The sequence below is a fragment of the Fringilla coelebs genome, assembly GCF_963513975.1.
Source record: "Fringilla coelebs genome assembly, chromosome: 18".
Taxonomy (NCBI): domain Eukaryota; kingdom Metazoa; phylum Chordata; class Aves; order Passeriformes; family Fringillidae; genus Fringilla; species Fringilla coelebs.
In genome coordinates this window covers 6,881,269-6,998,013 of record NC_140044.1, presented here as the reverse complement: position 1 = coordinate 6,998,013, position 116,745 = coordinate 6,881,269, and the positions used below count along the sequence as shown (strand labels likewise).

The 116,745-nt window shown below is 48.3% G+C and overlaps 4 protein-coding genes across 6 annotated transcripts; 2 read left to right on the top strand and 2 right to left on the bottom strand.

Annotated features, from left to right (window-relative positions):
- Positions 1-10,519: 10,519 nt before the first annotated feature.
- Positions 10,520-26,324, bottom strand: GMEB2 (glucocorticoid modulatory element binding protein 2). Its single transcript, XM_084217745.1, has 10 exons — positions 26,216-26,324; positions 23,531-23,685; positions 18,735-18,832; positions 17,866-17,993; positions 16,389-16,492; positions 14,983-15,140; positions 13,724-13,795; positions 13,096-13,233; positions 12,451-12,573; positions 10,520-12,270 (listed from the first exon to the last, which is right to left on the bottom strand). Exons 2-10 carry the CDS (start codon positions 23,659-23,661, stop codon positions 11,624-11,626), a joined length of 1,599 nt encoding a protein of 532 aa, XP_084073871.1. The 5' UTR covers positions 23,662-23,685; positions 26,216-26,324; the 3' UTR covers positions 10,520-11,623.
- Positions 26,325-34,756: 8,432 nt separating this feature from the next.
- On the bottom strand, positions 34,757-46,122 carry STMN3 (stathmin 3; the record flags this gene model as incomplete). Of its 2 annotated transcripts, XM_084217788.1 has the most annotated exons (5): positions 34,757-34,816; positions 35,300-35,491; positions 35,971-36,146; positions 36,483-36,578; positions 46,104-46,122. In XM_084217788.1, the coding sequence occupies 5 exons, from the start codon at positions 46,120-46,122 to the stop codon at positions 34,757-34,759; spliced, it is 543 nt and encodes a 180-aa protein (XP_084073914.1). The 2 variants fall into 2 exon arrangements, with proteins under 2 accessions (XP_084073914.1, XP_084073913.1); XM_084217787.1 differs by lacking the exon at positions 46,104-46,122 and having other exon boundaries at positions 36,483-36,600.
- A 4,809-nt stretch (positions 46,123-50,931) lies between these two features.
- On the top strand, positions 50,932-93,754 carry RTEL1 (regulator of telomere elongation helicase 1; the record flags this gene model as incomplete). Its single annotated transcript, XM_084218143.1, has 35 exons — positions 50,932-51,033; positions 52,313-52,511; positions 52,882-52,975; positions 53,894-53,975; positions 54,567-54,627; positions 54,864-54,939; positions 55,107-55,191; positions 56,307-56,372; positions 57,840-57,993; positions 58,330-58,368; positions 59,016-59,094; positions 59,722-59,819; positions 60,881-60,936; positions 63,558-63,635; positions 64,467-64,548; positions 67,777-67,909; positions 68,225-68,338; positions 69,675-69,715; positions 70,500-70,585; positions 71,091-71,168; positions 71,852-71,929; positions 73,119-73,262; positions 74,012-74,127; positions 75,646-75,769; positions 76,950-77,103; positions 78,486-78,640; positions 80,647-80,742; positions 81,843-82,050; positions 83,179-83,316; positions 83,988-84,104; positions 85,814-86,056; positions 87,479-87,649; positions 88,506-88,691; positions 89,184-89,287; positions 93,512-93,754. 35 exons carry the CDS (start codon positions 50,932-50,934, stop codon positions 93,584-93,586), a joined length of 3,912 nt encoding a protein of 1,303 aa, XP_084074269.1. The 3' UTR covers positions 93,587-93,754.
- Positions 93,755-99,132: 5,378 nt separating this feature from the next.
- Positions 99,133-105,138, top strand: TNFRSF6B (TNF receptor superfamily member 6b). Of its 2 annotated transcripts, none has more exons than XM_084217918.1 (5): positions 99,133-99,159; positions 99,588-99,664; positions 100,158-100,536; positions 102,615-102,809; positions 104,705-105,138. In XM_084217918.1, exons 2-5 carry the CDS (start codon positions 99,623-99,625, stop codon positions 104,977-104,979), a joined length of 891 nt encoding a protein of 296 aa, XP_084074044.1. In that variant the 5' UTR covers positions 99,133-99,159; positions 99,588-99,622; the 3' UTR covers positions 104,980-105,138. The 2 variants fall into 2 exon arrangements, with proteins under 2 accessions (XP_084074044.1, XP_084074045.1); XM_084217919.1 differs by having other exon boundaries at positions 99,142-99,159; positions 100,085-100,536.
- The last annotated feature ends 11,607 nt before the right edge of the window (positions 105,139-116,745 follow it).

Here is a 116,745-nt window from a genome sequence, read left to right as displayed (position 1 = left end):
AAAAAGCATTGCTTGCAGATCTCCTGGAATTGCCCCCCGAACTCGCTGGTGATCTCGCTGGCAGCGCCGGCAGTGAGGTGGGGGGTGGCAGCAGGGTGGCTCCCCAGCTGCGCCTGCAGCACCGCCGCCTTCAGCCAGCGCCGCTCCAGCTGGTGCTCCCTCTCAAAGTTCCAGACCATGGCCTCCTCCTTGCTCCAGGCAAAGGTGCACTGGTTCTTGTGCCTGCTGCAGCCCAGCCCCATCACGTAGTACCTGCAGACAGCGTAGCGCGCCGGGTTGGGGAAGCCGGGCCGCCGGGACACCTTCCTCCACGCCGTGCTCCGGCGGCTGCGGCAGCGCGCCAGCAGGATCTCGTACATGCACTTGTGCTCCACCTCCTGCGGGTGGTAGGTGATCTCATTCTCCTTCACACTGCACTTGGAGCAGACCAGGAGCAGGTCCAGCTGCTGCTGGAGGCTGCCCAGTGGCACCTTTGGGCCGTTGATTGTTGGCATCTTTGGCAGCAGCTTGAGCGGGGCACAGTTAATGGCAGGAAGGTCTTACAAGGTGATGATGCCGTGGGGAGGAGGTGCCATGGAGCGAGTGGCCTTGTCCTAGCTCACTGCATACCTGCCAGTCATCGGTGTGAGCTCATGAAGCCTGACAAAGGAACAAAGAACAAGTGACTTAGCAGGAAACATCAGACAGTCCCTGGCTGGGTGCACACAGAGGCATGGCACAGCCAGGAACCTCACCCAGGCAACCTCTGCCTCAGCACTCTCTCCCCCAGCTCTGTTCCCCCACCAGCCAGGTCCCAGAGGAGTGTTTTGCTCAGAGATCAGGCTGCTGAGTGGTGCTGGTCCTGGCAGGGCTCAACCTGGTCCCCAATGTCCCTACAGACCATCAGCATTTACCATCCAAAGTGGCAAAGCAGTAACTGCTCCAGAGGGCCCAGCATGGTCCCCACAGCAGCCACTGATCTCCCCAGACCATGGACATGTGATCCAACTTCCTCCTCCTGCTGCCAGCACCTGCCCCACCTCGGGTCCCTCCTGCCAACTTTCTCTTTCTTTATCCTGTTTTCTTCCCCGAGTTGGCCAGGCAGCCCCACGCTGAGCAGGATGAACCCAGCTCCAGCCCCTCAGCCCAGCCAGCCCATAGCACAAAAGATTAATTAGAATTAATTAAAGAAGCAACCACCCTCTTTGCTCCTGGGTTGCAGCACCCAAGGCCGGGAGATGGGCATGCTGGAACAGGAGCTGGCCGGCATCTCTCCAGCTGACAGCTCGGTAAACATCCAGCTGGGAGAGCTTGGCCCTAGCGGCAAGGAAGGCAACTCATGGCTCACTGCCCTGTCCAGCCACCAGCTCCGGCATTTGCCACCAGTTTCCTGGGCAACCAGAGGCCAGGAGCAGCCCTGGGAATGATGCTGCAGGGTTTGGTGGCTGGGCCACGTGGTCAGGGTGAATGGAACATGCCAGGGCACATTTCTGGGCAGGGTGTGCTGCCAAGAAAAGCCACTGGCCTCGTGCTGAGCACCCAACTTGGGCTCCTGGCCAGCAGCCGCCACAGACTGGCTCTCTGGCAATGCCAGGGAAGAGCAGGATTTACAGATGAGGTCCAGTGGATGATGGAGCAGGAAGACAAATCTTGCATTGCTTCTGCATTTTTAATTAAGTATCCTTTGCTCCTTTCTGGGATAAACAGGGTGCTGGGCAAAGTAGGCAGGGAGTGCTGAGGCTACTGCTCCAGCTGGAACTCCAGAAAACAAACAGACAAAAAGCTGGAAGTGGTTGGAGCATCACCCACATTCCCAGCATACCCTTAGAGAGCTCCTCACCTCCCATCCCAGTGTCACAGCATCCACCTGCTGCTGAGCCTTGAAGGAGCCATCTAATCCTACTTCTGTGTGTGCATCAGGTCAGACACGTGCTCGGTGGATAAACACCCGCTCAGTTTATCTCTCAAGGCCTGGCAGCAAGCCTGGCACTGGGCAGAGCTGCAGGTTTCCATTCTGGGAAGCTGTGGGATTCCGTGGCAGACTCCCACGCCAGCGCTGGCTTGATTGGGGTCAGTGTGCCACACCACTGTGCCATGCCACGAGCTCTGCATCCAGAGCTAAATCACCCAGATTCAGCTCTGCTCCTTCACTGCCAAGCCTTTACTTGAAGCACTCAGTGCAGGCTGGCAGTGAAAGGAGAGCAGTGACCCCCAGCTGGCTGGGCCAGCAGACAGCCAGGGTATTCCTATCCTCCAGCTGAAACAAGGTCACGGTCATTGGAATAAAACTTTCTGTAGTCCAGGGGTCAGGAGCTCTTTGTTTGTTCTGGTTCTACTAAAAAAAACAAAAAAGAAAAAGAAAAATTGGAGCCACAGCTGAGGTTTTGGTGCTGCCTAATTGCTGACTGATGCAGATAAAATGCTTTCCACCAAAATGAAAAAATTTGGGAAAATTTGAAAATAAGCGCCTATGAAGAGAGGAGGGAGAGTGGAACAAGCTGTCTCATGGGCATCAAGGGATGCTCCTCTGATTCCCAGCAAAGGCAGCACAGTGCTGGTGGGGGCTGCAGACCCCCTGGAGCTCCAGGCAGTGAGTGCCAGAAAAACCTGCAGACACTGGAAACCAGGCAGAAGTCTGGGGAGACACAGCCTGCCCCGAGGGCTGGACTGCAGGAGGGAAAAAACCCTTCACCTTGTGTGGGGCAAAATCCCTCCTGTTCGAGCCTGGGGAGGCTCTTTGCTCCAAGGGAGCATTCCCACTCGGCTTTCCCCGGGGGACAGGGATGGACTGGAGCTGAGCGGGACTCCAGGGCAGAGGGAGTGACCCTCGCGACCGCAGGTTCAGCTCGCCTCGGGAGCTCGGCCAGGGCAGGGGGGACACGGAGGGCGGCGGCGGCGGCGGGGCCGGGCTGTTCCCGAATCGGCACCGCGGGAACGCCCGGAGCGGGACACAGGTCACGCTCAGCCGCCGAGAGCCTTCCAGCTCCTCTGAAGCTGGCCAGGGCAGCACGTTCCCAGTGGAACTGACTTCGGCAGTTTCGGGAACACTTCGGTATCCCTCTCTTAGCAGTTCCACCTTCCTTCCTCTGGAAGTCTCCGCCTCCGGCCGAGCCCTCCCGGGAAAGGCACTCGGGGTTGGTGCGACATCTGTGCAACACCGTAACTGGTGAAAACTCCAGTAAACCTCAGTTACACACGCGGGAGAGGAAGAAACCTGATCGCTGGCACTCGGCTTCGTGCACAGGGAGCCGAACTTCCCGGTCCGGGCACATCCACGGCCGCAGAGCTCATGGGAGACGCGGTTCCGCAGCACCGCCGGTTCCGACCCACCCGGCTAAACGCTAAAGAACTGCCCGTAAATCCCGAGCAGGACAGCCGGGGTGCCACTGGAATTCATGGCTAGGCAAGGCATCCCAGCTGGAAAAAGATAAGAGGAAATATTCCACCTTTAAAGGGGTCAATTTCATTGCTGTTTATTTTTTTTAAGAAGGCATTTGATTTTGAGCAAACTGCCAGAACATGCTCTGGGTCTGGAGGTGGGAGGGAAGAGGAAGTGCAAACCCTGCTCAAAGTCTCTGCACGGCACTAGTGCTGACGCCAAATTAAAGCTTTTCTCTCTCTATAGCACTCTTATACTAGGAAAGGAAAAAATGAAAAAAAAAAAAAAAAAAAAAAAAAAAAAGAAGAAATTAAAATGCTAAGGGAACTTTTGCAATCCAAGCTCGGGTAGAGGGAAGACACAAAGCACAAGGAAGCTTGGGGAGGTGTGCCCCAAGACAGTTGTCCCACTGGGAATAAAACTGATGTCAACAGAGCAAAATCCAAATGCTTCGGGTCAGGTAAGAGCGGAAGGGGAGCAGTATTTACCAGCAAGCCACAGACCATGATTTACACACTGAATTTTGTATATTTCAAGAAAAAACAACCTTTTTTACACTAATCCTGAAAAGCTCAGCCTGGCATTTAAAGCCACTCACATCCTGCTGCTGGGTGACAAGTCACCATGACAGACAGAGGCTGGTTTATTGCACCCTCAGCCCCATCTGGGCGAGTTCTGCCTCTCTCCCAGGCACCAACACAGCCCCACGAATGCTCTGCCCAGCTCTGGCCCAGCCTTGCCACAAACCAAACCCAAACAGAGCACACCATGGCCTCGCTGATGGCATTTCCTCCACAGGAAAACGCTGTGGGTCAGGGCCGGGCCACGCTGTGTCCAAGCATCGTCCCTGGCAGGCGCCTTGCAGGGCAGTGCTGTGGCCAGAGATAATCACATTTCCCTGGAAATGGCGAGGGGAAGCACGGCCGTGGTAGAGAAATGCTCATCGTGCCCTGCATCCCGATGCTCTGCACCCATCCTGTCCCACCAGGAGGAAGGTGGCCCTTCCCTGAGCTCCTGGTTTCATTAATTATTGACAGAATGTTGGGCAACACACTACGCTGGAGTAAGCCAAGTGCCCCTCGATCAGAGCCACAAGTGATGTGGATCAGAGTGTTGGGAGTGGGATGGGGACAGGGGACCATGTGCCTCGGGGGGCTGTAGCCCCACATCCCAGTTACTGGACCCAGCCGAGCACTGGCCCTTGGAAGTTTTTCTACAGCTACAAGCAGCACTCAGAGCAACAGTGCAAGAGCTTCCCAGCATCTCCAGCACCACACGAGCGATCAGTGCAGCGGGGCTGGCCAGGAGGGTTTGGGAACGGTGGAAGAGGAGCTGCCCGGCAGATGCCAGGCAGTGCCACCCCACCACCCGCAGTCCTCCTGGCTGCACCGAAACCGCACCCCTCCGGCATCTCCCTCCAGTACAAAAACAAACATCCTCCGGAGCTCTTGGCGCCCCCCTTTCTCAGCCTTTTTCAACCAGAGGTCTCTCCACATCCCACCCAAGAGCCGGCACTACCAGCCTGGCTGCTGCAGAGACCGCCGCGACACCACTGCCCGAGTGTGTGTGCAGGCACGGACCCTCCAGTGTGTGCAGAGCCCCGAGACACGTGGACCCCCGGATGCTGCATTTGCTTTTATCCAACTGTAAGAAGTTCACCGGGAGCTCCCAGATGCCATTCCCGGAGTTCTGAGGCGAGAGCAGGGTTAGAATACCGCGGTCGTGGATCGCTCAAGAGAAGGCAGCACTGTGCACCCCCGGGGTTCTCCCCACCCTCCAAACAGAGCTTTGCACCTCAAAACTGCAGCCTGGCTGTGACCCTCCCCTGCCGAACGCATCCCAACCCGGGCAGGGACGCTGCGCGCCGGGGCGGGGGCTGAGCGGGATGCGCTCCCCGCACGCCCCGCAGCATCCCGCTCGCCTTGCAGCACCCCAGGGCTCGCTGCGGGGCTACCGGGGGCACCCCCGGTCCTGCAGCCCCCCAGGGCGCTCCGCTGACCGCCCATCCCCGGAGCTCCCCCACCCCCGGAGCGCCCCCCGCCGCTCTCACCGCCGCCGCCGCCGCGGTGGGGGGACCCGCGGGGACCCCGGGACTCGCCGCCGGCGGCAGTTTCGCTTCTCGGGCCTCCCTGCATTCAAACCGGGGCCGGACTTCGCGGAAATTGCATCACGGCAGCCCCGCCCCGCCCCGCCCGCCGGCACCGGGGGAAGCAGGAGCCGGCGCGGCCACCGGGCGGGCACCAGGAGTGGGGGGGTCGGCACGGGCACCGCCGGGAGCCCCAGCCGGCACCGGGACCGCCACCGGGAGGGGGGAGCCGGCGCCGGACAAGAGGGACAGGCAGCGGGGTGGGGGGACAGGCACCAGGGGGAAGGGGCACCAAGGGGAGCGGGCACCGGCGTTCAGGGCAGCAGAAGCCGGTACCGGTACCGGTAGCGGCATCGGCGGGACAGCACCATCCGCATCGCGCAGCGAACCCCCAGGACGGGCGCTTCTGGGGGTACCAGCCTCACACCCCGGTCCCGTCCCACCCCCGCATCCCCGCGCATCGGGGGCCGATTCTCCCCCCGGTCCTGTCCCTCCAGGTGCAGAGGGAGCGCTCCCGGGGGCGCTGCTCACCGGTAGATCGGGATTCCCCGCGCTCAGATTCGGTCCAGAGCCGGGAGCGGCGGCACCGGAGTTTTAAGTGAATATTGAGCAGCAGTCCCGGTCCTCAGCCCGGCGCCCCCGGCAGCCTCCTTTTTAACGGGGCTCGGGGGGCGGGGGTGGGGTGCAGAGCTGCTGCCCTCCTTTCTGTTCATCATCACTTTCGTTTTCCGTTCGGTTCCCCGCCTGGCGCGATGCACCCGCTGCGGAGCTCAGCCTCGAGCCGAAAAAAGCCCTCAAACCCCAAATACACCCCTGGCAGCAGCCGAGCCTCATTTGCATCGTGTTTCGTGGGGCAGCACCGACAGCAGGAGGGCAACACCCGCACCCCAGTTTGTGGGCACGCGTTACCACACAAGCACCACCAGCTGATGCTCAGCGCCCGAGGAGTGGAGGATCCTCAGCACCAGGGCTGTGGAGCCCCTTCTCAGCCCCTTTTCACCTCACCAAACCCATCCCACAACAGTTTAGCACCTCATCCCAGCCCTCCCACTGGGCGGTTTGGTGATGAGGCAAATTTGCGGAATAAAACACACAGAACCAAAACCCCTGCAATGACCCCCCTGCAAAACCCCGATATGACCCCAAAACACACGCACCCAAGCAAAATCCCAGGAAGCTTCCCCCTAACAGCGCCAGCCCCAGGAAACCACAACAGCAGCGCATCTCCCCAGCCTGGACGCAAGGCTTCAGAAAGCCCTGACCTGTAAAGCAGCTGCTGTGCCAAACACTGCGGTCGAGCCCCAGCATTCCCATTTAATGGAATTACCTTCATGCCAGAAGCCAGCTGCAAGCCCTGGAAACAACCAGGGGAAACGAACACACCTCTCCAGCTACAAGTGGCTGTAAAAAATCGCAGGCTCCAGAGGCAAAGTGTCCCTGCTGATGGGGACATTGCTCAAATCCTTCCAGCCGAAGATGGGCACATGCTTGGTGGTGCCACCTCAACGCAAAGCCAGCCTTAGCGACAAAAGAAAAGTTTTTCCTCAAAGCAAATGGGAGGAGGAAACACAGAGCCAGCCCGTGGGGCACACCGGCACGGGAGCAGGAAGGAAGGAGGGGCAGAGCCTGGTGTCTCTGTTTGTCAACACCAGTGGAAAGAGGAAGAGAAATGATGGTTTTGACCTTCCTGCTCTGTGCAGTCACAGCCACTGGGTGCCTCAAAGGGAGCTCTCACCTTGCTCCCATCCAGCAGCACCCTGCGGAGCCAAGAAAAGGGTTTTCCCACCAAGGAGAGGAGTGGGGCAGCCCAGGCCTGTGGGCGCTGAACGGACCCCACAGAGCAGAGGGCACTGGATGGATCCCAGCAGAGCACTGGGTGGCTGTGGGAAGCAGGTATTCCTGGGCAGCAAAGCCACCAGGGCTGTGCAACAACACCCTGGTCACTGCTGGACCCGAGGCAGGACGGCACCTGCACAGGGTGCCAGGCTCTGCTGCACTCTGTACTCTGACAGTGAGGAGCAGTGGGTGGCTCAGCCTCACAGCAGGATCTGACCCCATGGAGCCCTTGTGCTGTGTTTCCATCCAGGAAAGGGCTCCCCAGCTTTGTCCTTGCAGCTGCCATGGGAACTGTTAGGGTCTGAGCAGCACCAATCCCATCCCTGCCTGGGAAGGAGTGACCAAGCAAAGCCCAGCCCTGGTATCAGAGTGGTCCATAGTGATAGAGCCCATCCCCCTTTGCCTGGGGCAGGAATCATCCTCTCTGCAGCCCTGACTCTAAAACATAGCAAAAGTCTCTATGACAGCATCGGACAGCAGTGAAAAACAAACAAAATACCTGGCAGTGCTCCCCTGAGGTGCCCGAGCCAGGACGGGCAGTGCCCAGCTCACCCAGGCAGAACAGCCTTGGCACTGAGGCTTCACTCTGGATTTACAGGTGGGATACCTGGAGGTTTCACTGATTTTACAGGTGGGATATTTTCCCTCCAGCTCTAGAAGCAAACAGCTTTCACTGTGTTATATAAAGCTTCCGGCCCTGCTCATCACCCAACAAGGAGCGGCGGAGCAGCGCAGGGAGCAGCCGGCTCTGCCGTCCCTCCATCGCCGGCGGCGGGAGGAAGCCACTGCTGGAGCAGGGAGGAGGCAAAGCAGCGTCATCACATCCACAGCGTTAGGGCGGGGGAGAGCCGAAACCCGGGATCTGCCGATTTTAGACAAACAAACGCGGAGCCGAAAGCCCTGAGTTTCGGTTTCCATTCCTGAGGTGACACGGCCGACAGTCACGGAGCGGTTTCCCCAGGAAACCACCGCTGCTGCTCCCCGCCCCAGCGCCAGACGCGCTGCCCTTTGTGCGCTGCACCCCCCGCTTGTCCGAGGAAGTTGCTGGGAGATGGGAGAGCCTTCCCGCGAGGATGCTGGAGCATCTCCTGTCCCGGTAACAGCCCTAACCTGCCCAGAGAGACGCAGAGAGTGAGGAATTGGTGATTTCTCAAAGACCCCACTCCCTGGCACCACAGGCAGCTGCCAGGCAGGACCGTGGCAAAGCTCTGCTCCCGGTGCTGCCGGGAAGTGGGAGCCTCTGCTCTTCCCCAAACACTGCACTCTGCTCCCGTGGATACCTGGAGGAGAAAATGCAGGTGGCTGAGTCTCCATCACCGCACAATCCATGGAAAAGCAGGGACATGAGTCATCTGCAGCCCTTATGTAATTTTGTCTCTGGGTGCGAGTCCTCTACACCCGGCTGTGAGCAGAGCTGCCCTGGGCTCCCCACGGGAGAAAATGGGAGCAGATCTCAGCCTGAGCACCCGAGGGGACCCCAGGAAGGCAGCGAGACAGCGCTGGCAGCACCAGGCTCGTAGAATGGGTGCTGAGAGCCCTAGCCCTGCCCAGGGACTCCACAGCGCAGCTTGTCCCACTGGGATCCACAGCAATGTCCCAGTTTGGGGTGCACAACACCCACGGCAGCCTTGGGAGCCCACAGTGAGGGGTGCAGCCCCCTGGGGGGTTGGGGGCTCCCCCCTGCAGAGCCCCAGGGCTCAGAGCCCTGGGGAGGGAGAGCTGATCCACAGGTGGGTTGTGCTCTCCACGAGCGATGCTTTACCACCCCGGCTGAACCCAGGGCTGCCAGACCAGGATCTACTGCCGCGCTCACACGGGACTTCCCCCCGGCCAGGGAATGTCGCCAGATCGCCCACGGCCGCATCCAGCCCAAGGCCACTCATCCAGACACTGATAATGTCTGCATACAATCGCTGCAGACAACTTCCCTTCTTTACTTTTCCTTCTTAGCCCTCATCCTTCCGCGAGTTGCTGACTCTGCAAGCCCCCAGTGCCCTCGGCCGGGAGGGGAAGCACCGCGGCACCCTCGGAGCAGCACAGCCAGCCCAGGAGTGGAGCACTTCAGCGGGGCACCCCTGAACGCCCCAGGGGTCTCTCGAGGGAGACAGGGCTGCCCCGAGAGCTGCTGCAAAGGGAGGGGAGAATTGCACCAGCCCAAATCTGCCTGCCCAGCTTTTATTGCTTGGGGAGCTGTTTACATCCCAGGAGGAGCTGCTTTGCAGGGCAGAGTACACCCACGCTGGGAATGCTTTGCCGGTGAGGTGATCTATAGTCTCCAGGGCAGGTAAAGGTGCACAGAGCCAGGGAAGAGCTGCTGCCTTCTGCTTGCTCTGCCCTTGCTGCCCACCACTGCACCACACCAACACAGAGCCGACACAAATCCCACCCCACACTCCACTGCCACCTCAGATACCCATAAAGAGCCGCCAGGAGGTCTCGCCAGCTGCCCCCTTTCCACCTGAACATTCCCTCTCCCACAGGCCCTGGGTAACTCGGACGAGTTTGGCCAAAGCAGAGATGGCTGGAGTAATGTGCTCAGCCCACAGCTCTCCAGGGCTGGGCAAAGGCACCACAGCCCTGGCACTGCTGGGGAAAGGTGTCCCTGTGCTGAGGGACATTCACTCACCACTGCAGCACAGGAAAGGGGGAATCCAGGCTGGAAACCCACCTCAGGTGTGGCTCAGCACTGCTGCTCACGCTGGAGAGGCAAAAGGCTGCTCAGGGTGATCACAACCCTTTATATGTCCTCGGTCTGACACGCTGCTGCTGTCCCAAGTACAGAGATATGACAGTGATATCTTAGCAGCAGCCAGCTGGGAGGGAAAAACCTCTGATAAGGCAGGACTCCTCCTCATCAACTGCGGCCTCAGCTGAGTCTCAGCCAAAACGAAACAAAATCTAACGCTTCAGAGGAATAGATCACTTTTCTTCCTGATTACGTGTCAAAACTCTCCTAACCACAGGTTGGGGACCAGTGGTTATCAGCACTGGGTGCAACCAGTCCCAGCCGTGCCATGGACAACCAGACTTTGGAGCCACGTTTCAGGCTCCTTGCACACCCACGGCCAGAGGGAACACAGAGGACATGCACATTTATATTTAGTAAAGTGTGTTCCTGTCCTGCCTTAGCCCCATTTCACAATCCCAGCTGTTACACCTGGACATAGAAAACACAATAAACCAGTAAAATTCTTTCAAAAAAATATTTATTACTCAATAAAGTGACCTGTCATTGCTGCTGTTGCCAGATCAAGTTTGGAGAAACCCCAACACTCCAAGCACCCGACTCCTCCCAGCCAGAGACAGCGTGAGACACACAGGCCCTGGCACGGGACCTGGTGAGAGCTGCAGTGAGTGGGGTGGCTGAAGGAGAACTGGGGGGTCGACCACCCCATTACAGAACGGCTGCTTGAACCCAGCAGGGAGGGAATGGCAGTGTCCGGCTCCCGTGGGATGCTGGGGACTGGGGACAGCAGGAACTGCCCTCATGAGGAAGTGTGAGCTCCCTGGAGCACGGCCGTGGGGCTCAGCTCAGCACAGCTCTGCCATGCAGAACGAGCTTCCCAACCAGGGCTTTGCTTAAAAATTGCCATTGGCTTAAAAAAATCCCAAGAATGGATTTTTTTTTTTTTGAGAAAACTAGAAAAAGACCCCAAATCCTCAGAAGTCACAGCTCTTCTCAGCACTCTGGGCTCCTGTCTTGCTGCTTCTTCCCCAGTAGACCTGGGCACCCACCTTGCCCACTGTCAGCTCCCACTTGTTTCTGCCACTCAAAGCCAGTGTCACGCACAAAACCCAACCACCCAGGGCTTGTGCCCATGCTGCCAGAGCCCTTCCTGGTGTCAATGATTCTACACATCCACAGAATTCCTGCTCTCGGCATCCCTATCCACTCCTGGAACCCCTAGGGATAGGGAACAGCGAGCTCCCTGCACACCAGACCCCTCTGGCAGCTTCCTTTTGCTACCACCTTCTCCCTGCTCCTGCCCACTCCTCCGATGGACACCGCTCCAGCTGTGCCTGCCAACGAGGCAGGGCTGACGACCCAGAGCAGGAAAACTACTCCAAGAGAACAGGGGAGGAAAGCTTTATAAAAAAATAAGCTCTTTTTTTCTTCCCTCCTCCAAACAAGGCAGAGCCTTTCTGCCTTTCCCTTCTCCAGGCATCCTTCCTTCCCCCCTCCTTCCCTCTGACCTGAACCTCTTTGCTCCCAACACGAGCCGCTCCGAGTCTTGTTAGCCCGTGCCCCTCACGACACCGCTCCTCGTCCCACAGCGCAGCCAGAGAAGAGGCAGTTCCCCCAGAGTGGCACGGCCAGCGTCCCTCCAGGCAAGTCCCCCCTCTCACTTCTGCTCCGCCTCGTCAGCCACCGCGGTCACCTCGATGGCGGCAGCAGCGTGCTCGTCCCCGGCAGCCTCGGTGGCACCGGACGGGACAGTCACCACCGTGCTCCCACCGGGAGCTATTTGTGTCACATTCTGGATGGTCGTGCCAAGTCCTGGAAGGGTCAGGAGCTGGAAGGGGCTCACCACCTTCACCACCGTGCTGCCATCCTGGACTGCGGCCGTGCTCAGCACCGTCAGGTTGGAAGCGTCCGGGTGGATCTCCACGGTGCCGGGGAAGGTGGAGCCTGCAGAGGCCAGCACCGTGTACCCCCCCAGCAGAGGGGAGGCCGGGGAGCTGGCAGCAGGGGGCTGGGCTGGGCTCTTGCCCAGCACCGAAGGAGGGAGGGCCGAGACCACTTTGCCAAGAGGGAGATTGGCAATCTGGGACACTGGCACGCCAGGGGTGACAGTGAGCTGCGCTGGCTGGGACAGGACTTGGGAGGTGATGGCAGCTGGTCCGGAGGTGGCCCTGGTCAGCCTGGGGCGTTTGAGAGGCGTGGGAACAGAGACAGGTGTGAGGGTCATCAGGACGTTGTTGAGATGCTGCGATTTGTGCTTCAGCTCCTTCGCTCGCTTGCGGTGCTCGTCACACTGCTGCTCCAGAGCTGGAGAGAGAAGAGGTTTGGCTCAGCTTGGAGCCTGGACAAGCTTCCCAGAGGCCTGTGGCAATGCCTGGTGTGGCTGGTTTAACACCACCAGCTTTAACACAACCCCCACTTTCTCAGCCCAACAGAAAATGCACAGGCAGCAATGCCTGGTGCCACACTGCCGTGTCCAGGGCATACCTGCCAAATCCCGTGTGTACTGCTCCCTCGAGCGATCCATCTGGCACTTGTGGCTGGCCAGGACCTTCTTGACCAGATCCAGCATCCCAAAGTTCTGGACTACGTTGTTGAGTAAAACAGCATCTTAAAAACAACACACAGAATCCTTGAGGAAGCAAAATTCCCTGCGCAAACTATTTGTGGCTTGGCAAAAGCCACACAACAGACATGTCCAGCTGAGACAGCCAAAATCTGCGGGAGGGTAATGAAAGAGGTTGGGGAAGAGGAGAAGGCAGAAGCCATGAGAAAGGGCAAGAGGTCACTGGCCATGTAAACAGTCCTCTCCTGCCTAGCTGGGGTGATAAGAAATCTGCTGGCACAGTAGCTGCTTGCTGCATCATTATTCCAATGGCCTAAATTCCACCTCAATTCCCAAGCCAAGCATTTGTCCAGACCCAGAGCCAGCAGAGAGGAAGCCCCAGGCGTGGGGAATTGGAGAACTACGGTCACCTGAATTATCCCCAAGTGCAGCCTCATCAACCAGCCAGAAATGAGATTTCTCACAATGAGTTATGTCCCTACCATGCCATCCAGATACCCCTAAGGATAAAAAAATCCACAAGCCCCTCTCCCAAGATGACTGACCACCCATGACCAGGTTCTTACCCCCGAGCTGCAGTGGGGGATCCTGGGCTCGCTGCTGCAAGCCCTTCATGGTCTCCACCAGCTCCTGGTGGAACTCATGGATCACTTCTTCCAGGAGACCACTGTCCTTCAGACCTTGCCAAAAAGCAAAGGTGTCGTCTGGAGAAAGAGGAAGCAAGGGAGAACCTCAAAATCCTCAGCAGGGTTTAATGTTAATCTGCTACAGGTTCCCTGTGGACATCCTTGCAGGGATGCAGTCCTGCCAGGCTGGGGCAAAGCCCACCCAGAGCACAAACACAAAGTAGGATATGCTCTCCCCACCCCTGTCCCACACCAACAGGATACTTTGCTACAGCCAGTAGCACAAAATAGAATGATTTCATGATCTTCTGATAAGAATTTTTTTTCCCCCTAGAGCCCCATTTGGCCCTGGCTTTGATATGTTGGTGCTTGGAAACAACTTCATTGTGAGGCTGCGCAGCCAGCCTGCACACTGGAGGGATGTAACACAGTGCCATTCCATCAGCAGAGAGGGAATAATCTCATGCAAGACTGCTCTGGTAAGAGGGTCCTCCCTGCTCCTTACCCTGCTGTTTCCCTGTTAGCCCACATCTCCACCCAGCGAGCCCTGCGGGATCCCAAGCCATACCTCCAATGCTGGTGCTCCAATCGCTGGCATCCTCGCATGTTTCTATGGTTATTGTAGCCGGGGATCCGTTCACTGCAACCAATAGCAAAAGAGAAGAGAAAAAAATTCCCAGGTCCTGATTTTTCCCTGTGTTTTCACAGGCTGTTTCCAAAGGAAGCACTTCCTTGCTGCATTTCTGTACTTCTCCTTTAGATTGCAGAGAATCACATCTGTTTGAATGCAGACCTCAATGCTGAACAGAGACACGCAAGTGGCGGCTGTGCCAGCTGTACTTATTTTCCTACATTAGAGTGCAATCCCCAGGGACTGCTCCTGCAACCTTTGCAGCACAAGAACACATGCTTGAGAGCAGCACTTCCCTCCTGTTCCCCCCTGAAAACACACCAGCACTGCTCAGGGCAAAAGTCAAACAGATTTAGAGTGATTTTTTTAGCAGCCCTTTTTACCCAGGCACCATTTGTCTGGAGGGTTTCTAAAGCCTCCAAGGGAAGAGCAGCCCCCCACTGCACAGGGATGCAGAGGGGATCCCTCCTTCCCACCAGCTCTGCCAAATCTCAGCAGTTCTGTTACCATAGAGCCAGGGAACAGGTGTCATTCATGCCGTGTGCAGGAGCGGGATGGATAGGAATCTGGCCAGAGCCCCACAGAGCTGTGCAGAGCCTTTGGAATGCTCAGTTGCAGCCATTAAATCCAGTCCCTCTGCTCCTTTACTCCACAGCTTTCAGGGCTCTGGTTATTTCAGCACAGCCCAGCAGCTGGCAAACATCTCCCATTAATGAGCTCATGTTTAGCAAGGGTTCTCGGAGTGGGCTGGGCTGTGCATCAGCATCAGCTTCCCCACCACAATACCAGGATGTGGTGGATGGGTGCTCTGCAGAGCCAGCTAAGGGGCTTTTCCTGTCCCAGAGGCACAACCAGGAGCTTGGGGTGTGGGGCACTTTCAGGGCTGTTCTTAATGCTCAGGGACAAAAGGAGTTAAATACAGAATTATTTCAAAATTAGAACGCTTTCCAATGAAACAATTGCCTGCAATTATAGGTCAAATTCATAAAATCAGAGAATGGCTTAGGTTGGAAAGGACCTCAAAGCTCATCTCATTGCAACCCCCTGCCATGGGCAGGGACACCTTCCACTAGATCCGATTGCTCCAAGCGATGTCCAACCTGGCCTGCGACACTTCCAGGGATGGGGCAGGCACAGGCACCTTGGTTATGTGGCACTCATGGACTCTGATGTGTCAAAGGCCCTGCTGCACGTACCATCAGCAGAGGCAGGAGTCAGAGGGATGTACTCTGTCGATGTCTGGCTGGTCAGGGACACCCTGGCTCCTGTCAGGTCAATTTTGGTGCTCCGGCAGGTGTTGGAACAAACCTTTGTGTGCTGATAAAAATCCAGCTCTCCTGAGTCCATAATCTTCCTGAAAGACAGGGAGCAAGCACAAGGACAGGCACATGAGCAACAGCTAAGAGCTCTGAGATTGCTCCTGGCAGCCTTCACCCCAAACTTCAGAGTCCCAAAACACCAGGAGAGCAGGCAGAGCCAGCTAGGACTGACTAACCCATTTCTTGAGGAAAGGACGGAAAGAGAGAGCCCCTATCTGGTGCCACCAGCACATCCCCTCTAAAGCTCCAGCTTCCAACCAAAGGATCAGCTGGAGTCTCAGTTCAGGGTGAGGCCACAGGGAACTTCTTCCTTGCATTTTTGACTCTAGAGCTCAAAAGGAGACAGGACATAACCCTATTTAGAAACTAAAATCAGGTCTCTCATCTCATTCAAAGGGAGTGCCAACACGGGATCTTCCAATCCAAGAACAGTATCTGCAAAACATTCCCAGGCCTTGCTGGAGAACAATCACCTAAGCTTCCAGAGATGTGCTCCCATGGGCTCCTGGGTTTGCCTTCAGACATTCCCCTGAAGTGTTTTTCCCCCTCTCAAAGCCCTGCCTTGACAAAGCCTAAACCTATTATGCAAAATTTATGTGGAGCAAAAGCTGCTTAAAAGGAATACAGGAGATGCCTGCATTGAAGTAGCATAATACAGGGAAAGGCAATGTCACCCTGTGAAAAGAGCACAAAACCACTGACAGTTCCTGGGGAAAGAGGTGATTCTTTTTTAATCCTGTCCAAAGGCAGAGAAAGATTTTAATTAAATCACAGTTTCAGGCTGGTGTTCAGGAGGACCATAGAGGAATTGAATCACTGTAGTTAACACTAGAGAAGAGAAATGTTTGCAATAAAGAAGCCTTTTTTTTTTTTTTTTTGCCAAGGACTTATTTAGAAGTGATGCAAGCAGGAGTGCTGCAACCAGAGCACTGGTGATGACCAGACTGATTTCATTTGGTGACTCACGCTGAGAATTCACAGACAGCATGGCCCAACCACCAACAGCCATTAAAATTTCCAATGTCCTTACACCAGCTGGAAACTCAGTGTGGTTCAAGGCCTGAAAAGGCTAGAGAAATATTTCTTGCCCCAAATTATTCCCTAGGTGCAAGGACAGAACAAAGCCATTGGACTGACCCCATTTGGGACCAGGCTGTCATTAAAACAAACGTTTATAGTGGTTCATTTGCTCTCTCAGCAGCAAAACTGCCATTCCAAAGGTTCTGTTCCCCCCACCACAATCCCCAGAAGAAGTGTCCAGAGGCACACAGGAAGGCACTAACCGGAGCATGATCCCGTTCATCCGGATCGCCCGCTTCCAATCCTTCAAGGTCGACTTGCCTGCCAGGTGGACAAACTCCTTGGGGCTGATGAGGTGATCGTGAAACTGCAAAAGGCAGGGGTGCAACATCAGTGCCACAAACCATAAACAAGCCAAGGGTGCCCTGTGAGCAGAGTTCAGCTGGAGCCTGGTGGCATTTCCTAGTGCCCAGCAGCGGCTGCAGCCTCCACGTGCCACAAGCACCCCCAAAACAGATGGCTGCCAGGCACTCCCCACCCCAGAGAACATTGCCCAAGTTAGAAAGACTGAAGCCAAACACTGCTGCCACCGATGGTTAGTTAACAGCTGCTCCAAGCCAAGGCTTCAGGGGTGTGTGAGCTTGCCCAGCTCAGGCAGGACAGCTGGGAAAACACCCATAGCTTGCACAAAGTATCATTAACAGCAGGGAGCTGCTCACGCTCCCACTAACAATGGACTCAGCCTAACATTTGGGTTGGGGCACATTATGCCCTATAGAAGAGAGAGAAGAAGCCCATTTGGTCTTTGACCTCCTGCTCCCAAGCCCAACCATTGGTATCAGGGAACCTCTGGCCTCTCTGGCTGTGCACACCCACTGCTACTGCAAACCAGCTTCAGGGAGCTGGCACACACTGCGCCAACTCTTTCCTTTCTTTTATTGCCCTACACACCCAACAGTGCCTGAACCCAACAGCAACCTGCAGGATCATAGAATTATAGAATCACTAAGGGTGGAGAAGTCCTCCAAGATCCTCTAGTCCAACCATGACCCAGGCAGTCCTCTTAAGAGCTGCCTTACAGCCCATCTCAAAGGATTTCCCAAATCCAGGCCTTCTCTTTTCCATGGCCATCTTGACCAACATAGAGCAAGCTCACTGTTACTGCATGAGAAACTGCATCTCTGAACAAGGACAAGGGCTTCAGTGCAGAAAGGACAGATTTTTAGGAGGTAGCAGCATCTATCCTCTGCCTCATGGATAGAGGAGACCACCTCTGCTGGGAAGGGCAAGGACTATCCTTTGGGAGCCTGAGGAGACTCTCCCTCAGCAGGGTATTGTTTAGGCTGTATACAAATGCCAGCAATGACTCACTCGTGGCATGTTCCTGAATTCATGTAAATTTTAACCATGAGTTACCCAGGACACAGCTGCAACTCTTCAGTAGGTTCTCAATCAATAGACTCCTCAAAATTCCCAACTGAGCAGATACTGCAAGTGCCCAAATTTCTCAAATTTTCAATAACAATTAACTTGAGGCACCATCTCTCCAGCCAGAACTACATAATTTAGTCAGGACAAATATCAGGTACCCAGCACAGGAAAATGTCATCCTTTCCTACTATGACATGGTTCTGATGCAAAGCAGCTGATCAAAGTTTATCACAACCAGGACAAGACAGGTCACCTCAAAATGTGGGCCAGGGGAAAGTACAAGTCCAGTGCTGGGCTCTCTGTCCTCACCTGCACACACTTCACATTGATTCCAGGGCACACAAACTTCCTCCAGATGAGGTTGGCTTTGCTGTCCCCACAGGTGATGGGGTAGACAATCTCTGCCTCCAAACTGTCCTCATCTTCAGCCATCTTCACTTCTCACAGGGATCAGAGGAAGGGACAGATCAAAGAGAAACATGAGCCACAGCTCCTGATTCACGTGCCTGAGCCACACATGCAATGACAGTTTTGAAACTCAGAAATAAATAAAAAAACCCAAGCAGATGACGCATGGTGGGGTGTGCTGAGGTTTGTGGCCACTCATTTGCACTTTTCTATGAAAGTATCCAAACACCCAAATTTCTCAGGCAAAACAGCTCAGTAAGATTTATGCCAATCCAGCTGCAGCTGAGCACAGGGAATATGAGAAGTCATCCATTCTTGATAAAAGAGAATGATGTTATCTGGGTGGAGTCACCCTCGGTTTTAAAGTGAAACTGGTTTCAATTAACATTAGCCCAGCTGATCAGTCTTTACTCCCTAAACTCACTTTTACTTGCAACCAAAGCCAGCAAGTTGCTGCAAAACTGACATCCCCATGGCAAGCTGGAATGGCAGGAGCCGGACACGGGGACACATCCCGGACCAGGAGGGGGCAGCAGCAGCCCAGTCAGCCACTGCCAGCTCCCTGCTGGTCACCAAGCCCCCCTGGATGCTGGGACAGCATCCCTGGTACCCCCGGGACAGCATCCCCAAGGCCCACAAGAGAACACCCCCGGAGCCTCAGCAGCTCTGCACAACAGTGCTTGAAGTGTCCCACCTGACACCAGTGCAGGGCTGGGGCACACTGGGGTGGGGCAGCAGCCACCAAAGGGCTATGGAAAGAGCTGACCTACCTAGAACTGCTTCCTTCAGGTCTGTGGAGGCTGTGAAGGCAGCAGCAGCTGCAGCAGCTGCATTTTCAGTCTCCAGAGTGTCTTCGTTGATGTCACCGCTGGGAAGAGAGGCAGAGGCATTCTTAAGCCATGTGGCTGTGCCACCCCCAACACCCGATGCCCCGTGGAGACATTGCCTCAGAAGTCCCTCAAATCACATTTTCCCACAAGAGCTAAGAGTCAGCTCTGGGTTTGGGAGGCTCAGCTCCACTTTGTCATGCGGAGATGAAGAACCCCACAGCGGCAAGCCCCTGTCAGCAGCCTGGCCAGCTCCCTCTTGCCTCCCCTTTAATCCCAGCCCTGTGGATCTGCCTCCAGCCCAGCCCATGCTGGAGAGCTGGCATGGAGAGATGCTGTCAGCACAGCCCCTTGCTCAGAAGTTCCTGCCAGCCTTTGGAAGCTTTGCCTGAGATTTCCCCAGGAAAAACATGTGTGAAACATGCTGCTGCTGTCTGGGCAATGGACTGGCTGAATCCCCTGGTATGCAGGATGCTCCAGGGAGCAGGACCTCAAGGAGCCACAGAGACACTATAAAGGAGTTGGACAAACCCCAAGAGCAGATCTGTGAGCAGAGATAACATAACATGAGTTACAGACACTTGCAATACAATCTCTGAGCCTCTTAAAACTTGATATACCCATGACATTCATTAATAGCTGGCTATACAGCTGCTTCCATTGTCCCCAGGCTGGGATCTCCATCTTCTCTGGGTGCTTTGCCCATGGAGTCACACAGTGATTGCCTCACTGTTCTCCCATCCCAGGTACAGGAATATGGAGCCCCAAGCACCTCCAAGGAGCTTCCCACACTCAGAGGGCACAGGCACTTCTGGCTGGCATGTGGGACATGCTCCTCACCCCCTTAGCTTTGGAGGCGAGGTCCCAAAGGGAGGGAGCCCACATTGGTGCCCTTATGGATCCACCTGTACATCACAGCCAGTGCTCAGCAGAGACCATCCCTAATGGGTTTTCATACAAACACAGAATGGTTTGGGCTGAAAGGGCCCTTAAAACTCATCTTGTTCCAAGCCCCTCCCATGGGCAGGGACACCTTCCACTATCCCAGGTTGCTCCAAGCCCCGCCCAACCTGGCCTTGAACAATTCCAGGGATGGGGCAGCCACAGCTTCACTGGACAGCCTGTGCCAAAGCCTCGTTACTCTCACAAGGAACAATTTATTCCTAATATCTAATCTAAGTCTACCCTCCTTTTAAGATGTATGCTTGGTGGTGTTACTGAAGCTGCAGAAAGCTTGACCCACAGAGGCCAAGGGAGAAACACAATTAGCTTTTCACATACTTTGCCATATAAACTCCCTAGGAAGACTCCACAGAGAAAATAAACCTGAAACCTCCCTCAGTTTGGTACCATGGATGAATTAAAAGACAGTCCTAGTGACTCACTGGCAACCACATTTCTCACCCGCCATGCCACAGGGACAAGGAAATTCAAGAGCAACTGGTTTTTCCATTCTGTGCTCCTAACACACAGCTCCAGGGTGGAACTGCAGCTTCAAAGCATCCCTCCCCTCAGCAGCTGCAGGGCAGGTACCTGTGGGGAGCAGCACAGAGATAAGGAATGGTGTGGGCGGCAGCCCAGCCTCACCAGGTGAGCGGCTCACAGATGCTGCTCCAGAGAAAGGGGAGACAGCTCCTGCTGTGACAGAAAGAAGATGGACACAACTCTGCCTCTGCAGCTCACAGCGAGCACCAGCCCAGAGCCCTGGCAGAGCATGGAGAGGATAACATGAAAGGACTCAAAAAGGTAAACTTTGAGCTAAGGCATTTGCAGCCAGGTGATTATTAGACAAGTGGCAGTCTGACAGAAGAACAGAAGAATTCTAACCTGGGGTTTTTCATCAGTTTGCTGCTGGGTTTTTCCATTTCTCCAGGTGAAAAGCCAGCAGTGGCACTTCAGCAGGGTACCAGAGGAAGTGACCCCTTCTGGCATGCAAAGCCCAGCACCCCACAGCCCTGACCTGCCTCCAGATCAAGAACCTCCACCAACTTACCCAGAAGAAACCCTCCAGCAGAAAAGTTAGCACCTTTCAGAGCTTCCTCTAGGACTCCACCACATTTGCACTGCTCCAAAAAAGGACCAAAAGGTGCAACTGGATGGGGAGGAATAACCCAGCCCACGCCTTTAACCTCCAGAGGAAAACAAACAAACCAACTCCCAGCTTGTATGAAAAATTCAGGCAACTAAAGCCTGTGTCTGCCATGGGCGTGTGGGGGAGAGAAAATCACCAAAAAAAGGCGAGTGTCTCCATGCTGTTTCTCCCATCCCATTCCAGGGAAACAGACTGAGGCAGAGGCAGGGGAAAACACAAACACCTTCCAAGCCTCCAAGCCCCAGCAGTGCAGCCCCCCAGCTGGCCCTGCCTTTGCCAGTTGCCATGACAAAGGCAGGGGAGGATGGTTCTCATCTTCCTCCCCAGGAGGATCCATAAACCAGATGGAAGGAAGAGAAGAAAGCATGTGCAGATAAGTCAGCGGGCTGGCGAATCCTTTCTTTTCTGCTCCTGCCTTGCTGGAAACTTGAGAGAGAAAAGTCTCCCCCAGAATCCTGTGCTGATCAGAAATACAAGCACCTCATCAGAGCATCAAGCACAGATCCTCTCCTCTCACAGACCAAAGAAAAAAGCTTCTTGCTCATTATTATTTTCCCATTTCCCTCAGCCTTTTCCTTAAGAACACACGAACTAATTAAGCTCCTAACAATTGGTTGTATAGAGGATTTTTTTAATAGCAAACCCATACCCAGATGAGCACTAGAAAAAGGCACCAACCCCCAAGCTGAGTTTGGTTTAAGTGTCACACCAGGCAAACAGAAAGCTCCTCATGTGAGCAGTGACTGAGCCAACACCAAGGGATCCCAGCCCGTGCCTGCAGCTCCTCTCCTGACGCCAGCTGGGGCTGCAGAGGGAAATCAGAGGGAAAGCGAGAAGGAGCCAGCACCACTGTGGCATTGCTCCAGGAGGAGCAGAGCCTGGTGGGGGCAACTGTCCAAGGCTACAGAGAGACCATGGGTGGCTTGTGCTGCCACCCACCACCAGCCCCACTGCCCTGCTCAGTGAGGGGAGTCAGGCAAGTTTTACTCTGTGATGCCAAAATTCACATCCTTTCCATTAACCCACTACCATTGCCAAGAATGGGGGAGCAAAGAGCCTGTCCAGGGGCTCTTCTCCAGAGAGATGCAGGGAAAACCCTCAGGGAATCTCTTCATCCATGCCAAGACATCTCTGCTCACAGCTGTGAATAAATGAAAGCATTCCTCTCTGTGCTGTGCGAAGCTGTTCTGCTCCTGACCATCGAGGGGACACTGGGAGGGTGAGAAAAGGTTTCCAAAGAAAAACAGGAAGGGAACTAAGAGTGAAAGGAAACCAACTGATTGAGCCAGCCTCTGCCATGATCCATTTTTCCAGACAACAACACAATGCTGCACATGGGTCTGTAGAGGCTCAGAGCCACATGACAACCAGGAGCCATCCTGCATCCAAGCGCAGCCACATCCCAAGTGTCACATCTGGCTGCTTCTCCACTGAGGGAGACAAGGGAGTCTCCATGGGACGGAAAACAAGAGGAGTAAAGCCCTTATTCCCCACCATCACCGTTCTTCTGGGAATTGAAGAGGTTTTGGAAGCACAGAGCCAGGATGTGGAGGAAGAGCAGGGCAGGTCCTGTCCATCCTAGCACAAACAGCTCTTGCCTCTGCCTGTCCTGTCCATTCTTTACCAAAATTTCATCTCTTAATGGGCTTTATCTCACCTGAAGCAGCACAAGGGGAACGGCCCCTGGACTGAGCTGTCACCTTCTGCCCTGCACAAAGCCCCAGGGCACTGACACAAAGACACGTTTGAGAAAAGCAGACAAACACCTCCCGGAAAGCAATAAACAGCCATTCAACACCCACTTATTTCAGATAAGCCTGCCTGGACGCAGCTCCAGGTGTGAACTTGGATTTCCCGCCCACTGAAAGAACAAAACACACAAACGGCTTTGGGCTCTGTCCCACCCAAAAAACCAGAAATAAAGCAAAGAGTCCATTGCTATGTGGGCCTTCAAGGTACCAGCCAGGCTCTTAGGCCATGGCCAACCTGCCACTGAACAGACCAGACCTGAACAAACAGCAGCCCTGAATATAAAATGCCAACAAAAAAGGCAGAAATTTGGCAAAACAGCAGCACTTTAACAATCAGACCTTCACTGTTTTTTTGAGCAGCGTCTCTCCGTTCAGGGCAACACTGTTTCAAGGACACATCTCTCACTCCTATTGCTAGCAGTGGAGGTTCCCGCAGAGCTCAGCCAAAAACCAACCAACCCCAAACCTCCCCAGCCTTCAGGAAAGGGGAGCTCAGCTGCACCACTCTCAGTTGTCCTCTGGTGAGGACAACTTGTCTCTTGGAGTTCAGAGCTCAGCATAGCCATCATGAAATAAATATCAGAAAAACACTGATTTAGCTACTGGTGTCCTGTTCCAAATGGATTTGTATCCACTCCAACATCCAAATCCACTCAGAAAAAGGTATTTGGGGTCAGTCTTTTTTCCCCACCTCAAAAGAGAGAAAGAGTGGAGCCTGTTCTGGGCAGAGCTGCAGAGCCCTGGGTGTGGGAAGCCCTAGCAAGGAACGGACACTCCATGGCCACCGCTGAGGTGCTCACAGCGAGCAGGGATGCAGGAGGAAGCAGTGGCGGATAAACCCCAACTGGGAGGTTTTCCAGCACGTTCCCTCAGCATGCACCAGCCCCATCTCTTACCCATGCTGGGACAGGTTGGTGGTGACCAGCACTGTCTTCACCTCCTCCATGGCAGCGCCGTCCACCGCGCCGTCCGGCGTGGTCACCACCACCACCTCCTCCATGTGCACGCTGACGTCCGGCGTCGCCATCGCGGCCACCAGCTCAGTCACCAGCTGCTTGGGGAGGAAAGGGGGCATGCCAGGGTCAAAAGGTCAACTCGGTCATGGAAGGGTCCTGGGAGTGGTGGGAGCAAGGAGAGAAGGGACTGCAGGGACCCCAGGCTCCTAAGGAGAAGGGGATGAGCGAATCCCCAAGTGCTCCATCGCAGGAGGAAGGATGAGGGGAAGCTCAACCCAACCCCACCCAGCCCTTTGCAGGCTGGGTGAGAAGGATGGGCATGGGTGGGACTGGGGTGCAGGAGGTGAAGGGCAGAGTAAGAGAGAGGTCCAAAAAAAAAAACGTTCCTGGCATCCATCATAAACTCTGTGAAGATACTCAGTTTGAAGGTGCATTTCCAAATGTATTTCAAACTATCTCACGATTTCACACTGTTGGAGGAGCTTGTCACTGTCTCCTCCACAGTAAAACAGGGATTCTTCCCTCCTCCAAAGTCACACACACAAAAAATCAAATTAAAAAAGCACGTCAAGCCCGCAGAAACAGTGACATCTGGAAACTATTTCAAAGTGTGCATTTCTAATAAATCAGCAATAGATGTAAGACAGCACTCCCTCTCCAGCTTTCTTGGAGCCCCTTTAGGAACTGAAAGGGACTCTCAGGTCTCCTTAGAGCCTTCTTTCCTCAAGCTCTCTCAGCCTGTCTCTAAAGCAGAAGCACTCCAGCCCTCAGAGCATCTCCATGACCTACTCTGGACTCGCTCCAGCAGCTCCACATGCCTCTGATGCTGGGAGCCCCAGAGCTGGATGCAGCACTGCAGGTGGGGTCTCACCTGAGGAGAGCAGAGGGAGAGAATCCCCTCCCTTGCCCTGCTGCCCACAATGCTGGGGATCAGCCCATGCCCAGGTAAGAAGTTGGTGCCTACAAAGCATCTTCTACAGCACCAGTGCAGCCCACACAGGGACAGGTAAGGGGACACCTCACCCAGGTCTGGCTGTTCCAGGCTCAGACCCCCATGGAGAACTCCAAGCAGTGGCACAGAGCACAGCACAGATACCACCTGGCTCCCACCACTTCCCCAGGCCCCGGCCAGAGCAGAGCATTGACCCAGCATGTCCAGTGTGACTTCACAACCAAGTTCATGCCCTGCAGAAACACCTGCCTGACCCACAGGGACATCCGAGGTGCTCCTTACCTCTGCAGAGCCCACAGGGTCTATCCAATGGCCCCTCTGTGCCAGCCCAGCACAAAGCCACCAGCAGAAGCACTTCAGTTTTCACAGTGGCACCGATGCTCAGCTGCCCTCACTCAACCACTCCAATTTTTGTTGTCACTCTATCCCTACCCTTGTCCTTCATTTTAGGCTAGAACCTCTCCCACTTAGTGATTAGCATCACTCACAACACCTCTGAGCTGGAACTCAGTTTCAGGATGCCCCAGACATCCTGCCCAGCATCACGGGACTGAACTCCACGTGTGCCGCTCAGATGCCTCTGGGCAGGAACCAGCATTGAATGGAGAAAAAGTGGGCTGAAAACATAAGTAATCAAAAAAGTGGCTAAAAAACACACTAGCAGTGGGGCTGTGGAGGGGGACAAGGGGCACCCCAGCTCTACCAGGACTCAGGGTGTCCATACCTGTCCCTCCTAGTGCAGCTTGCAGAGTGCTGAGAGTGTGTCAAGGGCTGTGGGAAAGATATGGGGAGAAGTGAGGAAGAAAATAGAAAAGGAAAAAAAAGCATAGCACAGTTGGGAGAGGAGACAGATTTTTGGGGGTGCAGCATCAGGAGGGCAGAGAGACCAGATTACACTGTGGGCAGCCAGCAAGGGGAGAGAGGGGGATGCAGAGACATACTGAGAGAGAGGGGATGCATGGTGGCTTTAGCGGGGTTAAACAGAGCTGCACAGGGTGGGGAGGCCATGGGGTGCAAGAGGGTACCCAGGGATACATGGAGAGAGGAGATGGAGAGCAGCACAGACAGCACGGGCAGGGGGCTGCAGCTGCACGGGGCGGGGGGACACAAGCTGGGGGTGCACGGGTGGGGGGCTGCCCGGAAGAGAGCGGCAGGGAAGCTGCGAGACGATGGCAAGCGGCCTCAAGGAGGGGGAAGAAGGCAGAGTGCAGCCCAGGCGGACACAGAGAGGGGGTGCCCGGGGGGCTGCGGGGCTGGGGGAGGAGGGGGGGCGGCCTGCAGAGTGGGGTGCCCGGGGCCGGAGGGCGCTGCACGTGGAGGCTGCCGGGGAGGGTCTCCCGGGGATCCCCCGGTGCCGAGGAGGGCGGGCGGGCAGGGGGTGCCCCGGGTGTCGTCGCGGTGTCGTCCCCCCCATCCCCCCGGTCCCCGTTGCGGGGCGGCGCGCGCGGGAGGGGGATTGCGGGGGGGCGAGAGGGGCGCGTGGGCGCGCTCCCGCCGGCAGGGAGGAGGAAGAGGAGGAGGAGGAGGAGGAGGAGGAGGAGGCGGGGGGGCCGCGGGGCGGGCGGGCGGCCGGGCGCTGCCGCCGCCGCCGTAACGTCCTGACGCTCCGCAGGGACCCGGGCGGCGCGTGCGGCGGAGGCCCCGCGGCGAGCGAGGCCGCGCCCGGCGCTTACCTCGGGCCGGCGTCCCGCGGGCCCCGCTCGGGCTGCGGCGGCGGGCGCTGGGGCCGGGCGGCGGTGGGCGCGGGCAGGGCGGCAGCGGGGCCCGGGGGAGCGGGGCTCCGCCGCGCGGCTCTCGGGCCCCGCGCAGGCGCACGGCCCGCACCGGCTACCGAGACTTATTTGGCGCGGGCGCCGCGGCCCGCGCTCCCCGTGAAATAGGGACCGGGCGGGCGCTCTGCGCCTGCGCCGCCGCCGGGCGGGGGTGGGAGGGGGCGCGGCGCGCGCTGCCGGGGGGTCCCCGCGCGCGGGGTCCTGCGGGGGAATCCCCCCGTAACCCCCCCCCCCCCCCCCCGTGTCCCCCTTGTGTCCCCACCCTGTGTCCTTTGTACCCCCGTGTCTTCCGTCTGTCCCCGGGCCGTGCCCTTCGTGTCCCCCTGGTTCCTGCTGCCCCCCCCGTCCCCAGTGTGTGTCCCCAGTGCCCCGCACGCCCCCCGTGTGTCCTGCCTGCCCCCGTACCGTGTGCCCGGCGTGTGTTCCTTTGGCCTCCTGCGTGCCCTCTGTGTCCCCCTCCAGGGTTCTGTGTGCTCCCCGTGTCCCTTGTATGTCTCCTCCGGGCTGTGTGCCCCATGCGTGCCTCCCGACCGTGCCTCCTGTGTGCCCCCATGTCCCCTACCTGTCCCCAGCTGGGGTCCTGCATGACACTTTTCTCCTGCATGTCCCTTCCCCTGTCCCTTGCACGCCCCTATGTCCCTTGCATGTCCTTTTTCCAGGTCCTGCATGCCCCCCATGTCCTTTCTGTGTGACCCCTGTGCCCTGCATGCCCCTTGTATCTCCCTCCTCAGTCCTCAGTGCCCCCCATGTCCTGTGTGTATCCTTTTCAAGGGCTCTGCATCCCCCCATGTCTCCTGCATGTTCCCCCTGGGCTGTGTCTGTCCCCCAAGCCCTGTGTCCCTCTGTGGCTCTCCAGGGTTTTGTGAAAGGTCTCAGCTGTTCATGGCTGAACATTTCCTTGAACACTTCTACTGATGGGGCAGCCACAGCTTCTCTGGGTACCCTGTCCAGTGCTGTCACCATTCTCACAGGGAAGAATTTCTTCCCCGTATCCTACCTAACTCTGCCCTCAGTCAGTGTGAAACCATTCCCCCTTGCTCTGTCACTCCAGGCCCTTGTCCAAAGTCTTTCTCCATCTCTCTTGGAGCGCCTTTAGGCACTGGAAGGGGCTTTAAGGTCTCCCCAGGGCAGCATTTAAACATTTCCAGCATTTAAAAAGTGCCCTTGAGCAGTTTGATCCAGGGGCTGTTTTCCTCCTTGAGCCATCCCAAGGTGCTGCTGGTCCTCACCAGCCCTAACTCTCAAGCTGTGACTCTGCTCTCTGTGTTTCCCCAGCCACCACAAGCTGTCACAAGTTTTGGTTAATTTCTGCCATTTCTGTGCCTGTGAGGCCCAGGGTTTAAGAGATGCTCAAGAATTTCTCAGGGAGGACTTTTAGCATGATTTTACCACATTGCACTTCTTCTGTGAGTAGGTGGTTAACACGTTCTGGGAACGGATGAGCAAGGCCAGAGGCCCCAAAAGTCGTGAATCCCTTTTGGAAGCACTTGCTGTGTTTCCATTCTGTCAGCTTTTCACAGCTACTGGGTGGGTGGCTTTTCCTGACAGGTGTTCAGGTGGCGTTTGGTCTCTTTAGTATTTTTTACACAAATTTCTAATTATCCTGTCTGATATATTTGTGGTGGTTTATTTAATACTTTTTTTTTTCTTTTCCCCCGAGGCCCATCTTCTCTTTTTTTGTCCCCTGAAAACCAACCCTGCCTGAAAACCAGCCGCCACCTCTATTTCCTTCATGTTCCCCCTCACCAGTTCACCCCAGCTAATACCATTAAAGTGATATTCCACAAGGAATTGTATTTCTTTTCCTCCCCCAAGATAAGTAGCAAGGTTAAATCCCCCACTGGAAATACTGACTCCCTTTTCCATGGAATCATATCTGTCTCTCTACCAGTGCCACTGCTGCATCCTCGGGACCCCAGTGGGGTGGGACAGGACAGATAAAAGGTCCCTTTTCCCACTAAATCTCCCTACAGCACCCAAGAACAGTGGCCTTATCAAGGTGGTAAGAAGGCAGCAAACCCCCAGTAATGCTGCCCTACTCCAGTTTTCCCTCTTGAAAAGCACAACCTGGCTTTTGCTGTCAGATCCCAGGACACGGGAAGGTACCTGTGCTCCTCCTTGCGCAGAGAGTGGGATGATTTCACCTCCTGGCACACAGTCTGCTCCCTGCCCTGCCCCTTTATCAGTGGGCAGACTTGCTCCTGCCATGGTGCCAGTGAGGCTGCCGAAACAGGGTGAGCTGTTATGTTTCAAACCAAATCACTCTGCAGAATTTCTGGGTTTTGCCTGCCCAGGTGAGTCTTTGATTCCTTCCCTTACTCAGGCACAGCTCAAGCACTTTGTAGGGATCCCTTCCAGAGTTATGTAGGTATTTTGCTTTCTTGACTTGGTTTTGATTTTTTCCATTAGGAACTCTTGACATGGCATGGAGTGACAAGACAGGGGGCACTGACAGGAGGCAGGGTGAGATTGGAGATTGGGAATAAATTCTTCCCTGTGAGGAGGCCCTGGCACAGGGTGCCCAGAGCAGCTGTGGCTGCTCCATACCTGGAGGTGCTCAAGGCTGGACAGGACTCAGAGCAACCTGGGATAGTGGAAGGTGTCCCTGCTCATTGCAGGGGGTTGGAACCAAACTATTAATTGACTCTATGATTTTTGTGGGTGCTGCTAGAGTGTGGGCCAAGCCTTCAGGAGCCTTCAGTATTGTGGTTTCAGCACTCAGCCCCACAGGGTGGGGGCTGGAAGGTGGTGGGAGCCTCTCTACAATTCCTTCGGCTCATCCTGCCCCAGCAGATCCCAGGCCTCTGTGATTTTCTCCTCCAGATCACAAAAGGATGTGTCTTGAGTGAGCTAGTTGGGAGAGGACCGTGCTTGGTCTCATCAATATGTCTCAATTTGTCTGGCACCAAGGACCGTGCCTGTTTTCCTAATACAAATGCAGGGGTTTACTTTGCTACATCCATGTTTTAGAAGAGCCTGGGATAGTGGGCTGTATCAAATTTCAGAGGAAAAGGGAGCAATGCTGCGTTTGCAGTCAGGTTGTTGTCTCCGGAATCAGGAAGGTCAAGCTGCAAAAATAGAATTCCTGTTTGTGCGGGCAGCAGCATCCTGAGGACACGTGGGAAAAGCATCAGGCATGGGCTGCTTGCCACTGCCACCACTGTGATGGCCCCAGCACTGTCCTGGCACTGTCCTCCTGGCACTGTCCTCCCGGCACTGTCCTCCCTGTCCTTACAGAACACTGCCCTGGGAATTAAAATTAAAATCCCTCCTGCCTTCCCCTCGGTTTGTCTCCTTGTGCACCGAGTGCTGCTGAGCTCTGTGCAAGGTCTCCCATACTGGTTATTTGGATGGGACCACAAGATGTGGGACAGCCCAGGAGGATGCTGCCATTTCAATATCCCCTCAAGGAAAGGGAGGACAGTGGCCACTGACACTGGGCACCACTTGTGATGGCAAAAGCCCTCCCCACAAGGCAAGTGGGGGAACATTTCCCCAGCAGCAAGGAAAGCAGCCAGGCACCCTCTCCCACATGTCCTTGAGGATTATGAACTTCCCTGTTTTCAGTTGTAGCTTTTGGGCATTTTTGTGTGCCTGGCTCCAGGGATGAGATTGGGAGCATTGGCCATGTAGGGTCTCATGGGTTGGGGTCCATCTCCCTGAGGACTGCAGCTCTGCTCCTTCCCACTCTGTGATCCTTTCTCAGGAAAAGCTCATGAAGGAAGCATTGGATTTTTTAATAAAGAAACTCATGTGGTTTCTGGAACTGCACTTGTATTTGTAACTGTTTTATATCTTTTTCAATCTTCCAGTGTAAGGCGTTTGCACACCCTTACTCCCAGCCACAGGGGGTGGCAGCAGGACCCTCATTAAAGCATTTTTTACATTGTCCCTCTGAGAATGGTGATAAACTGTCAATTTCTGCTTCTTTTATACTGTGTGAAAAAGCAGTCACTGAGCATTCAGAGGATTAAGGTCTATTTTGTTAAATCTTTAGGTCAATTTTCTGTTTAATGCTGTTTATTGGTATTCTCACAATACAAAGAGAAGCCTTGCAACTAAAACAACCCACAGAGAGACGGACACATACGGTTTCATACCAACTTTATTTCTTTTTTTTTTCCTTTATTTTTTTTTCATGATCACTTCTTTTGCACAACAACAACCTCAAGTTGACAATGAAATGCACGTGGCAGACCAAAGGGAACCGGACAAGGCTCTGTTAGGGATGGAAAGTCTTTCCATGACACTGTGCCAGCTCCCCACCCAGCACAAGGGATGTGACCCCGGCTGTGGCAGGAGGAGCACATCCTCCCCAGGGTGACAGCTCAGCCCTGTGCCCCACAGTCATCTTCCAACCCTCTCCTGCAGCCACGGGCCGGGGTGTTCCTCCTGGGGTGCACAGCTGCCTATCCCGACTCCATACTTTGGTACTTTCCATTTCAGAGCACTTTAGAGACGTGGAGGCATTGGCTCTCCTGTGGTCCCCATGGGGAGGGAGCATCTAGGTCCCCTGGTCAAAGGGTGTGGGAAACTGAGGCACGGGGCATGCCAGGGATGCCCAGCTGTCCCCTGCATCCCTGCACCCTGGGGACCACGGGGCACCCACAGATAGGCATGGGCCAGTGCCCCTCTGCTGCTTTACTTAAAGACAACTGACTACAAAGGTGGAGTTTATTGGTCTTACTATGTCATCTCGTCCCTAGCATGGAGAGTAAGAAATCTCTAGCACCGTAAACAGCCATTCCCTGACTCATTTCAAGTGGTATCAGAGTGATTGTGCATATATTGTTTCCACGGATGCGTTTCTGTGCGCGTGTGCACAGCCGGGTGCACAGCCACTGCCAGGAGGACAGGAATGCCATGGGAGGGATAGAACAAACCCTGTGAGGCAGGATTGCAGAGCCAGGGCGAGAGAGTCACGCAGGGCTAAGCTAAAGCAAGCAAGCTGAAGTTTGCATTTGAAAGGGAGCAGCAATATCGACCTACCCCCGAGGTAGGATGCGTGCAACTCCTCAACTCCCACCGGCCCTGGAAGGTCAGCTCAAAGGGAACCCCACAACTGGGTTAGAGCAAGATTTTTTAATGACTCCAAAATAATTAGACAAAGAATAAGCTCAGTCCAGAAGCAGTCAGAGGGGCCAGCATCCTTGGAAGTGCCTATTTACAGGCAGAGGTGAGCTCTGCTGTGTGGAATAACGTGGGCACAGAGCTGTAGTTTGGGCTGTTGTGCCTTTCCTACAGCTTCACCCATCGCCTGGCTGTTGGTGCCAGCTGGAAGCTCATTTAGCTTTAGCATTTAGCAGCAGCTCATTCTTGCCCAAATCAAAGGCTCTTCTCCAGGAGGGCTCTTGGAAGGCCTGTGTATGCACATAATGATGTCACCCTCCTGGCTTTCCTCCCTCACACTGCTGCCACACTTGAGGTCCAGGCAGGGATGCTGTGGGTGCCCTGAGGATGCTCCCCCTACAAGGCACATTCCCATGTCCATATGATGCTGCTAAAATGGGGCTGAAAACTGTTGGTTCAGAACTCTATTCATAAACACCTTCAGGGATCAGTGGAGACCTCAAACCCCACAGTAAGGAAGGTGACCCCGAGAACTGGGGGGTTGCATGCCATGTCCACATCCATGGTACATGGGAACGCTCCAGGAATGACATAGGCTGAGGCAGAAAGGATGTTAATGAGGATACTTAATTAGTCTCATTTGAGGCGTGAAGTATGCAGCTGCACATAGCCAATAGCATGAAGGGATATGGGAAGGCATGGAATTACCATGATCCTGGCCCATGCCACGTGCTGCAGGTTGGGCACAGTGCTGCATGAGCTCCTGGCCACGATGGGTTTGGAGCAGTGGGTGGACACCCCTCATCCAGCCAACACCGTGCAGCCAAAGCAGTCACACATTTCCCTGATAGTGCCCAGTGGCCCTGGACAAGCTCCTGAACATCCCTGCTCCATCCACCTGCACCAGGCAAACGTGGCTCCAGGACACGTAAAGCCTCTGGCCCCACAGCTGAGGCTGTTTCCTTGGCACCACGTGTCTCAGCAGCAGCTCCCTGACATTACCCATGCACAGCTCTCCCTGCACGTCCCTGCTCCTCCCTGCAGGAGCCTCTCCTGCAGTAACACATTGTCCAGCCATATCCACTGTCCCTCACTGCACCAGCCTGATGGAGGGGAGAAAAATTAGTTTCCCAGTGCTCACATCTGCATGAGCACCATCTGCCAGGCCATTCTGCACTTGACATGGGAATTTTTGCCAGGAAAAGCTATTGCAAGAATAAGTCTCCACGTGAGACCCATCTGGGCTCCAGGAAGGGGGAAGAGAGGGACATAGGGCAGCACAAGGGACTGAGAGGGAAGATCCAGGCAGGAATTGAGCCTGGAGACTCAGGAGCTGTTTGGGAGGATGGCTCTGACCGGCACAACCTGTACAGCTCTCTTCCAGCGCAAGCTAAACCTGACAGATCCTCCAGATTCCACTGGGTTGCAGGGAACCACCTGGAACCTCCACACAGGGAGGTTTAGATCAACACTAAATTACAGGTACAAGAATTGAAGCATCCCCTCTATTCTTCCTCTCAGCCCTTCCTTCTCCCAGCACGAGGAGCAGCCGTCCCCGCTCTCACTGCCCTGCCCGCAGGACTCGGCTGCCTCCAGCTCCCAATTCCATCATTTTCCAGCTGCTCTCTGCCCCAGCATCCCACTGGCACCCTGCCTTCACCTGGCCCAGCCTCCGGCTCCTTCTGAGCCCCCAGGAGAGAGTGAAAATGGCCATTTCTCTTGTTTTCAACTCTTGCTCATGAGTACAACATTTCTGATAATAATAATCATAATAATCATAGTACTAAAAACAGTATTTACAACAAGCTCCAGGTCAGAATTACACACCAAGCAAACACTCAGCACCACAGAGAGTAGGACAGGGTTAATATCTCGCAGATACCTTCTCAGATCCCACCAACGTGGGACACAGACATTTGACAGTTTCAACCATTTCTTACACACAAACATTTCATTTAAATTACTTTTTAAATTTTTTTTTAAACTTTTTAAAATTTCTGGTCACTATATGGATGAGGTGATGCTGGCGGTGATGCCGCGCTCTACACAAATGCTTATCTAAGACAGCTGCTACTATAAACTGATCATTAGCTACTGTTAAGAAATTCAACCCTCAGTTTCCTTCTTTGCCCTAAATCTAATTTTCTTTTGTCACTGACAGCTCAGGAGCTTTCTAACAGCCCTATTGTCCCCCCAGACCAGGAGGAGGGCTCTGGGAGTAAGGTAGCCCTTCCTTTTAGGAGCAGAGTCCCCAGACATCAAGCCATGGCCGTGGAGGGATCTCTCCCACATCCAGCTGGGAATTCAGTGGAGATCAGAAGAGAGCCCCAGGATTTGGTCTCCAGCAATCTGCCCTGTGATGGCTCCAAAGAGCCATATCCATCACTGGAAAGAGGGAAGGATTCTTCTTTTCACTAAAAGGCAATTTCACAACTATGCACCATCTTTGTTGGATTTGCTTTCCTAACAGAGTGGAATCGTACCTGGTGGGAGCTCTGGGGAGCCCACAGAGGACTGAGGCTCTCTCCCAGGGCTCCCACGGAGCTGGAAATGCAATCACCACCCACAGCTCTCCCAGGCAGAGCAGCCAAGACCTCTCAGTCCCTGCTCAGCTGGGGAGAGGGTGGCTCAGTGGCCAACCAGGGCATCAGGCAATGCCCACCGTGACAGGGACTTGCCGTGATGTGGCACCAAGCTTGGGGTGGAGCCCCTCAGCTGCTTTCACATGGCTTCTCAAAAATCACCCAAAGATGGGGACTGTGGTCACTGCCTACCTGGGCGGGCTCTGAAGGCAGCCAAAAGGTGGGGGTTCTGCACACTGCAACTCCTGAGCCATCCATCCCTCTCCTTCCTCTCTCCTACCATGGGCAAACAGGGGACTGCTCCCTATTTTACTTCACACACAGAAATTATCACTTATTTCCCATTTTTCTGAAGCTGGTATTTGGCTCAGAGCAAACACCAAGAGGAGGAAAAGCCCCACATAAGAAATCCGTATCTCTGTGACACTGGTGGTTGAATTTATTAATATCTTTGTTTGGTTTTCTTTCTTTACATCCGTTTAAGAAATATTTTTTTTTAAAAAAAGGACAAAACCCTCCAAAGAAGCTGTTTGATTGGCTGATCAACTGATTGATTCTCTATTTGATGTGAACTAGTTGCTATTCTGCTTAGAGGTCCCTATGATCTGTGAATCCCCACAAGCACTGACGATTAGGGATGCAGAGAGAAGCGTGTAGCTGGGGGACAAACACCGGGGAGGGGGGATGGAGAACTGAATGCTGCATCTAGACAAACAAAATAAAATGTGTTGGTTGGTCGACTGGTTGGTTTGTTAACAGGAATCAGGTGCTAGATGTGTAGAAAAGCCCTTTATCCAGAGATCTCCTCCCGCTGTTCCTTGTTCCTGCGGACCTCGGCCGCGTGCAGTTCCTGCAAGGACGGGAGAAATTACACCGGGCTAACACACCCTGCTCTTGTGATCAATATTTTCCTCGTGCAGACAGGATTTGCATCAGACATTAAAAAAGAGACCAGTTTCTGATCCAAAACATCCTGAGGGTGGGGGGTTACACCTGCAAGGAGTGAAGGATCATCTGTGGGAGCTTGGAGGTGATGGAACCTCCGCTGAACGTGCTCCTGGCTCCTCTCTCCTGCAAAACCCTTCAGCCACAAAGCCCATGGTGGGCCTGACACTGTGGCTTTGGACTTGCACTTATCAGCATTATCCAGGCTATGCTCTCTACTGACCTTGAAGGACATAACCCCCCTCCTCAAGCTGCTCTGGAGCAGAGCTCCTCCTCAGCGACCACCCCCAAGGAGACACCCTGTCCCTCGCACCCATCACACTGGGACCAGACCCCATTTTTCCATAAGGATCAGCCCCCCCAGCCCTGTCCTGGGGGTCCCACTCGCCTTCTCGCGGAGCCGCTCCCTCAAGGCAGCAAGGTGTGCCTCACGGATCTCCCTGCTCAGCTCCATCTTGTAGTTGAGCTTCTCCTCGGCCAGGCGGCTGAAGTTGTTGTTCTCCTCCAGCGCCTTGTGCAGCACCTCCCGCTCGTGTTCCCGCTTCTCCGCCAGCTGCTTCAGCACCTGCGCCTCCTGGGTCTGCCAGGGGATGGGGTGAGGCCACCGAGAGGCTCTTCCAGCCTTCATCTCCCCAGAGAGGCTTCCCGACTCCCTCCTCTGCTCAAACCACTCTGTCACCCCCCTCCCCCCCATAACACAATCTTCTTGCTTGAAGGATACTTTTGGTGCCTTTTTCCTGCTAGCATAGAATTGTCTAGGTTGGAAAAGCCCTCTGAGATCATGGAGAACAGTTCCCCCAGCACTGGCCAGCCCACCACTAACCCATGTCCCCAAGTGCTTTGGTGTTCACATGCTGATGATGAGGATGGAGGTGAATTCCCTGCTTAAATCACGCTGCAGAACCTCACTCCATGATTCCTATGTCTCACCTGACAATTTACAGCGGGATAACAAGTGTCAGAACACTTCCCAGCTGTTTTAGATTAATCCTGCTGAGTTTTGGGGTTTGGTGCAATTAGTGGCAGAAAAGTCACCCCTTCTACAGGACATCTCCTTACCTTCCTCCTCTCTTCTGCAGCCTCCAGCCTCCTCTGCAGCTCCTCCAGGGACAGGTCCTTCTTCTTGGGAGGGGAGGAAAGGATTGGGCTCTCAGGAGATAAATCTGAAGGGGACTTCAGGATCACTTCAAAGCTCTGGCCTGATGCCCTCTTATCCAGCTGCTTCACCTCCATATCTTTGGGGGAAAAAACACAGTGACTCTGTGAACCTGTGCCATTCAGGAGAGTGACCTGAGGTCATCAAGCTCCTCACACAGGAATTAGGATTTTCCCATGTCCTGATCTGGGTGATTTTGTTTTATCTCCAGAATTTCTCGATTAGTGATCACCTTCATTCCCTCCATGCAAATGCGATTAATTTAAAGTCATGGCATAATTACAGAAAGGTCACATTGCTGTTAATACCTTGTATGTCACCCTTGCATGAAGCAGAGAGACTCTGACTCTGGCAAGCTCTCACATTGCCTGCGGGAGAACAATCCAGACTGCTGGAGTGGGAGCAGGTTACCTACCTCCATACTGGTAGATGGTGTTGGGATGGGGCTGGGTGTGGAAACAGGAGCAGATGAGGGAGAGCAGAGACAGCTCCTTCATTTTCTCCTTGTAGGCTGAAAAATATGAAAAAGCCATGAGAGAGATTCTAATGGCAACAGCCTCTCTTTTTCATGGAGAAATTAAGCAAGTATCCCATTTGCAGCTATCAGACTCCATGGAGGCTTTTCCATGCTGACAGGAAATCCCACTTGCAGCTACCAGACTCTGTGGAGACGTTTCCAGGCTGCCATAGCTTGCCAAAAGGTCCCCAAGGAGTGTCTGATCTAGAGCAGCCTAAATTAGCTGCCAGTGTGGCAAATGTTATGGGAACACACAGAGCAGGGATTTAACACATCCAGGGGTAAAGTTTCTGTGCAGGGTAAAGATTCTGTGCAGGGTTTTCCCTCCAAAGGAGCTGGGAGCTGCAGTCTGTGTAGTTAAACATGTTGGGACAGTTGCCCCACCCTTTCCCTGGAAGTGGAATTTCCAGTCTCTGAGATAAATGATGCCCACTGACACCTGGAAACATTGCTCAATCCCTGGCCAGCTGGGAATATTTCCCAATTCAGCATTTCTGAGGTGAGGGTGAAGAGGCAGGAGGAGGTCAACAATGTGGAGAACAAAGGGCCATTTGAATTATGAAATTGTTCAGGGACTCTGGAACCAGGGGAAGAGCTGGACCCCAACTGCACAAGGCTCTCCTGCCCTGCAGCAGGTCAGGGAGGGTGTGAGTGGATTCTGCCACCACCGTGGCCCGCACAGGCAGAGGTTGGCACAGCCTGTGACCACAATAACAGTCACAGTCAGTGTCCTGTCCTTCTGTAAAGGACAACAAACACTCAATCCTTTCCAGCTCTGCTGCTGAGAGCCCTCCAGTTTGCTCATTGTTCCTGTGACTGGAGGATGCACCCCAGCATCCTCGGTGATCACAGGTGCTGCCCCAACACAGATTGCAGCAATCTGCTTCTGGGGCAATCTTCACCTGTATCTTTGGAGTTCAGCACATTTAAGACAGTGAACTGTTTGCACACTGCTGACAAAGAACCTCAGAATAGCAGGAGTTGAAGCCAGTGAGGTGCTCTGTCAGGCTGTCACATTCTTTAGCACATTGGAGAAACCCTCACAGCACCACTCCTGTGAGCCAGGTCAGCAGCTGGGGCTCAGCACTGGGTGCTGCTGCCTCATGGCTCCTGTGAGGCTCTGTCCTGGGCTGGCTCCTTGGGTGGCACCCAGGCTCGTGGGGACAGTGTCTCCATGGCTGCATGTCCTGACAAACCAGCCCTGAGTGTCCTTGTGCTCCTGCCCCTGCCACAGGCACAGACATTCTGCTGTCCTCCCTTGGCTCTGCCTCTGGATTCCCCACACATCCTGCTGCTTCTGGCCTTGGTTTGTCCCCTCTGTCCTGAGCTCATTTCATGCTCCAGCCAGAGGTGATTCTGCAGCTCAGCTTCCAATGCCACCTTCAGAGCAGGACCCTCTCCTGGGCCAGGACAGGGAAATCCCCAGAACTGTGCAATCTGAAGAGGCATTAGACACAGAACAATTCTGAAAAAAGTAACATCCCGTGTATCACGTGCCCTTAGGACCATCTTTGAAGTATTCTCCTCTGCCTTCCCACAGCTAACTGAGTGGGAAAACCTATGCCATTTTCATGCTTGCACTGATTTTTCGTCCTATGTACAGAACTTCATCATAATTAGAACCCTTCTTTTGCTAAACCACCACCCCTGAAGCTCAGACCTTGACTGAACACTTTTTTAGCTTGCTGCACATTTGAACCTCCTGCCCAGTCGCTGTTAAATGTAAACCAAATAGGAATAGTTTACACCAGCAGTGGCAGCCAGACATCTTTGATTTTGTTCTTAATGAAAAAAACCTCTGGAGAGCCTCTGAGAGGCCCAAAGTCGTGACATGGAGCAGGAAGCTAATGCATCTCCTAATGTGCTGCCAAGAGCCCTGAGGAGGATCCCTGGGAATAGATGAGAGCCATTATCATTTATTGTCAATTAGACATTCTCTAACATTTAATACAAACAAACCAGTCAACAAGGTCGTTGCTCCACCATTATGTCTGGTCCTGGGTGAAACCAAGGCATGAGGCAGATGTGCCACACCCCCGGCCCCCTCATTTAATTCAGTTTAATTGTCTGACAGCGCTTGTCACAGAGCACAGTGCTTTGTGTTTCACCACTCGGGCTGCAGCCCCGGCGCTGTGTGCAGATGATTCCACGCTGCATTCCCTGCCTTTCGGGAGCTTTGCCGTGCTGATTTCACAGCTGCCTCTATTCCATCTGGATCTCCCCCGTGCTGCTTTCCCTCCCGCAGAGACACTGACCGTCCCTCTCTGTCAATTAGAATGAGGAGGCGCAGGAGGACAAAAGGCCAGGGCTGCGGCGGGGCTGGGCGCTGGAAGCGCTCTGTGTCCTTCCCCAGCCCGGAGCCCGCAGATGCCATTAGCGGCACAGGGGGCCGGGGACCGGCGGGGGAGGGTCCCGAGCAGCCCCCACAGCCGGGGGGGAGCGGGGGAAGGAGCGGGAAGGGGCAGAGGACCGAGCCCCCCGAGCCGCCGGGCCGCGCTGCCCGGCCGGAGCTGTCCCGTCAGGACCGGCACGGCCCCGGAGCCCGGCCGGAGCTGTCCCTTCAGCACCTCCGCGGGGCCGGGCATGTAGAGGGGGAAAGACTGACTCCTGGAGAAATTATGGAATCATAGGAGCACAGAAGCGTCACAGGTTTGTTGGGATTGGAAAAGCTCTCCAAGATCATCAGGTCCAAGTGTTGCTCCAGCACAGCCAAGCCCACCACTAAACCATGTCCCCAGGTGTCCAGCTACATGGCTTTTAAATCCATCCAGGGACGGTGACTCCACCTGGTCCCTGGGCAGCCTGTGCCAGGGCTTGACAGCCGTTTCGGTGGAAACATTTTCCTAATGTCCAATCTAAACTTCCCCTGGCACAACTTGAGCCATGTCCTCTTGTCCTGTCACTTGTTAATTGGGACAGGAGCCTGACCCCAGCTGGCTGCACCCTCCTGTCAGGGAGTTGTGCAGAGTGAGAAGGTCCCCCCTGAGCCTCCTTTTCTCCAGGCTGAGCCCCCACAGCTCCTCAGATACTCCTGGTGCTCCAGCCCCTTCCCCAGCTCTGTTCCCCTCTCCAAACACAGCTCAAACCCCTCAATGACATTCACACCCTGAGGAGCCCCTGCTCCATGCCCTGAGAGCTGCACGGATCCCTGAGAGCCCCACACCTGTGCCCCAGAGCCAGCAGTGACACCTGTGGGACACAGGAGCATCACAGTGGTGGCCTTGTGCTCATGACACATCCTGTGACCAATAATTGTTTTATCAGGCTAAGACAAGAGGAGGCATCCTGTGAGGAGAGGTACATCCTCTGATTCAGTAACTTAAGGAAAGACCCATAACCTCTGGGTTGCTCTTTAGGAACCTGTGAAGTGAAGATCAAACCTGAGATCTCCTGAAGAAAGACTTGGGCTCAATCACAGCTGCTTAAAACTCAGGGGCAAAAGATTGCCAACTTCAGCGCTAGAATTTGCTTCAGAAGTATCTGCACTCCCATTTGCAATAGATTTAAGGTTTTGAGGACATTTGGACAACCCTTGAACCAGGAAAAGACATGTGGCTGGCCAGAATATGGCATGGCCAAGGAGCTCCTGCCCAGAAAGGGTGGGTCTAGTGCACAAATGGACATATTTTAAGAAAAATTAGTCAGGGAATGCTGAACTTTTTACTTGACATCTAGTAGCATTTTTACTTCTGTTAACTTAGTAAAAATAAATTCAGCTTGCACTGAGCAAATATTTCATTTCTGTATAAATTAATCTGACTCAGGTTCTCAGGGACTTGATACCAAACCATTGCTTCAGTCTCAGAGGTGCAGCAAGAACTCTGCCTTGCTGGTGGGCAGAGGATTAGGACAGGCTGCTCACTCAGGTGTGACTTACTAACATTTCACTTCTCTTTTAAGGCAAATGCTGCAATAGAAGGACAAATTCAGCAGCAAAATTAATTCTCATTCATTTGTCTCAGCAAATTCATTCACTCTGGTATGGTCTTCCTCACTGTGTCATGACATTTCACTGCTGTCATATCAGAATTGGGGTGAAACATTGCAAATAACTGAGTTGTGTAAACCAACTAGTGAATAAACTGTAGAAGTTAGAGAAAATATATCAGTGTCTCATCCTCTAAAGTGGAGTGAACTCCTATTTTGCTGGCTTTAGAGGAATTTGAGCAGTGATTAAGCTACAATCCATAAAGGTGCAGTCAGTTTCTCAACCCTTATGAACATTTATACCCTGCAATCAGCGCTGATTCTGGTTTGGTTGTATTCCACCCACACCCCATGAGCCAATCAATCTTTATTACATTTTTTCATCAGGAGGTGTCCCGAGCCTTCACCAAGGCACCAGGAGGCCCAGGGTGCTCCCAGCTCTCCCTAGCGACTCCTTTCCTGTGCTCCCTCTAGTGCTGCAGGGAACACCCTGCATTTCCATGTCCCCTCTGCTGTGCACACCATCGATCCTTGTAAAGTGTTTATCTCCAAGTCAAGCCCTGGAGACATTATCCAGCTGCTCCCCAAGTGCTGGTGGTGCCAGAGATGGAGGAACAGCTGGGGATGGCGTGGTGCAGGAGCAATGGGATTCATTTTCCTGCTCTTGATGTGCCTGGATGGTGAGGCTGGAAACCTATTATTCATACAAAAGTTTTGTTCTCTATTTCCTAAATGAATAAAGCTAAACTGCTGCCTGGTTTTGAGGTGGTATTTAATGGCTTCCATCAAAATAGAAGGAAGCCATCTCAGCACAACACTGACATGGCATCAGTCACAGTGAAGCAGAGGCAGAGCAAGGTTAATTTATGGGAAATTTAAATGGATGAGACTGGATGTGCTCTGTCTGATAGCAGGGTCAGAGGAAGGTTATTACAAGAAAATAATTTGGTTTGTAAAGATAACTTTGGAGAAGTAAGACTTGCTTCCATAATGAATATTATCTCATGCAAAAATAAGAACAGGCCAATTAAAAATGTAGACAAAGCTTAAACAGAAGGTGCAGAAGACAGAGAGACAGAACTGAGACCTCCAGCACTCCAGACCTCCAGAGACTGCAATGCCACACAAACAACAAAAGCAACCAGAGTCCTCAACAAGCCTTGAGAGCACAGCAGGCATTAGATATTCTCCCCTGCTATGAATCTTATCATAAAAATGCTGGCCAGACCTTCAGTCTAATGCACTTCCACCTTCCTGCTCCCCAGCTTCCACAAACAAGTCAGCAGCAGATCTTACAGAGCCAGAAAACACTAATGGGTTTTTGTTTGGTTTTTTGTTTGTGTTTTTTGTTTGTGTTTTTTGAGGGGTTTGGAGTTTTTTTGCCAGCTGAGTAGCTGCAGCCCACACTGGTGGTACAGGGACACCACGAGATCCAGGCCCAGAAGTTGCCATGGGCTCATGTGGAATCCTCCATGAGAACAGGCAGATGTGAGGTTTACTCTGCCTTCTGTCAGACATCTGCTGAACTACTGCCCAGGAATGGTTTCCAATCACCCACCTCCTTCCCCCCAGGTTTTATTGGCAGCTCATGAATGTCACAACAACCCAGGCTGTGCACAGCCAGTGCATCAGCAAATCACTGGAGCTGTAGCACTGGAACATGTGGGCTGCTCCCAAGAAAATATCCAGGGAAATCTCTTCTTGCATGGGCTCAGCAACAGAGAAGGGCTCAAGCTGTGGAGCAGAGCCCTGGCTGGGGTTACTGTTGGAAGGAGAGAAGCATGGCCTGGTCGCTTTATAAAGCAGAGGAAGGAACCAAATGGAAGCAGCTAGCCCAGAGTGTTTGTGGATTTGAGGCAAACTTGGGTTTGGATGGTCAGGTTTGGGTGAGACAAAGAGCTGTGAAAGAGCTGGGGAGCTGATGAAGCAGCAGCTCATGAGACAGTCAAAGACAGAGCCCAGTGCCATGATGTGTCAGCTGTGTGATGTCCCATGATGTGCTGTGTGACCACAGACAGTCATTTGGTCACTCTGTACCTTGGTTTCCTTCCCATTAACTGAGGATTATTGTATTTCCCCGTTATGTGGTGGTACTATTTGTATAAACAAATTCAGAGGGGATAAGATTCTCTAGTAGGGCAATAATCATGTAGAGGTACCTTGAAAGAATAAAAGATTATTTGGAAATAATAGCTCCTCACCATTTGGGAGATGCTGAAGTGCCACAGCATATGCACGTGGTCTTTGGTTGCTCTCTGGCTCTTTTGTCTTTTCTAAATCACAGCCCATTGGTTTAACTCCCCTCTGCAGGGGAGACTTTAATTTTTGAAACATAACTCACATCTGGAGGAGTAAAGCCCATGTCAGTAGGACAGCTGGGAGGGATTATCCAGGCATGTTTTTCCAGTTAATTTAGGGGTATAGGAGTTTGAATGAGTTTCAGGTCCCCCCAAGGATTGTCATGAAGAATCATTGGCCTTGTTCACCCCTCTGCTGCCCACACTGCTGTCACAATGGGCTTATCTGCAGCCTTCTGGTTGCAACATCAGACCACTAAATCTCAGCTTTTACTCAAAAGAAGGAAAATGTGTTCATCTGGCAAAACAGTGCCTTCACCAGATCTGAACCAACAATGACAGATTATAAGAAAGGGCACCTTTGAGATATCTGAAGATATCATCTTCCCTAAGTCTACATGGTGCCATGGTGCCATTAAACAAGATATTATTTATATTTTAGAAAGAACAAGTATTTGCTAACTATTTAGATCCCTTGTTTGGATGCACTGGTGGGAAAAAAAAAAAAGCCTACAATAATGGGCTCTTTTGGCACGTGAAACTGAACTCCCAATAAAAGAACTGTAATTTTTTAAGGCCACATAGCCTTCTTCAACAGCCAAAGAAAAAGACAATAGTTATTTCTTGAGACCACAGAGAGATGGAGAGCTTGATAGAAAGGACTCTGGCTCTGCAGCGTGGGCAGTAGAAATGTCAGGACAGGGTAACACCATGTGGTGTCCTTCAATGCCACCCAGAAAAGGGATCAGGGGATAACCCAGAGCCACATGAAGTCCCTCAGCTCTCATATTTCAGTGCAGGATGGGAAAACCTTGGGCTCTGCCAAGGCCCATTTACCATGCCCAGTCATGAGGCCAGGAACGCCAGCCTGGTGTTTCCTCTTGGCTCCACCCTCCACAGACACGCCAGTGTCGGAGACAGCCGGTGGGGATGTCACCTTCTGCATCATTTCATAATCTCACATCCCTTTATTCAACCCAGACGCTGCAAACTGTGCGGGGAGTTCCGTGGCCCCGCAGAGCCCAGGCAGGCCGGTCCTTGGTGCACAAAAGCACAAAGCTTTGTGCGGATGCTGCGGGAGGAGGTGCGGGGCTCTGCCCTGCCAGGGCTGCCCGGCAGCGGGGCCGGCACCGCAGCCCCGCCGGCACTGAGCATGTGCCGCCCATCCCGCGGCTCCCGCACCCAAAACAGCCCCGGGGCCACGGGAAACCGCCCGAGGGGACAGGGAGAAAAGAGAGAGGGCAGCCGGGCTCGGCGGAGCAAGCCCTGCTTCTTTTCATGCCGAGGATTTGGTTGTTTAAACAAAACCGAGCAGATCTTCCCGAGGGGGATAAGCCCCCGGGCAGCATCCGCAGACTGCAGCTGCCCTCCCCTCGGCACGGATCGGCTTTTGCTGAGAATAAAAAGGAAATAATGAAGAAATCAAACAAGACTCATTCCTTAATTGAAGGATTCATAATTCTTTTTCTCCTGCCTTTCCAGGCTGCTCTCCATTGCTGCTGTACGAGCTGTGGGCGATGGGGAGATGGGGAGCTGCTCCTGCAAAGGCAGCTGGGCGAGGCTCAGCCCCGACCCTCCCTTGGCACACAGCGCCCTATTCTCTTCCCTTCTGCCGGCTTTCCATGACTTCCTACTCCTTGAAATTGCTTCTCTGCTTGACCTGAGTCACAAGGAAGTCCCATTTCACGCTACTTCATGATCTTAAGCCTCTTTGACAGTAAAACCGCATCTTTGGGAGAACGAGATGTGCTGTGAGCATGCAGTGGGTTGGGAGGGTGAGAATGCACCAACTGGAAATCGCATGTTCTGCCTACGTGTGCTTCATCCACCACCTCGTCCATCTCAAGTTCGATGCAACCTTGGTTTAGAGGGCTGGTAAGTCTGAGCCTTCCCTCCCACCCCCACTGTGCAAACGAGGTCCAATCCTGCTCGGCAGGGAAGGCAAGAGATGGGTGGCACCTCCCAGGAGTGCACTGCTGCAGACGTTCATTGAGACAGGGATACTCGCAGGAATATATACAACAGCTGGAGGTTTTCTATCATAAACACACTTTTACAATGCTGTTTTATGTCTTTAATTGCATGCAAAGCCCACTCAGGATCAGCTGCTCCCTTATACTCCCCCCACATACACACCCCTCTGTCCTTCTTTTCCCCTGCATCTAATGATCTTTTAAAAGGAGCAAGGAATAGAAAATGCATGGCAGGAAACCTCGGCAAAGGGCAGGCAAAGAAGCAAGAAGTGTTGCCTGGTCTCCTGCGGGCTGGTTCCCTACCTGGGGGCACAAAGCACTGCCTGCTCTTCCTTTTTGTCTGTCACTCCTGCTCAGCCCTCCAGGATCTCGCTTCCCCCTCCCAAACCCCTCTTTGTAGGCTGCAGAATTCAGAGTCATTCTAAGAAAAAAAAAAATCGGTTTTCTAAAAGAAAAAGATGCTCTAAGCCCACCCACTGTTCATGGTACCATTTCAAGCTTCTCCTTCACCCACACTCCCAGTTTCAGCCACTTGAATCCCTCCTTCCCAGTCAAAGGGGGCAAGAGGGGTCTTTAGGAAGCTGGACTGAAGCAGCACAGCATCCTCAGGCTGCCATCCTGAAGCCAGACCCGAGCAGGCTCCCGGGCAGCCGTGCTGTGATTCCCGGCACTGCTGCAGGAGGGAGGAAGGGCTTCCCTTGCAGCATCTCATTTCACCCAACGCCATCAGAGGACCGCTCCCCTGTAGCATCTTCGAACCAAGAAATGTGGGCTGTGCAGGAAATCTGGGGCTGGGAAGCCCGGAGAATACACAAAAACCCATCCAGGTTCTTCTGGTTGCCTTTGGGGGATTTTTTAGGGCATTGCCCAATTAGGCAATACATGATCTTCACAAAACAAAATGTAATTTCTGATTTCCTTACATCCAGCTGCACCGTGTGCAATTTTTTCTTAGGGAAAAAAAAAAAGCAGCTCTATGTTACAAAAATAATATTTAATTGGCACGTAGCAGCATCTTCTAATGGCACAATGAAATGGCAGCAATACTTTAAATTGGCAAGTTTATCACACGTGTATTCATATTAAAATAAAAAGCCCACCTGCTATCTTGCATCAGAGGGGTGTGTGTATGGGGGAGGAAGGGGAACAATGCTGCCATACCAGCTGCCTCCTCAGCACAGAACTCCCCTGAAACCCACGGGAAAAAAAAAAAAAAAAACAAACCCAATCCAAACCTTCAGAATAATGATAAAAAAACATATAAAACCTGATGATTTTAGAAGCGCATTGATGTCAAGCCCCCGAGAAGCCGCCTGTCCTACCTGAGACGGTGCTGGCCATGCTGCGGCGGGAGCGGAGCGGTGCTGCAGGAGCGGGAGGGAGCGCAGGAGCTGCGGAGGTGCTGCAATGCTGCGGGGAGGGAGGACTGACTCAGCTGGAGGGGGCTGCAGCCATCCGCGGCGGGGAGAGGCTGGAGCGCCCAGAGAAAGGCGAGGGGTGGAAAGAAAAAGAAGGGTCACTAGTTCAGAATATTAATGAGTGTATCAGGCCTCCTTTCCTGGGTGGCTTTGACGGCAGATCCCTCCCAGGCAAGCCTGCCTGCCAGGAACACAGCCCCACGGCGGGGGGGCGAGACACACCCAGCCGGGCGCTGGCAAAAGAGGATTTTTTTTCCTCCTCTTCCTCCCTTTCTTGTCTGCTCGAGATGGGCTAAACTGCTATTTCCCTTGCTGAAAGCAGAATTAGGCAAAATAATTGATCTTTTTTTCTTTTTCTTTTTTTTTTTTTTTTAACCAGCCATTCCAAGGCAGCCTCACCTGCAGGGCCAGGTCGGGGGTCTGGCTTGACTGGGCTGAGGTGTGAAACCCAAACCCCAAACCTTGCAGCAGCTTTAGACAAACAGCAAAGGGAGGAGGGATCCCAGCAGGTTTTTAGGATGGGATTAGTTCTTTTCTTTTGCACCAGCACTGAGGCACTAAAAGAGCTGCAGTTTGAGGTGGAAACTGCTGTAAAAGTAGAGGAGAAAGGGCAGAATGGAGCCTTTTGATTTCAGTGAGAATTCTCTGGGTTTCTCCCCCACCCTAGGCATCAGGACCTCTTTTCTTTTAATTTTCTGTCTGTTTTCTATAATTTCTATAATTTCCATTTTTGGCTATTGCCAGGGGCCAATGCTTCTGTGCTTTTAGAGCACCCCACACACACTTGGGAGCAAGGAATCCTCCCAAACCCACACACCTCCTGGCACGCTGCAATGCAGACACTCCCAAACAATTCCAGCTGCTGCAGAGAACCACAGGTTGCTGGAATACCTGCCAGTGTTCTGGCTTGCTCAGGGCCAGAAGCCACAGTAAATTCAGTTAGAAAGACTAGAGATTTTTTTACTTTCCTAATTTTTCCCCAATCTCCCAGTGTCATAACGTTGTCATAAAAGAAAAATAGAGAAAATGTCTAACTCGGAATAAATTAACATTATCCACACATTTTCAAAATTTGTTTGCAAGTTTGTTTTTTTTTTTTTTTTAATGACCTTTAACTGCTCTCTGTTCTGTCCAAGCCTTGTTTTGTAGTTCCAACTCTCTCTACTTTCTCCCTGGATTGGATCTCCAGGATTTGACAGGTTATCTTGTGTGTGTTTCAAAACCACCTTTGCCATGATCAGAGGAAGGCAGCCATCCCAGGCACCTGACTCCTGGAATGGTTTCCCCCTTCTGCTCAGGATGAACTCTGGCTTTGATATTCCCAGCAGTCCCAAGAGGGTCTGGCTACCTCTCACAACATTCTGGATCTTTTGGCATCAATCCAGCACACATTTTATTCCTTTTATTGAGGAAAGGGTGTGGAATGATTTTAAGGTGCCATGGCCATGTGTCGCACTGGAATGCACTGTGTGAAAAACTGGGAGCAGATGATTTGGAGGGTCAAGGTGGAAAGATGTGTTGTCATTTCCCAGCAGTAAATGGACTGAAAGGCTCTGGACTACCAGCATTAAAAGAAATCAAACAATTTGAGGTGCAAACAAAAAACTCAGAAAGACAACAAATGGCAACTCAAATCCTCCTCTACCTGAAAAGGGGTAAATAACCTTCATGCCAACCACAGGAGTTTCACAGATGGCCCTCATGGCTCTTTTGTCCCATTCCTGAAGATTCCTGTTCCCCTGGAAGCAACTGGATCTCATCTGGAAAGAGAGATCCTGCCTGGGCAGCCTCTGAACAAACATGGCCATTATTCACTTTGCACTTCTGCACAGCACTGGTGTTCCCCTTGCTGGGGTCTCTGGTGTGGTTCAGCCACTTCCCCACAGAGGTTAAGGACCATATTTCACAAGGTTTTTATTTTGTACAATGGTTTGGTTTTTTTCTTGAAAATGAAAAATATTTTATCCAAGATCTTAAAACCCAGGAATGAGTGAGAAGTGGAGATGGGCTGGCTCCTCCTGGCTGGGCTGTCACACAGCTCTCTGTGCTGCTCAGACAGCTTTGAAATCCTCCCTCTCCAAACTGTGGCTTTGTAAGAACTCAGGGTCTATCCTAGGCAGACAAACACCAAGATGACAATCCATTGTGAGACCAACACCTTTATTTATCATGTCTTTCTGCTAAGAGACACTGCAGCTTCACTATACCTCCACAAGAAGGAATGTATTTTTCTCTCTGAGCTTACAGAGCATTTCCTCTGTTGTGTTTTCAGAGGAGGCAGCCTGCAGCCCTGGTCAGGCGAGGTCACTGGTGCAGAGGAGCAGCTCCAGGAGCTGCGGGTGCTGACTCACGGCTGCTGCTGGGCACGGACACCTGCTGACTCACAGCCACTCCTGCCTGGGGCTGGGCACCTCCCAGCTCCCCTCTCCCAGCAGGTGACACTATCAGCAGCACTGAAATAAGGTAAAATAATCTCCTTTGGTACACTATTGATATTGTTCTTCTGTGTGGGAAAGATGTATTTACAGGAAACAACAACAACAGACTATTACGTGTATTTATAAGGAGTTTTAAATGTATTTTTTCTTCCCTAAAGTTATCTCACACTCTCATTTCACCGTCTTTACAAAGTAATTTCTTTTGCAGCTTCATCATGCATGACTGGTATCACATTAAAGAGTTCACAGTCAGAAACATGAGCTGTTAAATTTTGTGTGGAGCACACAAAGTTCCACAGGAATAACTCAGTGTTCTCCAGCTCATTCCCTGCAATTAAGGACAGTTTATGATCCAGGGAAATTCAGCTCAAGGAATTTAAAGGCTGGCCACCAAAACAGCAACACCCAGGAGCTCCCCTGACCCGACACCATGACACAGGAGGTACCATGAGTTTGGGAACAGAACAGACCACACAATGCTTAACTTACATAGTTAAAGGTTTGTTCCTTTAACATCAGAACTGTTCTGCACACAAACAAGCTGTGCAGCTAGCCAGGAGTAAAGCATTTTAACCTACAATAAAAAAAGCCACATCCTGTTCTACATCTATGCAGTGACAGCATGAGACACAGCAATAAACCACAGAGATGAGTACAAAGTATTTTCTTCCTGCCTTCTCTCTCATCTAGCTGCATGAAACACAGTTTTACAAAATTTGGGGATACAAGTTAGCCATGCCTATGAGTTTATTAAAACCAGATTCTTACAAAAGTGGGTAATCCATTAATCCAGAGCAGTTCACCACAGCCACACGGCCTGAGCACCTGGAATGCCAAAGCCGTTCCTGGATGTGCCTGGATGCACTGGCAGGGGACTGAAGGGTGGGAGCACCGTGCTGCAGAAAAGCTGGGAACAAAGGCGCGGCACATTCACCCCTAACAAAAGAGACCCGTCAGAATTCATTACCGTTCCTATCGCAGGAGCTCAACATAAAGCCACAGAACCCTCCCACCTCAAACGCCGAGGGTTTCACCAAGAACCCCGCCGCGTTCTGCCCTCTCCAGCGAGCAGCACCGCCCAAGGGGAGCAGGGCCCGGGACACCGGCTCTGCCCAAGGGCATCGCTTGTCGCACGTCCTGTGCCCTTCAAAAGGGGACAAACGCCACTCCCGGGGGGCCCTGGCGCGGGGGACCCCTACAGGGCTGGGAGGCTTTGGAAATGCAGCTTTCGGCGAGCGAACAGCCGACATTCCGCCTCTCCGCGGCCGAAGCTCGGCCCCCGCCCCGGGGGAAGCGGCTGCGGAACCGTCCGGCTGAACCACAGGGCCTGTCTGGGGAGCGGCACCGGCTTCCCTCAGACCTGGCAGCTCTCAAACCCCACCGGGCTTGCGCCGCTCCTGCCCGGGGCCCCTCAGGAGCCACCACCAGCCCCGCTCGCTCCCCGATACCCCGAGCCGGGATCGCCCGGCCCGGGGCCGCCATGGCCGCCGCCTTCCCGGCCCGTTACCGGGGCAACGCCGCCGCTCTCGCGAGAGCGCCCCCAGGAAGTGACGCAGAATGTGTGGGTGTGACACGTGATAGCGGAGCGGGGATTCCGAACGGAGCAGCGGGAGGTGAGGGGGCGCCGGGGCACGGGAACCCCGGAGTACAGGGATCTGGGAGCGCCGGGACAGGGGGACACAGGGATAGGGGAATCCTGGAGCACAGAGATACGGGGCTGAGGGGACACGGGGACATGGAGCCCTGGAGCACAGGGATCTGGGACTGCGGGGACACGGGGACAGCAGTACGGGGACATGGGAGCCCGGGAGCACAGGGATCTGGGACCGCGGGCGGTGCGGCCCGGGAGTACGGGACCGGGTGCCGAGTGCCCGTGAGCCTCCTGCGGAGCCGCTGGCACCGGCCCGTCCCGGAGCGCTGTGACCCAATTGCTCCTTCCAGGGCCCGCAGGAAAGGTGGAGGGAGGCTGTTTGCTGGCGTGGCAGGACAAAGGGGAACGGCTGCAGCCTGACTGACAGCACGGGTGGGTGCGATTCTTCCCTCTGAGGGTGGTGACAGCTCTGGCACAGGGTGCCCAGAGAAGCTGTGGCTGCCCCTGGATTCCTGGAAGTGTCCGAGGCCAGGTTGGATGGGGCTTGGAGCAGCCTGGGATAGTGGCAGGTGTCCGTGCCCACGGCAGGGGTTGAATGAGGTGAACTTCCAGGTCTCTTTCAGTCATATCTTGGCACAATATCCCCACCACAGCAGGGTCAGCACGGTCTGCCCTTCCTTGCAGGCACCTCAGGGAAGGAGCCATGCCCAGGATCACTCTCAACGGGATCACAGTGGATTTCCCCTTCCAGCCCTACCCGTGCCAGGAAGCCTACATGGCCAAGGTGCTGGAGTGCCTGCAAAAGGTGAGTGAGTGTCCACCTGTGTGTCATTTCTAACTGTACAAAATCGTTTCTCTAAGAAGACGTCACAATTCAAGTTTTCTTTATGTGCTTTGTATGCTGCCTTTCCAAATCTTCTCTGACCTTGGGGCTGGGAGGGACATTAAAGCTCACCTTGTTCCACCCTCTCCCATGGGCAGGTACACCTTCCACTACCCCAGGCTGCTCCAAATCCCACCCAACCTGGCCTTGGACACTTCCAGGGATGGGGCAACCACAGCTTCTGTGGGCACCCTGTGCCAGGGCCTCTCCACCTTACAGGGAACAATTTCTTTCTATTCTCCAATATAAACCTACTCTCTCTCACTAGAAATCCTTTATTCCTTGTCCTGTTACTACAGGTTCTTGTAAAAAGTCCTTTTCCATTCTTCTTGTGGCCCCCTTCAGAAACTGGAAGGCCCCTGTTATGTCACCTTGGAGTCTTTTGTTCTCTGGGCTGAACAATCCCAATTGTCTCATAGGAGGGATTTTATCTTGTCTTGTTAATATTAGAACTATTTGTATACTTTTCCATTTGCTGTGTGAGAGGAGAATTTTACTGAATGAATGTCAAAATAATAAAATGGTATTTTTCATGGTAATTACCTTTGTTTTCCTGGACACATCTTTGTGGGAACCAAAAGATTGTTCTGAGGGACCAAACAAGCTTATTGTGGGAACTTTGGCTTTCCACCATAAGCTCTGGACCACAGTACCTGCTTGGTGCCTCCTCTCATTGAACTCAAAGTGTTGTGAGCTCATGATATAAATTCCTCTCATACACTTGAGCTCAGCTGCTGCTTTTTTCCAATTTTTAGTATTGCCACACTTAAAAATTGTAACATCCTGTAGGTCAAGGTGTTCTAAGTGCTGACAAAGTTCTGTGCCTAAACTGGCATGGGATAAAACCTTAATCCTAAGGGAAACCCATCACTCTGTTAACTGGGAGTCACTTTCTGGGCTGGGTTTTTCAATAACTTCTCATATTTTCATGTATTTTATGCTGAAATGTGACACACTCCAGTGGCTCTAAGAGTGGAGAATTGTATTCCTGTGTAAATAAATGTGATGGCTGGCTCTGGGTTTTTGATTGAACCTCATTAAGTTAATGAGAGGGTCCTACAGGTTGATTAGACCTCATGTGTGGGTGTTCCTTGCTGGGGCTGCCAGCTGCTGTTTGCTCCTTGGCAGAGGACATGCAGTGCTGCACCAAGACCTGTCCTGCTGAACCCCTAAATCCCTCTCTTATTTCTCTCCACCAAAGAAGGTAAATGGCATTTTGGAGAGCCCCACAGGCACGGGGAAGACCCTGTGCCTGCTGTGCTCCACCCTGGCCTGGAGGGAGCACTTCAAGGACACCATCTCGGCCCGGAAAATCGCGCAGCGCATGAATGGGGTGGAGCTCTTCCCTGACAGACCTCTGTCCTCCTGGGGCACTGCTGCCACAGATGGAGATGTCCCAAGTGAGTACCACCACCTCTGCACTCAGGGATGGTAGCTAACACGTGCTTTTATCTTTTATAACAAATATATAATTATAAAAGTTACAGAGCTGCGGTTGGTCAGCTGGAGCACAGTTCACCATTTTATACATTTTCAAGGTGTTTTATGTAGTTTGAATTTTTCTTGGAGCTCATTTAGTTCTTTAGTTTCTTAGAAGCTCATTTAGCTCATTTTATGTATGTGAATAGTTAGATGATAGTGTTTCCTGCTGTCTCTACAAGGCAAACTGTTACCATAGTACCAGCTGGGGAAGGAGGCTAAGAATATCCCTAGTTCTCCTTTCTATGCTTATAATGTCTTTCTGCTTTTTTTTTCTTTTCTATTTGGCAGCTTATTACACTGACATTCCAAAAATAATTTATGCCTCCAGGACTCACTCCCAGCTTACACAGGTCATTAATGAGCTAAAGAACACAGTGTACAGGTGAGTATGATTTAGGGTAGTGTCCTTATTCACAGAAAAGGTAGAGAAACCCCTCTGGTGTAGTTATTGTTTGAACTTCTGTGGATGAATGCCTAAAAGACGATATCCAGAGAGATGTAGTTCCTTTAATGTGCATGTTTAGAGCCTGGTTTTCTTTGTTGATGGGCTTGGTTTATTTTAATACTTCACAGCTTCTCTCTTTCAGTCATAGAATTTTCTGAATTTAGTCTGGTTTTGGTTTTTTACTTGACACATTAACTTATAAAATTACCTTTTTAAATTTTCCCTCTTTATATTTTTCTCGGCATTTTTAAGGCAGTGGGAAGCCATTACTAAATTGAACTCCTTAGGCTGATGTAAATCTATGAAGAACTTTGTGGTTTTGTTATACCAGTGCCTGTCACAGTTTTCAGCTGTTCACATGCCAGTGTGTGGCTAAACTCTTTGGACAGGCACAGTCATTTGTTTATGTAATTCTTGGAAAGATACAACCTTGTAATAATCAAAAATGCCCAAACGTTGGTGAATGTTTGTAGTGAACCAGTTCTGTCCTACTTTACTCTGAACATACAACCAGCTGGGAAAAGCTTGTAATGGATGACAGGCCCCAGCTGCCTGGGCTGAGCTGTCATAACAGAACCCAGATTTTGTGGTGGATGGTGTAAATTGCTGCTTGTGACTTCTTGCTGTGAGCTGCTGCTGCTTATTAACACCCACTGCTGCCAGCAGAGATGCAGTGCCTCAAAGTCCAGTAACACACAGCAGTTACAGACAGACTAATTGACTTGTTCTGGCTCTGACCCTTGCTTTGGGCTCATCTGTTTCTCCTGAATCTTTCACTTTTGAGATATTGAATCTAAGCATGTACAACTCTGTTCCTTCTTGCCTTATTTTTAATGTCAGTTTTTGTGTATCCAGGCCAAAGGTTTGTGTGCTGGGGTCCAGGGAGCAGCTCTGCATCAATCCTGAAGTGAAGCGACAGGAGAGCAACCACATGCAGGTGAGATCAGAGCCTGGAGAGGATGTTGGGGGAGAAGAACATGGAGGCTTTTGTGTCATTTCTGTGTCATTCTTCTCTCTGGCATTATTTAGCTACAGGAGGCTGCAGGGAAACACAGTAGTTGTCAATGTGTTTTTAGGAATGTTTGGTTTCCAGTTTTGTGAGTGCAAAATGTAATTCTGAGTCTCTGGTGACATTTTCTATCCAAAGAAAGATGTCACTGTGTAGAACATGACAGTTAATAATTTGTAGTTTCTGATCTGCTATTTATGAGTTTGTCAAGAGCAATAATAATTTCAAAACATTGCTTCAGTTATTGATTTAGCTGTTATTTTTACAATATCAAAGATTACTGTTTTGAAAAGTATTAATGGTAAAATATAATACATTTTTTCTCTGAGCATGTGAGTGTTCTGTGCTACCAAAAAGAAGCCTAACTTGCAAGGTGAGCAGGACATGTGGTTTTAAAGCTGAAGAACTGTGATTAGCATTTATTCATTAGCTGGGGTTAGAGCTGATTTCACTCCTTAGCCTGCTTTCAGTGCCTGACAAGCTGTGCTGCTCTGGGCTGAAATAGGCTTTGTTTTACAGATCTACACGTGCAGAATGAAAGTGATGGCTCGTGCTTGTCATTTCTATAACAATGTGGAAGGTGAGTGTGGCTCACCTTCACTTCCCCTGAAGCAAAGCCCTGGTTTTTGGAGAGGGAGGGATTTGCTAGGCAGGTGGAGAGGTTTGGAAGAGTTGGCAAAATCCACCTGTGTTTTTCTCTTTTACTGTCTTTGAAGAATGAAATATTAGTGAATGAGTTTGATGATCAGGGTAACAACAAATCTTTGTGTGATGCCTTCACCTAAACTGGTGTCATTTGAATGTCATCTTTTACAGAAAAGAGTACGGAGAAAGAACTGATTGAGTCAATCATGGATATTGAAGACTTGGTTAAAAATGGAAACAAGCACAGGTGAGTGGTCCCCTTTGACCTTCCTCCCCCTGACTTATGAAAATAATGAAAATTGTTTCCCTGTTCACTTTTATTAATCCATTTGTGTATCAGAGTGCATGAATGTTGAATGCCCTCTTAATATTTCTGCATGCATTATAGTCTATACTGTTTGTTTCTTTAAACAGAGCTTGTCCTTATTATCTCTCTCGAAGCCTGAAGCAGCAAGCAGACATTATTTTTATGCCTTACAACTATTTACTAGACTCAAAGGTAACATGTAACTTTGCTTTTAAATACAATTGTTCTTCTGTTTATGTTGGCTTTTAGTGGATAAACAGTGAAGAGTGATGCCTGGCAAGTGGATGCATTATGTGTGATTCAAAACTGAGCAAACCACAGTTCAGTTCAGGACCACAGAGGATGCCATTTGGGAGTTTTCTCTGTAATTTCTTTCCCATGATTAAAAAAGCAAAATTGATATTTTTCTATATTTGTAGAATTAGCCTTGCAGAATGTGGTGCCATTTTCAGGTGATATTCACCTCCTGGACACAAATCTTCAGTCACACAGTGCAGTATTTTTGCATGCAATCTGATGTGGTTTTGTTTCTGCAGCTGTTGCATGATTTTCAGAATAAGGAAGTTTTCAGTAGAAACTGGACATATCTCTTGGAAATAATTTCTGGTTTTGTGTACAAACAGTTGTAATAAGCTGTTTGTATTTTATGGATAGGAAGTGAAACCTTTAAAACTGTTGAGGAAACAAATGTACTGACATCTTCATGCAGCTTGGAGTAATTAATGAATTATAGTAAAAGCCAGATTGCACACCACTGCTGCAGGAAGACTGAAAGTTTAATAAATTAAAAAATAAATTTAAAAGATCCCTTAAGTCCTATAAGCAGAGAAGCATTGTGAAATGGTCATGTGGTACTGGAGGGGGTTTGTCCAGAATATCCACTTGCAAAGGCAGCACAAGCATCAAATTGTAAATGCAAGGCAAATCCTCTGCTTTACACCCCACTTCTCCCATATCTCTATTGCCAAAAATGACTCAAAGTGACTCAAATTAATAAGTAAACTTTCTTAATTAGTTAAACTAACCCCAATATGGCACACCTGAGGTTTTTTTCTTTACTACAAATTATAATCTCTGTAGACATTTACATGCTACATTTTAGCACCTTCATTTCCAGAGAAAGTGATTCTGTCCTTTCTGTAGCAGGCAGCCACAGCCATTACTCGCTGTTTTCTCAAAGGAAAAAACAATCCAACCAAAAAATGCATGAAAACACAAAGTATTTTATCATCCACTTTCTCAGCCAATCAAACCCATATTTCTCAGTGGCCTTTTTGTCCATTTCCTTGTTCTGATTTTGTCTTTAGAGCAGGAAATCACACAACTTGGACCTGAAGGGGACTGTGGTGATACTCGATGAAGCTCACAATGTGGTGAGTTGTTCTGTTCTCTTACCGTTTTCAATCTGCACCCAAAGTGTAAAACAGACCCCATCCTATTACAAACAGCCTGTAAAATTTGTACTCAGGTGTATGTTGCTAATATTCATTATTATGAAGATTTCTTGTTTCTGTGACAGTTAAATTTTTGTAGTTAACAGTCATTTGACACTGCTGATTTTTTTTTTTTTTTTTTTTTTAATGAGGTGATGGTTTCTTTCTAAGGGGTACATCTCCAGATTTATGAGGTGATTCTTTTCTTGGAGACTTCTAAGAAAACACTGTATAAGAAATCATGGAAGACCCACTCTTGAAGCTCAGCTGCATCAGCTCTGCCAAGTGCAGATGGCAAACAGGACTTTTGTAATATTTCCAAGTCCTCACTCATAGAGGAAAACAAGAAAAAAAAATAAATACTGCTGTCTTAGGAGTTCTTCCTTTTAGCTGGCTTGAAACTGCAGCTCTTTTCCTAAATGATGAAATGCCAAGGAACATTTGAAATATGTCCCTTTCTCTGCCACATGAAGCCACAGTCTCCCAGTGGGATTTCTGCTGAACAGCTGTGGTTTGTTGTCTGAGTGCCTGGTGTCCTTTCAGTAAACAGCCACCCGTGTCTGCTCTGCTTCACTAGAGAGCCTTGCATTGCTGCATCCAGGCTTTGCTCCTTTCCTCAGAACATCTCTTTCTGTTGAAAAATGTGTGGAAATCCTGTCACAGTTGTTTGGGATTTGGATTTGTTTTTCCCTTTGTAGTGTGCAGGAAGTACTAATTGTTGCCTGCATGCAGAAATTAGCCAGAACAGCTTCTCATTTTGCAATAGTTATCTGATGGTGCTTTCTCTTCCAGATTTATATGTGGAAATTTAGTGAGTACACTGAAATAAAATTAATTTCTTTCTGATTAAATTGTTTACACATGCAGCTCGCTCAGCACTTATTTTCTTTATAACTTATTTCTTCATAGCTATTACAGTCAAATATTTGTGTAGGTTAGGCTTTAGTATTTATCATCAATCCTCAGGGAAAATTATTCTTTTTGGAAAGAAAATTTCTTGTAAAGCAATATGTGATTTAATTTTCAAAGTCAGAAAAAGTTTTGTCAAACTTACTAATCCTGAGTGTTTAAACCATTACTACTTTTTAAATAGAAAGTAGAGAAATAGCTTTTTTGAAGAACAAACCAATTGTCTAAGTAAAAGAATTTTCTGCTTGAACATCAGACAATTACTGTCTGTACTCTCTAAAATGTTGATAATGTGGAAGAGGCAAAATCTGTTCTACATTTCAGAAAGAATGTTTACGAATGGTCAAAGTCTTCAGGTGTTTATAAAATATCCTCTGGCCTGAGCTGGAGATCAAAAATAAATCAAGCCTGGTTGTCTGGACTTCATCATGTCTGAAACTGCCTGAACAAACAGGACATAGAGTGGTCAGAATAATTCTTCCATTCCTTCTCTTTTAGGAGAAGTTGTGTGAGGAGTCCTCTTCTTTTGACTTGACTCCCTATGATTTGGCTTCAGCAATGGATGCAATAAATGTTGTCCTGGAGGAACAAGCCAAAGTGGTTCAACAGAATGAAATCAATGCTGAATTCAACATGGAGTTGGCCAGTTCAGGTGTGTTGACAGTGGCACATCACTGTTTCTCTGGGATAATAAAGTGCCACTACCAAGAACTAGAAAATAACTTCTAGGGAAAGTTTCTGGGAAATTTACACTCCTGTTAGTAAGTAAATTGTTGTGAATTAGTAATTGTTGCCAGACACTGGGAGATTTGATCAAACCAATGTGACATGAGGGGCTATGAAAGAGAACAGTGAGGGGAACACACAAAATATCTTTCCATACCCACAATTCTAACCTTCATAGCCATAATTTCTGGAAAAGCATAAAGGAACTGGGAATGAAATAGGTGTGGAAAAACCTCTTTGAAGTCTTCACTTTTTTCAACAGGATTGAACATGGAACTGGAAGATATAGCAAAGATCAAGAGTAAGTGTATTTCTTGTGGTGTTGAAACTTGTTGTTGAAACAGTTTGAAAAGGTCAGCAATTACAAATCAAGCTCATGTAGCATTGCCATATTCATAACTTAAGCACCAATGAATGTCTCAGTTATAAGTTATCTGACTTTTTTCCCAAGAACTTTTTGGAATGTTTAGTTAGTTTTTTCCCAAGAAGAGAGATTTGGCAGATGAATGTGTCTTTTCCTTCGTTGTTAGAAGTTCCCATGTTGTCTAATCTTGTCAGCTAGCTGGAATTGCATCAGTTGCATCATTCTGCTGTCAGAACCTGAAGTTAACATCAAGAGCCTGAGATATCTCATGTATACAAAGGATTTCCAAGAACAATTTTTCCTTGTAAAGAGTTTAACATTTAGCTGCTGACTTCAGCTTCATTAGGAATTGAGGTCATTGAAGTTCTTAGAGTTGAATATGAATATTTAAAGGTGATATCCAGGAAATTTGTTTTGATCATTTTGGTTTGTTTACAGAGTTGAGAGAACAGCTGGGCTGCTGTCTTTTGTAACAGGCTTTGTAATAAAGTACATTTGAAAAAGTGACTTAGATGTGTCCCAGACCTGACTTTCTGTGCACCCTAACTTTTTCTTCTTAATTCTTCTTAATTTTTCTTCTTAAGAAATTCTTCTTCAGCTTGAAAGTGCTATTGATGCAGTGGAGCTGCCAGCAAATGGTAATGGAGTCACCAAAGAGGGAAGGTAAATTTCTTTTCATTCATGTATTTAAATGTTAAAAAGAACAGCAAACTGGAGCTGGGGCAGCTGTTGGGTTATAGCTCTATTCTAGTTTCTGGGAATAGTATTTATTCAAGGTTTTCGATTTCCTGAAATCCCCTATCTGTAGTAATCATTATTTCTGGAGTAACTCCCTTTTTTAGTGTTTCAAGAGTGGAAAATCCTCTGCTTGAGTTTCCTGAGCTGTGCTTCTTTCAATTTTGTGTCATGATTTAAGCAGAGGTACCAGTGTCTGAGGTACCTCTGAGCTCTGGAAGTCCATTTCTAAACTGGTGCCTGTTGTACATGGTAAAAAAAGCCATGGAAATTGCATGCCAATCTGCTTCTAAGTTAGTAATGGATTGTATGGTGGAGAGGAATGATGGAAAAAGAGAATGACATGGTCTGTGTACTTTCTGCCATGGCAGTATTGTGCACTGTCTTTATAAGTGAGTACTTAATTTTATTCTTGGAAATTTTTCATTCTCATAGAGACAGAAACATGTTTTGCTACATGATGGTGAAATTGTTCTTCTGAAAGAGTAACATTATTTGTGCCTATTTGGTTCTTTACAGTGTTTCCCAATTCTGCTTTTTCTTTGTAAATTGCAGCTACATCTTTGATCTGTTTGCAGAAGCCCAAATAACACTGCAGACCAAATCCTCCCTCTTGGAGTCACTGGAGCAGATTTTACAGTTTCTTTCAGGCCGTAAGTGCATAAACTTTTTAACTTTCTTACTCAGACTTTCCTCTTTAGTGTAAGAAACTGGAAATTTGTGTTTTTAAGGGAGACAATCAAATGATAAAGCCTCCATAAGCTAAAATCTGACCTTAAAGACTTGTGTCTTTTTATTAAGACATGCAGGGTCCTCTGCTGGGAAGCATATTTTACATCTGTTCATGTAACTGAACTGATGCTGAGAACCCCCTTGTGTCAAAACAGGAGTGTGTACCTAAGTATGGATCCATCCATGCACACAGAGGACTTTTGCACAGACACTGTTTTTCTCCAAAACCACATGGATTGTGGTGTGAAGCTTACTGACATTTTGCTGATGGTACTTTTTGTGTCTTGAGTTCTTCCTGGAGTCAAAAAACAGGAACGTGGAGAATCATATGATATGGGGGTTTTTTTCCTTGATTTAACAAGGAAAATTGTTTTAGCTTCTGTTTTAATGTCTGTCAGCATCTTGTTCTAAAATTGCTCTTCTGTAAAGAAAATGTTTCAGCTTCTACATGTGTTAAGAGAATGATTTAGCTCTTACCAGCAGACTCTTCAGAGAAAACATTGAAGGGAGTAGAATACAGACTGTCAGTTCTGCAAGGACATCCTTGGATGACACATCCACCCTTCATTTTCTTTTTGCCCAGCACCTTTCTCCTTTTAGGCCATTTGCATTCTGGCCTGACAAGTGCATCTGTTGATCATTTCTGCTGCAAAATCCCTACCATCAGTGTATTTCATATGTTAACTGCCCCTCTAACTGCTGCTTTAAATAGCTCCTTTCCCATTTTTAAGATGGAGAGGATCTTTAAGAAGTGTATTCAATTTTCTGGGATGACAGGCTTCTCAGTGTGTCAGACATGGAATGCCATTTTTATATTTCTCGTTGCATCTAGAATAATGATGAAAAACTTGAAATAAAGTATTTGTTTCTGAGAATATTTTCAAGTCATATTCAGAGTGTTGAGCTGTTCAGACAAAGTGTGGCTATACACAACGGGATGTATATTTGTGTTTTGAGAGTAATCTTGTGTTGCTTTCTGCAGGTACTGGGATATTTGTCAATACATCTGGATTGCATAAGGTCTCAGATATTATCCAGGTAAATATTTAATGCTGCTTCTATACATATCTGAAGGATAGAAGAGTTGGTTTAAAAGATGTAGAAAGATATTGGATCAATTTTATTCTTGTTGGGATGTACACTTGTGCAATGGTGCAAGTTTGTAATTTTTGAGGAGAAAGCTGCTGCCTGATGGGATGGATTAATCTGATTTTTGCCTAGGTTGTTCTTTTGTAGTTCTGGTCTCCCTTTTCGGAGATGCTGGATTTAAATTTTGGCTGGGCACAGCATCCACCAGGTGGAGCTTGGTCATTGAACTTGTTTGCAGCAGTGTTTGGGAATATGAGATCATCTCATGAAATAACAAGAGAGGCTAAGGAAAAAAGCAAACAAAAGATAATTTAACAGTATTTTTTTTCATTTAATTATTAACTTATGAGATGTCTGAAACAAAAGTCTTTTCAGTTCCATAGGAGCTGAATGTGACACTTGTGGGTATCCACAGAATGCTGTCATCTCCCTGTTGTTCCAAAACTTTGATTATGAAAATCCCAAGCCCCATAAAATTCAGAGGTGCAGTGAGCCTCTGTATTATACAGTGGTCTGTCTGATATGTGTGTGTGCAAAAAGGGACCAGAGATTAACACCCTATTTAAAATTGAAAATGAAAACTTTATTCAAACCTTGCAGACCTGTATGATAAAGACAAGTCACCTGGGTGTGTTTTGAATGGTCCTGGCAGGTTTGTAGCACTGAGCTCTGAATGCATGGGTGTTTGTGGGGCTGCATTCACAGTGGCATACACAGGATTCCATTTTTCTAGCAGTGGTTAAACAAAGCCTTCATGTGTGTTCCAGTGATTTATGTACACTGGTACCAAATGGTTTGTACTGGGAGAGGTTGCTGTTCTGAGGGAAGGCCAGGTGAGCCTAATTTAAATTGGTTTCCCAGGGTTTCAAAGCTGAGAGAGGAGAAAATTCAGAAGTAGAAACCATGTCCCCTGATCCTAGGGGGCTGTTGTCCAAGACTGGGAATAATTGTCTGTGTGTGCTCTTTTGGGCTGTGGATAGATAAAAAAGGAGATTTGACTTTGGAGGAGAAAGCTCAGATCCCTTTTCTGCTGTTGAGCACATGGACAGTGCCTGCAAAGGATCTGCCAGGGGACAGTTTGCCATCTTGAGATAAGTGGGACAGGGACAGAGCTTTTGTTGGGTAAACAGGGTTTGCTTCTTGCAGAGCCTTCAGTCTTAATTTATCACCAGCTTGTTTTAATTAATAGTAATTTTTTTCTTTCTTTTCAAAGAACACTTACCAAAATGCCTTTTGTACACCATATCTTTGGCTATTTTTCAGAAGTAAATATTTCCAGGAATTCTGCCTTTTTCTTTTTTTTTTTTTTTAATTGCTGGGGAACATCTTGTAACTAGCTGATACTCTTATGAGCTTGGGTAATTCCTATCAATGTCTTGTTTAGAAAAATTAACAGAGTTGTAAATATTTGAGAGCCACAGCTGTTTTCACTGAAGTTGCACTGGGATGCCTTATGTTTGAAAGAGCAGCATCTGTAGTCATGAGACATCACATGCAGGAAAGGGGGGAAAAGCAAAACTCTGATAGAAGCTTTTAATTTAATATATAGACAATTAGATATGATTACAACTTGATTACTTTTCTAAGCAGAGTGTTATTAGCAGTGGGGCCACAGATGAAATTTTAAACTGAAGTATCTCAAAAAGCTCTTCTATGCTTGCTTATGACTGATCTCCTTGGAGTGGTTTTTTACCCACAGTCAGAGTCATCAACAGTGATTAATAACATTGCCATTTATATAGTTTGAGTATATTTAGATACTGACTTGCAGTTTTTGGAACACTGAGAGCACCATGTGGGGAGCAGGAATTGCCTGGAAGAACCACATTTATTCAAGGTTCTCTGTCTTATTTGATAACAAGAGTAAGGAAATAAATTTAAGGTTATTGCAGCAGTAATGTTTGTGGAGACACTTCTCAGTGCAAAGACACATTAGGGATTTTACCAAAAGGATGTATGTATATGTATGTATCAAAAATAATGTGGCCAGCAGGACCAGGGAGGTCATTGTCCCTCTGGGCTGAGCAATGGTGAGGCTTCACCTCGAGTCCTGTGTCCAGTTCTGGGCCCCTCATGACAAGAGTGATATTGAGGGGCTGGAGAAAGAGCTGGAGCATGTCCAGGGAAGGAAACAGAGCTGGGGAAGGGTCTGGAGCACCAGGAGCCTCTGAGGGAGCTGGGGGAGCTCAGCCTGGAGAGAAGGAGGCTCAGGGGGGACCTTCTCACCCTCAACTCCCTGACAGGAGGGGGCAGCCAGGTGGGGGTCAGGCTCTGCTCCAGGGAACAAGGGACAGGGTAAGAAGAAATGACCTCATGCAGTGCCAGAGGAGGTTCAGGTTGGACATAAGGAAGAATTTATTCATGGAAAGAGTTGTCAGGCATTGGAAGGGGCTGCCCAGGGGGGTGGTGGAGTTCCCATCCCTGGAGGTGTTTGTGGAATGCCTGGACGTGGCACTCAGTGCTCTGGGCTGGGTGACAAGGTGGGGATCAGTCACAGCTTGGACTCAACCATCTTTGGGGTTATTTCCAACCTAAATAATTCTGTGATTCTGTTTTCCTGCATTTTACAGACAGTGTTCAGCATGGATCCCCCAGAAGGAGTCACAGCAGGGTTCCTGCCACGTCAGGCAATATCTAAATATTATAAGGTATGGGAGCTTTTGTGTGCTGTGTTTTTCCTCACAGCATTTCATGTCTGTGCCTTGTGTCTGTGCCTCAGACTTGGAAGGATATGGGTAATACAGACACGATGTTGATTACAGGGAGGAAAAAAAGAGAACACAACCCCCCAAAAAAACCAAACCACCAAAGGAATGGTATTTAATTTAGATTCTGAAGAAAACCAAAATTTTAAAATGAATTTGTAAATTAAGTTTTGAAAGTGCAGCAAATTGAAATTTCAGAAAATTTTGAGACTGGATGTTAAACAAGAGTCAAGGTGTTCTTCCAGTAATGTATTTTTAGTTTAGCCCAGTACTAAGCAAATGCAGCAGAACCACTGAACCTCCTCCTGTTTTAATTTGTTTAAAGTTTGGAATTAATGGGATGTGTTGTTATGATAAAATTTAGGAACAGATCTTTTTCTAGTTGTCACATTTAGACTTTATACTATTTTTGTTGCCAAATGAAGCAAATCTTTCCACTGTGATAGTATTCTACATTTAATCTGTGTGGTTTATGCTGGTGGGAATACACAAATAATTGAGTTCTTGGTCTCTCTTTGGGTCAGCCCATGAAAAGCTGCTCCCATCACTGACTCAAAAATGACTGGTTGCATGGTGATGCACTTTTTTGCTCCTAGTTATGAAATATTTGAAGCAAAGTAGAAAAGAGACAGGAAATTATATAACCTTAGTAACAATGTAAAAGGGGCACTAATTGCATGAATTACTCCTAATGTAAGGCCAGGTTTTTTTGAGGGATGAAGTTCAAGTTTGTTTCTGCAGCCATTGCTAGAAATGCTTGTTGCTTTCCTTCAGGTACATATTCATGTGGATAATGGTAATCAGAAAAAGAAACAAAGGACAGATCTCTGGAACTCATCATCTTCCAAAAGACAAGGTACAGGACTGTTCTTGGGGAGGTTCCTGCAAAAGCTGCATTGAAAACTCCTCAACTGCTCCTTTCTGCTTCAAATAGGAGAAAACAAGTGCAGCTCCATTGTGGATACAATGAGTTGGAGACAGGCTTTTCACTTTTATAGTGATTTCTGAAGGGGAGGTGGCATGTGCCATCTCAATATAAGAATTTCTTGTACCATTGGTGTTTTGTGACTGCTGGAGTTCTTTTAGGGCAATGATTCTGGTGAAAGTAGATCATCTCCATCATGGAATTGTTGTATTGGTGTAGAGAAAATCTTCAAAGCAGCCAAGAATGGGGAGCTCTTCTCCAAGCCTCAGGCTGATACTGAGGTTCATGACAGGTTCTGTTCTCCTCATACCAGCTGGATTTCTCTGTACAACTGTGTTGAGTTAAACACTGAATTGATGTGGAGTAAGGCTGTAAAAAGGGGGTCCAGGTACAGTTATGATGGCAAAAATGTTTGTCAGAGGTGGTATAAAAATAAATTCTATTCCATTCTCTTTTGAAATTATTTATATTGTGGAGGTTTGTTGGCTCATTTTTGCAGCTCTGTAAGGAAGTTTCATATGAGGTACCAGAGATCTTGTCCAGATCATGTGAATTCTTAGGCAGAAAATGCCTTGCCCTGGGGCATGTTTACCTTTTGTGGGATCACCTGCTTTGCGAAACTTCCTACTTTGAGCAACTTTCAGGGTGTGTTGTCAGTTCTTGATAGTTTCAGCTTCAGCCATACTTTCCAGTTCGACTGGGATTTCTCCCCCTCCTTATAAATCTCCTCCCACCTGTTTTGTTCCTTATGCTCTGCAGATCCCAGTATCTGGAATTATCTCAATAGAACTTTTCTTCAGAACCATATATTTAGAAGAAAAGAAACTTGGCCTCTGAATCAAAGGATTGTCCTAATGCTCCTATAAAGCAGCACCAAGCTTGGCTTTGTTGGACTGCAGCATTCATTCTTTCTGATATTTTAATTTATTTTTTAATAATTGAGTTGAAAGCAAAACATTTTCAATTAGAGAAGACAGATGCAGATCCCTTTACCTAAGCCTTCTTAACAGAACACTCTTAAGGGACTTTTGTAAATACTTTGTTTCATAACTATCTACTTAATTACTCAGTTAAGTGCTCATGAGTGTGTAATTACCTGTTTAATGGAAGTCCAGCTTTTAAGGGCAAAAGTAATATTTTTCAAAGAATGAATTTCCAAGAATTTACTGGGTTTGCACATAATAGCCCCTTAAATGTTTCCATGAAGTTAGTGCTGTTTGGTAATCTCTAAATGCTGTTTTCCTGAAATATGCCTCAGTTGGAGTTTTAAGATGCAGGAATAATTCTGAGTGGATTTGGTTAAAGATGGGTGCAGGAAGAGGCTAATGCAACAATTTGGAGGATTTATACACAGAAATACAAAGCAGTGGGAGAATTCTGTGATTCAGTAGATGGACTCTGATATATTTGCTTTTCAAATAAGAGCAGTATTTGCAAGTACCTGTGTAACACACCTGAGTATGCTGACATTTGTGCTTTATGTAAGCCTAGCAGAGGCCAGATGTGTTAGGTGGAGTCTCTGGTTTCCTGTAGTGATACAGCAAATTGTATAGAAACAATTCAAGCATTAAAGAACAGCTGTTTTCCAGGGATTCTGTGGAAATTATCCACTCAAACATCATTCTCTACAAAGTAGTTGGTGAGGACAAGGGGCATAGCTTGGGGTAGCTGATGAGAATCCTGCCTGAGTCATCTGGGAACAGATGCTCTTTATGTCAACAATATTGGACTGTTGCAGTTTAACATTAAGTGAAAATGCTCCCATTCATGGTTTGCTCCAAATCATCATGTTGTAGACTATTAGCAAGCCATTTCTCCTTGTCTTAGCTGTCCTTGTACCAGGAATGGAAAAAGAGGCCAGCTTTGTTTAATGCCCAACACTTCCTGCTGGTGAATGGGACCTTGAAAATGGATTTATTGTTGTTAAGCTTAAAGACATAATTGCAGCACACCAGGCTAACAATGTACAGCAGTCCCAACTTGTCCAGGAGCTGGGAACTGGTGCCTGGCAGTTGTCATGCTGGGTTACAGAAATGTGTTTCCAGCTGAGCACTGGAGGAGCAGACATGAGGGGCTGGTGTCCTTTTCCAGGCCATCCCATATCAGCCCAGTTTGGTTTTGTGCTGGGATTTCTTGGGTTCCTGGCTGAGTGACTTTGTTCTTATCTGTAGATAGTCACTGGCTTGTCCAAACTAATTTGCACCAATTGTTAGTGTGAGTTATAAAGACAGGGAATTTTCTGAATTTTGGAATGTGAGTCTTCTAGAATCTGGGCATTGTCTCGGTGTGTTTGTCCAAATGAGATGGAAGGGTAAAACTTTTAGCTAAATTTCACTTGTAATTCTAAGCAGTAAGTGACTCACTGGGCAAGTCTTAATGGGGATTTCCTGAAAACACCAGCTTTTTCTTATGGAAATGAAGGCTTTGATTGACTTGTGTAAATTTCAAATAAATGCCCATGATACTTAGGTGAGTGGTATTTATTTTTTTTTACTGAAACTAATCATGAAAAGCAGAAACAGAAATAAAAACTGATGTTTCATTTGGCTGCTCTTGTTCTTGACAAGGGTATAGTTTTCATTCCCTTGTGCCTGTGTCTCTGACAAGCTGATGCAGTTTTCAGCAAGTTTGAGCTGAGCAATGAACGAAATTACTGATGTGACTTATTTATTTTTCTTAATATTCTTTCTGTTGATAACTTACATATTTTCAGAGTCACCCGCTAAAATACATATATGTGTCTGCATATATATATATATATATATATATATATATATATGTCACCATATCCCACAAAAGATTTGAGCAGAAATTGAAATGTTTGGGAGTTGACTCTGGGGAAAGTGGGAAGTTGAGGTGAAAGATTTATAGCCTAAATAGTTACATAGGAAATTCCTCACAGAGAAGGGGTTCTTTTTTCAAGCCAGTGCAAGGTTGGACATACTTTCTTATTAGATTATGAGGAAGCAGTGATGTTTTCATTAAAAGTAATTAAATCTGGGAAGAACCAAAGCAGGACATACCATACATCTGGAATTTTAACTTTGGATGCTGTCTGGTTTACTCTCAGAAGTTCAGGTGCAATGTGCCATATGCTGGTCATAGTCTAGTTTTTCCACATTGACTGATTTCTTAGTGTTTTCTCTTTATTTAATGCAGGCAAGACTTTAAGCTATTGGTGTTTCAGCCCTGGGTACAGCATGCACGAGCTCGTTCGACAGGGGGTCAGGACAATCATCCTCACCAGTGGGACACTCTCCCCCCTCTCATCATTTACAATGGAAATGCAGATGTGAGTACCTGGATGTGGGAACACTGCCATTCCTGAAAGATGCACAATCTGCTCCTGTGGATTTAGGTTTTATCTCAGGATTTTGAAGTCCTCTGTTTGCCCAGAGCAGCTGTGGCTGCCCCATCCAAGGCCAAGCTGGATGGGGCTTGGATCAGCCTGGGATAGTGGAAGCTGTCCCTGCCCATGGCAGGGGGTAGAATGAGATGAGCTTTAAGGTTTCTTCCAACCAAACCATTCTATGATTCAGTGGTTCTGGAACTGGAAGGGAATCATATAATGGGTATGACTGGGATCTTCCTCTTCGTTTTCCTCCAGCCCTTTTCCTGTTTGCCTGGAGAATCCTCATGTAATTGATAAACACCAGCTCTGGGTTGGGATCATTCCAAAGGGACCTGATGGAACTGTGCTTACTTCCACCTATGAAAGAAGGTAATGAACGTCCATGTGGAATCCTGCTTTGAAGTTTTGGGCTCCAGCATTGGGTTCTGTTAACAGGAATATGCCAGCTAAGTAAGGGATCTCTAGTGGAAAAATGCTGGATAACAACACCCTTTAACCACTCCTGCTGAAGGTCTGGAAGGGATCAGGTACGAAGGCACTGATAGTCCTTGATGGCCCTGACCAGCCTCAGCTGGGACCTGCACCCACAACCACCCCCCAGGAGCTGCACTGAACCCTATCCAAATTTTTTTTTGCTGAAGGCTTAATTGACTTGAAGCATGACTGGCCTTTGCAGTAACTATTTTTATATTTAAAGTTTGTCACCATGCCCAGCTTCTCTTTCACCTCCGGGTTGCCTTTTTAAGGAAAACATGTCCAAATATTTGTCAAGCTTTTCATCATCATTTTTCTTGCTTGTCTGGTCTTCCATCACTTTGTCTCTTTCTATCTGTTGTTCAGAGTTGGCAGTGCTTCTGCTGCCAGCAAAGGCCAAATGTTCCATACAACTGGAAGGGGACTCAGCAATTGTAATGGATTTTTACAGAGAAGTCATAATCTGGAAAACCCTCAGAGTGCATTTCTTATTTTCAGAAGCTTTAGTATGCCATTTCAGTGTATTTCTCTTGAAGATGCTGTCTTTTAAAGAAGGAGGGTTGGGGATTCCACCCCTCCAGGGCTTTAGATCATGGGGATTTTTTGAAGGAAAGGGATTTGACAACATCTCTGTGTTGATACTGGTTTTTGTATGTCTTATAAAAGTATATATGTTAGGTTTTTTCCCTGCATATATAAATTTTCTGGGAAAGCAGTACACAAAACTACAGGGCACTAAAAAAAAGGAGCATAAAGGCATGAGAGAACAGGGGAGTTTTCAGTCAGGTGTGGAAGAACATAAATATGGCTCACTGGAGAGTAGGACTTTTTCAGCCAAAGACAAAGTGATTTATTAAATGATAACCATAGTAACCAAACTGACTCTGCAGCAACACCACACCTAATGGTAATGTTAGTCAGTCTTGGCAGACTTCCTGGCAGAACTCTCACGTGTGTTGCTACTCACATGGCTGCTCATTTCTACCTATGCATTTTGAAATATTGAAGCTTAGATCATCTTCAGAGCTATCAATAAGCATATTTCATAGTACTAATAAAATGTAGTCAAAGTATTAATAATTCTTGTCCTTGGTATTGGTGATTGCCCCAGAAGGGAGAGCAACTGGGAGTCTGGAAATGTTATTTTAGATGAATGTCAAAGGAAGTCAGTGTGGATGAAAAACATAGAAAAGGAAATGCAATGGTGTTATTTGATTTTTCTTCTTTGTAGGTTTTCAGAGGATTATTTATCTTCTCTGGGGAAAACAATTGGTAAGTGAAGTGTGTGGATTTCACAAATGGGTTCATACCCCAGATTTTTGGAAATTTAGAAAGGGCAATGTTAAAGAAGATGCAGTAAGAGAAAGGTAAAGGATTGCAGTGCAGAGCTGGCTGCTGTCAGATTTTCGGTGTTTCTGCTTGCTCAAGGTAACTGGCTGCTGCAATAGCACACAAAATTGAGTCCCTGGCCTCATATTTCCAAATCTGGACTTCATTTTTATTGTCAGGAGTTTGTGTTTGGGTCAAAAATATGGTTTCTAAACAGAGTCAGAAAGTGGCTCAAACTAGGAAATCAATAGCCAGAGATGATGCAGCCAAGGATGAGCAGAGTAATTGAGAATCACAGGAAATCAGTGCAATTTTTTGTGATATTTTAAGCTGTGTCAAGCCTGCCTGAAGACAGCATTTATTGTTTTGGTCATGTTTTATAAATATAATAGAATTACAAAGTCATAACACTTAAGGACAGAATAAAAGAAGTTCACCTGTGTAGCTTGGCTAACATGATCGAAAAGAACCTGTTAAATCTAAAAATGCTTGAAGGATATGGAGGAGAAATGCCAGCTAGTTTGGCTTCTGTGTTAAAGCTCACACCTGGACAGGATTATCAAATTAGTATAAGAAATGGAACAACTTCTAAAACACAGTCATTCATGCCAAGAAAGTAGAAAACATTTTGGAAGGAGGGCGCACTGTTGTTTTTCCTCTGTAGTCCATGTTCTCCATCCCAGGATGAAAATGTCCTCAGCTGCACACTTGTCTTCTCTCCCTGCAGGCAACCTTGTGCGAGTTGTGCCACATGGGCTGTTGGTGTTCTTCCCATCCTATCCTGTCATGGATAAGAGCCTGGAATATTGGAGGGTATGTTCATAGCTCTGCCTTTGTTAGGTGGTTTGGTTACTTGCATCAGGCAGCTTGTAGTTATCTCATTTAACTATGTTGATTAAAAACCTAGTGGAAGTGGTTGCTGCTCATGGCAGGGGGTTGGAACTAAATTATTATTAAGATCCCTTCCGACCCAAAATGTTCTGGGATTCTATGAAAAATTTTTTGTTAGTAAGTAAATTATAAAATCTGGACGGTAAAATCTCAGGTAAGGCTTCTTTTATTTTGATCACAATATACTGAAGTGCAGTGCTGTAGAAACCAAACCCATCTGATGTCACATTTTATTTAGCTCACCAGACCTTTCTTTATTAAACTTCTGAATTAGAATTGATCTCTGTGTTTCAATACTTGGGAGGAAAAAAATCCAAATATCAGCATTTCTCCTTTAATTTGTAACCATTGCAGAAATGCCAAGTGAGCTCACACCACAAGAACAGAACTGCTCAGAATTTCTGACCTGCTCCTTCTATTTCAACAGGAGAATGATTTTGCCAAAAGAATAGAAGAAGTGAAGCCGATGTTTGTGGAACCCAGGAACAAAGGAAGCTTTTCAGAGGTTGATTATTTGCATTACATACCTCTATCATTTTCAGAAATTGTTTCTATGTTTAATGACCTTCTCTAAGGTGTGTTTGGGTTTGAAACACCCCAGTTCTTGGCCTAGGGTGAAAGTAAAACTCTGACTGCTACTTTGAAGTGTAGTTTTCCTGTGCATCCTTCCTTTCCTCTCTTGTCTGGCCATGCAGGGTTCAGTTTTTATTTAAATCTGGTGACGTAAAGCAGCTAACATACACAAATGCTGAGTAATCGAGCTGGTGGAAAGCTGTCACTTCAGTAGTCAGCATTTGTGAATGTTCTGCAGGACTTTTCCTCCCAGCTCATCCTGCTTTGGATGTTTAAGAATTGTACAGTGTCATCCTATTTATTTTTAGCCATTCTGTTTGCTTCTTGGAATAGTTAATATCTAGTAATTGCTTTAATGTTTTGTCTATTTTACTTAATGATCTGCAGAAACACATGATGGTCCATCTTATCTGAATTTTTTTATGCTTACCCAGATGTGTTCTGGATTCCACAGTGATGTGAGGATTTTGCTGAGAAAATGGCTTCTCACGCTTGCAATTAGTTAAAAGTAAAGACAATTATACTAAGCCAAATTAATCACAGTTTAGATCTTAGTGTACAAGATCTTAGTACAGGACAATACCATTCTTTCTCTTAAACTTGTTTATATTTTAGGTTATTGATGCCTACTATGATAAAGTCGCCTGTCCTAAGTCAAATGGAGCTGCTTTTTTGGCAGTGTGTCGGGGCAAGGTAATGTAACTGAGAATTTGTTTCATCTGAGATCAGATTGTATAATTGATAGGAAAAAACCTTCATTTTGGATTTAAATACATTTCTTATTATTTGACTGAAATTATATGTGGGGAAAAAAACAAGTGCTCTGAAGCTTTTTCAAAATTAGGCCACATTTCTGTATGACTCACTCCTGTTTTTATTGAAGGGGCACATTTTGATTTCTCTGAAGTGGATAAGCATCATACTTGCATTTCATGTTGTCTACTCACTGAAAACATAACCTATTAGATGAGAACAGCTGTTCTGGAGAACTGTAATGAAACAAGTTAAAACAGCACTGCTGCAAACCAAACATAATGCTTAGCCTTAAAACACTTGCTTTATTAACTTCCTGTTCTGTGGACGCATTTGATGGCCTTTCCTTTGCATCTTCCAGTGCTGGTAAATTGACTTATGTTTATCAGTGGAAATATTGGTGAAATTACTCTTAGAGCCTTTTTGCTGCTGTTTACTGTGTACCAGGAGAAGATACAATTTCTTTTGAAACTTTGCTCCCGGTTTCCAAATAGGCTGTTGGAGTGAAGAAAAGACATGGCTGTCTCTCTAGTATTGTTGCTGAGATTTGGATAATTGATTCAGCTGAAAAACCAAACCAGCTTTTTTTTCACTTGATTTTTTTTTCAGTCTGTTCAATTTTATTCATTTCACAAAGTGATTTGCCAGCACAGTGAGCATGTACAGGGGACATGAGTGACAGATACTTGATGGGATGTCAACAGCACAGCTGCTGGGCATAGCACTATGGTCTGGTGAATCTGATGGCTTTCTGTTATTGCTTTGAAGTGATTCTGTTAATTTTTACTGTCAGAGAAGGTTTGCTATGTTGTTATGTCTTGTCAACAACCCAGGGTGTGGAAGGTTTAAACAAAGGTGTTGACATGTTCTCAATACAGCTGATCTTATCCAGGAACAGGACAGCTGTTAACAGGGTTGGCTGAGCAGTGCTTTGGCAGGGGAAAAAGCCAAGTTTAAACTCCTAGTAATAAAAGAAAAAATAATCTAATTGAAATTATTCACTGATGCTGTTGATAAACTACACTTGGCCAGGGAGTTAATTGAATGTAGAAAAAGGGCCAACAACAGCTGAATTGCTCTGAAATGTCACTGCAAACTCCAATGAGGATGGAAAACTCTGTCCCTGCAGGCCAGTGAAGGCTTGGACTTTGCAGACACAAATGGACGAGGAGTCATCATTACTGGGCTTCCATTTCCCCCTCGTATGGAGCCCAGAGTTGTTTTAAAGATGCAATTCCTGGATGAGATGAGGAGAAGTGGTGCAGGTGGACAGGTGAGACTGGGCAGCTTCTCACTCTTGGCTGTTTGCATGTTCTTGTTGTTGGTTCTCCCTCTTGTCCCAGTGGGTTTTGGGTTTTGTTATCCTCTCAGCCTTGTGGGACCATAAATATCAAAAATTCAAACAGCTTGGGAATTTGTCACAAATCCAGCCACCTTGTTAAGTAGTGTTGAGGGTTCCATGTTCTGGAACAGTCTTAAATATAGGCCCCAATAAAGGCTGTAATTAAAGTTTACAAAATCTTTGTATGTGTGCTATCCATGTCGTTCTGAGGGATGCTTTTCATCCAGAGAGAGCGTGGGCAGGAAGAATGGCCTGTGCTGGCTGTTTTGGGAATTACTGTTTTGGAAGTGTGGTGGTGTGTGTTGGGATGTTTGGGTTTGGTGTTGTATTGCTTCAGGCACAAGAGTGAATGATGTTACAATTTAGTCTGATCTACAGCCTTAAAGAATATGGTGAGTCTGTTGTGCTGCTGAGGCTCTGAGTGCACCATATAGGAAACAGCCTCTCCAGCTGGACATTGCTACTTGAATTTTCTGTGCTTTGGAAATCAGGTGTGACTTTTGAGTCCACCTGTCTTTGATTTTCCTCAGCTCTTTGAGATTTGTCAGTACATCTGGTTGATATTATCCAACATCTGTGCTTCCCTGTTTATTTCTTTAGGAAAAGGAGAATGACTGTACAGCACAGAGAATACATTTTACCTGGTAAATAATGTTAATTCTTCCTCCTTCCTCTTGCAGTATCTGTCTGGGCGTGAGTGGTACAGTCAGCAAGCATCCCGGGCTGTCAACCAGGCCATCGGCCGGGTCATCAGGCACCGCCAGGACTATGGGGCCATCTTCCTGTGTGACCACAGGTAAACCCTGGCCCACCAAATCCCAGAGTATTTGGGGCTGGAAGGAGCCTTAAAGCTCATCTCATTCCAACACCCTGCCAAGGGCAGAGACACCTTCAACCACCCCAAGCCCTGCCCAACCTGGCCTTGAGCACTTCCAGGTTTGGGGCATTGATAACATCGACAGCTTTATATCCCAACATAGGTGCTGGTATTTTGAATATAAGTGTGCTGATGTTGCTGTTTGGAAAAGGCTACAGTTCATAATAATAAAATTAATTTATATAACAGGTTATATAAATATTGCACTACTTCAGGATACTAACTGGATTGTTATCTTCTGCTCCCCATCCATGTAGTCTTGGAGCTTCAGAAGGAGATTAATGGTTTTAATGGAAAATAAACCAATTTTTGGAATTCATGTTTGTAATACCATGGGAAATTATGTGACAACAACTTATGGTCTTGCATTTTCTCCATCTTTCATTTGAGATGGCAGTCATCAGCACTGCAGTGTTTTGAGAGAAGAAGAATGGAAGTGAGGACAGATTATGTTACTGAAACAATACTATTTATAGTCATATCCTATATTAACATTATACTACATTAATATCTATTTTTGTAATGCTAATTAGTATAATATGTATATTATAGGCAACAGGAGTTTAATTGATAGGGCTTTACTGATTCCATGTACTTTCTCCTGAGTGAAGGCATCACCCCATTATATTTACTGCTCTGTTATGTCTTTATTTGTGTTGCTGCTCCTCTCTTGTCCTTTTGGATAGTGTCTTGGTTTGAAAAGACAGGTGTCTGCTAAGGAAGGCAGGAGCCTCCCCTGAAATGGAAAATGTAAACCCCCTTCCTCCAAATTATTATAATTTTGAAATTAAGGGGCTCTCAGGCAAAGATATGGGAGTAGAAAAAACAGTTCTTTATTGGGAAAATAAAAATAAAAATGCAGTAATACAAAATAACACTGACAGAGTCAGAATACAACCTGGCACCCTGTGGGTCAGGGTGTTGCAGCAGTCCCATTCAATGATGGCTGCAGCCCTCCTGTACTGACAGATGTGGTTCTGTTGGAGCCCTGACCCTGTAGAAGGGTAGTTGCCCTCTGAAGGTGCAGTGGTGGTGTAGATGGGCCTGGTCTTCTTCTGGGAATCCAGGGGGCAAAGGCTGCTGTGGTGTTCCAAATGTCAGATTCCATCCAGGTATCAATGCTTGGCTCCTCCCCCTGGGTGGAGCATCTCCCAATGGGATGATGTCATTTTATCAGTCGTGCAGTGAGGCTCAATAGCCCCTTAACAGAAGGTATATCCCTGGAGGGAGGATGGGTGGATGGAAGAGATTAGGAAAACTGCCCCGCATGGCTTTAACACAACATAACTGCTCCACATAATTCCAGCAGATGGCAATAGAATACACACCCCCAGCCTCATCTTGCATTGCAACCTAAGGCAGATAGTGATCTAGGGTTCTTTTAATTAATTTAGCCCAAACTGGCAAATAATTCTCAGGTTTTCCCATCCTGCTCAGGTTCACAACTTGTGATGTCAGGGGCAAACTGCCCTCGTGGGTCCGACCCTACGTGAACGTTTATGACAACTTTGGGCACGCGGTCAGAAGCGTCTCCCTCTTCTTCCGGGTTGCTCAAGAAACTGTAAGTGTCTTTAAAATAACCCCATGAAGTGAACAACAACTTTCCTGAATAGTGTTGCAAACTGGGAATGCTAAGCTAGGTGGGAGATGTGAGAGAATCACAGCTGATCTCAAATTGGATGGGATGCTTAAGGATCACTGAGTTCAGCTCTCTGCTCCTCACAAGCCTGCCCAACACAGAGTCACTTGTCACTTCTGAAGACTGGAAGATTTACTGGAAGGAGGTGGGCCTCATCTTTCTCCATGAGTGATCTGGGACAGGATGTTGTTCTTATGCTGGGCAACTCATTAGGTTAGATCACAAAAATAACTTCCTCTTCCAGCAACCCCTAAATAAACACGTATTTAGTGGCTGGTATGCAAATCCTGGAACTGATATTGGCATCCAGAAGTTTTTTATCTCAGGAAGAGGTTATGTGTGTGGAAGGATCATACCCCAGAATTTAAATTGAGGCTGACTAGTAATAAAGAGTAATACAAACCATCAGTTGTTATTGCAGTTCAACACTGGGTCATCTTTACTAAAACAGCTTCTCTATCAGCATTAGGAAGCTGATGTTGTCTGTAATAGTTCCTTGATTTAAAAAATAACATTGTAAAAAGGCTTCCTAATTCACTGGAGAAAGTCATAGCAAGAAATGGGCTGGAAGCCAGAATGGGAAATTCTTGGCTTCCAAAACAGAGGTTAAGATTAAAATAAGCACTTAAAAATTTCAATTACAGATTTGAACAACTTCCTGGAAGATGCTTTAGCCAACGACAAGGCTAAAATAGTTGTTCAGGCTAATTAGTTACATATGGATGATGCTGCAGGACTTGATGATCTTTTCTGATTATGAGTGACAGTTTCATGGTAAATCCAAAACACAACCCGATGTGCTTTGTCAGAAGGAGCTGGTTTTGCAGGCATAGCATTAGGAACTGATTTTCTTTAGCAGGTCATGATCCTTTTTCTGCTACCAGGTCACTTAGAGTGCTCTTACTGCACTTCAGCTGTGTCACTTGGGAGCTGTTTGATCCTTTTTTTCAAAAGCCCATAAAAACAGAGTGTGTAACAGTCTTGCTACCAAAGGTTATTTGGGGAAAAGGAGATGTGTTTGGATTGTTGCTGAGATTTTTGGTAACAGATGGAGTGGAAAAGTGACCTTTGCCTATTGTAACACTTTGTAAACTGCTTGCAGATGCCCCCACCCCTGCCTCAGTGCCCTCCTGGACATGCTGGTTCCCTAAATGAAAGCAATGCAGCACCATCTACTTCATCTGAGCAGATCCTCTCCCTGCAAAAAGCTAAAAACCTGGATGACCATGTTCCAAGTTTGAAGAGGAAAAGGAAAGGTAATGTTTGGGTCCTCACAGATGCACCTTTTTGTTTTAAACTGAACCATGACAAGGACGATCAAGAGGCTAGAAACTGAAATGGGAGAGAAAGCAAAAAGAGCTCAAAGACTGATGAAAAGGCTGGTCAGAAGGGACAGAATTAAGCATTAGAAAATGGGGCAAAACAGTTGAAATTGCAAAGAAAAGAGGCAGATGGGGCTGGCAAAAGTGTCCCACAGAGGAGGAGAAGTTTTTGGTGGAGTATCATAGATAGTTTAGAAAATAGGACCTGGAAGCCTCTTTCTGCCTAGCACTGGCTTCCATGTGTCCTCATTCCATCCTGTTGTGTAGATGACTCTTACCCAGTAGTCTAAGAAAATAAAAAAAAGGGCATGGCAACAAAACCATATTTAAAATGTTGTGGGTAGCTAACACTAAAGAATAAAGCATTTCTCATGTCAGATATTCTTTCAACACTCTAGACTGCTCACTGGTTTGGAACAGAGCAGTGAAGTTTGTTTAAAGCTGTAGTTCCTGATCACTTATGAGTGAGGTTCACATTGCCTTTTAGGCAGTTGTTACTGATAGGTAAGGCTTTATAAAGCCTGGTAACAGCCAGTGTGATTGCTGATTATTGTTAAAAGGGATTGCTTTGGCCCCCACTTCCCCCCCCCCCCCCCCCCCAGTTTCCAGCTGTGCACTTTTTGCTCCTTCATTGATTTGAGTCCATCTTTTGTGCAGTTGCAGAGTGAGCAGCTGAGCTTTGCTGAACCAGTTTATTTACCTTCCATACACTTGACTGCCAGATCCATCTCAAAGGATGGACTGGAATGTGTGGCTGGAGGTGAAGAGACGAAGCTGCATTTCCTGTTTAATAGAGATTTTCAGTTGCATTGCATCAGCTGTAATGTCAAACTCCCCTGTAGTCATACTGATCATAATATACTCCCATTCTTATCAAAATAATGACTTTCCTTAGTAACTGACTGTTGGAGTAATTCCACATAGTAGTGGAAATACATTTTGAAGGTAATGCCTTACAGAAATATCAAGCTGATATTAATTTAACCCTACTTACAGATCAAAATTCTTATATTTGAAACCTGGATTCTGATTAGTGAGACTGTGTCATTTGGGATGTTGGTAACTGTCTTATGGGTATTGATATTATAAGAATTGTAGGCTTTAAAAAAACTTGATCTGTTTAAAAGTAATAGATCATGTTTTGTACCAAAATCTCTTAAAAACTCTGGAACTTAGTTTTGGGAAAATCCATCAACAATTTGTCAACATATATTTGTGGGTTACTTTGTAAGATGGGGAGCTATCACTAAATTAAAGAAAATGCAGGAGAGAAGGTGGAATGTGAATTTGTTTCCTGTGTTCTGCTGTGATGGCAGTAAATGGAGATGGAGCACCGAGCCTGTGTGTGGAATATGAACAAGAGTTCGTCTCACCCCGAAGAAAATGTGTTGGGCTCTTGGATGCCTTGGAGCGCAGTGAGAAGAGCAGTGAAGATGCAGAGCAGGAAACTGATTTGCTAGGAGAGGAAAAGGTAACAGCAAAATACTTCCTTCTAAGTCAAAATTGCAGGCTCTAAAGCAAAATGGTTTTGGCATCCAGAGAACCAGCTCAATCCTCTATCGAGAAAAGCTCACTGAAATCAGCACCAGTAACTGCAAGTTCTCATAATTAAATTAATCAAAGGGTTTCCTTGCCACTTTCAAGTAGATGATTGACAGGTATGTGCTTGTTCTGTGCTCCAAGGCTGCTGACCAGAGATTCCTGGAAGATAACCCACTTTCTGAGGAGCAAGAAGCTCTCAGAGAAGAGGTTTGTAAATACACAATTTGTCCTGGGTGGACTCTGTGTCAGCACTTGGTATGAGACCAGGTATTGAATTCAAAAAAGGGTGGGAAAGGGTTTGTGGATTAGAAATTGCGTTTTCAGATGAAAATCTTTGATTTGCTCCAGAGAAAAAATATTCCACAAGTCAGCAATATTCTATCTGAATCAAAAATTCTCTATCACAAGATCAACAAAGCCACTTCTGTGTTCTGTGCTGTTAATTTTCTTTCCTCTTGGATTGGTATTTTTGGTACATTAGTGATTAAGATGTGTTCTTGCTTTCCCAAAATCCCTGTTTGCAGTAGTTGGAGAGGTCACTGCCTTTACTTGGCTGGAGTATTTTACTGCTGGCCTGCAGACCCATTCAGCAATACCTATTGCAGCATTCTGAAGTACTTTCCTCAGGGGAAGAATGCCTGAGGTAAAATGTGTAAATGTAGGAGTGTCTGAGGAATATCTGAGTAGGCTCAAGGACATGAATGGAGACACGTACAGAACAGAGGGAATGTACAAAGGGCAGCAAATATTTAACTTGTGTGCAGCCAAGTGGGAAATGGGCTCTGTCACCCAATGGGTGGCCATGACATTAACACCAAAACCTATTCTTTGGAAAGCCTGGCACATTTCCAGGGACTTTGGTAACTCAGCTACAAAATATTCCTAACACAGCTGCAATGCTTTTGGCAGAGCTCAGTATTTCCTGGAGTCAGGCAGGCTGATAAATCCAATAGCTTGACAATTGCTCAGGTCCACTTCCTATTTGTGTATTTGGCATTGCTGCTTGTCTGAGGCTTGTGGAGAGTTCTGGGGTCATCCTGTGCTGCTCCCAAATTGGTGACCTGATCCCAGCAGTCTGGTGAGTGTAGTCCCGAGACAGACAGTGGCTCTCAGGCAGCCAGCTTTCACTCTGAGTCCAGCACTGAGCACTGGATTTGGACTGAGGATGGGGTTGGTGAAATTTCCTGTCTTCATCATTCAGCATAGTATCTGTATTATCATTTTTCCTTTAATCAAAGTTACACTGCACTCTTGATCCCTAAATAATGAAAGTTTAGCTGCTCTCATTCTGAAAGAATTTGCTTTGCCGCCTCAACAATTCACAATGCAAGTAATAATTTCTCAATCCATTTAAGTAATAACAGTGCCCCGTAATCAGATTTCTTTGTGAGTTACACCTCATGTCTAGGAAGCCTTATTTCTGCTGAATCATGCTTATCAATGTGCTGCCTTTCCACAGCATGGGACTAAAAAGATGGTTTTGATAATTTTTCTGATTTACTGCATGTATCATAAAATATTTGACTTGCTGTTTATATTCCAATTCTTCATTCCCTTACATACAGAGAATTCCAGGCAGGAAAGTGAAGGGCAGTGTGAACCACTGGTTACACACAGTCTGTGTACATTCTCAGGCTGCCCTGGAACAGTCTGCTGTGAGTCCAGCTTTGCTTAGCCAGGAATTTGCACCCTCAAGACCAACTTTGTCTTTAATTTCTTCTAGTTTGGTCTCTGTGAGTTGTCCAGTAAATTTCTACCTTCTAGGAACAGGTATATGCTCAGGCTCTGTTACAATAATTTAGATTGACTTGTTTCACTTTCTTGAATGGTGTCACAAACTGGGTTACCAGGTTTTACTGCTGGAAATACCTAAATGAAATGGGCAACATCTCTGAAAAGCATTTTTTGTACCTTACTTTCTTTTCATCTTCACAGGCACATCGTCTGTCCACACTTTCCCTTCAGTATGAGAAAAGATTAACAGATGAGCAGAAAGGAGGAAGGAAGAAAATAAAGCTAGTCAGCAATACAGTATGTGTTTCCCTGTGTCTGTGCCATCCCTTTGATTTATAGATTGCTTTAATTTCAATTGGAAATTTCCAGGCAGACAGATAACTGATGCTAGAACAAGTGTGTTTTTTGTCCAAATTGTAAATATTCATCTGTGCACATCTGAAAGCTATTTGTTGTGCTCTTTGCCAAATCCAGACATCCCAGACCAAATCAAGCACAGGTCCACATAGGGTGGTAGGAGAAAAGACTTGTTTCCTGACACTGATTGTTTTGTGAACAATTTGATTGGGGTGGTGGGTGGTTTCACTCTTTTTGATTAAAATGGAATAGTTCAGTTGGCAGGGACCTACAATAACAAGCAAGTCCAGCTGCTCTGGTAGAGCCTCAAATGGTTGAACTGACCAGTTTGGGGTAAGGGATCAAATATTACCCCTGTGAGGTGGGTCATGGTTGTGTGTTAGCTCTGCAGCTGTGCATTAATGCTTTGTCCTGTCTCCAAACCCAGTTAACTCATTATACAGCTAATTGCTTAAGTCACAATAAATTCAGGAGAACTCCCTGGGTGATGTGAGTGCCAGTAGTTGTCCAAGGTGCTGTCCTAACTGGATGTTCCCTGTCTGTCAATCTGCCAAGCACCTGGCAAACGAAACTGATCCCGAAGCTGATAAATATCCACGAGAAGATAGAAGGAAGAGAACAGGTTCATGCAAAAGGTTGTTTGCAGTTTGTTGCTATCTGATGTCATGATGACTCAGCTCAGCCTCCAGCTTTGGGATAGATGTTTTTTATTAACCCTTCTCCTAAGAATAGAATTGTGCAATGATACTTGGCTGCCTCCTCTAGGAATTTTTCCTGAAGCTATCTGTTTTGGCAGTGGGCAAGATGAATTATGGGGGTGGCTGCCATAACTACACCCCTTTAGGTGGAAACATCCATGGTTTAGTGGGAAGAGTGGTGCTGCTCGATGGGCCATTGGACTGGATGACTTCAGAAGACTTTTCCAACCTCAGCTATTCTATGATTCCTTTCATTATCCTGTGTGCTGTTGGAATTGTAAACATACTGAAATTAACCCCTGACATGCTGCTTTTTACTGAGGGGCGTTTCCTGCCTTGCAGGAGGAGCGCAGAGCAGAGCCGGCAGAGCCCAAGAAGGCGCGGGCCACGTTTTACATCGCCACAGTGAAGGACACCCTGAGCCAGCAGAACTACGAGCTCTTCTCCAAGGCTCTGCAGCAGTACAAGAAGACAGATGACTTCCATGCCATGCTGTCCCAGATGAGCTCCCTCTTTGTAGAAGATGAAAAAAAGCACGTCTTGCTGCGAGGTACTTTCAGAGTGTTTGTGCATCCCTGGTGTATTTGTAGATGTGACTTTCATCTTTTAAACAGGCTTGGGTACTTCAGAAATGTTTTAGATGTGAAGTACAACTCAATTAAGATGATTCATCGCTTTATATTCCCAGATAATACAGAAGATTCTCATCAACCTGATAATCATGTGTTAGCTCATATCTTGACTTGAAGAAAATCCTATATCAAGAGTGTGGTTGTGAGTTGGAGAGATGCCTGCATAAGGGTTCAGTGCTAAAGCAGAAAATAGAATATAGAGAGAAATTTTCTGTTGAGTACAAAACAAAGGATCTGGGCTAAGGTTGATTGTTACTGCATTGGCTGGTTTTTTATTGCCTTTTAACAACTGTACAGATAGGAACTGAATTCCCACCAAGATTTCTTCTAGTTTAACAGTATTTTCTGTGTAATTTTTCCTTTCCCTCTCAGCTTGTGAACAAAAGGACAGATTTTTCTGTGACTTTTTCATCAACTGAAATAATAAATGCATAGTTATGCATTTATTTATAGTTTCAGAGACATTCTAAGGTTAAAGAATGGGAAGCTTGGTCACTTGGTTTCCCAATTTGCTATTATCTACATAAATAAGAAAATATTTGATCATCAAATCAAGGTCTAAATCTAGTTTTGGAAACTGTCAGGTACCTGAAACCTAAAGTTGTTTTAGAGTTGTTTAGGGTTCTGGTTGGCCAGCATTTTGTGGTGAGTAAGTAACATGAGGTGTAAAGTTAACAGTTCATCAGTTATTTGAAGTATCAGCCTAGCAGTTACTTGAATCTCATGGTTTCTGAGGCACCTCAAAGGCTTGTTTCACTGAGAGGTGAGTTACTTTGTTTACCATGAAAAAATGAGGTTTTACCTACTGGTGATAATATTGCTCAATGTTTGCATGATAGCTGACCTTTGTGTAATTTGTAAATGTGCTTATTGTATAAATATTAGATAAAAACATTTAGATTTTAATTTATTTACTTGCACCTCTTTCTCTAACCTTGAAGTTCCGCTGTTGTAGCTTTCAGTGGCATTTATTGATTTATTGCCTGTTGTGGATTAATTTCTTTCTTTCTTTCTTTTCCCCCCATTTTCCCTCTCTCTGATGCAAGATTTTTACCAGTTTGTTCGACCCCAGCATAAAAAGCAGTTTGATGAAGCGTGCTGCAGTCTGACTGGAGTGGGCTGTGGCTACAAACCTGAGCACAGCCTCCCACGGGAGGAGAGGGAGATCCTGGCCAAGAGAATGGGTGAGAGCTTAGTTCAGTTGTAGCATTTGAAGGACAAATATCCTTGTTCATCCAGTCATAGAGCAGGATGTGTCTGAGATGTAGAAATGCAAGGAAGTTCAGTTTAATCAATACTGAGCTAAGTCTTTGCTCTCCATGATCCTCTTGCCTTCCCTTGGGCTGTGCAGATGCATGAGCATTGGTTATTGGAGAGTTGATAATGGTGTCAAAAGGGGGTTCTACTGATCATTTACTCTGGGGAATTGAACAACCTTGTGTGTGATTTCTTTGCTGCCCACATAGTGCCAGCAGAATTATTAATAGAGGGTGATTGTGTCCTTACAGAACTTGTCAAATCTATGTAATCCTGGAGCAGTAAAGTTCTGAAAAAGTGGGGTGTTAGGTCATCATCAGAGAAATAAATCTATGTGGAATCCCAGACCAGTTTGGGTTGAAAGGGGCTTAAAAACTCATCCAGTTCCACCCCCTGCCATGGGCAGGGACACCTTCCACTATCCCAGGTTGCTCCAAGCCCCACCCAACCTGGCCTTAGACACTTCCAGGGATGGAACAGCCAAAGCTTCTGTGGGTTGCTCAGATGTTTCCAGCACAGGATGGCATACATTGAAATGCACCATTCCATGTTCATTCTTCCCTAAATTCACTGTTAATGGACTGATTTTGTTTAACAGAAGAAAAACAGAGCCAGCAGAAAAGTACATTCTCCAAGGCCTCGTGTGCTCAGCTGAACCCTGGGCTCCACCTGAACCAAGGAGGATCCCACTTAACAACAGGACTCAATAGTGCAGGTACCCTCCATGTTTAATAAAAACCAGTCTATTGTGTTTTATTTCATCACTGACTGGAAGTTCTCCTGGGGCAAACCAATGTTCTTTATGCTTGCCTAGCACAGTGGCTCCCCCTCTCTAGGTGGGAGGGATGTAGTTGAGAATTTTCAGCAAGGATTGTGCAAAACAAAACATGAAAGTCAATAAATTAAATCAAGGTGGATGTGAAAGAAAGCAGCTGAAGTCAGACACTTGTACTAGAGGCTGAGCTGGGAAAAGTGGGAGTTGAGCACAGGTCTGCTGGGTTTCCTGTTTGTCCAGGGTCCATGAAAGGGAGCCAGTTAAGGAGTGTGAGTTAAGATTACATCAGTTTGAATTCAGGTATGTGGAAACTGTTTCATTTAGTTCTTGATGTAATGTGTACACTCCCTCTGTGGACAGCCTGGCTTTTTCTGCAGAAACAGAGAGTACTGAGTGTAATCTCTGTGTGCATCCCTCTAATCTCACTCTGTCCAGTATTTATCTTCAAGTGCATGGGCTCATTTATTTAATTATGGGTTTTCCTGAGAACAGCTGGGAATTTTTTGTGTTTCCCACAAGGAAATGAGTAGGATCATTGGACAGCTTAAAAGTCTTTCTTTGTCCTCTAAAGAATAGTCAAATGCTAATCCTTTCTTTAAAAAAACAAGCCAGTTTCCTGGAAGGCTTTAAATACTTCTAATGTGTGAAGCCATGGTGTTTCTTTTTGTTTTCCCGTTTTCTTTTCTATTTTGAGGGTATTTGAATAAAGCAAAATCTTTAGTAATTATCTTGTCCTGAAACCATTGGAATGGTTTCACAGAAACTTGTTTCCACAAAAAGTAATTGAGAAAATAATAGGAGTAAATGGATGTGTTATTTCTATGCCTCCTTAAGAAGAGAATGCTTCTGTGGAAATATAAGAAAGCTCTAGGATATGCAATAAATACTGATTATAAAATGCACACCCAACTTACTTCCCTTCCAGCAAAGTGAATGAAGCCTGTGTTTTGAAACCTAATTATCTTTATCCTCCAATAAAGGACTTTTAAAAGATCCAGATACCAAAATATATGGCAGGTTAATTTAAATAAATTTCTTATCATATCCTTCATCCATATTTGCATGCCTGTGATATGCAAACCAGAACTTTTTTCTCTAAAACATACCAGAAATGAGAGAATAATATTGTAAATAAAGTTCACTTGGCATTTAGCAGGATGTTCCAAGCTGCTCCCCTCTTTTTCAGACCTTCTACATGGCTCTTGTGCTCTCTTGAATGTTGTTTCAGGTCAGATAGTATTTTTGGACATAATTTTCCTGTTATGAAACACACACCCCACCCCTTGTCTGCCCTTATTATTAAGGGGTGAGAAATCTGAACTTTAAAATTACACATTTCAGGCCAGCAGAGTTGGTTTACTCATCTGTTTACCCTCATTCTCTAGTGGCCTTGTGACACATTTCTCTATTTAAAACGATCAAGAATCTCCAGAAGATTCTAAAAGTGATCCCCCCCCCCCGATAATTTTGCTCTGTTGCCATTTCCAGGAGCAGGTCTGGCCATGCCACAGGGAGGTGTATGACTGGGCAGGTGGGGTTGGCTTCACCACTTTGCAATAGTTCAGGAATTCCCTCCTAATGTGAGGGTGGATATGATGGAGTGACCTGTTTGTTCCTCAAGCCCTGCTCGTGCGTTCTTTGTCTCCCAGGGCAGAATGCCAGTGCAGCTCCAAGGAAAGAGGCTGAAAAGGCCCCAGGCTCCAGGAGAGAGCATCACCAGGCCCTCAGGACTGCCTATCTCAGTGATGTGCAGAGGGCTTTGGACAAAAGCAGCTACAGCCAGTTCTATGAGGCTCTGCTGGCTTACAAGAAGACAGATAATTACGATGCCATGGTGTCGGTGATAGCAGCCCTCACCACCGAGAGGCCACAGGACTTTCATCTCCTACAAAGTAAGGGTTTTTTAAAAAAATCACTTGTATTTATTTGAAAAAAAAGTGTGGGTGCTGTAATCTCATGTGAGGTCTCACTTTTTGGTTTAGCTACCCAGATCAGCAGAGCAGCTGGAGCAATGGGTTTAATGAATGGCATTCAGAGAGCAAAACATGTCAAGGTTATGAAATGTTATCTCTGTCTGTTCAGGTAGAACTTGTCCATTAGAAACATTACACTACACCTCAGGAATTCCAGTCCTAACCTTTATCCCACCTGTTTTGTCTCCTCAATTACTACAAATGCCCTTTGGAAAGGACAGTGCTGACTATTGAACTGACCCACTTTTATTCCCATGACCAGTGATTGCTGTACTGGTGCTAGGTTCTTAGATCACTTCCAGGTTTCAGGATAAGCAGTCAGGTTTTTGATTTCGTATTCTTTTACAGAGCTTCAGCTGAAAATATTTCTGGAATTGTGATAGTTATTTTCTCAGAAGTGGTTTTTGTTTTGTTTTACTTTCCTTTCATGGGTTTAGTGATGGAAGAGTTTAGGGAGCTACAGGTTTTTAAAACTTGAAATTGGACTTAATTTTTTAAAAGAAGAAGAGGAGGAGGCATTATATGCTGATCCTGACTTCCTCAATGGTGATATCTTGTGTGATGTGACACCTCAGTTCCACCTTCACCCATGTCTCTGAGGAGACTCTTCTGCTGGAAATGATGCATTTGGTGTATGCTGGGAAATGCTGATGGAATTTTGTTTGTTATCTTTAGCAGATAACAATAAATATTCTACTGGCCTTGAACAAGTACCATAGTCTGCAGGTTGTGAGAGAATACCCTTATCCTGGTGTGCTAACTAACTGTTAAGTTAGATTAGTCTTGGCAAAGTGGAGAGTGGGAGAAAATGAGCTGTGTGAGTCATAACCTCCTTCTGAGCACTCTTTGACAGTGAGTCTTTACTGAGCAAATGTTTTGACCTCAGAGGACCTTGTGGTAGAATTGTCTGTGATTGGCAGTAAGTCATAATCGGGGGTTTTTAGAATTTCTGTATGTGTGTTGTGAATCCTTGTCAACCAAACAGCAACAAGAAATTTCCTTCCTGAGGGTCTCTCTGGATAGTGTGTGTATGCCTGATGTTCTTGGATCCCTTCTCAGGTGAAGTGCTGGGGCGGGTGTTTATTCTGAGCTGTAGTGAAAGAATTTCAAGACAAATTGGGATTATTTTCAATACTAAATACTCATCTGCCTTCTGGCAAGGAAAGCCCCGTAATTATAAAAATCACAAAAGCATCAAGTGTTTCACCGAGCTGAAGATACTCTGAGGAAGCTGACTGATATTATTCAGCTTCCAAAGAATTTCTCCCCTCCAAAGCAAGGAGTCTTCCATGGCCAGGCATTGATTTTCCTTTGCATTTGACTGTATTTTCTTTTGGCCAGGGTTTTACATGTTCGTGCGTCCTCACCACAAAGAGCAGTTCAGAGAGCTGTGTAAGGGTTTGACTGGGATGGTCTGTGGTGAGGGAGAGAAGCAACTGCAACAGTTGGAGCAAAGTGAAGGGAAATCCCAGAGCTTGGAGAGCTGCACAAAAGGAATCAGCCACATACAAGGTAGGGAATGAACAGTTGTCACAAGTTTAGAATCTTACTTATTATGATGATGGGTCGGGCTCAACAGCCTCACAACCATAGAATCACAGACTGGCTTGAGTTGGAAGAGACCTTAAACCTCATCCAGTTCCATCCCCTGCCATGGGAAGGAACACCTTCCATAGACCAGCCCCATCCAACCTGGCCTTGAACACTTCCAGGAATGGGGCAGCCACAGCTTCTCTGGGCACGCTGTGCCAGGGCCTCAGCACCCTCACAGGGAAGAATTTCCCCCTAATATCTAATCTAAACCTGCTCTCCTTTAGTTTAAAGCCATTTGCCCTTGTCCTATCATTCCCCACCCCTGTGAAAAGTCCCTCTCCTGGGCTAGGGCCTCCCTGCCTGAGGCCTGTCAAGGAGAATCAAAGTCATTGGTTATCTCTACATTGGGTTAAAAAACCATGCTCAAGAGGGAGTTAAGATAAAAGGTAACATGAGATGAGGAAGTGCAAGGAAATAAGAAAGAAATTCGTTATAGTTCTGCCATGTTTAAACTGTGAAGTGTGTTAAGGGTGAAGGCAGAATTTTTACATCTAAGTGGGATGGGAGCAGGAGTGGATCATGGCCCATTCTGTAGGAAGAAGTGCCATGGAACTATTTCACTATAAAGGGTCTCTTTCAGTAATCTTGCATGTGTAGTATCTATCAAAACCATCTGTTGCCAAGCACTATGGCATAAAAACTAGTTATTTAAATTTGTTTTTCTTCTTATACAATGACAATTGAGTGAATTTACTGCTGACTGTGTTTTGAAGAGTCTTAGTGTTTGTTTTGCATGATACAGGTTCATACACTGGTTTTCTCTTTTTCTCCTCAGATGCAGCCCCTTCTAAGAGTGGGGCACCAGAAAAAATTCAGAGTAAGATTTCCTCCTTCTGCTTCAGCCAGAAAAGTGAACTTGAGTTGCCAAAGACTGAAGTGTCCAAAGAAACCAAAAATGTGAGAGCACCCACAGGCTCTGGAGTTGTGCCCATCTTTCCCCTAGAGATGGAACCAGAGTGTGGTAGGTACAGGAAAGAGTTGGGATGTAATTTTCTAATTCTTGGGAATAAAAATAAATTACACAAATGAAACTGATGGTGTATGAAACCACTGGTTCCTGCCTGTGTTTGTTCAGGTACAGTGTGATTGGTGTGGTTTGCTAAGGAGAATCTGTACTTTCTGTACCTTGCACGTGCTCTCAGAGTTCTTGATTGTCTTCATCACAATGCTTTAGTAGTTTCCTGAGAACTTTAGGGATTTTTTTCTTGACAACTTCCTTGTAAAGGAAGGATGTAACCCGAGTTCCTATTGGGATCTGAAGCATCAAGAGACTGTGAGGTCACTTGAAAGAAATAATGTGGCAGGGCGCTATTGAGGTAGTTCATTACACTCATGGTCATTGTTTTCTGGACTGCACTGGAAGTGTGGATACATGAGAATTTCGCAGGTGATTACAGGAATTTAGTCATTTCCTCCCTCTCTTTCTCTCTCCTCACCCTCCCCTCTGTTCTAGGAAGATTCCACTGCTCTAACTGCAAATCCGAGGACGATGTGCCTTTTAAATGCCCATTATGTGACTTCACTTGCTGCAAAACGTGCTGGAAGCAGTTCTTAAAGGTTCTCCTGTTTCTTGGTTTGGTTTTTTCCAAAAGTGCCGGGGAATTTTGTGCTTTTCAGGAGAATGATGTGAACAAGCCTGGAATCAGAATTCTTCTGTTCCCAGGAAGAACACCCAAATGCCAATGGAAGATTTCCCACTTGATCCATTGTTTCCCATGGTTTGCAGTATGATTGGAGGCAGATCTCTGCCCTAAGCTGGGGTTTTTACACTTTGGCATCTTTCCGAGCTGCCTCCATGTGTTTTCTGTTCTAAAACTACAAAGGCAACAAGCTGTGGAGTCAACTTCAAAAACTCTGTTGTTTTTTTAATATTTTAATGTTTATTTAAAACTAACTTTCTTTCTTTCTCAGTTTCATAAACCAAATCAAAATCTCATTTTCCCCATCAAAATCCTGTTGTAAAGCTCTGTTATGAGAATGAGGCAAACAAGGAACAGGCTGCCCAGGGAAATGGTTGAGTCACCATTCTTGGACGGATTTATGACGTGTAGATGTGGTACTTAATGGCATAGTTAAGAGGTAAACTTGGCAGTGCTGGGTCAACCATTGGACTCTGTAACCTTTTGGGTCTTTCCCAACCAACAATTCTGTGAATCTGTGATTCTGAATTCCTGCTCAAAGATCTCCTGTCTCTTGGTTTTCCCAGCTGAGTAAATTGAAATTCTTTTAGGTAAGAGGATGTAGTTGGTCCCGGGTGCCTGAGCGTCTTAGCCAGCATTTAATTCAGCAGCCAGGTGTTAAAAGACTTTCAAAACCAGAATAATGCAAGAGTTTAGGAGTTTCTAAACATTCATATGTGATGAAAAGGCTGCTGATAAGTGGAGCTCAGGAATATCCAAAAACAGTACAGCAGGAAAAGAAACTTCTTCAGCTTGTCAATCTATAAGCAAGTACAAAATAATCTGTTATTCCAAGTTCCAGAGAAAGATATTTTTCTCAGGAAGACATTGAATTGTCAGGTGAGCATAGAAAACATTGGACTGACATCCAAATAAAATATAGCAGCCAAGACAGAGTTGGTCCAAGAGGAATATAGAATAAGCATAGGATCAGGGTGGTTTGGGTTGGAAGGGACATTAAAGCTCATCTCATTCCAAGCTCCTGCAATGAGCAGGGACACCTCCCACTATCCCAGGTTTGTCAAAGCCCCCTCCAGCCTGGCCTTGGACACTTCCAGGGATGGGGCAGCCACAGCTTCTCTGGGCACCCTGTGCCAGCAGCTCACCACCTTCACAGGGAAGAATTTCTTCCCAATATCCTATCTAACCCTGCTCTCTTTTAAGGCTTCTCCTCCTTGTCCTGTCATGCCAGGTCCTTGTCCAAAGCCCCTCCTGAGGAGGTGACACAGGGAGGTGCTGAGCTCTTCTCCCTGATATTTAATGTCAGGATTCATGGGAGCTGTCCAAAGCTTTTCTCAGTGAGGTTCAGACTGGATATCAGGAGACATTTCTGTACCAAGAGGTTGGTCAAACAGTGGGAGAGGCTTCCTAGAGAGGCCTCAATGCTCTTTAATATTACAGACCCATAGCTTCTGTTCAACCCTTAAAGAGGTCAGGCACTTGGACTGTAGGATCACTGTAGGTCCCTTCCAACTGGAAGTGTTCTTTCTCTTCTATTTAGATATCCCATGCATCCCATTTCCATGTTTGAGGAAATGAGTCATGGGTCATTTGCAAATAATGATTTCCATATTTGCTACTTACTGAATAATCTTATTATTAATTATTTTGATATATGCCACTTACCTGATTAATCTTACTTACAGACACACCTGTGTAGTGATTAATGTTCTCAGTGTACAGGAGTGTTAAGTGGCTCATGATGTGATTCAGGTCTTGTTTGGTTAACGAAAAGTCAAATACAGTCATAGAATCATTTATGTTGGAAGAGACTTTAGAGACCATCAAGTCCAGCCATCAACCCAGCACCACCACTGTGTTCACCTTAAACCACGTCCTGAGGTGCCATAGCCACGTGTTCTTTGGACACTCCAGGCATGGTGACTCCACCACTTCCTGGGCAGCTGTTCCAGTGCTTTACTACCCTTTCCATGGAGAAATTCTTCCTGTTGTCCAAACCTCCCCTCTCCCCTTGTAGTTTAGGATGTGACTTGTGCTGATGCAGAGATGCTTCTCCAGTGATGAGGCTGTGCTGGTCATGCAGCTGAGAGGGCAACACAGGATTGCAAACAGGAAGATGATCCTGTGTTTCTTGAAACCAATCCCAGGAGCCATGTCCCACCGCACCCATCCCCATTCCCACTCTTGCCAGCGAGGTTGGACAGTTAACCCCATCCATGTGTTTGGGACAGGGATACCTTTACCAGCAGGAAATGAGCAACCATGTCCGAGCTCTGAACTCTCATCAGATGGGACCGGGCTTTGTCACTCTGACAGGGCTGCATTTGGAACTCTTGGTTTTCTTTCCTGATAGCTTACTCACTGTTTTTTCAGCTCAAAAGCCCTTTGGTGCATATTGTCCCACCGAGGAAGTGACTCAGAGCATCGTTCACAACACAGGGTTTGCAAATTTTGGTCTAGTCCAATCTGTTATCTTAGAAAACACTGGTGGGGAGAGGTGGTGAATAATTTTGGAAGCTTTTAGAAGCTTTTGGAGGAGTAGGGCAGATGGAATTCCCTGCAGTTAGAGCGGGATTAGGGGGATTAGTGCTGGAGCATGTTGGTGATTCAGTGTGTTAGAGGAAGCCTTGCAGAGACTGGACCAGGTTATGCTGTTTTGGGGTGTGGTTTTCCCCTCCAGAAGTTCTGTTGCTGCTTCCAAGTGTTTAAATGCATTTATTCATCCAGGTCTTCCAAGAAGACCGAGTTATTTTCATTTGGACTATCTGTAATATGGGGAAATAATCAAAGATTTCACAATTAAATGTTACACTTAAATTGCCCTCGGCAAAGCACTGGCTGTTGGGAGATAAAGTGACCTTTCCTCTCCCCTTCCATTTTTGATATTTCAGTTCATGTTGCCAGAACCAAAACCCTACTGCCTGAGCCTACTCTGCAGTCTGCACCTTTTCTTGCAGTGGCTCCCCACGGCCAGAGGTTAGCTGGGATATTGGGAAGAAATTCTTCCCTGTGAGGCCCTGGCACAGGCTGTCCAGAGGAGCTGTGGCTGCCCCATCCCTGGAAGTGTCCAAGGTCAGGTTGGACAGGGCTTGGAGCAGCCTGATCTAGTGGAAAGTGTCCCTGCTCATGGCAGGGGTTGGGAACTGGATGAGCTTTAATGTTTTTTAAAGAAAACCAATTTGCTGTCTCCCTTTTGAAATAAACAGACCAGTTCAGTTTTGCCAGTAATTTGCAAGCTATGGATTCATCTGCAAGTCAAATTACTTTAAAATTGATGATTAGTGAAGAAGCAAACTGAAACCTGAGTGGAGAAATGATGCCTCATGTGTCTTCATGTCTCATACTGCTAATGAGAAAGGTGTGGGGTGCTATGAAGAAATAAATTTACTTGGTTCCCCTACAAAACTCTTGGCAATGACCATGTGTGTCATCCATGTCCAGGTATGTCAAGGAGACATTTCCTTGTCATCTGAGCAAGAGGAAGCAGGAATTCAGGGAACTCAGTTGACAGGATTTTGCCCACAGGTGCAGCTGTACTTCACAAGAGCTCTTGCAGCTCCACATTTCCTCGTTCCTGTATTTCAGTCCTCCAGATGTGTCATAGCTGGGACAAGTGCTGTAAATTCTGGTGCCACTTTGCATGGTGCCACAAAGCCTCCTCTCCTTTTTATTACTACCAAGGAAATAATTGACTGTGTGGTAACAGGGAGGTTGCTAACAGCAGAGCCCATCTCAGGGAGTGACACGTGGCTGCTGTGGCTTGTATTTCTTGTTGCCCAAAATGTGGTAGAGATACTTAATATCAGAGTGGTTTGTGTTGGAAAGGACATTAAAGCTGATCTGCCCTGGGCAGGGACACCTTCCTCTAGACCAGGCTGCCCCAAGCCCCATCCAGCCTGGCCTTGAACACTTCCAGGGCTGGGGCAGCCACAGCTTCTCTGGGAAAGCTGTGCCAGGGCCTCTCAGCACCCTCTGACTAAAGAATTTCTTCCTAAAATATAATCTAATTCTTCCCTGTTTCAGTTTAAAACCATTGCCCCTTATCCTGTCACTACTTGCCCACATGAAAACTCCCTCCATTGGTGGCATTTCCTCCAGAATAAATAGATTCCCTGTGTGTTTTGTCTGTTGGTTTCTACAGGTGGTGAGGAAGTGCCCCAAGTGCCGCAGTGATGTGAAGAGGCAGCGATTAACCCAAGTTTTCTTCTGGTCCTGATGCCACCCACAGAAAGGGCAGGAAGCCCTTGGTGCCAGCAGAAGCAGTGGCTGTGCTCTGGCTCCTGCTGAGCAGGATGGAGGCTCCTTTAAATCCCTGTGATCCTTGTCTCTGGATTATGAGCTGAGCATTTTCCAGCAAAGGTGGTCAATTCTGAAAGGTCTCACTGCAGGAGACAAAGCAGAGCATTGTCCTCTGTTAGAACTAAGAAAGTTCATTTTTTACTTTTTTTATCCCCCAAATTCTCCTGTGGCCACTCTTAGGCTGAAATTTTATATCCTGGAAGCTGCTGTCATTTTATGGCCCCTTCAGGTAATGCCAGATCATGGAAAAACCCCAGGAATGCTCCTACAGTGGAACTGAGCTGGCTGAGGATGCCAGCCTACCCATCCCTACCCCACTGGTGTTCCTGGAAGAGGTGATTCACATTCACTCTTTGGCATTTGGCAGCAGCCATTGTCTCCAATAGTGGAAGATACTGAAAGGATCATTTTTTACAGGATGGTGAGCAGAAGCTCCCTCTCACCTGCTGTGCATCCCAAAGCCTGATTCCATCATCCACCATGGCAGGATTTTTTGGAACACACTTCTAGAGAGACTTTATTCTTCACTCAGTGCCGGTATTTCCATGTGCCTGTGTTACCTGATTTGCTTTCCAGGAAGAACATGTATCTAAATGTTTTAAAACTTTTAAATTAATCAAGTTAGTTTGGTTTAAAAAAATTCCTTGGTATTTCCACTCTCTGTGAGTAGTGGATATAAGTAGTTAACCTAAGAAATTGTATCAATTTTAAATCTTCTGTATCTGCTGTTAATTAGACTGTAAAATAAAACCATTTTGTCTAAATTTGATTTAATTAGATTTTTTTAAAAAACAGGAATTAAAAAAAAAAAAAATGAAGAGATATAAAAACATTGGCTATTGAGTCCTAATGGCCCTGGTAGGAGCAACTGGAAAGGTTGTACTCTGTAGGTGGTTTTCATATCAATGGAATTTGGAAAATTTTATGTTAATAAAATTTTATTCTTAATAAAATTGAAAAGTGAGCTGCATTTTAACAGTTTCCAGTTTCTCCTGGTTGTAGAATTTGAACCCAGTGTCTCTTCAAATCTCAGAGTTGCTGGCAGTGAAATGAAACCTTTTGTACTTCATTGACAATTAACAAAGGCTTAGGCAGGAATTGAGGTAGTTCTGAGCTATCATGTATTCTGTCTTGTTTAATTTTGTGGATGAATATTATCTTCTAGCTGTGTATCTATTCAGTGCAGCAAAACAGGAATAAATAATGCAGATAAAGTCCTGGATGTTTCAAATATAAGTGAGGGGAAATGACAGAAAAGTGTTATGTAAATAAAGTTGTGTTGTAGAAATTATCAGAAAAATATTTGGAGTGAGACTGGGGGCAGTGAGCAGTAAAATGTCATTTTTTGGTGGGCAGCTCAGTGCCTGCTCTCCTGGGAAGGTGTCTCCCAGGAAGCTGCAGCTGACTGCTTGTGCCGCTGGAGGGAAGCCACAGCACAGCCAGGAGCGTGCTCGGCGTGGTGACCGCGGCTCGGGCCGGCTTTGCCGGTGGGAATTATCTGCCGTGGGCTGCAAAAATGCTGCCAGACCCAGCAAGACAGAAGGAAATACTTGAGAAATATTGTGGGGTTGAATCACCCCACACGCTAGGAAAGGGGTTGGCAGGGACAAATATTACAATGCTGCTTTTTCTCCTCAGCTAAAGTAGTTTTAAAGTTGTGCCTTTTCCTGGAGTTGCTTTGGTCTGAAGACTGTTCCAACCTGGGGATGCTCTTTTCTGAGACAGGGCAGAGGAACAGTGCTAAGAATATCTCAGAGCCTTCAAGAGATTCACAGAATGGTTGAGGTTGGAAGGGACCTCTGGAGATCACCCAGTCCAACCCCCCTGCCAAGGAAGGGTCACCTGGAGCAGGGGGCAAGGGAATGCAGCCAGGTGATCTGGAATATCCAGAGAAGAAGACTCCACACCCTCCCTGGGCTGCTCTTCCAGTGCTCTGCCACCTCCATGGAAAGCTCTTCTCCATGTTGAGGTGAAAATTCTTGAGTTTTAGTTTATGGCTGTTGCTGCTTGTCCTGTTGCTGAGCACCATGAAGAGTCTGGCACCCTTTGGAAATATTTATGAGCATTGATGAGATCCCCTCTGAGCCTTCTCCAGACTAACCAGGCTCAGCTGTGTCTCCTATCAGAGATGCTCCAGGCCCTTCATCATCTCTGTGGCCCCTGCTGGATCCTCTCCAGTAGCTCCTTGTCTTTCTTACACGGAGGGGAAAACTTGCTGAGGGTTTTTCTCTCCCCTCACCCAGGACATTCCATCCCGTTGTCCAGGGAACTCCATCTCTTCATCTCTTACTCTTCAGCAGAGGGATTGCCTTGCTGAAGAGGTTTACAGTCACTGCCCTTCACCAGCTGAACCCACCCAGAGAAGTTCTGAAACACACCAGTGTCCCCCCAGTGTCCCCCCAGTGTCCCCCCAGTGTCCCAGCACACATGGCTTTGGTTTGGTGCTGATTTCTGGTGCACTGGGAATTGCACTGCAGTGGATCTGGGAGTCAATCCCCGCTGTTGGTGGCTGGGGCAGGACAGATGGATGCTAATGGGCCCTGGAAATGGGAGAACTGGATGAGCTTTGTGTCCCTCTCAACCCAAACCCTGCTGTGACACCATGAGACCTTGAAGAGGATCCCCAGCAGTCAGGACTGTTCTGTCATCTGGAAATTTGTTGAATTTACAGGAAGGGAAGACAGGGGCAGTTAATTAATTATGCAGAACAGAAAGTGAGAAAACTTTCAGAAAAATCTGTATTGCTTTAGGGGCTTAGAGGAATTTATGCAAAGTATTTCATGATGGGGGGACAAAAACCTATCCTGGACACTCCTTGCTGATTTTCAAAAGCAAATGACACATGGCTTACAGATCATAAAGGAAGTAGATACTAATTTTTTGATTGCCCTTGCCTTGCAGTGCTATGACTAGACCTGGAACATTGTAGTGTGTCATTGAACAAACCTTTCCTGCTGTTTTTTTCTCCCTCCAAAAAACTGAAAGGACTCACAAAAGAGATCAAAATCAGCAAAGCAAAATGTTTCATCAGGAAAGAGATGAGCCCTATCTCTGGCTGGCAAAGTTGTTACTGATGGGCAACAAGGGATTTCTTTACTCAACAGAATTTTCTGTGAATATAACAAGAAACTTTATTTTTCACGAGTAGTTTCAGAAGGTGGTGCTGCTGGACACCCTGGAGTGTGAAACTATGCCCTGTATGGAGAAGTAAGGCAGAGCCATGGCAATAGGATGCTGAATTCCATTTCTATGCTACCTCCACTGGTCAGAGTCAGTAGTGAGTTGTGTTGCTGCTTTCTGGTTGTCAGGCAGTGACCCTTAAACCCATTCTGGGAGGTTTGTTGGACCAACAGAAGAACAGACAGGAAAAGATTAATCAAAGGTCATTGTTCCACCAGACTGTTGGAGTCTGGGGAAGTTGTCTGGGGAAGCCCTTTCTGTCCCATCAACGAGGTGTTTTGCTCTCTAGGAGCATCCATCTGACACATTTTTTGTCAAATTCACAACAAAATAATTATTGATGAGAAATCGCAGTGCAGCGAGGAGCTCGGAGTTTCCCAGTGCATTGTGTCCATCCCAGCAGGGCATGGCTGGGACACAGGGAGTGCCAGCAGGTGCCATTCAGGATGTAACCACCTGCTATTGTTTCACACACCTTGTGGGTTCCATGTGAAATCCACAGAAAACTGAAATTGTGCTTCCGCCTGTGGAGAAGGAAACGCTCTGCGGCTCCTGGGTGGTTCAAGCCTCAGGCAGAGGGATCCCACTGAAACTCCCCAGGTGGGTGAGCCCAGGGCAGGGCTTTCTATTGGATCCAGTCTGGTGGGGAGTTTCACCCAAAAAGACATCAAGGGGCTGCGCCTCAGTGCCAGGGCAGGGCTGGGAGATTGGCTGATTAATTACTGAGCTGATGCACACTGACAAAGCGAAATCCCGGCAGGCCTTGGCTCAGGGATTGTGTCAAAATGAGTTACAAACCATCAGGATTACTTTGGACAGCTACAGGGGATCGAGATAAACGAGCAATAAAATAAAAAAACACTTCAGAGTGGCCTGTGTAAATCAGCTCATCACCTGTTCTGTGTAAAGTGCAAATAAACACAGCCCAGACCCTGCTGCTGGACTGTGGCACTGACCCCCCTTGGCTCCTGCTGGAGTCAGAGGATTCTCTTTAACTGAGGTGGGTAGAAGCTGACCTTACTGGAAGGAGCTTTGGATTCTTTTTGACCATTGGGGTTTCCTTCTCTTTCTGGGTAGTGGAGAACTAGGTTTGATTTTCTTGGTGAATGGTGTGTTTAGCTACGGTAGGTATGAACTTTGTGTTCAGAATAAAGACCATGAGATCCTCCATCTGCAGCCCCAGTAGCTGAGAGCTGGATGAGAGAGGCAGAAGGCAGATGCAGAATTGTTAATTCTCTGCAGTGATCTGCAAGAGGAGCTGGCTGCTGACTCCTGAGGAGAAAAACCTCCCCATCCTCTCAGGTCCTCACTGTGGTTCCCTCATCCTTGCAGAGACTTGCATTTGCTTTTTGAGCATTTGCTCTGATTTTGACTGTTCACAGAGAATGTGGTGAGACAGAGCAGACAAAGGGCAGGAGCCCCGTGTCTTGAAGCAGGCCCTGGAACACATGTTCTGCCAAGGCTGCACCTGCCAGGCTGAGTTCAGTTTTCATTTGAATCCTCGGGCCCAAGACTTAGGGCACTGTCACCTGTAAGGGATTTAAGTGCTGATCTCTTTAGCTGCCGGATGTTGTGCCACAAAAGGCACCCGTGTTTAGTGTTACAGCTGGAGGTGGTGTCATTCTCGGCGCTCCTGAAAGGAGAGGGTTGAAGCTCGGAGCCGGCTTTGGGAATGCAGTGCCCAAGCACTGACGACCGGGGCTGTTTTGGCAGGGTCAGTGCCCTGGGGGGAGGGGTGGGATGGGTCTGGTCCGGAGCCCCCGGGCAGAGCCGGAGGGATGCTTCCCCCAGCGCCGGTGTCACTGCCCGCAGCCACAGCCAGAAGCGGCCCCTCGGGGCTGCCTTTGACGGGGCGAGCTCCCAGCGAGAGGCAGCTGCTGTTACTGGGAAGTTCTTTGGCGCTTCCAGCCGGGGAACAAAACGTTCACAAGGGAATTTCCCCGCCTTTCCCCTTGCCAGAAAACGATTTCTCACCAACCCCCTGTAAAACTTAGCTTTGAAAAACTGTGCGAATGCCACTCGCCTCCTTCCTCCGCACAGGTAAACGAACTTCGCTGCTCCGAAAGCTTCGCTTTAGCGGCAAGTGCAGAAACGAGAGCGAAAGCGGCGCTCGGGCGAGGGAGGGCGCCGGGACGCGAAGGCGGGGGCCCGGGAAGGGCTCGGGGCCGGGATGGAGTCGGGGGGGGAGCCGGGATGGAGCGGCGATGTCACCTCCCCTTGCCCAAGAGGGGTCTTTCCCCCGGGCCGGTTTATAAAGGCGCTGCCGGCCGCGGGGAGCGGCGCGGAGCGGAGGTGCGAGGCGGAGTTGCGGTGAGCGGAGCCGGTCCCGAGGGATGGGATGGGGATGGGGAGGAAGGGGAGGAAAGGAAAACCTTGGCTGCTTCCCCACCAGCTCCTGCTCCCTCCCGGCTGCGGTGGGCTGGGGGTGGTTTCCCTCCCCCGGGCGATTCTACGTGTCTGGCTCTGCGTGGGTGTGGGGGTGCCCAGAGCCTCTCGTCCGCAGCCGCTATAAGGCTCTGCTCCGTCCCTGCGCTGGGGAGAGCCGGCATCTCCCTCGGAGGAAGGGCTGACTCGGAAGAAAGCAGGCGAGGAAACCCAGTCTTTCCCAACAGCCCTTCCCTGTCAGCCCTTCCCCATCTCCCTCTGTTTTACGCCGGCCGGTCGGGTCGAGCCTGCTGCTGCAGAGGGAAGCCCGGCGCAGGCAGCAGCAGCCTCTGAGGACCCTCTCTGTCCCCCAGGTTTCTGATCCCGGCGCTCGGAAGCCCTCGGTGCGATGCCATCCTGCCACGTGCCGAGTTTGAGGCATCCGTCCAAGGTAAGGGATCTTCTGCTCGTCAGGCTGGGCACGTGGGCTTTGGAAAGGAAAGGGAGGATCAGCAAGCTCTGGGATTCAGTCCTATCCTGAGCATCTGCGTTTCCAAAAAGTGTTAAAGGTCCTAGGGAGCATGCTTGGTGTCTGCTAGTTTGGAAAATTTCCCTTCTGCTTCTTGGTTTGCAAAGGTGTCTCTTACTGCAGTGGTGGGGAACTGTCTGGGGTGAAAGAGGGGAATGGGCTGGAGCTGCTCCAAGTTCCGAGTGAGGAAAATTGGGCTCTGAATGCATCACAAATGGGTTTGGAAGGATGCTCTGTCACCTGGGATGGCAACGGAGGGCAGCAGCTGGTGCTTGGGCTGGGAACAGCACAGGGAGGGAGAACAATTTCTTGTCTCTACAACAATAACGAGTTCTGTAACAGCAGCAGCCGCGTTTGCTGCTCCCGCCTCTGCCCGAGGATGAGCTCAGGGCTCTTTGCGCTGTCTTTGCCGTAGTGGATGCTCCCCCCTCTCCTCCTTTTGCTGGCTGAGCTCGCCTGCGATGCCCAGCCCACGTACCAGTGGAAGGACGCCGTGACGAGCGAGAGGATCACATGCCAGCAGTGCCCGCCGGGGACCTTCGTGGCACAGCACTGCTCCAAGGACAGAGCCACGCGGTGCGAGCCCTGCCCGGATTTGCACTACACTCAGTACTGGAACTACCTGGAGAAGTGCCGCTACTGCAACGTCATCTGCGGGGAGAAGCAGGTGGAGGTGCAGCAGTGCAACGCCACGCACAACCGCGTCTGCCAGTGCCAGCAGGGCTACTACTCGAACATGGAGCTGTGCATCCGGCACTCCGAGTGCCCGCCGGGCGCCGGGGCTGTGAAGGCGGGTGAGTAATTCCGGCCCCGTGCATCCTCACATGGCTCTTGCCACGCCCCAAAATCTCGGCGGGAGATAAAAATCAAGGAAAAATACAGCTGCCAAATGCAGCAGCCAATGCTTACCCATAGCCTGACCGACTCCCTTTTAGCTCTGGTGCTGGCACAGTGCCCTCCCTGCCAGTGTGCTCCTGCCTCTTCTCCAAGGAGGAATTTGGATGGGGTTTTCCACAGCTATCAATTTGAAAGCTTTTGAAATCCCCAGCAGTACACTTTGATGGGATGTGTCAATCCCTGCTACCTGCCTCACCTGCCACAGCAGGCAGAGCCAGGCTGTGACTTGGCCATCCCCGGAGCAGCCACTGGCCCCGGGCCACAGGCAGGTGGAAAGTCCGAGCTGCTCCTGCCCATTCATCAGCTCCCTTCTCCTTGCATAGGCAGCCCGAGAGCTGGGAATCCTGATTACCTGGGCTGAGGAAGGTGGCTGAGGATGTCAGGGCAGGGCTGAGGAATGTGTGTAGCTCCAGGGTCAGTTTTGTGGTTTTTCATTGAGCACTTTGGGGAGGATGTGTTGAAAATACATAGTGGACACACAGCCAGGTTCCAAATCTACAAAACCAGGTTTGTTTTGACTCCTGAGTCTGAGACTCCGTCTCCTTGTGTGATCTAAGTCCCAAGGTATTTTAGGGGATTTATCCTCCTGTTGTTTCCCCTGAACAGTTTTCTCTGCTCCTGGTCCTTTAATTGCTCCCAATGTGTGTAAACTCATCAATCAGTGAGGACCAGGCTCTGCCTGGAAACCACAGCAGGGGATGGCAAACCAGTGTGGGCAGCACCAGCAAGCCCAGCAGCATCTTGCTTCACACTGTGAAGTGAGGAGGCTTTTGAAGCATGGAGTCTTTCCATGTGTGGCATGGAAGAGCTCCAGGCTCACCAGCCACAGGGAAAATATCTGTTTTCTTCAGCTGATATTTATAGTTGAGGTTTAATTTTTTTATAGGACATGACAAAATGCAGTAATGCAGCAAAGGGGGAAGAAGATATCCAGGCATTACAGGGAAGCACTTTGAAATTAAACATGGAATTTGTCTGGAGGGTTGGCTTTGGGACTGACGAGCCATGCAAGCAAGCTGGGTATTTGAGGAGAAGCCGGTTTTTTGTTACTATTATTTATTTTTTGCAAATGGCTTCTTGTGTGGGGAGGATTGCCCCCCAGCCCAGCCACCAGAACACCACAGCAAGGACTGAGTGTCCAGTGTGGTGGGCAGAGCCCTGGACCTGCCAGTGCTGGTGTCTGGGTGGGGAAGTTGTGCCCTGGGGGCTGTAGGCAGAGTTTGCTGCTCTTTGGTTGGATGAGGGTTTTGATCCTTGTGCAATCCCCCCGGGCAAACCAACTTTGGGATTTCCCATTTGTAAATAGTGGCTCGGATGTTGGGGGTTATGGCTGGGCCTTTCGGATGCTCCGGGTTGGGAGGGACCTGAAAGATCAGACTCCTGGGAAAGCCTAAAGGGGAGGCAGCAGCGTAGAAACTGCTTGTAAGGATTCGTGAAGGTGAAAGGGGTGGGAAACCTCCTGCCCCAGAGCCCTTCCCTCTGTTCCCAGGGAGCGGGAATGCTGCTCGGTGCAATCCTGCCCGTGTGGCATCAGCCCTGTGGCACAAGGGAAGCGCTGGCCCGGAGCCAGGGCAGCAGTGACAGCGCGGCCAAGGCCAGCTCAGCTTTCACCTCCGCAGAGACTTTTACTTTCACTTGGTCGGGAGCCTCTGGCTCTGGGAAGAAGGGCTCTGGGAACCGAGGGCTGGTCTGGCAGCTCGGCCACCAGCCTGGCTGCAGGCTCCTGCCTGGGACGTGGCCTTTTCATAGCGAGATGTCCTCCTGTAGTCCCCTCATGTCTGCGGGCTGCTGACAATTTATCAGCGCTGCTGTTTGCCCGGTGTGAGGACACGCAATTCCAAGGGGAAATGCTGGCAGTGATCACTTCCAAAACGTCACCTGCATGCTCCAATGGTGTCTGGCATCATCCCCAGCTGCTGCCCCTGCTCCTGTGCCAGCTTGTCACCTGACAGTCCCGTTGTGTCCCCATGCACAGGTACCCCCTTTGAGGACACCCAGTGCCATGACTGCCCCCACGGCTTCTTCTCCTCCAACTCCAGCACCGACCCATGCCAGCCACACCAGGACTGTAAGCAGCAGGGGAAGGTGACCAACGTGCAGGGCAACAAGTACCACGACACCCTCTGCACGTCCTGCCGACCTGGGAGAGGCAACAGCACACAGGGAGCAGGTGAGCCACGGGCACAGCGTGCCAGGACAGATGCTGCCAGGGTGAGAGCAAACTTCCTCATGACTTTCTCCTACTTAGATGTAAATGAGGTGAAATGGCTTGTAAAAGCATGGAGTGATCCATAATTAATAATAATTATGGGTGAAATAATCTGTCTCCCTTCATCTCCTTCCAGTGTCAGTCCCATAGAGCAAGGACAGGTTGCTGGGCTTAAGCAACAGTCACTGCACAGTGAGAACAAGGAGCTGACAGTGAAATCCTGCTGGACCTTATCAGGGACAACTGGGAGTGCTGGGACAGGGGATTTTGGCAGCTGAGGCACCCAGCTTGGCACAGCTCCTGTGCTCCCTTTTCCTGGCTGCACCTGTTTCCTGGAAGCTTTTATGGCAGCCTGGTCTTGTGCAGGTTGAGTGGAGCAGAGCCCAGGGTTCATTGGAGCTGGTGTGGGGTGGATTTTGACCTGTTAGGTGTAAAAGTGGAGACGTGGTGTCAGTCATAAAGCCATAGAAGAGCTCAGGTGGGAGGGACTTGGAAAATTTATCTGGTCCAACCTTTAATGGGAAAATGAGCCTGGATGAGATTATCCAATGTCATGTCCTGAAAATCTGAAAAGCAATGGGGACCTCATCACATCCAGAGGAGGCTGCTCTGTAGTGAAAAAATGTCATTCTTTCATCAGGATGAAGCTTGGTAGAAAAGCTCTAATGAAACTCACCCACAGGGTGGTCAGGCACCAGAACAGGCTCCCCAGGGAAGTGGTCATGGCCAAAGCTGTCAGGCATGTTGTAGGGCTTTTGGGTGGTCTGTGCCGAGCCAGGGCCTGCACTCAGTGAACTTTGTGGGTCCCTTCAAACACAGGACATCCCATGGCTCTAAAAGATTTTCCTCTGTGGCGAGGGAACTTGGAGGCTTCCTCCCCGGGCAGCTCTCACTTTTCCACACTCTCCTGGCACCACCAGCACAGAGGTTTCTCCTCACAAAGCCTGACTCACAGCATGAGCTCCCTGCCAGGAGTGTGATCCTGACACAGAGACTGGAAAGCTCCGTCACCAGCGGGATGCAGTCCCGGGGCAGGGGATGGCCAGGTCAGAGCAGTGTCAGCAGCACGTGCGTCAGGGACCGGCCCCCGCAGCCAGACCTGCCCTTTGCAGATATTTATAGAGGGAGGAGGCCCCAGCAATAGGAGCTGAAGGCTTTTTTTTGTTATGATTCCTCTCAGGAGGCACACAGGGATCTGCTCATCATCAAGCCGAGCCTGCTGGAGAGGCAGAGCCGGAGCAGTGGAGCTCAACCCACCCCACTATAACCAGTGAAACTGTTCCCAGTCTGCAGTGGCATGAAACTGGGCTAATCTCTCCCTGATTGAGTAATCCTTTGGCCTTGACCTCTTGAAAACTCTTTCTGTTTTCATTCCTTACGCTGGATGCACTCCAGCAGCTTCCACCAGCCAGGGCCGGATCCGTCCCGTCCCAGCTCCCTGATTGGGGCTGTGCTTAGGGCTGGTCCTGTTACAAATCTGTTACAAAGTTTACAAATCTGTGGGGGGAAACAGAAACTTTCAGGGATAAGAACGTGTAAGTACTTACTGCAATTGCATCAGATTTGTCTGGGCTTTTCCTCTATTCCCTGATGGGGAGGAGCATGGAATAGTACATTGACTTTCTACAGAACTCCTACACCTTGTTTTCCAACTGCCCTGTGTAGGGTGCATCACTGACAGGAAGTTCAGCTTCCACTAGACCAGGTTGTTCCAACGCCCATCGAACCTGGCCTTGAACGCTTCCAGGCCCGGGGCACTCACCAGCCCTGCGGGCAGATGTCCCACAGAGAGCCTGGGCAGGGCTGTGCCCTGCTGTCCCCTGTCCCTTTAACCCCCGGCTGTTTTCCCCCCGCAGCTGCAGATGACGACTGCGATCAGGCCATGATAGACTTCGTGGTGTACCAGAACATCCCTGTCAAGAAGCTGAAGCGCCTGCAGCAGATCCTGGAGCGCTCGCCAAAGAAGCAGGCAGCATGGACCAGGGCAGCCATCCAGGAGAAAATCCGGGCTTTCCTCACCCACAAGAAGGAGGAGGACTCTGAAGTCACCAAGGAGCTGCTGGACGCGCTGCGCGTGGTCAAGCTCCACTCCATTGAGGAGAAAGTCCGCGAGCGCTTCCAGCTGCCCTGAGAGCATGAACTGGACTTTTGACTTTCTGGGTGCTCTCTGTTTTGGTTTTTATCTTCTGAGGCTTCATTAATTTATTCATCTTTCCAAACATAACTTGAAAAGCAGCATGAGAGATGAGTGATGGAGGCGCATCGTGCTATGGCAGCTGGGTCACTGCTGATGGGATGGGATGGGATGGGATGGGATGGGATGGGATGGGATGGGATGGGATGGGACAGGATAGAATGTGTGAGAAGCAGCATCCCTTGCCAGCTGCTGGGGCAGCTCCTGGGAGCTCACCAAATGTTGGCCACAGATTTTCCAGCCCCCTGCAAGAGTCAATATTTTATCAGAAGAAAAACTTGCATCCAGGGTCATTGTTTCTGGGGAAGAACACGGTTCCCCTTATAAAAAATGTTTTGGCTTTGTTTTAAACTGTGTAAGTTTGGGCTTGTTGGGGGGTTTAGTAATTTAACAGTATTTTCCATGGAGGATTTGCTTGCGATTTTTGTCATGCTTTTGTTTGAGAAGAGAGTTTGCTGCTGAGGCATAGGAAGGGGGAGGATGCCCCAAACTCACTGGTACAGCTCATTTGAAATTTATTTCTTAACTACCTGGTTTTACACCATGTGTGAAAGATGTTTTCTAAAGAAAGAAACCAAAGAAGTTATTTTATCATACACCTCTCTGTCACCCGAGTCCTTTCCTTGTCTCCCTTGGAGGTGGTGCTGGGAGACCCAGACCATCATCTCTGACCCTGCTTACCCTTGTCTGTTTTTCCCACATGTTGGCATCTCTGCCCATGCCAGGGCATTGGAACAAGATGATCTTGAAGATCCCTTCCAACCCCAGCCATTCTGGGATTTTGTGATCACACAGCCCCAGCCAACCCCTGCCCCTGAGCCACGGTGAGGCTGTGTGCCAGTTTGCACTGGGATTTGTGGCCAGGGTGACACTCATGTCTCTTGGGTCAGCCCAACTGTGTCCCCCTGAGCCCCAGCTCTGTCCCCAAACCTGGCTGTGGGCACAGTGAGCTGGGCTTGGGACAGTTCTGCTGACTGCAGGTTTTTTGTAAACAGATGTTGCTTAGGGAAGTCAACAAGACTGACCCTCTCTGGCATTTTCCAGCCTGTAGCAATGATGACGCAGAGCTACATTTTATGCTGTGAATGAGTTTGACTTTTTATAGCTCTTTTCTAGTGGAGCAGATGCCAGGAATAGTTTGTGGTTCAGAAGATGGTATTTCCCCTCAGCTTGGAGCTGTTTAAAGCTCTCTGAAGCGAGTGCTACCTGAAAGTGCCCCCGCACTTCCTCTGCGCAAGGAAGCTGTGGGGGGAAGAAGGGAATTTTACCCTCCCCTCACTGCCCACAGACACATCCCAGGCTCTTCCTGCTGCAGTGACAAGTTAATCTATGGCAGTCTGGATGACAGGGGGGGATCTCAAGGGGAAGTGCTTGCCTCTTCACTGCTCCAGAGCTCAGAGTCCCTGGATGTCTGCTTACACCACCCTGGCACCACAGGCTTGAACTGAGGATCCCAGGCTTGAACTGGAATCCCAGACTTGCAACGTCTCACCCCAGTTTGGGCTCTGAGGATGAAGCAGCTCAGAGATCCTGGCATTGTCCTGGGTCAGGACAATGGGAAGAAGAGAAGCAAATGGCTGAAAAGCAGCTGAGGGGAGCACTCACTCCTCTGATTGAGCTGGGCTGATCCTGGGAATCCCCTCAGTCCCAGCAATCTTCTTGAAACTTCATCAAGCTTGGCCTTGAAATCCTGCTAAGGAGCTTCACAGGGGACCAGAACTCCCCTTCCCAATGCTCAGTTTTTACCAAGTCTGATCTCTGCCCTCCCAAGCTGCTTTATCCCAGTGGGACGCAGCTCAGACTCTGAGCATCACTTTCTCCAAGTCCCTTGGCAGGAGCCAAGCGCCTCTGCAGGGTCTGAGAGCAGCTGGGGCAGGACACAAGGAGGGTTTCCATCGGAGCACGGTGAGAGCTGAAGCTCAGCTGCAGCCTTTGCTCCAAGGCAGAGTGCAGGGCAGGACAGCCAGTGCTGAAGGCTGGAGCAGCCGGAGCCTCCGGCGTTGGCTGCAGCTCCTTGAGGGATTCCCAGCCTGCTGCATTGCAGTTATCCTGACTCAGCACAAAGCATTTGCAGTCCTTGGTCTGAAGGGGAACAGGAATGGAGAGCTGTTAGTGCAGAACTGCCTCCCACACTGAATGAGGGTCTACCATGTCTCACCCACCTTAGGGCACCATGTCTGGCACCTTGTGCCTCGGCAGGTTGCAGTGGGGACCGCAGAGCTCATCTCAGAGAAGGGGATTAAATAACGAGATGGCCCAGCCTGTGTGAGAGAGCTCTGCACTCACTGCCAGGCTTCCCCTGCCACCAGCCACTGCAGCACCGAGGAGCTGGCAGGGGATGATGCCCTGTGCCACCAGCAGCTCCCCAGCTTGGTGCCACGAGCCTGACTTGCTCTGCCAGGGTATCTCCTGAGCACCCACGCGTTGTTATCATGTTCTGTTCAGGGAATTTGGAGCCTCTCCTCAGGTCTCCTCCCAACCCTGTTCCTCTCATTGCTAAGTTAGCTGGAATTTCTGCACAGGGAATTTTCTTCTCACAGGGAATTTTCTTCTCACGTGGACTGAGGAAGATCTTTCTGATAAATATTAACCTTTATAACGTGGCCAAGCACCCTGGCACGTCAGTCCTGCTGGGCTTCCAGGAACTGGGCTTTGCTGGAAAAGCCAAATGGACACTGCACAGAGAGCACTCTCAAACCACCTGTGGCTTCATCACAAGGTATTTCACCTTTTCAGCTAATTAACATTTAGAGGATGAAAACCCCTTTTGGTTTCCCCTGAAGTTTCCAAAGCCCAAAGAGAGAAGAGGAAGAGTTGGCAGCGTGAGCTTTTTCCTGATGGTTTGAAAGACTCTTTCCTCATAAACCGTGGCAGAGGACAGCCCATGGTAACATCTAAAAGTAGATGCAGTGCTATCCCAGGATGACTCAGAAGACAATTTTCCAAATGCTACAAGCACTACATAAAAAGCTAAGCCCACACTGCTCTCCACGTCAGGCTTCCCGTGCTGTTAAATACTTAAACCCAGATAAAATCCCACAAAACCACTGCTTGGTTTAAAGGGCTCAGGTGGGTTAGGTCAGTGCCATGGGCTCCTTGACCACCTGTTACCACAGCCAGGTGTGGCAATGACTCAGGGTGGTGGTGATGCCTCAAACCCTGGAGCACTGGCAGCAGGAGCTGACATGCTCCCAACCTGCTCGGAGCAGGAGCAGTTGGGACACGTCTCTCCTCATCCCAGGAGATCACTGCAGGTTCTGGCCCAGCTGCAAACTTAGAATGGGGTCAGAGAATTACTAACGTGAATGGAAGGAGTCAGAGGGAGTTTTTCTAGTGAGGTCACACACAGCTGGCTGGGCCTCCTAGGGTGGAGAGCCAGGATTGATAAGGGAAATAAAGCGGGGGAATTTCTGAGGTGTGCAGAGAGCTGTGAGGGGATGAAACCAGGGCAAATGCACAATTCATCTTCTTGAAACAGCCTGCAGCCCTCTTGGCCCCGAGGCTGCCACCTTGTCATGCACAAGGCAGGTAAATTCAATCTTCTGCCTGCAGATTTTGCCACCCTTCCGTGTTGCTCAGCAGCTGATAATGGGCTGAGCCCTCCAGGCTCTGTGGGAGAGGACTCAGGGAGTGCTAATGCACACCAAACTTGTTTGCATTCTCCCTTTACTATTCCAGAGGTGCCAATTTTATCTTATTTTGGAGCACACTTCTGTTTTGCTCCTGATGGTAACATTTTCCTTTCTGGCTGTAAATCCGTGTGATGTGTCCAGGCTGTCCCTGCTGGGACTCATTCCTCACAGCAGTCACCCAACAGTGGGACCAAATTTCCTGGTGCCAGGGCCAGAGGGGGACAGTGCCAGCCCTGTTGGAGAAGCAGAGGTGAGCCTGAGGAAGTCAATCCCATCCTAGAGCAGGAGCAGAGAGGGCTGAGATGTGCAGGGCAGCCCAGGCTGTGGGGCAGAGAACGGGGATGTCGGGACACCCTCTTGTCCCACAGGGTCTCACCTGATCCCTGCCCTCATTTCTACCCCTCCTCAATTTATAGTTTTTATTCCTTTCTGCGTTCAAGGAGCTTCCTAAGAGTGGGAAGTCTCCAAAAGCAAGCAAGAGAAGGCAGAGCAGGTGACCTGTCCCAGATGGGGCCAGGGAACTGAGGGGTGAGGACAAGGGAGCCCCATGACGAGTTGGTGTCACTTTGGCCAGGTGAGGAGATGGGTCAGGAGCTCTTGGGCTGAGTGGGGCTCATACCATGGATCTGCATCCAGAGCTGGGTGAAACTCTGCCTGCTGAGCTCATACCATGTATTTTTTAAATGGAAAGAGAATTTTTGCCTCACATTGAGTAAAACTAGAATCTGACTGATAAATCCTTCCAATGAAACTATGAAAACCTCCATTGATAAAAGGAAAACATTGATAAAAGGAAACAGTTTGGTTTGTCAATATAGTCCTATTAAAGAAGCTCAAACACATTTTGGTGGCCTGATGACCCTACAAGTGTTGCTGGAGGGTCACCAGTTTAGAGCCATGTCTGGTCTTGGGGTGCAGGAGGGGCTGGGAGGTCACTCCCCACCCTCACCTCACTGTCCAGCTGCCTGTGTTGATCCCCAAAGAGCCTTTTTGTCCCCCTTGTAAAATGGCAGAGTTGGAACTCTGGTTAAGTCCAGATCTATGGTCCTCTCCCTGACCCTGGATCCATTCCCAGACTCAGGATCCAGTCCCTGACTCTGCTGGTGGTGGAGAAAATCCTGTGAAACCCAGGTTATGCCACCAAACCCCTCTGGGACAGCTGGAAACCAGCACTGGAAATGGGAACCATTGAAATTGTGGCCAGGGAGGGTGGGGAGGGTGTTCCTGGGGTGGAAATTGAGTTGTTGTCTGTTTTTAGGAGGAGAGTGAGAATGGGAGATGGTTTGGAGTCTGCTGAGGAGAAAGCTGCAATCTCCTAGGCAGGTGACAGCAATGCTGGTAAAGCAGTCCCTGGGTAGGGGTTTATATGGAATTAATAGAATTTGATGATATTTGCAAAGTTTATTGAGGCTTAGACCCAAAAAGAGATTGAAGTTGAACTGACATTGTGAGCTTCACAAACCTGTAATCAATGACAACTCAAATAGAAGTTACTGCTCGGACCTAGCCTAACCTTCAGACCTGAGTCCCTTCCAGCTCAAGCTGTTCTGTGATTCTGTGAAATGGGATGATCTTCCACATTCCAAAGGTGTTGGGATGTCTTTGGAGTAATCACCTTCCAAAAAAGCAAATTACTGCCGCCTGCTGCTGAGTAAGCTGAGAACAGATGACAGTACTTTTTATCACCATCTTCCAGAGCAAATTCAATTATTCAAGAACATTTAGGGCTCCACAGACTTGTTCATACAATCCTGTAGTGCTGAATCAACCATTTAAAAGGCAGCTAAAGAAGTACTAACATGAAATTGTCTTTTTAAACAAAAACTTGGACTTGGTTTCTTGTGGTAGTTACAGAGCACAGTGGTAGTACAGAAGTAGTTACAGAGCACAATGCTGGAGTTTTCACTTCCTCTTAGAATTTGCTTCCAAGCAAGTGTTGGGACACCACTTACCCTTCATAGGACAGTTTGGTTTTGCCCTGGGAGGTTTAAAGGGTCACTTAAAGGGGCAGCACTGGCCTTTGCTCTCTGGTGACCAACGACAGGACCTGAGGGAATGGCTGGAGCTGTGTCAAGGGAGGTTTAGGCTGGATTTTAGGAAAAGATCTTTCTCTCAGAGGGTGGCTGGAACAGGCTCCCTAGAGCAGTGCTCAGAGCCCAAAGCCTGAACCAGAGCTCAAAGACCATTTGGACAACACTCTCAGGCACATGGTGGGAGTTTGGTATGTCCTGTGTGGGGCCAGGAGCTGGACTCGATGACTTTTGTGGGTCCCTCCCAGCTCAGGATGTTCTGTGATTCTATTTGGTCAGACATTGTTTGGCTCCCCTGCCCTTGCTCACAAGGTACTTGGGCTCGAGTGATCAGGTCTGGGCACTGCCTCCTCTTAGCTCAATAAAATTTGAATATATTAGTAAAGGTGCCCTTTAACTTAAGAGTTTTCTCAGTAACAAAGCCATGGCTACAACTACAATATCCAGGCACAACACTCCCCCCTGTTTAGAACCATGAACCTTTGACATGTTATTGTCTGAGTCAACAGGAGTCTTCCCTCAGCAACTCTTTGTTTACTTGAAAAACAATTATAATTACAAAATGTTTAGGGAAAAAGGGCAGAAAACCCGCTGTGTCTCAGTGACTAAGCAGTATTGGGGATCCCAGACCTCACAGTGCCATGTGGGCGTGGGGAGAATGGAGGTTTCTGTTGTGGTGTCCTTTGTCACTGCTCACCCAAGCAACACCCTGGGTCATCCGGTGCCCCAGGATCTTGTGCTCGGTCTGAAGATGAAGGAGCTCCAGCAGCGTGGTGACTTAGCTGTAACATGGGAGTGGAGCTGGGAGACTTGATCATTTTCCTATTGAAGCACAAGGAATGACAACTTCCCAGCTATTGCTGTGAGGACACGAGCTCAGCAAGGATGTGTGTCGGGTGGTCAGTGCTGCTGAGCCTCAGGCATGTGGATTTCAGGGTGGTTTTGAGTGGGAAGTGTAAGGACCCCAGATTAGCTTCAGGGACTTGATCCAATGTGCTTGATCAGCTTTGGTCAAATCACACAGATTCCTTACTGCTGGTTTCTATTCCTGTCTCTCCACTTCCTTCTGTGATACTGCAGCTTGGCAGGTGATTTATTGAACTTCTTTTGATCTTCCCAGAAGCTGAGAGCCCTTTAGCTGGGAAACTTGGGAGATAAGAATAGGAGTGTACATTTCCCACTTCATGACTCTGAACCTGAATGGAAAAATCAGCTCTGAGAGCATCAACCCCACATCAATCCTTTCACACAGTTTCAGGTGTTGTGTGCTGTCATGTCATGGAGGAACAGCCTTGCCTGCGAGTCAGCACCTCTTGTCTGCAGAGATCCCCTGCTTTTTGACACACCAGGTGTACTCACAAGGTACTTACTAGTCTTCCACAGCTTGTAGTGTGCGCTACCCCATGATCCTGCCTCTTCTCAAGGCATGGAAATGAGCTCTCAAAATTCCAACCATGCTGAGGATGTGGGTACAGCCTTGGGAAAGCTTAATCCTTGTCCTGTGGGATTGGTTGGTTTGGGTTTTTGTCCTTTCCAGGAGGCTACAGGTGTCTTTGCCCCCACTGTTGTCTCTGCAGGGCAAAGCCCTGCTGGCGGTCAGTACTGGGGTTTCACGTGCAACTGCCAATATCTCAGTTAAAAATCAGTCTTGTTTGTGTCAGAGGAGCAAAATCTTCCAACAGGACAGGATACACCTCAGTACATCCCAGGTCCTCTTGTTCCTCTGGCAGAAGAGCCCATCTGAAAGCCCTTGGTCACAAAACCCAGCAAAAGCTCAGCATGGAGTTGAACTCGTGATCCCTGCTGGCCACTCCCAACTCAGGATATTTAATGATTCTCTGAAACACTGAGTTGCCTGTACATTCCTCTGCCTGTTACTGTTACAGGCAGTGAGGAGGTGCTGTGCCTAACACCAGCTTCTGGGAACAGCAAATTCCTTATTCCTCCTTATAAATTTTTTTTATTCTTTGTGGGAGTCTGACTCAAGAAGGAAAAAATTCTAATGAAAATCTCTAATGAAATAGTATCAGGTTCTCTGACTTCTGAGAACTGCCTATGAAGTGAACTGCAATGCAAGAGAAACAACCCCAGAGGTTCCTGTTTCAGGAAAACACTTAAGAATATACTTAATTTAAAAGTGAATTTAGTTTGCCCTCAGAGAAGTGCTTCTGGTATGTGCTGAATACAGATGCCTTAAAGCTGCATGGGTCAGAGGCTTGGGTTAGTTCCTCCAAATGTTTAGCATGAAATGCGTTCAGCTGAAGGATATATTCTGCAAACATTGAAGAATCATAGAATCCCAGAATTCCAGCTTGGGAGTGACCTCAGGGATCATCTAGTCCAACCTTTCTTGGCAAAAGCATAGCCTAGACAAGCTGGGCCAAGCACAAAAAGAAGTTACTAGTAATGAATTAGCAGTGTTAGTGAGAATACTACATATTGGTGCAGAAGGGTTTTGTTCCAAGAAAAGGATCCTGTGTGTTCTGAAGTGAATGTATCCACTGCCTCATCTTCACAGCTACCTTGGGTAACACCTGGGAAAGGTGGGACTGCACACACAGCCTCAAGAGAGAGGAATGATACTCAAGAGGACTCCCATAACAACACAGGAATTTTGAAACTTTATTTGGCAACAGCAGCGTTAAGGAAGAAGTGCAACCAAGAAGGAATGAAGATATTCCTGCCCCCTGATTTTGTGTTTAAAAAAAAAGGCAGGCAGAATTCCAGCACTGTGTAGTTAACTGCCAATGTTCCTCCTCTCCTTGCTCCCAGTTGATGAGCATCTCATCTATGAAAAACCTTTAGGTAATTTTTTCCCCCAGTGCTAGTGCATACTGTGCTATCCATGTCTTCTGCACCTGATGTGTGCCATTTTCCACGTGGTCTGATTCCTTTTAGTACTAGCTTGTTGCCTTACCAGGAATTTTAGGCATCACTCCCTTCTGATGTAATGGGTGAAGGCTTGTGATGGGAAGTAATTTTTGCAGATGAAGTGATTTGAGAGCAGACACTGCTGAGAGCTGGGACTAGCTCATTATGAAGGCAGTTTGGGAATAAAAAAAGCTTGAGAGTGTGTAAAGAAATGAATGGAAAGCCCCCAGGAGTTGTCATGGGAGCTGGTTTTACCAGAGGAGCAGAGAAACAAGTCCCTTAGGGATTGCAGAAGCACAAAGAACAAAACTCAAGGGTAAAGTAGCAGGAAATGCCCAAGGTCAAGTAAACAATAACGTGTTATCCACCAGGAATGCTTCACATGGGATTTCCAGGTGGTATAAAATTCCAGTGTAAAAAGCACCTGCTCCAATTTTTTAGCATCCAGTGCAAGAACTCAGAGGAGGGGAAAGGCTCTTGGCACCTCACCCCTCCCCCTTATCTCTCAGGAGAGAAATTTGAGGCAAATTTGAGCAGAAAACTGTGCCAGGAGGGAATTGCGAAGTGTCACTCAGCCTAGAACCTGTCTGCATGGCAGGGGAAATTCAGCCTGTCTTCATTAATTGTTCAAATTGGTTTTGGGAAATCTACAGACAAATACTCAGGAGTCTGAAAACAGCCCTAAAGGTGAAGGCAAACCGAGCCTGTGGCGCTGCTTTGGGCAAAAGCTGAAAAGCAGCAGCAGAGCTGGACATGGAGGCAGGATTCAATGGACATTGCTGGTTGTGTGCCAGGAATTACCGTCTACATTAATCAGATTTTTTGTTTTAAAGGGATATTTGTCAAGTGCAATGACAGCACCACTCAGTCTCTCTCTGGAAGTTCTCTCCTTGACACCATTCGCCAGGAGAGAGATCCCAGGATAGTGTTAAAAATCCAGTGAAATACTAGATCAATTCAGAGCCCTCCAAAAGTACTTTTAAGGCAGGTTTCTAGCTGAGCCTTACATTTCCAGACCTGTACTACCAGGTCAGAGTCAGTTAATCAAGAACACTTCTGGAAATCATGAATAACCCAACAGTCTCATATACAGCTAAAACATCACTGCTGAAAAGACTCATTCAAAATTGTGATCTGTATTGTATCAGCAGATCATTTCCCTAAACAAACTGCTGGATTTGCTGGCTGTATTAGCAGTACACAAGCAGGATGGTCAAGAAGAGACTAAAAATAGCTCAGTTAGCAATAAAACCATCCTACAGCACTGGATATTAAGTCCATTTCATGATGATGGCTTGATTTCAGTTTATCAGAGTAGGAAGGACGGCCAGGGGCACAGACCCTAGAGAGCCACTGTTTGCTCTACTTTCTGAGACAGATGTTAGCAGCCAGAGACTGGACTAAGATGCTGGACTTACTCTGAAGCTGGGCCTGATTTGTCTTGGCATTTTCCATGGTTCTGTGGAATGGAATGTTGTGGGAAGTGGGATGAGCTGTGACCTCAGCACCTCTGCAACGCAGACCCTCAGCACACACGTCACCGCGGGACGGGACCGGGTCAGAGCAGCCAGAAGTGCTGTGAGGCAGCTCCTCTGCATCCTTCCACAGCTCCAAATGAAGATGGAATTGCCAGCACACAGGCAGCACTGGGCCTCAAAGAAATGCTTTAGAAGTGGTTTTTCAGCTCTTGTCTCCTGCTGCTACCAGTTACTGAATGTTAGCATAGGAAATTCCAGATGGGTGAGAGAATTCCAAATGTGAGAGAAATGTAATCATCTGTCAATGCTCAAATAAGGCAAGTGGGATTCTCTGCTGAAGTTACTGAACTCTTACCTTTATCTCATGGACAGCATGCCAAAGGGAACAGGGATTGCAAAGTGCAGATGATCAATCTGTATCCCCTTGGGAAGACAAACCAGCTCTTTGGGCAATTTCATTGCTGTGAACAGGCATGGGCAAAACAAGTCCAATGCAAAAGTATCAAAAATCTGGAAAACTGACTATATTTGAACTTTGAATTCAGAAACATTCTTGCTTTATGGTCTGGTAGAGGGGTTGCTTGAAACCAAAAAAGTATTTCAAATAAATCTGTGCTTCCTGTAAGTATAAAATGTGAAAAATAATAAAATTTCCCATCAAAATATAAAAAATTGGCACATCTGTTGGGATACTGCTGTGGAAGGCCACTTTGAATTAGAATGAACTTTACACTGGTGGTTTCAGAGAAATCCTCCCTGATTTGTTGTGGCCAGAGCACACTCATACATACCTATCCCAGCTTGGACATGTCTCTGGGAAAGCAACTCTCTCTCCTAAGAACTTGGAATCCTGAGGTCAAAACAGGGGCTTTAAGATACCCTGCTGATATGGGCCACAAAACAGTCTGTGTCTAGAAACTGTTTTGTCCTTTCTGGTTTCCCAGGGGAAAAAGAGAGCAAGAGATCTGAAAACAATATGTGGAAATCTTGGAAAATCCCTTGTGTCTCAAAGAATAGACATTTCAAGCTACTTGACTGAAGTGTTTTGACTCTCAGCAAGGTACTTTTGTTCATTAGTTACTGTTTCACATCTTCAGTTTCATTCTCAGTACCAACTCTGCCAACCAAAGCAGCCAGGGCCACAAAGTCCCCTTGAAAACACTCAGACTTTCCAAGTGTTTTAAAAGAGCCCAGTGAGAGAGATGCTCCTGATAATCACAGGCCATTGGTTCTCCAAAACTTTAGTAAAATCTCAGCCCTACATCACATGCAGCACCCAACAAAGGTGCCACTTCCTACCTACAGTGGGTGAGTGATTTCCAAGAGATCCTCCACATTCACAGAACACACAAGAAAAATGACTGGCTCACTAGGTCTGAAGGAGCCTCACCTCTCCTGCTGAGAAGCAAAGATTCTGCTCTTCTGTTTGCAATTTTTTCTGCTGTCTTCATGAACTTAATGATACAGCCCAGCTGCCTTTGTGCTTTGATCCAAATGTCAGTAAATGAATGATGTTCTGTCTCAAAAAACTTCTATGAGTTCCATGTAGGAAATTCAGCAGAAAGTTCTTTGACAGATGCCAGGTTAGAGACTTTAAACAAGTACTACGGACTGGCTCGAGTACAGCCTGAATGATGGCCCCTTCATTATGTCAGCAAACAGCACAGAACATTCACCAGTGCCAGGAGTAAA

Excerpts from the sequence above, each read along its gene's own strand:
- GMEB2 (XM_084217745.1), bottom strand. The coding sequence starts at position 23,661 with ATGGCGACGCCGGACGTCAGCGTGCACATGGAGGAGGTGGTGGTGGTG. Across the intron at positions 17,994-18,734 it reads CCTGAAGGAAGCAGTTCTAG|TGAAGATGGCTGAAGATGAG; the intron begins GTAGGTCAGCTC and ends CCCTGTGAGAAG. Across the intron at positions 12,271-12,450 it reads GTACACACGGGATTTGGCAG|CTCTGGAGCAGCAGTGTGAC; the intron begins GTATGCCCTGGA and ends TTCTCTCTCCAG.
- TNFRSF6B (XM_084217918.1), top strand. The coding sequence starts at position 99,623 with ATGCCATCCTGCCACGTGCCGAGTTTGAGGCATCCGTCCAAG. Across the intron at positions 99,665-100,157 it reads GTTTGAGGCATCCGTCCAAG|TGGATGCTCCCCCCTCTCCT; the intron begins GTAAGGGATCTT and ends TCTTTGCCGTAG. Across the intron at positions 102,810-104,704 it reads CAACAGCACACAGGGAGCAG|CTGCAGATGACGACTGCGAT; the intron begins GTGAGCCACGGG and ends TTCCCCCCGCAG.